The 139447-nt window shown below is 33.0% G+C and overlaps 3 protein-coding genes, 1 long non-coding RNA gene and 1 pseudogene across 8 annotated transcripts; 3 read left to right on the forward strand and 2 right to left on the reverse strand.

The window, feature by feature from the left end:
- Window positions 1–32433: 32433 nt before the first annotated feature.
- On the reverse strand, window positions 32434–34972 carry LOC129305454 (uncharacterized). Its single transcript, XM_054945482.1, has 5 exons — window positions 34322–34972; window positions 33390–34154; window positions 32965–33161; window positions 32694–32872; window positions 32434–32597 (listed from the first exon to the last, which is right to left on the reverse strand). The coding sequence occupies exons 1-5, from the start codon at window positions 34970–34972 to the stop codon at window positions 32434–32436; spliced, it is 1956 nt and encodes a 651-aa protein (XP_054801457.1).
- Window positions 34973–36272: 1300 nt separating this feature from the next.
- Window positions 36273–40968, forward strand: LOC129306031 (jasmonoyl--L-amino acid synthetase JAR6-like; annotated as a pseudogene).
- Window positions 40969–41112: 144 nt separating this feature from the next.
- On the forward strand, window positions 41113–112771 carry LOC129306029 (protein ACCELERATED CELL DEATH 6-like). Of its 5 annotated transcripts, none has more exons than XM_054946336.1 (8): window positions 41113–41293; window positions 41709–42118; window positions 43203–43320; window positions 108967–109086; window positions 109810–110763; window positions 111437–111969; window positions 112055–112480; window positions 112640–112771. In XM_054946336.1, the coding sequence occupies exons 3-8, from the start codon at window positions 43236–43238 to the stop codon at window positions 112745–112747; spliced, it is 2226 nt and encodes a 741-aa protein (XP_054802311.1). In that variant the 5' UTR covers window positions 41113–41293; window positions 41709–42118; window positions 43203–43235; the 3' UTR covers window positions 112748–112771. The 5 variants fall into 5 exon arrangements, with proteins under 5 accessions (XP_054802311.1, XP_054802308.1, XP_054802307.1 ...); XM_054946333.1 differs by having other exon boundaries at window positions 41709–41793; window positions 41903–42118; window positions 112055–112770; XM_054946332.1 differs by having other exon boundaries at window positions 41709–41793; window positions 41916–42118; window positions 112055–112770.
- LOC129306032 (protein ACCELERATED CELL DEATH 6-like) lies at window positions 70614–73231 on the forward strand. The gene is made up of 4 exons (XM_054946338.1): window positions 70614–70733; window positions 71389–72339; window positions 72476–73008; window positions 73094–73231. The coding sequence occupies exons 2-4, from the start codon at window positions 71814–71816 to the stop codon at window positions 73115–73117; spliced, it is 1083 nt and encodes a 360-aa protein (XP_054802313.1). The 5' UTR covers window positions 70614–70733; window positions 71389–71813; the 3' UTR covers window positions 73118–73231.
- Window positions 81265–82923, reverse strand: LOC129306033 (uncharacterized). The gene is made up of 2 exons (XR_008592104.1): window positions 82411–82923; window positions 81265–81666 (listed from the first exon to the last, which is right to left on the reverse strand). It is a non-coding gene; the product is annotated as an uncharacterized LOC129306033 (long non-coding RNA).
- Window positions 112772–139447: the final 26676 nt, after the last annotated feature.

Consider the following 139447-nt stretch of genomic DNA (forward strand, 5'->3'; position numbering starts at 1 on the left):
ATGGAATTATTTGATTTATTAAACTCTTGAAATTCTTGATTATTTAGATAACACAAGCTCATACATTATTTTATGAAAAACTATTTTCAACAGGTCTTAAATTAAAATTTCAAGTGGTGCATGCGAGTTTGGTATTGGAAATGCAAATTATATTTCAGAAATAATTATTTTTCTCACATGTTTGAAACACAATTTTTGAGAGGACTCTAAATAGAACACTGCTACTAATGGAAGTTCTGCTAGCCTGTAGCGCGCTGTGGTTAAATATTAGCTAGTTTGTTTTGAGTTTTATTGTCACGTTTGGTATTCGTGGGCTTTGTGTCCGCGTTTGATTCCATGGTCTGAGCCGCGTTTGGTTACTTACCCTCATGAGTTGTGTGTCTACATTTGTTTTATAACTTCGGCAGCGTTTGATTACTTACCCTTGTGGGCTGTGCATCCATGTTTGTTTCGTAGCTTCAACTGCGTTTAGTTACTTACTCTCGTGGGCTGTGTGTCCATGTTTGTTTTGTAGCTTCGGCTGCGTTTGGTTACTTACCCTTATGGGCTGTGCGTCCACGTTTGTTTCGTAGCTTCGACTGCGTTTGGTTACTTACCCTCGTGGACTGGTGTGTCCATGTTTGTTTTCGTGGCATAAGCCGCATTTGGTTATTTATCCTCATGGACTGAGTGTCCACGTTTGTATCCTGTTCTGTTGAGTTATCAAAATGTTAAATGTTGATTAATAGGTGTTTTTGAAATTTACCTGATTTTGACTAGTAATTTGTATCACTTTGAGTTATATGAGAGCAGATTGTTTTCTTTAAGCATGATATCATAAATTATTTTCAATTTACTCTTATTTTACAAATATGATTATGACCTACATGCTTATAAATTTTGGTGAAATTACTTTTAATTAGCTGACACTATTATTAGAGGTTGTTGAGTTAAATTTTAAAAATTTTAATATGGGAATGTTATTTACTAGAAAATTATTTTGGCCTCAGATTTGTTAGCTGATGCTGATCCTACCATCGACCTTTAAAGGGAAACTAACTACAGTGGGTGGACCTTTTGATTGGTATTGTTGCTTTAATATAAATATATAATTTGTATGTCTTTTTGATTTGAAAGAAAGAGTAGATGCTCCACATAGGTTATTAATGAACCTTATTTTTGGCCTGTATATTGGTTGCTGGTTGGAAAGAGCTACGCTCCTGATTTATACTGTTATTCGTAAAAAATTTTGTTGTAAAATTTTTGGGAGATCCTAGTTACAAGAGAGGTTCTGCCAAAATTTTTACAAAAACGTTCATACTTTCTTATGATAATGAATTTAAAGAAGTCATTTTAATTCTCATGTGATTTGATTGAATTTTATTCCTTTCTTGTAAAATAGAATAAATATTCACTTGGAGGCTTATGGGAATGTGAAAGTGGTTCACGCCCGTGTCAGTTACCCTCTATTTCTGGGGCGTGACACTTATAAGCTTTTTTTGATTAATAAAATGTGTATTTAAATGATTTTTAATGGGTTTGAAATGCTTTGGGATCTCAAACGATTTAAAGAAACTATTTTCAATATCATAGTTATTATTTTGATAATTTTGAAAGGTTCATATAGCCTGTAATTATGATTTTGTTAGTTAAGTGTTACAGTTTGGTAATATCATGTGGACATTACAATCAGCCTTAGATCACCATTTCTAAGCCTTAGAAAAATTTATCTATACTCAATTAAACATCTAGTCCTCAGAAAATCATTCCAAAAATTCGAATTCAACATGAACTTAACCATTCAGGTCTATGATTTAATCCAAAATCCTCAAATTCAAAATCTAACCTTAAATAAATGTTCTATAGCATTTAATGTACTCCTAACAACCTCAACAATATATCATAATAAATTGTCATAACCTTAGACTTCCAACTCCCATAAGAGACCCTAATTGTAAACCCTCCCCAAATCTAAGAGAGAACTAGGTAGAGTAGGAGAGGGAGGACTATAGAAACTTACCTTGAGTTATTGCTAGGCTCGAAGATCATTTAAAACCCTGAAAATTTGTGCCCTAGTAGAGCTTGGCCATTGCCCATTGTTTTCTCCCACTCCTTTCACTCATTCTGATCTAATTTTTAGAACAAGGACTTTTATTTGTGTTTTCAACTTCAAGCAATCATTGCCTTTATATTTCATAACTATGGACGGTTGAAGCCACTTAAACTAGTTCACCCTCTCTATTTATGACCGCGAACAGTTTTGCCACATGTCAAGTTCAATTGTGGATAGTCTTGAACAGATAGCACTACGTTAAGGCGTAAGGCTTGACCACGAGAGGCAATAAACAAAATCACCACATACTGCTCCTCAACTTGACCATGTTAATTCCCAAACACCCAATACATTTATATTCCTAGTTGTTTATTAACTTCAATAAACCTCAAATTAGCATAATCCAAATTAGGATGTTGCAATAAGCCTCTAGGGAACTATGGTAAAGATAAGAATGTAGCCTAAGAGGTTAAGAGGATAGTCAATGAATTGAGGAAACAAATGGAAGAACAAGCATCGAGTGAGCCAACAATAGTAGGAGCTCCTTCCTTGCAAGTAGAAGATTTTTCAAACAATGATTAAGTTGTCTACCATACACCAGTACAAGGGGCTCCTTTTCAAATCCTTCCAAGCAAGGATCAATATCATCATGCTACATATATTCCTTATATGCAAGCTGCATGAAGGCCACTCTGCTGCTTAATGGTCAAATATAGCTATACCTTGTCTGTTGGAAAGGTTTTCTGGAGATTTTGCATAACCAAACTACCCAATCTTGCCAAAGCTTGTTCTTTTACTATCTAACCTGTGGGAAGGAATTTCTAGATATTCACCTATATCAAGTTGCTTGCTCTTGCCAGAGCTTGCATGTTGATCAAATCTCACATTTTGTAAAGGGTTTCCAAATTTGAGCCCTCGTTGAAATTTATCCTGCCCTTCCTTTCCTAAATTTGTGCCTCAATTTTAGCTCATCAAGAGTCGAGTTCTTCAAGCGAGGAAGAAATTATGTAATATAGGAAAAACATAATTAGGATTTAATTTAAAATATTATAGTTATTCAATAGGGATATTTAAGTAAAGGTAATCTATTAGAATCAACTTCGATTATTTATTTTATTGTTATCTTGCATATCATTATCTTTAAGATGAGATTTAGATTTAGAATTTAGGACTTGAATTTAAATTATTATTATTTTAGGCTTAGTGCTAGGAATTTTCATTTACATTCCGTTTGAGTATCAAATTAATAATAAGAGTTTCTATTTTTCTTGTCTCCTTTATCTTTTTCTCTCCCTTCTTCATCTTATCTCTCTTCCCCTCTTTTCCTTCCCATCGTACATCACTCGTCGTATTAAATGGAAAGTAGAAGTTGGAAAAAAAAAGAGAGAAAAACTTCACTTATCTACGTGTTTATGTGAGAATAAGTCAATGAGAACAAAGAAAATTCATAGAGTACATACGGGATTGCCTGGCATTCAAAGTCTTAATTGCCGACCCTGTACTTATTTAGCACATGCTTGAGGTGCGACTTTTAGCTAATTACTAGATTATTGGACGACCTTTCTTTCTTCTTCTTCTTTTTAAAAAGCAATTATATTAACACAAGTTAAAAAAAAGTGTATAAAGAGAGTTAAAGTTCGATTAGCAATATGATTTTTTTTTCTTTCTAATTATTGTTGATTCTTTATAGGATTGCAACAATAATTTAGAAGCTAAATAAATTTGCCAAAAAACTTAAAAACAAATAGAGAGTCTTCGAAAGTTTCAGAAAAAAAAATATTTCTCTTTAATTTAATAAAAAATTATTAAATCTTTCTAAAATTACTCATTGTTTCCTTTTTAGTTAAATTTAATTTTCTTTAATATTAATCCTAAAAAAATCAATGGTTTTAATTAAATTAGGATATGCATTTCCTTTAATTCTAAATTTATTATTTATTTTTTACCATGGCATATGTTCTGCAATTTCCCCTTCTCGCATGCAGACCTAAGTGCTTGATTTTTCTATTCAAATATCACAAGGATCTGGATTAATTTTTAACTTAAAAAATATGTTTTAAAATAAATTAATATAATTTACACTCGTATGATATATATATCAAGTGATATATATATATATATATATATATATATTATGATCATTATCCTGCCTAGACCTAATTTTTTTCCCATGGCCTTCCTTCCCCTTATAAAAACCCACAAGCCACTCTAAACTAACAAAAGGAGGGTTATATTATTATTATGGAGCGTCAACAAGTTATTGATATCATTCAGCCATAAGACAGAAACTTCCAGCCATAAGACTCCCAGAATAGAGTTTTGACGTAAGTTTTTTCTTTGTTTAATTATTTGTTCAAATCGTTGCAATAACTTCTTCTTCAATCTCTACATATAATTAAATTGGCTTAAATTTTGCATTTGACATGCAGTCGTTGCAATGCGTACTTGTTAACCGTGATGTTTTGTTTCATTGTAGCTCTTGGAATTATGGTTTGCCTGCTTAAACAGCGAGGTGATTTATATTATTTATCCTTAACGATTACAATATTGGGATTGTCTGGTAATCATAAGCTTTGTTTTTTTTTCAGGTTCCACCATGCCTATTCTAGTGAATGTTGTGATGAGTTTGGGCGAGTTATTGCTTATTTGGGTTGCTTGTTTCTTGAAAAAGCCAGTCGGTTGTCCTGAGCGCCTAAAGCTTTGGAGTTATGTGATCTTTTACTCTATCGCTGTGATTTTTGGTGTAGCAACTCTAGTAGGGGTAACATTTAAATGGGAAATAAATGACATTATAATCGGAACAAGTGGCACTTTAATGGGAATTGAAGCGAGTGCCATTCTAGTTTCCGTTGGATTAACTTGTAAGCCTCAAACAAATTGGTTTGTTACTAATGACCCATTTCGTAGCCTTGTTTTGTTATCCAGCATCTTGACCATGGTGCAGCTGAATATTTTTGTTGGTGAAATTATGTTGCACAAGATTGATTCTATCATCTTTATTATAATTATAATCATTATGTTTGTCTCCCAAGCGACTTACAGGGTCCTTGTTATCTGATTGCAAGTGGGGATATATTTATTTTTGATTGGATTATGAATTATGGATATTTTATTATGTCACATATTATTAACATGTCGTAATTTATTTTTCTTAATTTCTTCATTTTTCTTTGAGAAAGTTACTTTAAGGTTTCACCCCATGTACTTAGAAGAATTACAACACAAATCCTAAGCTCAATTATCAATGAATCTAGAAGTAATTAATTGTGTAATTTTACCTTTTCCTTTTAATGGCCTACCTTAATTAAGGATCCTTGTTCCCAGTGTTTGACCATTCTTTATTAATATTTTAAAATTTATAAATAATTAATTAAACAATATATATATATATATATATATATATAGAAAGAGAGAGATATTTCCTAATAAAAAGGAATCTAATCAATTGGTTGTCTCCAATATACTCTAACTCGAATTAGAGGGATGCACTGTAAATTCAAAAAATTTTATTATCAGTTGGTTTATATATAAATTATAACTCGCACATCAATGATGCAATTTATTTCATATTAAAACTTAATTCATAACATTCCACGAAAATGCTTATTTTTGAGTTAGTTAAATTTATTGAGCATTTACATTTCACAGATAAACGATTTATAGTTAACGGCTAGTAAATATATTGTTAAATCCAATATATATACATATATATATATATATATATATATATCAATTTTTTGTTTTTCTGATGTTTTGTTACTTATTAGATTAGATTCAACAATTCTAATATTTATGATTAGAATATACCCCATTTTCTTATTGATACGCATTTATTTAACTATGTATAACGATGGTAAGTGATCACACAAATGGCAAGAAAAAATAAAAAATAATTTTAAGGGGGATAATTTAAAATCTAGCTTATTTTCATTAAAATTTAAAATTTTAAAAATACTTTAAGTTAAAAAATAGATTTTTAATAATTTTAAGAAGTTACTTGGGTAACTTCTAAAAATAATTTGATAAGATAAATAAGGGAGAATGTTTTAAAATATAGGACACAAAGATATCAACAATTTTATATAAAATAATAAGTTATATTTTTTACAAAAATTAAAAAAGATATCATAAAATTAAATCAAATCTACAAAGATCTAGAATATGAATATCTCAATTATCATAATTTTTTTATTATCTTATGTTTTATTACTTGTTAGGTTATATTTGATTTATTAATTAATTTTATTATTTATGATTGTGTTAGACGAAACATATCCCCCATTTTCTTATTAATATGCATTTAGTTGATTGTGGATGATGATGGATGATGAGTACAAATATATGGTGATATTTCACTACTATCTCCATCAAAAAATAAAAAATCTTTTTAATTGAATCTCACTTTTAAGAAAATAGTTATTTGTTTTCATACTAATATTACATTTTCATATTTATCCTTATTTAATATGATATTTTATTATAAAATAAATATAAAGTGATTTATTCATTACGAATACTTTTAAAAAAATAAAATAATTATATTTTAAAAATACATTACATTTTGAAACATTTAACTCATAAAAAAATATTTTATATTTTTAAATAGATGAAGTATACCGGACTATGTTTTTATATTATTGTTGCTCACCACAAGTGTACAGGTCGTAACAAGTAATATAAAATGAGTAAAATATCGTTCCCTCGAGGATTTGTTTAAAGACTATAATCAAGTAAAAGACTAAGCAAATTTGATTATGTTGAGTTACACAAAGTTAGGTGAAAATGATTTTACTTATGAAGCTAACACTAGAAAATAAAAAAAAGTGAGTGATTCACAAACTTCCAACCAATTTAGGATCTAGGATTATTTATCCCCCTTGCATTTCATAACACTAAAATTACCTCCTCTCATAAATGCTTTTAATGAAAATAAGTCCTAACCTAGGGTTCTAAAAATACTTGGACAAGCTCTCTTAAGTCATGAACAAGTGTTTAATTAAATTAATTGCCCAATCTCTTATTACAATTAATAAAACTCAATTTTGAATACCAACCCTAATGTGGCTATGCAAGGCTAGCAAATATATCTCTATCTTACTAGCAAAACCATCCATTCAACATGTAAATATCAAGTTCTTACACAATTTTACCCAAGTTTTACACTCAACCTAATCCTCTCAAGCATCAATTAAGTGAACCCAATATCTAAGTAGTGGCCAATCATGTAGAAGCATTAAGGAAAGAGTAAAATAAGCGCGCGCGCGCGCACACACACACACACACACACATCATTAATCACAAAAAGAGAGGAGAAATATAGTGTTAATTCATACAAGGGTTCCAAATAATTCTAGAACAAAGGGTTTAGCTACTCATAATCATCCACAAGCTATAAATATACAAAATAAATGGACCCATTTCAGATTACAAGAGAGGAAAGGGAAGAAGAATAGCAAAACTAAAGAAAAAGAGCTCCAAATGTCTTCAAAGCATTAATCTCTTGATCCCAACTCATGTAGGCCTTTTGGTGGGTGCCTGTCTTTACAAGGCTTTGAACGGTAAGGAAGTGCCTACTCATATAGGGCTTTTTGTGGGTGCCTATCTTTACAGGGCTTTGAGTGGTAAGGAAGTGCCTACTCAAGTAAGGCTTTTGGTGGGTGCCTATCTTTACAGGGCTTTGAACGATAAGGAAGTGCCTACCCATATAGGACTTTTGGTGATTGCCTGTCTTTACAGGGCTTTCAACGGTAAGAAAGTGCCTACCCAAGTAGGGCTTTTGGTGGGTGCTTGCCTTTACAGGGCTTTAAACGATAAGGAAGTGCCTACCTATGTAAGGCTTTTGGTAGATACTTGTCTTTACAGGGCTTTGAACGGCAAGAAAGTGCCTACCCATGTAGGTCTTTTTGTGGGTTCCTATATTTACAAGGCTTTGAACGGTAAGCAAGTGCCTACCCAAGTAGGGCTTTTAGTTAGTGCCTGTCTTTACAGGGCTTTAAACGATAAAGAAGTGCCTACCCATATAGGGCTTTTGGTAGGTGCCTGTCTTTACAGGGCTTTGAGCGGTAAGGAAGTACCTACCTAAGTAGGGCTTTTGGTGGGTGCTTGCCTTTACAGGGCTTTGAATGGTAAGGAAGTGCCTACCTATTTAAGGCTTTTGGTAGGTGGTTGTCTTTATAGGGCTTTGAACGGTAAAGAAGTGCCTACCCATGTAGGGCTTTTGGTGGGTACTTGTCTTTACAAGGCTTTGAATGGTAAGCAAGTGCCTACCTAAGTAGGGCTTTTCGTAGGTGCTTGTCTTTACAAAGCTTTGAACGGTAAGGAAGTGCCTACCCATGTAGGGCTTTTGGTAGGTGCTTGTCTTTATAGGGCTTTTAATAGTAAGGAAGTGCCTACCCATGTAGGGCTTTGGTGGTCCCTATCTTTACAGGGCTTTAAACAGTAAGGAAGTGCCTATCCATGTAGGGCTTTTGGTGGGTGCCTATCTTTACAGGGCTTTGAATGGTAAGGAAGTGCCTATCCAAGTAGGGCTTTTGGTGACTACTTGTCTTTACTGGGCTTTAAACGATAAGAAAGTGCCTACCCAAGTAGGGCTTTTGGTGGGTGCCTGCCTTTACAGGGCTTTAAACGGTAAAGAAGTACCTATTCATGTAGGGCTTTTGGTGAGTGCCTGTCTTTACAGGGCTTTGAGCGGTAAGGAAGTGCCTACCTAAGTAGGGCTTTTGGTAGGTGCCTGCCTTTATAAGGCTTTAAACGGTAAGGAAGTGCCTATCCATGTAAGGCTTTTGGTGGGTGCTTGTCTTTACAAGGTTTCGAGCGGTTAAGAAGTACCTACCCAAGTAGGGCTTTTGGTGGGTGCCTGTGTTTACATGGCTTTGAAGGGGGTGTAAGAATAGGTTTCATCTTACGTAACAAATTCTAGATAATTCATGACAAAATTCACGTGTGAGGCTTGTTGTTGTTTCTTCTCTTACTTCTTTAGGTGCTGCAAATTTTTTGTTTTGTCCCAATCCAAATGGGGCATACTTTCTATGGCCATGCATACGATGGGGTGATGTTTAATGCATGATGATTTTTTTTACCCCAATTTAAATAGAGGCAAATTTTTGTGTTGAGCATATAATGGATGGAAGATGCGTAATGCATGATTTTTTGATCAAAAATTCAATTTTTTTCTACCCCCAATTTAAATTATGGCACTTTGATGCAATGCATGCCATGAGTGATCTGGGAGAGTGAATAATTTACTTTTGATTTTCCCCAATCTAAATTATGGAAATTTTTATGTGAAATATGTAATGGGTGGATAATGCGTAATGCATGATTGACTATTTTTTCAAGAGTTCAGCTCCTTGTTTGCCCTAATCTAAATTAAGGCTTACTTTGATGTGAAAGATGTAATAATTTTTTTGAATTCATTGTGAAGATATGGAATGCTCAATGCATTTGAAATTGTAAAATGTTTTTTTTATTTGTAGAATTTTGATGCAAGAGGGAAACAAAACTTGAAAGTAGCAAAATGCTAGGGTTCTCTTGGTCATTTGCAATAGGAAGGTTGTTAGTCTTCCCAATGAAATTGCAAGTCAATGACTTAATAACTTTTGCCATAAGAATTGGACACAAAAGGGATCACACTTTCAAATATTTAAAACTGTTTATTCCTCCTATATTGAGAATTTTCAAGGTAATTTGTTTGCCCATATGAAATGCTTGTTAGACATGGATGTTTCATCTTATCTATCTTTATCATCAATGTTTGTATAATCAATAAGTAAAATTGACACTAATTTTTATTTAACAATGTCAATGCAGACAATCATTGTAAAAAAAAGGTCATATCTGAAAAGGAAATAGAGTGTCCAATCAATGGAATTTTAGAAAGGTTTAGAGACATACCCATTTGTGGTACAAGAAATGCATGAAGAATAGGCATCATGTGGATAAGACAGAGTGTGAAGTGGAAAATGATAGAATGGTAAAATTGAGAATTATCTAAATTTTATCTAATGTGTCTCTGGATAGTATAGAGATGGAAGGGAATGAATATTGAAATTGAAAGGAGGCTCCCCTCTTTGTTTTGTATGTCCCTTTGAAAATGATGCAATTTTTATAAGTAAAAGATCTCATGTTGAGCTGTAAGCTTTCCCCAATTTCAACACTATGCATCTTGGAATGATCTCCAATAATAAAGTTGCCCCAATTATATTCGAGGAAGTCAAATCTCAATGAGAACTTATGAGGTTTGTAACATGGCTTGGGTAAATTGGCTTATAAAATAAAAGGATATTTGGCTCAAAAGTTCTGTGCCCTTATGTAAATTCTTTGTTCAACCTTTTCTTCTTCTACTTTAATATAAAATTATGCTAAAATTCACCTAACAAGAGAAGATATTTAGGGATTGTAATGTAGTAGAATAGGATAAAATTGCGGGTTGAGGATGGAAAGGATGTGATGGTCTAAACATAGGTGCAAAATCACAATGGAATTTTTTTCAACATGTGATCTTGCAAGACTTGGCATTTCTATGGAGTTATCATTGTGAAGGGAAGAAAAATTTATTTTCTATTTCTTCTTCTTCTTCTTTTGTTTTCCTTCCTTCCCTTTTCAATTTTCCTCTTCATGTCCCATTCAATGAGTGAATGCTAGTAGAGGGATAATCTTTTTTTTTCCAACAATAGGAATGCTTTTTCCTTTTTTTTCTTTTTTGTATTTATTCTTAATTCTTGAGCTTTATTTTCATGAGCTTGGAAATGGAAAGAAATTATTTGAATGGATAAATCTAGAGGGTTAAAAACAAGTTTTTAATTGGGTGAAAGAAAGTCTTGATCCTCTCTTGATATTTAAAAATTCATTATAAACATATGTTCGAGTATACAACCCCGGTGATATTTGTAAATAGGTGAATGAAAGAAACACTACTCGTGGCTCAATATGGGTGAATAGGGGAAATTCCTTCAAGATCTAGGAAAGAAGAAAAAAATGCCTCATATCTTTGACTTAATTTGCTAATGGAGCATGCTATCCCATCTCTATAATTAGTCCCTTTTTATCTTTATTTCTTTTTCTCTCTTTTTTTCTTTCAATTCATTCACTTTTCTTCATATTTCATGAATTAAGGGCATTTTTTTAAATTGATCTTTTCCATATCCATTGTGATTTTTAATTAGGAATACCAAATATTAAAGGAGTAATGGATAGGATAAGAGAAGTTTCATGGCCAAAGGGTAGAACAAGGAAATAGGGGTGTCAAATGGAAAAGTATGATTGCAACATTGACAAAGTTAAACAAGATTGTTTCTAGTGATAGAGTTTGACCATACAGACATGAAGATAGGATATGTTAGAAATAATATCTTTGAATTCTCTCTTCAATGGTTAATGATCTTATTGATGAATGTGACGTTTAGGCTTGATTCCTCTATCCCCTCTCTTTATTTTTTAATCCTCATAACTTGATCAGAAAAACTATACGGCCCAAGTAAATACTAGCATCCACATCTACCATATCATTTTTTGTGATCAAGGCAAGGGTATGAAAGTATATTGTGAAATGTTGGTGTGCTTTGAATGGATGAGATAATGACAGTAGGCAAGGAGCGAGAAAATGATTGGCATTGTGGCAAATAAGGTAGGGGGACCTTGACCTTCCCATGTAAAGGACAAAAAAAAATCCAATATTTTAAAAATTTCAAAGTCTTTTATCGTGGCATGTGATATGAGAATGTATGGATGCAAATGCATTTGTTTGCTATAGATTGCCTTGCTTTGATGGATGATTATTGTAGAATCAAGTGGGGTCGGAATGGGAAGATGTAAAGTATAGTATCAATTTATTTACAACCTTGAGTTGGTGTAAAGGACAAATTAAAAGGAAAAAAAATTAAATATCACTCAGAGATGTAGGGTTTGTAATCAAATTGAAAGAATTTCGAATATCATTTTCGCTGCTTTTCTATAAATAAGGGTTAAATAAGCAAGTGTGCTTACTTGTGCCTTAAACCTTTATATTAAAAAAAGCACAAGATGATTCAATAATCCCTATAAAAGGGTTTGAATATTAAAAAATATATATAATGTAATTTTGCACACTGTCTTAAGTGATTACAAGTCTACCTCATTTATGCCAACAAAATTTCCTTTCCTCCATATGCTTATTGCATCATAGAGTAATGAAAATAACTATTAACCTACAAGGGACTAAAATCCCTATATTATTAAAGTCATGAGAGTAATAGCCTTATAAGTTATTATTATTTTTTTAAGTAAAATTAAGGATAGTTGGTTTTTGGAATTCATGCACAAAAGTCAACTAATTCTTGTTAAACAAAGCTTAATTTATCATTTGGGTAAATGAGAAATTTCTAATCTCCTCCAAGTGCTTATTGCACTATAGGGGGAAAAGATTAACAATTAGCCTATGAACAGTCAAAACTAATATATGGCTAATGTTTCACTTTTAAAATAAAATGTGTTATTTTACCCTACAACAAGAAAGGTTGTTTAATAGGAGTTAGCTGACAAAATGCATCAACTCTTCAATGTTATGAAATGAAGTTATAGTCACTAGGGTCAAAGACCCATGGGCAAAACTTAGTTATTTAATGCTAGCACCATCCTTGTGACACATTAACATTGATTAGTGTAATAACATTCAATACCCACTCTAGCATAAGGTACCCAACAACTGTTTTCCTTAAGGTAGCATGCATAAATGATATGTCATAATGATGATAATGATGTAATAAAACATGCTCTCACTTTGTGTCTTATTTAGGAAGCTTAAGTCTGTTTATTTTTATAATCATCAGGCATGAGCTAAAACGGTTGGCTATTAGTTTTCATCTAAAACATGTAGCTCCAGGGTAGATTTATAGTCCTGATAAATAGAAGGTTCTCAAGATGCCCTCACCACACGGTGAAGACCTTACTTAATAATTTTGACCTTTCGAGAACATAAGCTCTTTAGGGATCAAATTTACTGAGTAAGTAACAGCTTGTGTGAGGCATTCATAGTAACCTCCGAGAGTTCAAAAACTCTTCAGGGAAATCACTAATAACCTCCACTAACCTATAATATTCACAGACCTAGGTATAGGGCTCAAAATGTGTGTGTTGAAATGTGTGAGTGCACGATGTGTGATAAGAATATGCAAGCATGTTATCTCATTTCGATATGCTACCCAACCCCTATCTATTAATCAGATCAAACAAAGAGACAATTATATGTATAAACTTGAATTTAACTTATCACTTAGCTCAACAATAACTTTTTTTTAAATGTTAGAATCGAAAGCATCATGGAAAAATATTATAACTAAATCAACCTCACTTGTAAAAGAAAATAAACACATGTTAGGGCACATTCAAGGTACGCAACATAATTTAGAGAAAGAAAGCACAATGATATAAAACTACTTTCTCTTCAAATATTTTCTTAAATATTTCTTATCCATACGTAAACTTTCAAAACTTTCAAATTTTCTTATTTCAAATACAAGAAAGTATAATCAAGGATCTAAAATATATTTATTTTTCTAACTTTATATAGAATTTTATTTTATTTTCTTAATTCTTTAATTTTAATATTGTATGGTAAAATTTATATATGCTTAAAATAAATTTTATATATAATTAAAATATTGAAAATAAATTTTAACACAAGAGTTAATTAAAATTCTCTCTCACACACGCCCCAAACAAGCCTTCTGGAACCAAAATCAGGGGTAAACCTAAAGCTCAATTTTGTACATGTGAAAGGTCAGGAAAGTTATTAACCTTTCTCAAACATCTACTGCTGTCCTTGTGATGATGTGAAACGCAGGTGGATATCATTCTCATTCTCCTTCCTTCTTGTAATTTGCTGTCCTCGGCGTACTTGTCTGGTTGGTGAAGATTTTCATTAAGGTAAGGAGCTCTAACTTTGCTCAGCAGCTTTTCGCCCTATTTTTCTTATTTCTTACTGTTATGTTCTTCAGTTTAATAGCAGAGCAGAGAAGGGAAAAAAACCAACAAATCAAACTTGTGATCGAAACAACTAGTTAGCTCCCAGTCACGCATCTGAAACGAAATGTTTCTCTTTCGGTCAGCTCCGGTCTCTGTTTCTCGTTCTTGGCTCTCTCTTTTTTAGTTTGAGATCAGTGCTTTCTTCTCTTCATCCTTGCTTCTTCTTCTATCTCTAAACACTCTCTTCTCTATGTCTCTTTTGATCTGTCTCTTCCTCTCCATCTCTGTTTCTTCCTCTCTTCATCTCTCTCTTTCTTCTCTTATGCTTTGTTTTTTCTTGTCTCATCTCTTTGTTTCACGTCCTTAAGTCCTCTCCCTCTGTTTTTATATTCTTCGGTCCTCTCTTTCCTGTCACTATTTTTTTCCATCCTCGCTATCTTCTCCTCTTTTATGCTCTGCTTTTTTGTTTTCATGTTGCTGTGTGTTTTGCCTTTTTTTGCATTTTTCTGTGCTTGTTTCATCTGGCGTGTGGGTACTGCGTTTTTGCTCTGTTTCTTCTCACTTTTTCCCTGCTGTAACGTTTGCTTTTTCTGCTATTTCATCTTCGTGAGTGTGTATCTCTGCATGGCTACCTTTCTCTATGTTTTTCGTGTGTGTTTCTGTTTTTTTTTCAACGCATGCCTCTACTTCTTTTGTTTTTATTTTCTTTCTGGTCTTCTTGATGTCTGTTCCTTCATCTCTTTTTGCTTTCTACATTTCTGCTCATGTTTTGTATTTCTCTTCTGTGCTATGGTTGTCTGTGACTCTGGTTTTTTGTGTGCATGTCATGTGTGCTATTTTTATGTGTGCATGCTGCTATGTGAAGCTTCCTTTCTGCTCGTCTAGTGTTTTCAGAATGAAGGACCAGAGTGGATGATTAAACGCTGAAACTAGTGTTTAATCTTTGATTTACACACACACACACACACACACACACACGTATATTTAACCACAGTTTTTTTAGTTGTTTATTTATTTTTATTATTATTATTTGAAAAATAATCCTTAAAGGATTAAATTTTCATTTTTTTTATATTTATTATATTTTTAATTGTTTTAATGATCTAAAGAAATAAAATCTTAATCAGCAAATTATAATATTAAACCCTATTAATTAAAGTGTTTTTTTATTTTGGAAATATAATTCTAAAAAGGATTAAATTTCATTTTTGTATCTTTATATATTTTTTTGGTTATTTATTATTATTTTTATTAACTTAAAAAAATGCCCGGACAAAATACAGTGTTCACACTTGAGTATTAAAAAATGATGAAGTGCTAGTGGAAAATAGCTCAAAAATGGATATTGATGTTTTGCATGGTAAATGCCTGTAGAGTAACTACCATTGGCACCATTCAAGCTTCTTGGAAGCTTTGAGAGTGAGTAATTGAGCGGCGAAACTTTTGACCCCTCAAAGGTTTAGGTAACTGAGAAAATTTTATTTTATGCTTTTGTGTGTTTATTAGTTTATAGATTTATGATTTATCATTGGAATGTGTAAATTAAAAAGAAATGTGTAAATTAAAAAGAAATGCAAGTATGGCTTGATTTGTTAGAAATTCTGCTAGATCAAATTTGTAAATTTTATGCCTTATGATGTAAAATTTCTTAGAGAACAATATCGGTGGATTTCTATATTTTGTTATTAGGAGTTCAATGATTTTATGAATTAAGAAGTAACATGAATCTTTATTTATGAGAAGTTCTATGATGTTTACAATAGTAGAGTACAATGATTTTGAAAGTGTGAAGTATAATGATTGTCAAGTTGGAGTTCAATGACTTATTTGGTTTGAAGTTCCATGAAAATGTGTTTTGAGAAGTCCAATGATTTGTGTAATGATGAGGTTCAATAAAAATTAAAAATGTGAAGTTCTACGAATTGTATATGTGTGAATTATGGCATGAATTTGCATTGCATGATCTTGAGATGTGAGAGTTCACTTAGGAAGAAGAGTAGATGATAAAATCCATATCATAAGGCCCATCCGTGAGATGGTTTGTCGGATTGATTATATCTATATTGTCCTACTTGTTCAATGAGGGATTGTCCCATTAGTTCAATGAGGGACTCGAACCTAGCTAGCTATCCATCAATTCAATGAGGAGGCTAGTTTAGGGTGTATGACACCCTATAGTGTGAGAAATGGGAAAAACCGTGTTCCATAAGTGAGTTGGGTACGCCTTGACCGGGTAATCCCCTCACAAGTGTTTTGGCTAGGGAAGTCAAGGAATATAGACTATCTCATTGAGTTATAGCCCATGGTTTTATATCAGAGGAATAAGGATGATATAAGGGAGGTGTGATCATGTATATTGTGAGTAAAGGCACCTGTTCTCAATATGGTGTCCCTAATGATGATATCATGAGTTAAGTCTTAATTTCTTTCAATGTTTTTGTCAATGATTTTTATGACCAACTCTCTTGATATGAAAAGTGCTAAAAAGCATTGTTTCTTAAGTAAATGTTATTATGTGAGTGAAATTGTGAATATCTATTTTTAAATATTTTACATGGTTTAAAGTATTGACATTAATTGCCACTTGCATTTAAACTAATTGATATGTATTAGTATGGGGTTAGTCGGACCTTAGTTACTAAGAAGCTGTACTCATCCAATTATCTTCAATATTATAGGGAATAGCTCAAGAGGTGTGGACAGAGAAAAACACCCAGAAGCTTAGGATCGCAATCCTTTTTGTAGTAGGCCTCTTTATTTTAAGTAAACTTATGTGTATTACAATTTCAATTGCCAATTAGGAATTCTCATTTGTTCTTTATTTGCATTATGTGAAATGTAAATTGTAAGTGTATTTTGGGCCCTAGGGAGTGAATTGATGAATATGTGTTATTGTGATAGGATCAAAATACTAATGCGAGTAAGAGTAGACCATATTATGAGATAACTTGGGAGCACTTAATGAAAATTGTGGTAAACTCTCCCTTTTTATGTTTTTGAGTTTAAAGGGTTGATTAGTGAAAATTTGGTCTAAAAGTATTTCATGTGATATGGTGCATTGTATGAGTTAGTCTTAATGATTTGTATGTAGTCAAATTGGTGTCAGTGGCTATTGGCCCTTGGTATTTGATTTGGACACTTGATTTTATGAAAATTGTTGTAAAAGTGTAAGTTTTGAAAAGAATGTCCAATTTTTTTAAAAAGAATGTGAGTCTGAGACCAATACCATTAGTAAGAGCTCGAAAAGAGCTTTTCACAGACACCTAGTTCGCATCATTCGGATACGGAGATTTGGAGTGCATTGAAAGTTAGCCCTAATGCTATTAAATTGATACCAGAATTCACTGTCAAAATTCATGCAATTACGCTGCAATGCATGGTGCCACGAGCCGTAGTGCGTGTCACAGAGGCAAATATGCCACAACGCATATCTTAAAATTTTCCAGAAACTCTCTTGTTTCAAATTCTTAAACAAATGCACTCTTATGTAATAATCCCATGCTTCGCATACTTGTGAACTCTAATTTGTCTAATTGCAAGACTAAAAAATGAATTTAGTTGGTAAACGTGGGGTCCCCATTTTGCTAACTATTGAAAACTTTCTATTTTAATAATTACTATAATTCTATCCCCTACAAACTTGTGATTTAGTTTTAATTATAGGATTAGAAAGAGGGGGATACTACAAAATCCACATGCTCTCACACGTGCTTTGGCTGGTAGAATGCTAAAGCCAATTCAATGTAACAAATCTTGCATGGAAGTAACAGACTATCATGCATGAAATGGCTTGCTTCAAACCCAGACCATTCGAGAAAACAAATCACACGTGAAACACAATAATACTCACGCGTGAAATAGCAAGTTGCAAAACTTAAGCCATTTTAGAATACATATCACTCGTGGAACCATTATGCATTCAAGCAAGATTTTGAATGATCAAGAGATATAGAATTGTGAATTATAAATCATGCAAGTGTACAAATTGAACTTAGCTTGAAATGATATAAAACTCAAGTTGGTAAGATGTGTTGAAAGGACTAATGACAAATCATGCACGGTTACTAACTGTTCTCACACGTGAAATGGTGCATGACAAAATGCAATGAAACACAGCTTTGACAAAACTTGCTTGTAGGCTAAAGGGTTGCTTGCGTGATTTGGAACGCAGAAGTAATGTTAAGGCATCATACAAATATAAGTGACAAATCACGCATGGATCACTTGTTGATTCTTGCATGAAGCATTCGTTAGTGTGCCTAACATGCTAAATCTCATGAGTGACCATGTGATTCTGTAGTTGGTGAAAAGCCAAGCTTCTATGAACTACTACAAGCTAAAATGACATAAGTTGCAAGCTTAAGATAAGTCTTAATGTGCGTATATGATACTTATGAACTAAAGATGATGTATTCATTTTAATAATAATGAAATGTGATTAAGCTCTCAAAGTTTTCACATTGAATCTAAGAGAATTAAATGATTTATCATTCTTCATGCTCTTGAAGTTTTGTTTTCATCCATGATTCTTTATTTATCTATACACATAACAAACACCTCTTTTCTTCATTTTGTAATCATCAAAACACATGATCTAACAAAGTAGAGTAGAGATTGGATGCGAGCAATGAGATGATGAGAGCGAGTGGTCGAGCTTTAGGTCTTTAGGAATGGCCGAATGAATGAGATTTAAGAACTGAGGTCTGAGTCATCCAGATTTAAGTAGTGGAATGCTGATGTGATTGAGGCTTTAAAGGGTTTGTGAGGACTGTTGGGAGAATGTTTATGCGAGATTGTAAGGGGTTTTCTTTTCTTCTATGGAGGAGTGGAATACAGCATTAAGGTTGGAGAAATTCAAATTAATTTTTTTAAATGTAATTCGTTGAAAATGGGTCGAGATGGGCAGCCCATCTCGCTTGTTTACAACAATTATGGGCTAGCCCCTTGTTGTAGCCTGCCCATTTGTTTCTCTCAATGGGCAGGTTTTTATCCACCCGTTTTGATCTGGTTTGGGCGGGTTTGACGGATTGTGGCTTGTTTGTTCATCTCTACTTACAAGGTACAATCTCTGATGAATGAGAATCTAGTAAGTAATCAAGCTTGTATCTTCTGGCATAAAATGAATAACATCAAAAATTAAACATGAGCTTATATATACTTGACATATAATTTTTTTTAATATCAATACTTTTGAAGACAGTAAGGTTTTAATTACGAGAAGTATCTTCAAGCATGATTTTTTTTATAAATTCGCAAAGTTTAGTCTTTAAACTCAAAACTTTTCAAGTGTTGAGTACTGCTTATCCTAATTATTATTGCAAGCTCTAGATGATATTTTAAACACATGGATTATTATGCCAAAAAAAAGGCTCTGGAATAAACTTTGAAAACTATACAGGGTAAAGTACAAAATCCGATAAATGATCAAGTTGAAATCCATTATATAGATTTTTCTCCCAATAGTCGTAAATGACTGCAGTGTGTTTTGTATTTATTATATGGCATCGAACATAATATGTCATAGATAATATAGTTATGCAAATTAAATGATCATGGTCGGAAAATCAATTTGGTCCGTTCAATATGTATTTTATTTCATTTTTGGTATGAAAATGATCAGCTGGTCGGCAATATACAAAAAGTCATAAACTTCGAAGTCTCTAGTACGTGTAAACCACATACTCCCTCCGTTTCATAAATACAAACTAATGATCACCCGTGAAGACCAGAATGAGTTTTATTTTTTATCTTGGTTATTCAATTTTAGGCTAGTGTGTGTGTGTTTATTCTCTTCCAAATTTAGAAATCTTTCTAAACTAGTTATTGATTTATTTACAGTTTTACACATACATATAATTTTTGTCTCGCACTCCTGAGAGGACATTTTTGTTTCGTCGTAGACAAAAAATAGTTAATAAAAAAAAATTCAGTTTCAACATTATGTACGGCCACTAAAATTTTTAGCTCTCGTTTTAAATTCTTACTCCCTCTATTAAAAAAATATAAGGTATTTTTTAAAAAATTAAATGTTAAAAAATGTAAGGCATTTTTAATCTTTCGAGGTGTGATCATTGCCTTTTTTTTTAAACTGTCCCTATTGATAATAAATTTATATTTATTGTAGGGTGTTTAATAAGAATAAATATGAAAAGATAGGATTAATATAAATGTAGGTAACTACTTTATTGAGAGTGAAATTTGGTTAAACATTTCTTACATTTTTAAACGAAAAGAGTAATTAACTACTGCAACATAATCTAAATGCAGCTTTCAAAAGAATGAAGTAATTATTTGCCCAAAAAGGATGAAGTAATTAGCTACTAACTTTTGTAATAAAAGATTAATTTGGTGCAAATAATATTACTACTCTTTCCTTTTGAGCATTATAAAATTTTTAACTGAATTATAACCTAAATGAGTTAATTAATTATTTTTTAAAATTACATTTTTTCCATTTATCCTTATTTAATATAATATCTTAATTAAAGAATATTAACTACACCCATAATTAATTATATTTAAAAATATTGTTAATTAAAAAATTTAAAAAAATACTTCATAATCCTTTTTTTGGGAAAAAGAATAATGAAGATGAAAAGTGTAATCATGCCTCGAAAGAAGTTTGTATTTAGATGTAACCACGATTTTATCCCTTATGAATTTCCACGCATTTTCATTAAAAAAAAGTGCCAAAAAAAAAAAGACTGGAGTCAATTTGAGAGTGGGGGAGGGCAAAAAAATAAAAAATAAAAAAATCTAAAGTCCTAACATTTTCCAAAGGTGGGGCCCAGTTGTGGGCTTCGACATAGACCTCACCTTATCTTCCTTCTTTGCGCGCCAATGATAATCCCCCATCTCGCTGAAACTATCTTCCCTTGTAAATCTCACCAGTTGTTAAGGCTAAAATCATCTTTCCAGCATTCCAAATATTTCTTTTAAAAATATTTCTGCAAAAATATTTGAAACTTAGTGCCATTGGAACTAAATTTTAAATGTATAGTATTTAAAAAAATATTTTTAAAAATATAATATATTAGTAAAAAAATTTTTTTTTGCAATACCATGATCAAATTGCCAAAACTCTTATCCTTTATTCTATTGCCGCTGAAAAATGCAGATTAACCAATTGTGGATAGCTTGGACCAACTAATCTCCAAAATAAAATTGAGTATAATAAATATATTAATTTAAGTGTGCAAGTTTTCTTCATTTTTCATAAATAAATTTTCAATGTGTTGTAAAATATAATTAATATAAATAACAGAGAAGAACGAGACAATACAAGAAATGGAGAGAAAACAATGAAAGAAATTCTTACTTATTATTATGCATATGCTTTGGATATAACCTCTATTTACAGACTTCCAATCATTCAAATCCTATCTTAATGTTACAAAAATATAAGGAGATATATAATGGTGCATTATATAACCTTTAAAAGTTATAAGCTATTAAAATCAAGAAACTCCTTCCAAGCCATTCATGAGGACATTAAGGATAAAGAAATTCTAAGAGCTATCAGTTATGGACATCCATAACATAATATTTATAATACTCCTCCTTTGATGTCCATAACAAACATTGCATCTCATTAAAACCTTACTAGAAAAAACTCAATGGGATAAAAACCTAGTGAAGGAAAAATAATACATAATATTTTAAACACTTACCAATGTTGCCTCATTAAAAATCTTTTTAGGAAAACCCAGTGAGACAATACCTTAAAAATATAAAAAGAGTACAACATAATATTTACTCCCCCTGTTCTCCCCCTTGATAACAATATCACTTTATTCTCTCCGATGACATCATTACATTATGTCTTTGAGTTTGTACATTTCAATTCCATACACTAACTTCTCAAATATTGAAGCTGGCAGTGTCTTAGTAAACAAACCTGCAAGATTGTCACATGAATGAATTTGCTAAACATCTATATCACCGCTCTTCAAAAGGTTATGAGTGAAAATTTTCTTTGAAGAAATATATTTTGTTCTATCTCTTTTGATGTATTCCCCTTTCAATTGAGCTATGCACACTGTGTTATTTTCATATAATATTTTTTTGGATATGATCGATTATTGACCTTAACCAAACACATTCTCTACTTATCTCCTAAATTGCAATTATTTTTCATGATTTGATGAGATAGCAGTTAAAGTTTGTTTTGTTGAACGCCAAAATATTGTTGTACCCTTAGAAGAAAATAAATATCTAGTTTGTGATCTACCTTTATGTAGATCTGGTCAAAATCCTGTATCTGCATAACTAATAAGTCGTGATCCAAATTCATTGGAATAAAATAATCCCATATTACTTATCCCTCGGAGATATCGAAATAGGTGTTTAACTCCATTTCAATGCTTTTTGTTGGGAAAAACTAAATCTTGCTAATAAATTTAAAGCAAATGTACTATCAGGTCTTGTTGAATTAGCAAAATACATCAGTGCGCCTGTAGTACTAAGATATGGTACTTCAAGACTAAGAAGTTTTCCATCTTTCTATTAAGGGTGAAAATTATCTTTTTTCTCATCAAGAGATCTTACAATCATTAGAGCAGTTAATAGGTTTGCTTTGTCCATGTAAAATCGCTTCAATATTTTTTCAATGTAAGTTGATTGATGAAGAAAAATCCCATTTGCTAAGTGCTCGATTTGTAAACCGAGGCAAAATTTTGTTCTTCTTATATCTTTCATTTCAAATTCTTTCTTTAAACAATTAATTGCCTTTTGGAACTCTTCAGGAGTTCCAATTATATTTAAATCATCTATATAGACAGCAATTATAACAAACTTTGACACATTTCTCTTTATAAAAATATATGTAGAAATTGGATCATTTTTATCACTTTCATTCGACAAATATTCACTAAAACCATTATACCACATCCTTCCAGATTGTTTTAGTCCATACAAAGATTTATGCAAACGAATTGCATATTTTTCTCGAGAATTTTTATATGCTTCTGGCAATTTGAACCCTTCAAAGATTTTTTATATAAGTTTTTGTATCTAAAGAGTCATATAGATGGGCTATAACAACATCCATTAGGCGTATATCAAGTTTTTTGTGTACTGCCAGACTAATTAAATATCTTAAAGTAATTCCATCCACCACAGAAGAATATGCCTCTTCATAATCAACACTAAGGTTTTGCAAAAATCCTTATACTACTAGTTGTGCTTTATATCTAATGACTTCATTTTTCTCATTTCTTTTTTGCACAAATACCCATCTATATCCAACTAGCTCTATGCCATTAGGTATTCGAACTACAAGTCCAAAAACTTCACGTTTTGAAGTGAATTTAACTTTGCTTGAATTGCATCTTTCCATTTTTGCCAATCATTTTTATGTCTACATTCTTTAGCCGATTTCGATTCTAGATTCTCATTTTGATTCATTATTCCTACAGTAACATTATATGAAAATATGTCATCGGTGACTATATTTTTTTGGTTCCATCTTTTTCCTATAATGACAGAAGTTATCAAAATCTCTTCATTATCCTCAGATACTTGGTTCTCTTTTGGGATCTCTTAGTTAGTTATGTCTCCATACTCTTCTAAAATACTCGCCTCCTCTACTATGCCATCTTTATTTTGTGCTCCTTTCTTCTTTTTAGGAATTTTATTTTTGAACCCAATTGGTCTACCACATTTTAGACATGGCATAGATTAATTTGCACTTTCTAATTATCCTACTGGAACATCAATTTTAATGAGAACATTTTCAGGTGGAATATGAGACTTGATAATTCTTTTAAGGTTAATAAATGCATCTGGAAATTGATTTGCAATATTTTATAGATGAATTATTCTTTTAACTTCAAGTTCACATTGCTTTGTATGAGGATCTAGATGAGATAATGATAATACATTCCATGTAATTTCTTTGTCCAACTACTTATTTTCTCCCCCAATGTTAAGAAAATTGTTTTATTAAAATGGCAATTATCAAAATGTACAGTGAATAAATCTCCAATTAATGGTTCTAGATACTTGATTATAGAAGAAGATTCAAAACCAACATACATTCCCAACATTTTTTGAGGTCCCATCTTTGTGCATTGTGTGGAGCAATAAGAACAAATACCATACATTTTAAAAAATTATAAGATGGGAGATATTTGGCTCTTGACCAAAAGCCAATTATAATATGAAAAATTTATGATAACTTATTGGCCTGATGCACATAAATGCTATTACATGTAAAATCGCATGTCCCCATGCAAAAATAGAAAGTTTTGTCCTTAAGAGCATTAGTCTAGTTATCAATCGGAGGTGATCAATGAATGATTTTGCTAAACCATTTTGAGTGTGGATATGAGTCATAGATTTTTCAACTATTATTCTAGTTGATATGCAATATTCATAAAAAATTTGCAATAAAAATTCACTTACATGATCAAGACGAATTGTCTTAATTGCATAATCTATAAACTATGCTCTCAATAGAATTATCTGGGCAAGTAACTTAGAAAATGCTAAATCACATGTTGATAACAAACACACATATGACCAACTTTAGATGCATCTATTAAAACTATAAAATATTTAAATGGTCCACATGGTGGATAGATAGGTCCACATATATCCTCTGAGATACGTTCAAGAAAAGTAGGAGATTCAATTCTCACTTTTGCAATTGAAGGTCTTTTAATTAATTTTTCTTGAGAATAAGTAGCACATGAAAAAAAATTGAAGAATCTTCTGGTTCTTCAATAAATATCCATGTAAATTTTCAATAATTTTTTGCATCATAATTGACCCAAGATAGCCTTGCCGATCATGCCAAATGATAAATGTATCTTGACTAGTAAACTACTTATTGACTATTGTATTTGTTTCAATTGTATTAATAGTTGTATAGTACAAACCAAAAGATAATGTGAATAATTTCTCTAGGATATATTTCTTTCTAGATTTAAAATCTGTAATATCAGATATTCAATATTTTTTTCATTTGTAGTCTCAATATAAGACCCATTTCTATGGATATCTTTGAAGCTTAATAAATTTCTTTGAGACTTAGATGAATATAATGCATCATCTATAATAATTTTTATTCCTTAGGGTAATATTATAATTGTTCTTTTGGAGCCATCAATTAATTTAGTATTATCTACTATGGTATTGACGCTTCCATCTCTTATTGTTAAATAAGTAAGGTATTTTTTTATCTTTAAGTATGATGTGCATTGTAACATTATCCAGGAGACATATATATTCATTCTTGTGTTTAATGAAAGAAAAGAGAATATCTATATTCTTTAACAAAAGAAAGAGAATGTATTAAAATAAATACTTAATAAAATACAATTTATTCAAAGTAAGCTTTTATTACAAGAAAACTAGAAAGCTAAATGCAACACAATCTAAATTACAAGAAAAAAAAGAGACATAAATGAAATATAATCCAAATTATTCTAATTATTTTTAACCAAACTTGTCTCATCCTGATTTTCAAAGAAATCAGCTACGTCCAAGTATGCCATAGCATGAAGGCCATTAATATCATCCAAGTCATTGATATCATCATTTTTTTAATGCAAAATTTGCCTCAATATCATTATTTTGAAAAGTAAAATTTGAGTCCACATTATTTGAATTTTTTTTAATGGAGGCTTGATAAAGCTTTACTAGATGCTCAGGCGTACGACAAATACGTGATCAATGCCCCTTCATACTACATCCATAGCAATGATTTTTAATAGCTTTTGAAGGACCACTCTTATCTCTTTTTTGCCCTTCATTATTTTTCTTCTTTAGTGGGTATTAGGATTATAACTAATACCACTCCCACCATTATAACGGTAATTAGCACATCCCTTGCTATGACCACGTCCACGGCCACAACCGCGACCACGACCATGGTAATTACTACGTATAGTCACATTTGTGAGTTGATTCAGTGGGATAGATTTTATAATTTTTCATTAGTAGCTCATTATTTTGTTCAGCCACAAGAAGACATAAAATTAATTTAAATTATTTTTTAAAACCCTTTTCACAATATTGCTATTACTAGAGCATATTTCAAGCATGAAAGTTGAAAATGTAATATCCTCCTTTTTTTAACCTTGATTAACTCTAAATTTCAATTAATTAAGAGATTAGATAAGGTAAATAACATAATATAAAGTTTACAAAGTGATTGTGCATAAATTAGGCAGTGCGTTGTGACTCGTTGAACAAGCGCCATGATGTGTTCTCCTTTATGCCATGCACCGTGGTGCATTGCACGATCCATGACAATAAACCCTGCTGTCAATTTGACAACTTTTAGGGCAATTTTTGACATGCCCTATTCCTCCATTTAACGTCCGATTGACACAAACTAGGTGTCTATGAAAATATCTTTTCGAGCTCTAACTAATGGCTTTGGTCTCATAATTAAATTATTACACAATTAAAATTTGGATACTTTTTCAACCTTTTTTAGCAAAACTAAGTGTCTAACTCATTCATGAAAATCCACTAACCATTAACACCACTTAGACCACATGCAATACACAAAAATTAACTCGTGCAATGTACCATACCATACAAACACTTACAATTCATAATTTTAATACTCAACCCTTTAATTCAAAAACATAAAAGGGGGAGTTCAAGCAATATTTTCATAAAATAATTCATAATCATCACACAATATACCCAACTCTTACTTGCATTAGTATTTTGGCTCTATCACGGATATCACATTTCATAAACTTACTCTCTAGGGCTCAAAATACACTTACAACTCACAAAACACATAATGCAAGTAAGAACCAAAATGGACTATTCCTAATTGTCAATTTTAATTATCACATACACTTAATGACTCAAAAATAAAGAGGCCTATTATATAGGATAGCAGTCTTAAGCCTCTGTTTGCTTTCCTTTATCCAATCCTCTTGAGTTATTTCCTACAATATTGAAGATAATGGGGTGAGTACAATCGCTCAATAACCAAGGTCCAACTAACTCATGCTAATGCATATCAATTAATTTTAAATGCAAGTGGTAAGTGCAATCAATTTTCAAACCATGTAAAAACGTTCAAGAGTATAAATTCATATTTCCAGGCATAATAGCACATACTCGTGAAATAATACTTTTTAATAACTTTCATATAGAAGAGAATTTATCACACAATCAAATGACATATACACAAAAGGAATTAATACTCAATTCATGATTCTCATCATTAAGGTTACAATACAGACAACCATGTGCCCTTTCTCACTATATGCATGATCACATCTCTCTTATATCCTCCTTATTCCTCTGACATGAAACCGTGGGTTATAGCACACTAAAATAATCTATAATTTAGGATTTCTCTAGTCTAAACACTTGTGAGGGGATTACCCAACTAAGGTTTATCTAACTCAGTTGTGAAACACAGTTTCCCCCATTTTCTCACACTATAGGGTGTCATACTCTCTAAACTAAGCTTCCTCATTGAACTAGTAGATAGCTAGCTAGGTTCAATCTCTCGCTGAATCGGTGGGACAGTCCCTTATTGAACAAGTGGGATGATATATATATATAAACATTTCGGGCAAGCTATTAACTTAGATGGGAGCCCTACCACGTCAATTTAATTCTCTACTCTTCTTCTTAGGCGAACTCCCGCCTCTCATGATCGTACAATGCATATATTATGCGATATTTTGAGGCATGCCATCACTCAATATCAAGCATGCACAAACACATCATCGTACACGAAAAATCACATCAACAAATACAATTCAATTATTGAACTCCTGATATTTATTGAACTCTTCAACTTTACTTTTTATTAAACTCCATAATATATAAATCATTGAACTTTTCTAATTCACAAGCGTTTTACCCTATCACCATTCACATCATTGGACTCTAAATAAAAACAAATCATTGAACTTCAATTTAATCATTTAACTCACAATTTACATCATTGAACTCCCCATTAAAAAAGTCATTACACTCCATGTTTTCATAATCATTGTACCTCACCCATTGGCAATCATTGAAATCTAAAATTTTAAAATTATTAAACTATATTAAATCACCACTTCATAGTGGACTCTTCAAACAAAACAAGCCACATTTACATTATAATCAAATCTCACATAATTCAATTATCAAATATCGATCAATAAACTAATTAATATACAAAAGTATAAGATAAAATTTCTCTGGTTACCTTAAAGCTTTGACTCAAAGGTTTTACCCCTTTAATATTCATCCCAAGCTTCCAAGAAGCTTGTATGGTGCTAAAGATAGTAACTTTACAAGCATTTACAATGCAAATCATCAATATCCACATTTGAGCTAATTTTTACTAATAATTTAACACTTCTTAATTCTTAAGATTCATTCTTGACTCACATAAAAGTACCCATAAGGTTTCTTAACTTTCTTTAACCCTCATTAACATCATTGAGCTCTTTAATGGTCATTAATGGAACCACATTGTTTTCAACTAATACATTTATGGTGAAATTCGCATATTAAATGCTCTCCAACTATCAATCATAATAAATTTATAAATATTAAGTTTTATTAGCTTAATCTACTTCCATTAAATCTATTTAGGTCAATAGGTTCAGACCCATAGCCTATATAGATCGAAAACCATCATTATCAACCAACCCTGACTTTCAATACTAAGAAAATGGAAGAAGGAAGAAGAATTTAGATATAAGAAGCTTACTTTTAATGTTTATAGGCTTCAAATTACTCCAAATGTTCAGATTCCTCAAGCCCTAGCAGAGCTCTCCAACTATTCTCTTGTATTTCTTCGTTCCTCCTCTCTTTTCTACTTCATTTCGTGATCTTATGACAGTAAAAATGTGACCACGCACTGCAACGAATACACTATGCACTGTGGAACATGGCATAGAGAGCATCTCCCTAGGAATGTTACCACACATGCACTATGGTGACTTATCCACAAGCCGTGATGTGTGACACAGAACCTCTCTTTTCAAAATTTCTTCCTCTGTTTATTTTCGGGTGACTCGATTCTCCTTCAGACCTGTGTTTAAGGTAGAAAATCACAATCAAACATGTCCGTTAAGTCTCTTTGGCCACACACCTCACTAATATATTTAATTAATCTAATTAGGCTTAATTAATCTGGTTTAAAATTGAGGATGTTACAAAAAATGTCTTCTTTAACAAGTCCTCATCCTTTATTTTCTCACCACATAATTTCAATTGAGAACTTATTTTAAAAACTATTGAATTATATTCATTTACAGTTTTAAAATCTTGCAACCTCAAATGCGTCCATTCATATCGACCTTTAGGTAAAATTACCGTTTTTTGGTGGTCATACCTTTCTTTTAAGTTAATTCACAATTCTAGTAGATCTTTTACTGTAAGGTACTCAGCTTTTGGCCTTTCATGAAGATGATGACAAAGGAATATCATCGCCTTTGCCTTATCTTGACTACTTGCTTATTTTTCTAGTGAAATTGCATTTCTTATACCTTGCGCGTCTAGATGAATTTCAACATTTAACAGTCATGACAAATAATTATTTCCCATAATATCAAGAGTTCTAAATTCAAGTTTGATAAGATTTTTTATGATTCAAACTAAAATAATAATAGCAATTAAAATTATGACAAAATTAATAAATAAATCATAATAAATAAATATTATAGTAAAAAAAATCATTCACACACATATGTTAAAATGATAAATAACCGTAAATAGATTATAAAGTATAATTTATAATGAAGCATAATATGAAGAGGCGCAATATAAAGAAACACAAATATAAATAACCAAACTTACTAAACAAATAAAGCATAATAAAGATCAATAAAATTTAATAAAGCAAATAAATTGATGGATAAAGAAAACAATTCATATGATGTTAACAAATAAAATAAATTATATTAACAATATAAATTGATCAACACACACACACATAAAACAAACACAAAATGTATAATATGTATATACATTATTAATTTAATGGAGGACTAAAATAATAATAAACAAAGAATAATAAAGCAATAAATGATGATGATGATAACATCAAATACATAAATATAAGGAAAAAAAATAAGTATATCAATCTTTATAAAAATATAAAATATAAAATAATAAAAATAAAATAATGGAATGGTAAATGAGACTTGATTAAATTAAATCACTAATCACATGGTTATTTTCAAATAAACAAAATGAAGAAATGTAAAATTACTTTGTAACTAAGAAAATGAAATGATAGGAAAATAAAAAAATAAAATATAAAAACAACATAATCATGAATGTTAATAGAACAATAATATAAGATATAATTATATATATAATATAAGAATACATTAATCTAACTAAAAGATCATACCTTATTTTCAGAATCAATTCATGCTGATAATGTGTTGTAAAATATTTTTACTATGAAGAGTAAAGAAAAATAAGACAATATAAGAAATGGAGAAAAAATAATTGAAAAAAATTCTTATTCACTAACATACATATATTTTGGACATGACCTCTATTTATAGGTCTTCAACCATTCAAGTTTCATCCTAATGTTACAAAGATATAAAGAGGCATATAATGGTGCACTATGAAACATTTAAAGGTTATAAGCTAATAAGATCAAAAAATTCTTTTCAAGTCATTTATAAGGACATTAAGGATAAAAAAATCTTAAAAGCTATGAGTCATAGACACATATAACATAATATTTATAATACAATGAAAATTGAATGCCAGTTAACTGTTAAACAATGCATCAGTGTAAAAATAATGTGCGTGCTATTGTCTTATGGTCGTACCAAGGGTTCTAAACTTCTTCAATAAGGATAGTTATTAAATAATTTATATTTAAAATATAACAAAGATGTAGAATATTAAATCAATACATAAAAAAAAAAAATTACTTAGCCATCCTACTTTATTTTATACTTTAATTTTAATTTAAGAGGAGTGTTTACCTTTTATTTTCAACTTAAAAAAGATGTAACGAAGTTTTTTTTGGTAAGATCACTGAAAATCTACTATAAAACTAATATTAAAATTGCATCTCTTACGGCTGTTTTTGGCCAGCAAAACATTTTATCTTATCAACAAAAGATGAATGCATTGCTGCAGTATTCATCCCTTCGGTATTATAAAGCAGTTTTTTATAAGTATCAACTATCAAGTTTAACGCTATCAGTTGTTTTAAGTTTTTAAAATTCATTCATGATAAAAGATGTAATTAATATATTTTCTCTTAAATGTCTTTAATTAGTCATACAGTTATTGATTTTTTTAACTGAGACAATGTATTAAATAAATATAAACAAGGAAAATAATATTTAGTAAAAGAGTCTCTATTTTCTTTCTCGAAACTTCAATTTCTAGTCGAAGTTCTAGGTCAGTCGATTAAGGAAATACATACGTTCCCAAAAATAACATTATAGGTGCAACGTAAATATCTATAACATCTCGTACAGGGATATATGCAATGGTGGAGCTTTATATAAATGAAGGTAGGCAAATGTACCTTACTTGAAAAAATTATACTATAATGAGTATTGAATTTTAATTATTCTACCCCTCTCTTTTATATTTTGCAATCTTTTTTTAATATTTTAAATATTAAATTTATTTTGATACTTTCTTTAAATTTGAATCCAAATTTTTTAACTTATAAACTCAAAATCTATCTATTAATATAATAAATCTATATAATTGATTTTTCAATTACTAAATTATAAATTTTTTTTAGAGAAAATTACTTCTCTAACTCACGATCCTAGATTCGCTACTCAACGTGAGGATATGAAGAGAATTGGCAAGACAGGAGTAAAAGTACGTAGTAAGAGGGCTGAATTTGAGCTAAAACCCAGACCTTACTAATTTATCAGAATGTAAACTAGTTAAAAATGTTTTCATCGGATCGATTAGAAGAAGAAAAAGTCAAAAAGAATGCACCGCGGACTAATGTAATTTCAACCAAAATGCAAGGACCAAATCGTCGATTCAAAGTTAGGCAAGTGGACGGCGTTTCGTGATGCCCCTATATGATCAGATGCGAGCATCATGAGCCAGCCCCGCCTTCCTGTTCTTCCTCAACGCACCCCACAGTAGCGAGCAATGTTTTGAAACTCAGACCGGATATCGAATCGGAAAGGGTAGCGGGTCACGGTTCTCACGGTTCAATCGGTTGGACCGGCGGTCGAACCGGTAACATAAAAATTAAATAAAAAATAATATTTATATGCATATATATATATATAAGACATTGGTTTGACAAAAAAAAAAACAATAATATATCAAGCAACACCACAAATTCACATTGCATAACATGTTCTAATTGCTCAAAATCTTAAACAATGACATCACGAATTCAAAATATAGTCTCAAACATGTTTTAATTGCTCAAAGTCTCAAATAAAGATACCACAAATTCAAAATATATGTCTCAAACATATCATTGCAAAGTTCACAATATCATAACTCATAAGTTTAAATTTTCATGGCTTATCAAATATTGGGGGATCTTGGTTAATCCAAGCATGTGCAGGCTCAAAGGCATCAACATCTTCACTAAAGCTATCAACATCCTCTTGAGAAAATAATTGTAAATCAAGTCCACCAATAGCTTCACCATGTGTCACGTTGCCTCTTTGCTCATTATCTTCACAAACAAACATTCAATGTATATAATCAAATTAATGACAGTCACATGATAAGTGATAAAAAAAGTGAAAACATTAAGTAAAAAATACCAAACCTTCCTCATCCTCTTGATGAATGATAGCTTTTGGTAGCACAGTGTCATCATAAATGAGATCTTGTTCTATATTATCAATATTGAGCAAAGAACAATCATCTTCTTCCATTATCCAATAATCAATTTGATCAATACTTTCATAATCAACAGGGTCCAAAGTTTTCTTCTTGTTAGCAACTCTAATAAAAACACACGATAGTAATAAAGTATAAGGATTCATGTAACTTATTTTTTATAACTACAAATGAAAGCAAAATTTTGAATAATTTACCTATTCCTTAATCGAAAATTGTAATGAATATAGACAAGATCATTCAATCTTTCATGCTCCAACTTATTCCTTTTCTTGGAGTGTATTCTTTCAAAGATACTCCAGTTCCTTTCACAGCCCGAGGAAGATGCAGTTTGGCCTAATATCTTAACAGTCAAGTCTTTAACATTTGGACAGCTGCTCCCAAAATGCTTCCACTATTCATCTATCATGAGAAAAAATAAGTCATTAGAATATATTTTAAAGATAAAAACAATAAATATCAAAGATAAAAGTATACCAGGTCGCATGGTTTTTGCAGATTCCATAGCCAGTGGATGACTAAAGCTTCCACACCTTTCTTGCTATTGTGTGCCTTCTAACAAAAACTTGGTCTTATTAGAAGAAATTTTTCTATCTATCACATTAAGATATCCTTGCATAACCTCTAGCTTTCTAGAAAAATTTTCCTTATCATAAAGGAAAGCAGGATTAAAGAGATATGCTGCTGCATGAAGATTTTGTCGAAGTTGAGAATCCCACCTTCTCTTAATAATACTTGTGTAAGGCTTGTACAAGGATTTTTTGTGCCTAAAAGTATTCTTTATAGCTCTTTTTGCTCTGTACATGCCGTCATAAACATAGCCAAGTGAAGGCCGGTCATCAGAATCAACAATTCTCAACAATCTCACAAGTGGTTTTACAATTTCAACAACAATTTTACAAGTATTCCAAAACTGATTGTCCAATACAATCATTGTCACATCCTTTGCCTTTGAATCCTTGTAATATCTAGATTCTATAAATGTCTTGCTTGTTATCAAAGCTTGAATATCATGCTTGTGCTCATAGATACTTTTCAAGGCAATGAAAGTAGTGGCAAACCGTGTTGCACCAGGCCAGATGATTTCTGTCCAACCTTCTCTTTTTCTTAACCAAGCTAGCAAAAAGACATGGTTGTAAATGAATTTCGAAACCATGGATGCACGTGTTGCTAAGCTACTAACAATCTCCATTTTGCCAATATCTAATAAAATCAAATTTAAGCAATGGGCAGCACAAGGAGACCAGAAAATAGAAGGAAACTTATCATTTAACAACCTTCCAGCAGCTTTATAATTAGCTGCATTATCAGTTACCAAGTGGACAATATTGTCCGCACCAGCAAAAGCAACCATATCCATGAATAAGTTGCAAAGATTTTGAGCATCCTTAACAATATCCAATGCATCAACAGATTTAATGAAAACCATTCCTCTAGGGCAATAAACAAGAAATTAATCAACTGTCTATTTCTTTGATCTTGCCAACCATCAGCCATTATTGTACATCCAGTCTCAGCCCAAAAGCTTCTACATTCATCAACTAATAATTGCACCTCCTTTTTCATGTCTTGTAATAATTTGGTTCTCACAGCATGGTAAGTTGGTCCTTTATAACCAGGGCCAATAGTTGAAATAGCATCTATCATGGGCTGATAGTAAACAGAATTTACAGCATTCATAGGAATGCAACAATCATACAACCACCTAACCACAGCTAAATCCGCTCTATGCAAAGCTTCTTTACCTGCAAATGCACTTTGAATTCCTGGCTGTGCTCCCGAGCTTGTCCTTGGGGCAAAGAATTTGTCTCCAGCTGTAGATGCCTTTCTTTTGGCTAGTTGAGAGGAACTTAAAGGAATTATTTCTTGCACAATTCCATCATCCACTTCCAATGGATTGTCCTCTTCTTTTCTCAATTTCTTAGCTGGTCTCTTTTGATCAATTTCTTTCAAGTTTTCCTCCAATCGATAGCGAACATCATGTGGTACACTTTTACAACTAGTTGCATCTCCTTTTTTTCCAGCAAGGTGTTGTTTCATTCTGTGTATTCCACCACCACCAAATTCCTTTCCACAATATAGGCATCTTAAGCGAGGCTTGCCACCTTTTTCATTTGGTATTGCAGTACAATGCTCCCATGTAGGATCTGACTTAGCTCTAACAGATTGTGTAGATGCAGTACTAGATATTTGTTCAGATGACATTTTCTAAATTTAAATTGAAAGCACAGATAAAATGTGAAAAATAGAGAGGAATTAGATCATATTCAGAATTCCATATCAATAAATAACAAAGTAATGAAAAATAAAGCAAACAAGCTGCCTGGAGTCCTGGACGAATTGTGCATACATACTACTCATTATACAAATTACAAACTCAAATACATAGATAGAACATATAAGCTAAAAATTGAACCTGGAAGGAGAGCAGAGCACACCGAGAATCAAACAAGTTAGAGCAAAATGAGAATCACAGAGAGGAAGAGGCACGAGCTAGAGCTGGGAGGAGCTGGAGGCAACTCGAGTGGAGGGCTGGAAGCAGAGGCAGAGGCACGAGCTCAGAGTGGCGAGCGAGACGAGAATGGCTGACAATGGCGATGAAAAATCTGGGTCTGCGCTGAGAATGGCAAGCAAGATGTGAGAAGGATATGAATCAAAATTTTGAATTTTAAGCTTGATTAGTTGATCATTGAAGATGAGAAATAGAGAAAGGCGAGAGAGAGACCAGACTCACCAGATTGGAGGAAAACGAGTTTTGAGCTCTGGCCTCTGAGACTGAGTCTGAGGCCGAGCACCACAGTGGTGAAGTGAAAATGAAGTCGTGATAAATCACAGATGAATGCGATGGTCGGCGAGCTACAAAATGAAAGTGCTTCGTGGACCGCCAGGTGAAGAGAGCAGCAGAGAGTATTTGATTATTCCTCCTCACTTTACTGATCACCCTGATCCGAGATGGCGAGAGTGAGCTCGCGTTTGTTCGTCTATGGAGTCTGGAGTCTACCAAAACCAGAGGTGCGAGAGGCGAGACGGCGTGACAAAGAGGTGAGACGGTGTGACAGAGGGAGAGAGCAGCCAGTGCCTGTGCTTCAGCCTTCAGAGTTGAGACTTGAGAGTTCAGACTTTAGACTTCAATTCGGTCTCGGTGGCGACGTGGCGCAGAAGTAGAAGTGCAGAATCGTAGAAGCCCTTAAGTAATTTTTTTTTATTTTTTAAATTGACCCGGATTGACCCATGTTGAACCGGACCCGGGTTCCGGGTCAACTCCGGTTCAATGAAAACCGGACGGTTCTTTCCGGGTCAATCCGGTTCAATAGCTTGAGTGGTTCAATTGGTTGAACCAGACTGTTTCAGTCATCGGGTGACGGTTGGATCGGTCGGACCGTCCGGTTCGGTCCGGGTTTAACATCATTGGTAGTGAGGAGTCAGAGGCAGACCATTTTACGAAGACTTTCTCTCTCCAAGGCCCAAAAACAAGTAAGCAACTTTCATTTCATGTCTCTTTGAGCTGAGAACGTCGTGTACAGCTTCGTCTGTCACACCCCATTTTCTTCTCCCTCTCTCACTCGTAGCTTCTTGAGATCCCGCGTTTATTCCTTTTGCTTCATTCCTTCTGTTTGTTGCTTCCTTAAAAGTTCGTCTCCTTTTTCTGTCTTTTTTCTCTCTGACTGAGGAAGCTTCATTTTGTCGCCCATACCTGAAATACACCAGGATATCGTTGTCTCGGGTATTGTATTTCAATTCTCATGTTTCTGACTTTCGATCTCCTTTCATTTTTTCTTATCTTGAAAGATTCTAGTTTGCTTCGGTTTGCTCTTGAGAAGTTCTTTACACAGTCCTGGTGGTTATCGTCGTCGTTTCTGTTGAAATTGAAGCAAACCCAGATGAATTCTGTTGCCTTTTCTTGTGTTTTGTATCAACTTTACTGTGAAACAAACAGGGCATGATTCCGTTGACTTTTTATTTCATTTCTTTTTTCTTCCTTTCTTTGTTCTTTAAACAGAATTTTCTCGAGCAATTGGACAAGTCCTTGTTCTTCTATTCCGAGTTCTCTGTGTTGTCTATCTAAACCAATACTGCTAATTATCTCTAAATAGGCCTTGATTTGCTATCTCAAAATCTCATCTTTATAGATTCCTTTCTGCCGTCGTCTTCTTTTCTCACGGACCACTTTTTTTTTTTTTTTTTTGGTTTCCTTTTTTACGTCTTGCTTTTTTGTGTTTTTAGTAGTTTTTACAGCTTCGTTGGTCATTAAATTGGATCACTGTGCTCTATTTCCTGTCAATTGTCTCACTCTTATTGTGGAAATTCATCGGTTCGATGCATGCCAGTTCTTTTTCACATGAATTAGATATAATTTCAAAGAATAGTCTCCTCCCTCCTTCTCTGTTTGTGTGTGTGTGTGTGTGTGAAAGTTGTGTTGACTTACTTGACTTTCGTCAAAGCAAGAAGAAACGAAACTATTAAAACTGGGAGTTGTTATCTAATCTTTTTGATCCTCCTCCTCTGGGTTTGTCTGAATTCTTACTTCACCACCTTCTAGGCTTCGGAATTGGCTTTTTCCCCTTCGCTCTCTATTCCTGTGGGATGCAATTTTTTCCTTCTCTTTGCTCCTTTCAGAGGTCCATTGTACACGTAGAGTGTTAATTTCTCTTCGTTCTTTCAAAGTTAAAAGTGGACCTCTGTTTTCTGGAGTACTACTCATCTGGGTCCATTGGCGAGGAAAAATGGCAGCGAAGGAAGAAAAAAAAAAATCCACAAATGAATCTAACTGTTTGGCGGTTTGGTTTTTATCCTGCTTTTATCTTTTCTGATGCAATGTATTTTTAACATGTTTTGGCTTTTTCTGCTATCGCTCTCAATATACTTTGACTTTTTCCCCACCTCACTCTTTCTATTCGGACTATTATTTGACGGGTCTGAACAAAACAAGAAAAATAGTTGTTTGGTTCATTGTCTATTTAACTGAGTGCTTTCTTTGCTTTCTGATATAGCTGCACTTCAAGGTGTGTGAATGAAAATGTTGGAGAAGGTGGAAGAATTCAACATGGACAAAGTGATTGACGAGTTTGAGGAACTCACCAAGGATGCTGAAAGGGTTCAGAGGGAGACGCTTAGAAGGATCTTGGAAGACAGTGCTTCAGCTGAATACTTGCAGAATCTGGGTCTTCATGGAAGAACCGATCCTGTGAGTTTCAAGGCTCACGTCCCTCTGGTTACCCACAAGGAATTGAAGCCTTATATCATCAGAATCATTGACGGCGATGCCTCTTCCATTCTCACTGGAAAGCCAATCACAACAATGTCTTTAAGGTCAGGCTATTCCCCCCCCCCCCACCCTCAAACCATTTCAACGGCTATTAGTTGAGTAGAATCTTATAGAGATTCTCTTGCAGTTCTGGAACTACACAGGGGAAGCCAAAGTATGTACCCTGGAACGATGAATTATTTGAAACCACAATGCAGATATATCAGACGTCTTTTGCCTTTAGGAACAGGTATTCAAGTTTATTTTTCCCTCTGGCTTCATTTCTTTAGTATGAAAATATTTTCAGGAAAGGATTTTCTTGAAACAAGTGTTTAATAGAAAAAGTTTCTGCTTCCTTGACTTCCATAGTTGCTGCGAAGGTTGGACAAAATACTTTTTCTTCTCTTGTTGCTTCTCTTCACAAAGCTTTTCCTGGGAGCTGTATCTGACATAATCTTATTACGCAGAGAGTTCCGAATAAAAAATGGCAAAGCCTTGAGCTTTATATATATAGCAGCAAGCAGTTCAAAACAAAAGGTGGTCTGGCGGCTGGAACTGCCACAACCAATGTGTTCCGAAATGCGCAGTATAAACACGCAATGAAGGCACTTCAGTCCCACTGTTGCAGCCCAGATGAAGTAATATTTGGTCCAGATTTTCATCAATCATTGTATTGCCATCTGTTGTGTGGCTACTTTCCGTGAAGAGGTGCAGCTGGTGGCTTCTACATTTGCACATAGCATTGTCCATGCATTTAGAACCTTTGAGCAAGTTTGGGAAGAGCTCTGCAGTGACATCCGAGAAGGGGTCCTCACAAGCAGAGTCACCGTTCCATCCATTCGAATGGCCATGTCTAAACTTCTCAACCCAAACCCGGAGTTAGCTAACCTGATTGAAAAGAAATGTATCTGAGCAACTGGTCTGGGCTAATACCGGAGCTTTTCCCCAATACTAAGTACATTTATGGGATCATGACCGGGTCAATGGAGCCTTATTTGAAAAAGTTGAGGCACTATGCTGGGGAGCTGCTGTTGACTGCTGACTATGGGACTTCTGAAGGATGGATTGCAGCAAATGTGAACCCAAAACTACCCCCTGAATTGGCCACTTATGCGGTGCTTCCTCATATTGGTTACTTTGAATTCATCCCTCTCACTGAGCTGGAGCAAACCAAATTCCTCGGTGTTGATCTTCAACTGGTGGGCCTGACTGAGGTGAAGGTCGGTGAGGAGTATGAGATTGTTATCACCAATCCAGCAGGTACTGAATTTTTCTCTGGCTGTTTATTTCTTTAGGTGTTAAATCAGGATTAGGGAAACATTACATGCTTCCTTCATCTTGTAATGAATTAATTAATTTTTTGAGAATTTGACCTGGAAAATGAATCTCCTTCACATATTCTTTTAAAAACGTGTCCTGCTGGGATTTTATCTAATTTTCTTTCTTCTATTTTGTCTTTTCCCCATGGGTCCAAAGAAGTGGGTGATGCTTGTATTTATTACATGCCGTTCATGGGACCTACTGGGCTTGTTTTTCTCTTGCTGATTTGTATAGTTGTCTACCTAATCAGATGAATATGACACATAGCATAGTCTTGCAAGGCAGGTGTTTGTTAGTTATTGGCCACTAATGTTGGATTCGCATCTGCTGTGTCTCATGCAACAAGATTTTGTGCCTTGATCTTATCTTCTTGTTCATTTGAGCTTTTCACTTTCAGTATGGTGCAAGCCATTTTTGAACTCACTCTTTAGGCTTTAACTGCAGAAAAGGCACGCTTGCAGGATCCTCGCATATTCGTACTTCTTGATATATTTTTGCACGCTTTCTGGACACATAAGCTGAGTAATTTTACCAAACATGGCAGAGCAAGAGTGTGCTGAGGACTTGGTCTAAATCTTTAACGCCGCATCTCAATAGATATTAAGGAGATAATCTCTAACACTGCACCTTGAAAGGCATTAAAGATATATAATTTTTCAATATCGCACCCCATTTAATATTAAGGAAAATGATGTCATATAATCTTTTACTACAGTCCACAGATTGAACTCCTACCCTTATGATCATGCTTTTCGATCCAATCATAGATTTCCATTTACCACTGTACACATACATACATACATACATAAAATCTACATATATACGTACATACATAAAATCTCATATTTTCACCCATCTATTTGATCAAAAATCATTTTCATGTAACATTCACGAAATGTCATAAAGCATGCTTAACTTAAAACAATTTTATGCACTAGATAGTATACTTACACAAAGTTACAATAAATAGTAAAATAAAGAAAGTTATTCAGTTGTCTCAACCATTCTGTCATAAGATGTGGTATTTTCTCAATCACAACTCATCTCTATCAAGTTCTCTTCTTATTCTATGCGAGGATTATGCCAATCTACACACAATTGGCAAATTAGTCAATTGGTTCAATTGACCAAATACACTAAATTGCTACTAATAGCTATACTTAGCTCTTTAATTCTTTCCATCTAACTAATCTAATTTCATTCCCATTCAATTACCATTTTTAACCACTTCTCACAATCCTATATCACTCAAACACGATTTTCACTCTTATTTCCCTTTAGTTTAGGGCCAAATTAAGCTTACGGGTTTGAAGGCTTATCGTTCAACTCCAAACTAGCTAAAAACATCTAATTTAACTCTTGCGAACTTTTTTATTATTATCAAGCAAGAAACAAACCCTTTAAATTTCACTGGTTCAATTTCTCTATAACTCATACTAAGAGAAATTGTAGTAGAATAAAAAATAAGGGTTGTACAAAGCTTACGTGATAAGTTACTGATCAGAAGTGCCTTCCAATGCTCTAAAAATGCTTGCCCTAGCTGAACCTTTTCTTTTTTCCATTCCCTCTCATGTTTTCTTTGTTTTCCTCTTTGCCTTCATGTAACATCTTGAATTTCAATCCAAGAAACTAGTTGCTAATCAGGGATAAATTAGTAATTAGTGGATTGATTATGGTTTGAATGTCGTGTTGATTTTTTGTGATGCTTGGATATTTTGTTAATAGGATTGAAGGGTAGAACGACAATCCGAGGCATAATGTGCGAGCACAAGTGAGATTAACCTCACTGTGCCACGTGCTGTGGCATATTGTGCAAAAATCACTTAAAGTTGATGTGATCAGCTCATGAAATTAGAAGGGAGAAGTGTGAAAGACACGTATGAGGAGGTGGAGAAGTTTGGCTTTGTTAGGGCTTGCAATGTCTGGAGCTCAAGAATTTGCTTTAATTAGTGACTTGTTAGGTAAGTATTGCGTAGCCCTACCTTTTATTTTCACCCCATTTTCATTGAATTTTATTGGTTGAGAAATTGAATCATGAAGTTCTAAGTTGTTGGAATCTAAAAGAAGTGTCAAAATAGGGCTATTAAATACGAAACTAAGGTTTTGTGACTAGTATAGAGTTGAATGGTTAATTTTTAAAGTTTAGGCTCATTTAGCCTAAGAACCTTAAGTAAAATGGCAAAATTGATTGAATAAATGAGTTAGGAAGTTGTTATGGTTATTTGAATAGCCTATAGGATTGATGACTATAGATAGTGGACTTGTGAATCTAGAAGGTATTAATTGGACCGTTTTATGTGTTAAGGGATTCAGATTAACTGAATTAATACCTATGTTGAATGTTGAGAATTGATTGAGGGATATTGTATTGTATAGATTAAGCACCTATGACATCGCTTATGGGAATTTATACGCTGGGGAATCCATAATGATTGGTCACCCTTAGTAGTGAGGGTTAAAGGTAATTAGAATAACCTTTTTATTTGTTTGTTTGTGAAATTATTTACAATTATTTTTATATAATTATATGTATTGTGTTGTGAACTAATAGAGTCGTAACGTTGTGAAAGAATATACATGCAGGTATATGAGTATTAATTGAAATGAATTTGAGGTGACATGCATTGACATGCATCGTATCCATGAGTATACCCTGGATTATGGTAGGGGTACGTGGCCCTACTTTGCGGAGGTTCAGGAAGTTTTGATGATCCAAAGTATAAAGCTTAACTCCGTCATGACAGACCTAGGATATGGAATGATCCATAAGGTTATCCTAAACTAAGGTAAGGGGTCATGGTCCTACTTATATAAGGTTAGGAAGTCTTGATGATCTAGAGTGTAGAGTTTAACTCTACCATGACAGATCTAGGATACCACCCATATATGAAGAGGATTATTTGATCTGAGCAGTGGTATAATAGGCCCTGTTCCATGTAACTGAAAGTCCTAGTTCGAGCATAGAGATTACTCCTATAGTGAAACTAGGAATGTATGAGCATAAGCATAATGAGATTGATGAGAATGAATTCTTGTATATGCATATGATATTGTTTTTATTGAGACACATTCTACCTTATCTCTTGTTTATGGATTTGCTTACTAACTAGTAATTGGAGTTACCTATGAGTTATTGGGACATATGTCACACTTCGTTACTTATGTATATATGTGAAGAGAGCAAGAGGAGGTCAGAAAGGAAGTGAGAAAAAAGTAGCTTTATTTGATAGTGGTATGACTACTATTATTTGAATGTAAATAAGTTTAGTTAAGGGTCTTTTATTGAAATTCTCCCAAAAAAATAGACAAAAATCATAATGTGATCCAAGAATAAATTAAAGAATAAAAGCAAAGCACCCACGGAGAGCACTAGAATAAAAGCAAAGCACAAAGAAGAATACAAGCAAATGAAACAAGATTGCTGGATACAAAAGGCAGCATGTTCCTATGTACGGTCACCGAATGGTTACTTTTCAAATAATTTATTTTTTTAATTATTGCTTTTAGTTTAAATAAAATAAATAAACTTATATGGTTTAATGAAATAAATTATAGGAACGAGTCTAAATCAAAGTTTCCATCGAAAACATATGTGTAATTTTTAATTAATATTAAAAATTTAATTAAATGGACCAATAATTAAATATTCGAAGTAAAAATTAAATAAGTAAACACTATCTAGAGCTTTGATCAACTGGCAACGCACTCTTGTGAGAAAATATTTCAAAAAAGGTGAAATTCATTTTTATAATTATACAAAATATCTTCCACTGGTCATGCTGCTTCATCCTCTTAAATTTAGCTATATTATTGTATCATTGCATATTTTTATGTATTAATTGTTTGTATGGGATTGATGCTTTTGTGAAGTTAATCCCAGCAGGTGAAAATATAATTGCTGCCATGTCTGCTGGAGACGCAGAGGCCGAGCAAAGGCCATCTTCAACTTCACAGCCTCACCAAATGGAATCGCAGCAAACATACCATTGTAATTGTTTTCAGCTTCATTTCCTTTTCCCTTCTGGGGTTGAATAATGGTCGAAATATTATATAATTAAGACGGCTAAGTTCGTTTTTTCCTTTTTCGTGATGAATAATGAATGAGAGTATCAAAATTACAAAGCCATCTTTAATTTCAAGAACTGATAAAGAGGTTACTCTTTATTTCGTGAACAGCAATTTAATTACCCTACCTAATTTCAGCAATAACATGTTTGTTTGATATGCATATCTAATTAATATGAATAATTTATAAACAAAAAATAGTTGTACAGAAATAAACTATGATTTTTTAGAATAGAATAAATAATATTAAAATAAAATGTAGGTGAAATATGTTACATATAGTTTCGAGAAGTTAGATTTGTTTCTCCTGGACTTTAATTTTATGCTATATTTTCTTAAGTCATATCGTAATCTTTTTGTAGTTTTCCCCCCTTGTATCTGAGTGTTTTATTGTTATCTCATAAAATAAGCTATATTTTCAATTAAGAAAATGAACTTTATGATATACTTTGAATAAAAATAGGTTTATTAATTGAAAATCCACCTTTTCTTTTGAGGATTAAATGTTTCAAGTTCTTGGATCCTATCTGAGAAGGAAACGAGAAGAGAATCAAAGATCGAGCTACTGCTGGTGTTCGAGATGAGAGGATCTTCAGCAGTGGATAGGAATGTACTTCGAATAGGTATTGCATACTTGTATAAATAAATCAATACTCTCATATATATATATATATATATATATATATAGTTCATAATATGGATGGTGCAACTTTTACTCCTTCAAATTTGTCTCAACTATCAATTTGGTCTTTTAAATTTAATTTTTATCAATTTAATTTCTTATATTTACTTTGCTTATCATTTATGTTGGTAAAGGAAGTTAATTACTCTATTAAAATTTTTTTATATGAATAACTGAATATTGAAGAATAATAAATGGGAGAATATCAATAAAAGATCTTTAAAATAATTTAATATTTGACAATGACCAAAACATATTAGATATTTGTTAAAACAATAACTTCACTTGTTAATTTGTTAACATTCACTTGTTAGAAATCCTATCAAATAGTAAATTATCTTTCAGGGGTCCTTCACTGATATTTTCCCATAATAGAATGTTGATGTCAGACATGAATAATGAAAGGAATTATAATTATTTAGATGAAAAGATAGACTCTAAAATTTTAAAAAACTGGAAAACAAAACACAAAGTAAAGGATTTTATTAATAAAAATTAAAATAATTTATTGAATGGTAAGTTATTCTTATTTAGCGACGTATATATGCTAACTCATCAATATACTTTAGATATTGAAAAATTAATTTGTGTTCTCAAACTTAAAGATTTATAATTTAAGAAAATATAATTAGAAACCAAATCGATAAAATTTAGACTTGAAAAATTAAAAGTTTCATTCTCTTTTTATGATATATACTACAATATTATGATTTGGTTTAAGCAGGCCTGCCAGAGAAAATCTTCTCAATGCCAAGTGGTGGAACGTCTCCAACAAGTGTTGAAATTAAAAGGCACATGGAGAGAAAAATCCAAGGAGATGTAGCGACAATAACTATTGTATTCGAAGTGGTTTATAGAGATATGAGAAATGACAATAATGTTATCATACCCTCGTGGTCGGGGAGGGCTAATCCAGGCCTCTTGATAACGAAGCAAAAGCATGGACCCACCAAGGACTTGAATTTGCTAACAGCTGCATATCTTTCCATGAATGCTAACAACGTTGTAAGTTGTAACAGGGACTTCATTGTACCTGAGTGGGTGGAGAGAGGCCTCCCTCAGAATGTCATTTATGTGCAGCGAACCCCACGAGGCAACACTGTTCTACACTTGGCAGCTTCCTATGGAAATAATTCAATGGTAGAGAAAGTAGCTCAACATGCTCCTTCCCTTTTCACTGAAACTAACAATAACTTCGATACGCCATTGCATGTTGCTGCCAGAGCAGGCCATGCCTCTACCATTCAATCTCTTTTGAAGGCTTTTTTGCCTTTAGCACGCCAGCAAACAAGTGGCCATGATGATCAATATACTTTGGTGATGATGCTCTTGGTATCACTCACTGTGTTGCAAAATGATCAAGGAAACACTTTCCTTCACGAGGCCTTGACGATCAATATCCATAGCGGGGCAATGATTTTCCAAGCTTTCCAAGATCCTTTTATCACAGGAGAACATTCAGAGTTTGAGGCTAATTTCAAGAATGTTGTTAATTCTGTGACACCATTTGCGGTTAACAGGGAAGGAAAATCATTGTTATACCTTGCCATTGAGGTTGGCTGCAGCCAAGTTGTTACTACATTGTTTGATATGTGCATGCACCTTGGGTTGCGACCTCTAGGAAAATCACCTCTTCTTCCAGCAATCATCAACAAGGATATAGGTAACTACTATATATGCAACTTTTGTCATTGAGTTGATGATTCATTTCTTCATTCTATGTATTGATATCTTTCTAACGTTATGTACGTTGATATATGTCCCCATTAACGTGTCTTTTTTAATTACTTACGTAGTTATGCTTGAAACCATACTAAGCAATAAACCAGATTGGATACATCTAAGGAATGAAAAAGGAAGGTATCCTCTTCATGATGCAGCATTAATGGGTTACCTTGAAGGTGTCTCTTACTTGATCAAAAAATGTGTTTCTTGCACCATGGAAATGGACAATGACAGCTTCTTCCCAATTCATTTGGCTTGTAAGGGAGGTCATGTTAAAATAGTTCAAGAGTTACTGAAATGGTGCCCAGATCCCGCAGAGATGGTGGACAATAACGCCCAAACTTTTCTTCACATTGCTGTTAAGAAAGGGAAGTTTGAAGTGGTAAGGTACATCCTCCAACATCCTAAGCTCGAGAAGCTGGTGAATCAGAAGGATATTGATGGGAATACTCCTTTACACGTGGCCACCCTTTACTGGAATCCTAAAATTGTGCATGCCTACGTGGGATAAAAGAATTGATCTTGCTTTGCTGAACCAAAAGAACCAAACAGCTTTAGACATTGCTGACCAATGGCTTGGACAAAATGCATCTTTGGCACAGACAAGTATATTAATGCAAAATTTGATATTTAAATGGAGATTCAATGCAAGTTTTGTTTGTAACAAATCCAAATATATATTTGCAGTGACTTACATGGATTGCGTTGCAGTCTGCTGGTAGACCTCAAAACTCAATGAAAAGACTCTCTCTTGAAAGCACACCAACTAAAGAGAAGAAAAAGCAATTCGGACCTGAACGATATAAAGACAGAATTGAAACTTTGATAGTGGTTTCAACTCTTATAATAACAGCGTCATTTGCTGCTGGGTTTACCATGCCAGGTGATGTGGATGATGGGACTGCTGTGAATCTTAATCGCCACATATTCCAGTTGTACATTCTATGTCTCACAATCTCTATATACTGTGCCATCAGCACGACAATTCTTCTCATGTGGGCTCGACTAGGAGATCTCCGTCTAATACTTTATGCCCTCAATTATGCAATGCCACTTCTGGGCATCTCTCTCACAACACTATCACTGGCATTTTTGGCAGGTGTGTACCTAGTAGTGAGCAAACTTACCTGGTTGACTATTACCTTTGTGACAATAAGTGTACTGCTAGTTGCCACGATTGTGTTACTATACATTCTCCTTTGTTTACCCTCCTCCTCAACTTCGCCATTCATGAGATACATCTCTTTCTATCCTTTTCTTGTGCTTGCAAAGCTCGCTGAACCACAAACTGATGATGATGCCAACCATGAAGCTTCTTCTAGATCCCTTCCCTCTCTTTTTGTTACTAAATCCCATATACCTTGAGATATGCCTTAATTCATCTCAATACTAGTGGTGATTGAAAGTTTGTAACTAACTATAACAAATTATAAATAAATTACATATTATATATTGAATTTATCATAATAGTATTCCAAGCCACATGTTCTTGGGCTCCTGAATCAATGTTTTGCATGTGGCTCTGCATGATGGATCTCCAAGTGGCTGCTTACAAACTTAGAGGTCTAGTGTTTAATTAATCATATAAGGCTATGTGTGATGTTAGATTTCTTATATTAAGTATACTTAAGGATAGTATATCCCACCAAAATAGCTTAAGCCTATATATTCATGATTCATCTTTTAATTTTTAGATGTGAGACTTCTTGTTATACTCTAATATGTGACACTAGGCAATTAAGCTCGCCGTCTTAAATCTCACGTATATCTGATATAACTTGCCATTATTTTTCCCGTTAAGCATTAATGTTAATTATATATTTCATTTAGAATTTATTACTTGCTTATATCATATATATCTAGTAATTAAGAAAAGTGATATAAGGGTAGATAAATAATACTCCATCCATTCTTATTATAATAAGGGTAAAATTGAAAAATAATAATAAATGACCCCCCATGTGTCTTATATATACTAAAGAATCCTTGCATAAGGTATCCTATAACAGCGACGGCGAGAATAATACATCAAGCCTTTTAAATAATTTTGCCTTGGGTCTCAAAACTCCTTCACACTAGCACACTACCGTGTAATCACATGTTGGTTCAAAACTTTTTGGAGAATGCTTCGTCAAAACCATTAATGTCAAAAGGCATGGCAGTACATTATATTGTCGAGAATGGGACATTTTAGAAGGAGAAGCAAAGCCCAAGTTATAACTCAAGAAGATGATGGTTAAAGGAAGTGACTAGGATGAGATATTTTCAAAGAGCAACCACTCTTAAAAGACGTGCCAGTGAGAGGTTTGAGATATTTTTCAGAAATAATTTTTTTAAAAATCATTTTTCAAAATCATAAATTATTTCAAGCAACAAAAATTTTAAAAATCATTTTTTCAACGAGAGAATGAGATATTTATGTGAGACAAATAAAAGAGAAGCCAAATACAAATAAATGATCAATCTAGCATTTGAAATTTGAATAGTCAATTTAATAATTTAATTATGATTCAATCATTGAATTATGAACTAATACATGAATTACTTAATCTAGGGTTTAACCCTTAAAGGATTACCAAATTACAGTTTTATAAAAGGAATTTTTAAAAATTCTTTTAAAAGAATCCCAATCTCAACAACTCAAATCTCAAACATGATTTAATAAGTTCAAATTAGAGTTTTGAAAGTAAAGCGGAAGCTTGAAAATCAAGTTTTAAAACTCAAAAATAGATTTTGTGTAGAGAGTGTTACACGCGCCATAGCTTACAGCATGTGCGTCGTGGCGTGTCTTCTTTATGTCATGTGTCACAGCGTAAGGTGCCATGCGCCACGGCGCATTGCATGAAATTTAACAGCATCAGTGCTGTCAAATGAGCAGACTTTCGACACGTCTCAAATCTCCGTCCGACGTCTGATTAAGGTGGTTTTGGTATCTACACGGAGCTTTCTCGTGCTCAAACTCATTTTCTATAAAATGTTGGACACCAAAACCAATTTTGACCATTTTTTCACAAAATCTCATAAATAGGGTGTCCCAATTCAACCACACGTGCCAATAACTTATACTAACCATCCGACCACACTCAAGGGACCCTTGTGGACATGTGCAATACACCATACACAATCAAAAACACTTATCTTATAAAATCACTACTCAACCTCAATTTTCACAAAATATAGAGGGAGAGGAAACATTGCACAAAATCAACAATTTCATTCTAAATCTCAAAATACATATGTTTCTACTTGCACAAATATTATGGCCTATCCACAGGTTCACAACCAAAACTCACTAACCTAGGACATAAAATAATCTAGTTATACACAAAATCATGCAAGTAGTACATAAATCCTGTCGAATAATCCTATCCACATGTATGTTTTCCTTGACTCGGATCCGATGAGATAGTTCCTGAAAATATTGAAAATTGAGGGGTGAGTACCACCACTTAGTAAGCAAGTTTCACTTAACTCATATAGTTGCATATCGATTGTAAATAGATGCAATTAGACAAATAAGTACAATTAGCACATAACACTCGACTGCAGTTCACAAAACTAATAATCATGTAACCGAGCTTGCCACAAAACACTTTATCATGTTATTTAGCAAAAACATCATAGGGTTGCAAAAATAACAATCATGCTCTCTCAACACATGCCGGACCACAAAACTAACAACTATGTGGCCAAACTTATATGCATGGCCAGACTAGTTAGGTTTGAGTTCCTCATAGAACAAGTGGGACTGTTTTGAATCAACCATGGGACAAGGACTACCTCCCAATTCCAACCGTCGGTGCCAAGGTTAGTTCCCAATTCCAAAGGTTATTACTAATACTATATGCATTTCAATCAATCTATTCCTCTCCCTAGGCGAACTCACGCCAATGATTATGCTATGCACATTTATCACATAATATGCATTTCAACAATAAATTTACGGCAACCAATCTCACATACTCATTTTAAATCACTCCACGAATTCAACATATTGTATATATATATATATAGATCATAAATCTCCACTTCTTGTAACAACATGCCACTAGTAAACTTTTAAATCACAAGTAAGTGGCATAGTCAACCTTTTCTTTCCAAAAATCATTTCATAAGCCAAACATTGCCAGCATGCATCATACATTTAAATTACTAATCATATTTCACAAGAAATTAATATTCAACCATAAAAGTTAAGTTTTCCCTGGTTACCTCAAACTTTTGAGACGTCAAAGGTTTATCCCTCATTATACCAACTTCCCAAACTTCAACAAGCTCGAATGGTGCCAAAAATGAACCTCTCTACATCTATACCATAAGAATTTCATCATTGTCTAACTCTTGAAGCTTTATCAACATATAACTTCACACATTCTATTTTTATCAACTCATAATCACTACCCATTCATACCCAATGGGCTCATTAATGTACATTATCATTAACAACACCTCAAACCATCATTAATACACATAAACCTCTCGCAACCACTATATTGATGATAATTTTCGGATAATAAATGCTTTCATGGACTAAACACTTCCAAAATCATCAATGTGGTATTCTAATATATTAAACAACTCCCATTATACTCATTTTAACTAATGAAATCAGACTCATACTCCTATGGACTAAAAATCTATCACCCAAGTCAAATCCTACCATAAATCATCATAAATGAGGGAGAAAAAGGAAAAAGAAGGCACCATAAACTTACCTTAGGTGTTTGGGAGCTTCAAAATGTCAACAATGGAAGCCAATGTCATGCCCTAGCAGAGCCTAAGTCGAGCTCTTCTTTTTCCTCTCCTCCTCTTATTCTATTTTTGCACGCAAAATGAATCAGATATATTTAATTTTTGGCTATGCGCTATGGTGCACGCTACTCTCGGTCGTGGCGCATGGCATAGAGGAGCTCGTTATTCAAATTTATCTCTGTGCATTGCGGTAGACCAATCATGCACCGTGGCGTGTGGCATAGAGAACATTCTTCACTTTTTCTTCCTCTTTCCTTGCCTAAGTAGCCCGCTATCGATCCAGACCTACTTCTAGGGCTGAAATCACAACAATTATGCCAAGTTAAGCTCTTCTAGCCACACATCTCATTAATTTACTAATGACCCTCTTTAGGTTAATAAACCAGGATTAATTTTTTTCGGATGTTACACACATCTCCAAAAATATCACACTGAGTATTTATGGTATTAGCTCTCATACGTCCACAATTGTTCCAATCAACTCTTGCTTTTAGGCAGTTAAATTTCTTATTAAGTGTTTGAAGCATGGCTACCACTTGTGAAGATGAAGAGTCATAAGCAACTATCTCAAGTTGTCTCCTCAGTTTCATGTTTTGGATGTAATCAGCAACAAGATGATGTAAACAATTCTAGACATAGTTCACTAGTTGCCTTGTAATCCCACCATTAGTGATCTCATTCATTTTAAACTTAGACTCAGGAGTCAATCGGCTACTGAAAACTTGAATCAAAACCCATTTCTCCTTGTTATGCCTAAGAATCTGCTTAATTAGTTGCTTAAACCTTTCTCAAACTTCATACACATGTTCACCAAACTGTTGATTAAAATTGATAATGTTGGCTCTAGCATCAACCATCTTGTTATATGGGAAGAATCTAGATCTAAATTTGCTTTTCATTTCATTCCATGATGAGACAGTTCCCTCATCCAAATTGTTGAGCCAATCTTTAGCTTTTCCTTGTAGAGAGTAAGGGAAGAGTTGAAGACGAATAACATCTTAAGGTACTCCATTTTTCTTGAAAGAGTCACAAATATCAAGGATATTGGCCAAATGTCTATTCGGGTCCTTATCTTGATTTTTCAAAAATAGGTCAGCCATCTTAATCTTCTTAAGCATAGTCTGCTTATTCTTAAATAATTTAATGTGATACATAATTCAAGCTTAATAAGTGATTTGCATATGTGGTATACATGTTTGACATAGATGGGTGGGAGTTTACCCTGTATTCTGAAAGAGTTTATTTAAGTCCATGTGGCATGGATAATATTTGGGTAGCGCCTAGAGTTATTTAACTGTGGCACCAACTTTGACGAGGGTTAGGTGTAGTTTTGGCTTAGCCGATAATACTCACTCTAGGAGTGTGTACGTGCACCAACAACTATATGATACCCTGTGTGCAGGAGAGTCCATGGTCCTAATTTGGGTAATGCTGACCTTTGATCGGGTTACCCCTCGAATATGAGAGAGCATGGGGTGAGAATTTATATATATATATATATATATATAGGTTCTAAACATATAAATGCAGTGAATTTTTAGATTTTAAGGGGCTCATTTTTCATTATGTTTGGTCAAGGTGTTTAGACTAAGATTTTTTCATAATATTATATGAGAAAAAACTTACATACTTAACCTTATATATTTAATGTATTTGTTTCTAATTAAATCAACGCATATGGATAATTTATAAATTATTTATTTATAATAAATTCTTGTTATTAATATTATTAATATATTAGAATTTACTTGTTTTGATTTAATTACATAAAAGTATATTAAGTATATAAGACTAAGTATATTTAAATTTTTCTGTGTTATATATTTATATTATTATGTGATTTTCTTACTTGCTTTTAATTAATCTAATTAATATTTTATTTGGGTTTTTCTTTTCTTTGTGCAATGTGCTTTCATAATTATTATATATCAATACTTTCTTCTTTAGGGTTAAGGATCATTTTTGCCCACCAATTTTACCTAAAAGGTTATCAAGCACCTTGTGAGTTAATTTTGTCCCCTCAACTTTAGCGGTCCATGGTAAATTCATGCACCGTTGGATCATGATGAAATTCAATCAGCAGGCTTGTGACATCTAAATCATCATTTTCAATGGTTAAATCTTTGACTTGTTGCCTTATGTGAAATTTATTAACTTCATCCTTTATATGAGATTTAATCTAAAACTCTAGACCAAATAAGGAATGGGAGAATTACATACAAGTTTCATACGAGAGAATTTATTACTATAAGATCTATTAACAACTGAGCTAAAGTCATTGACAACACAATGTGTTGTTTTTTTTTTCCCTAGTTCAGTTGTTAATAGATTTTGTAATAATTAATTTTCTTATGTGAAACTTCAACCTAATTCTCCCATAAAGAATCCTTATGGTTAAATAATGGACTACAAAGACTTAGAGTGGATTTTGCAGACTTTTGGGGGTCTAATGAATTTAATAAAGTTAATGAAAATTCTAAATTAATTAATGGAATGAGTTTAGAGTGTTATGTTAGGTCATAGGTGACATTGGGTATATACCTATGCCTGGTAATAATAAACTCTATGATATTACTTGTATATTAATGTTTTTATGGCTGTTGTGTGCGATTGGAGATCTTGTGGAATTGTGCTTTAAATGCCTTTTTGATTGATTCAAAGGGTGGAGATAGCCAAGAACTTAAATTCCATCATATATTAATTTGTAGTATTTATTGTATATTTTTATAAATGATGTTCTTGAGATAAGCTCAAAATAAAGATAGCTTGCCTTACCAGCACAAGGCTTGTACAAGTCAAGCAAATGATTAAACAGACTCGCGTGCTTTGACATGGAAAAAAGCAAAGGAATAAGATTTCTTTTGAGTTTTGAGAGCCTAAAACTGAAAGAGTCAAGTATATGCAACAAGTAAATTCAAACTTTGGATCAAGATTTTGTCACAATAAAAGAAGATTTTTCAGGGGGTAAAATCCAAGTCAAATGATCAAGTCTCAAACTTTATCAATTCTCATGTGTTATTAATGGAAAAGATGAGTTTCTCATGCACAAAAGATACTAAAAAGACATATGTTATATATAAGTTACAACTTAAAAATAATCATCTCTTGAGTTTGAAACATCACATGATAAATCATGAACAGCGTTGGATATCTTCTTCTTAATCCCCATGATTCATCTTACAAAGATAATTCCAACCTTAAATAGCTTTACTTGTCTTTCATATGAAATTATGAATCATATTAGAGGCTCAATTCAACACATAACAGGCATGCTAAATTTTATAACATGGAACATGCATGGACTTTTTGAACCATGTGTGAAAACTATATTATAAAACAATTTTTAAAAATAAAAAATGAAAACAGAAACCAAATAGGCCCTTAATTTGCTGAATCGGTGGCCACCAAAACAAATACAAAATAGACTAAACGAACAAGACTATAAAGCAAACAATTGATCGCTCCAAAATTGCCGTATTTGGTAGCACCTATATATAGTTTGTACTCCCTTTGGTACAATCACTACAAAAAATCAGTAGATTAGCGACGGAATAAATTTCTGTCGCTAATCCATCACTAATTCTGTCAATAATTTAGTAATGGAATTTAACGACGGAATGTTCTGTCGCTAAAATTTTATCATTATTCCATCGCTAATTCATCGGAAATAATTTACCGACGGAATTTATCGACAAAAAATTCCATCGCCAATGGTTAGGATATCTTATTCTGATTTAGTGATGGAGTTTGCAATGGGAAATTCAGTCACAAAGCTTTCTGTCATAATTGTGTCACAAATTCCGTCACAAATTATTTTTAATTTAATTTTATTATATATAATGTATATTTATGGATAATTTTTTTAATAATTAATTATTATGCTATAAATAAATAATTTAAAAATTATAATTTAAAATAATTTGTTATTTTAAATTATTTGTATATTATTAATAATAATTTAAATTGTATACTTAATTATTCTTATTTAAAAATAAAAGTAAAATAAAATAATTATAAAATAAAAATTTAAAATATTATATATGATATAGATACAAATTATAATATAATATATAATGATAATAAAATATTTTTCAATTTAATATTAAATTTATCATCAAAAATAATTTTTTTAAATAAAATATAATAGAAATAATTATTATATATAAATTAATTTTTCCATATTAATAAATATAATTTTAAAAAATAAGTAATTTAAATACTATATTTAATAATAATTTAAATAATATATTTATTAATATATGTATGTGGTTAAGTATTATATATTTAATTTAGTAATTAAGACTGATGATTCCTTTCAGCTCAATTAGCAACAAGGTGGATGCAAAGGCACATGAGAGTATGAGGTTGCATGTTCAAACTTAACCAAGGCACAATTGAAGGTAATAATATTTGATATGGCAGTGACAAATGACATGGTAGTGACGTGGTGGTGAGGTGCCACTGGTCCACTGGGTGACTAGGATGTGGCGGTGACATGGCAGTGAGGTGGCACTGGTCCTGTAACATCCTAAAAATTTTAAGACTCAAATTTATTTAAAAAAAATAAATAAAAATAAAATAAAATATCTATAATTAAATTAAAATTTAGAATAATTTAATAGAGGCCCATAGTTTGAATTTTACTAAGCAAAAGTTTGGTTTTATTTGATTTTTAACTATGGAAAAAATTACCAAAGTTGACCCGGGCTTTTGTGCAATACTAAAAAATGTTGGGCCCTTTCTTGTAATTTTTCCCAAACTTTTTGACCAGCAATTTAAAGACCAAAATTGATGCACAAACGCAGAAATTGAGTTGGAAAGAAAAGGAAAGGAAACGTATGAGAGGGAGAGAGGAAGAAGAGAAGAGAAAGGGAGGGAGTTAGGCTTGGATCTAGGAGTCTTTGCGACCGTTGCGAGCTCGGCTACACGATAGTAAACTCCCTACTTCAATCCTCTTCTCTTTTCTTGATTTTCTTCAATTTTTGGAAGAGAAAATTTTTGGATTTTGATCCCAAAGGCTTTATTCTTGTAAGCTTTTATTTCTTTGGATCCTAGGGAGCATGTTTTGAGTTTCTATATAGTGATCTAATGTTTTGAGTGAATAATTAGATGAAAAGAGGTGTTTTGGGCACAAAATAAACCTTGAGAAATTGGGTTTTTGCTCCTCAATGGTTTAAGCCTATTGATTTAGTTATAATTTTGCTATTTGAGCCCAATAAGATTTAAATTAAGGTTTGGTTTTCATTATAAGGGCTAATGGTGAAAGTTGGTGGCACTAAGTAAAGGTTTTTAATTGATTAAAAAATTATATAAATTGAAAATTAGCCTAGTGATGGCTAATAAATGGTTTGGGTGGTTAAGTGATACTATGTGAATGATTGGTTTAATATATGGACCATTAGGGTGGATTATGACTCATTGACCTAAGTTGTGTGGTATCAGTTATAGTCTTCATTAATGCTATTTGGCATGATAAGTGATGTGAATCACTTATATGTTGTAGAAAATTGTTGGTGGAACTTATTGAGAAGTAAGAAACAAGCCGAGCCCTATTTTGTACAAGGGGAACCCTTTTAGTACCAAAGGGTTGAGGTAACAGGGGAATTTATATTTCTTATTACTTTGTTTTAGCTATTTTTGAATAAATATTACTAGTTATCATGCATTACATGTTTTAAAAGATTAAATGTGCTTTATAAGGGGTTATGGGGTACTACTTTGATTATAGTGCAAATATGTTTTTTAATTGTTTAATAACAATGTTTTTATGGAAATGAGATTTATAAATATTATACTACTTTAGAGTGTTGAATGGTCAATACTCAGGAAAGGTAGACAAGAGTAAAAGGCATGATCTCGGTGGGAGTTCACCAATGAGAAGGTGTGGATTTTTGATATTCTATGGCACACTGTCAGTACTCAGTGTTGTCTTACGTATTGTGGGCTCAGTGCACTAAAGTGGTTAGTGTATTGAGTGTTCGACACCTCTCAGTGGGGGAGGGAATCCAACATATGAAGTGTGAGGTTGAGTGCCTAGGCCAAGGTAGCCCTCACATGAAGAGTAAGTCGGGCTGGCTCTGGGAGGGAGTTAGCTTTGACTGCTCAGGATTCACGTCGAAGGGGCATAGGCGGTTCGGTGGATTAGATCATGCCTTAGATTATGTTTTGTGCCTGTAGAGGTACAAGTAGGTATAAGGTTTACCTGCGAGTTAAAGAGTGCCAGGGGGCATTCTGTTGGTCATGAAAGGCCATACAGGCCTAGGTCATGCATTCATGCATTTTAAATGGCTAAATTATATACTATGTTGAATTTATTATTCGTTTATTTGATTATGGCTTACTTTGTAATAATCAATGTAAATTTCGCTGTTACTGAGACTGTGGTTGTCTCACCCCTTTCTTTTCAATATTCTAGGTCCAGGCGAAGGATCCAGTGGTAGACAGGGAAAGGAGCAAAGCTAGGGGTTTGCTTGTGATTTGTAAAGAACTGCAACCCCTTTCTTTTGAGCAAATATATTGTAATGTATTTAAGATTAGGGTGCCAGTAGGATATGATTATGTGTGTGTGTGTGAATATGTGTGGATTGTGTGCCAGTAGAATCACGTCGATCGGATATCGGACGGAAAAACGACGCACTTCGGAATTTGGTCTGGAGGTGCTGTCATGACAGCATTAAATTGCTGTCATGACAGCTACAGTATTGATTTTATAACCTGCACAAAATTCAATCCGTCTGTTGGATCTTTTCAAAATTTAGTATGCTAATAGTATTCTTTAAAAGTGACATGTGGGCTTTAGAATCACTCCGATCGGAGGTCAGATGATGAAATGGTGCACTCCGGAAGTTGGTCCGGAAGTGCTGTCATGACAGCTTTTTAGCTGTCATGTCAACAAAAATAATTAAATTTTTAACATGTCTAATTTTAAATCCGACCGTTGGATCTTTTTGAAATTTGGTATACTTATAGTACCCTTTGAATGTGACGTGTGAGCTTTAAAATCACTTTGATCAGAGGTCGGATGGCGGAACGACGCCTCCCAGAAGTTGACTCGGGAGGGTTGTCATGACAGCAATTTAAATGCTGTCATGACAGTATCTTTTTATTTCTCTTTCGTCTAACTTGCTTCCGTGCGCTATAGTTAGAACCTATAATTTTTTTTAAGGTTTTAAATGTTTACTTTGCAATCGTATATTTGCTTAGTGATTTAAATGGTTTGTTTCCTAAGTTGGTTTTAGGATTAACTCCTTAACCACACTTAGTTTATTTGAATTGTGTGATTTTTGGATAACACTCGGGGCAAGTGTTACATTTGGTATCAGTTTTAGGTTTATGATTCCTTTTTCCTACTTGGCACCTTAAATACATTACTTTTATGCTCTTTCCCTTCTACCACTAACCTGGACTAATATTGTTTTTCTTTCTCTGGCTTGTTCCTTTAGGAGGGGAGAAAGGTCTGTACGCTTGTGGCCGTACACCTTTCAGTTCTAATATGGCTCGAAGGGGAAGGGGTAGATCGAGGAATGAGGAACGACCACCACCTCTACCTCCTCCGCCTCCACCTCCGCCTCCACCTCCACCACCACCACAGGGGACAGATGCAGTCATGGCTAGGCTGCTTGAAGTTATGGTGGATATACAGCAAAATCTTAGAAGTCATACTGTTCCAGATCAGCATGTTGACCTAAGTGCTGGGCAGGGATCTTCTAGTACTATGGGAGCTCATGTACCAGTTGTTAATAATCGAGAGGATGACATATCTGAACCTTGGAAGGAATTCTCTCGATCTAATCCGACTACATATGATGGTAGTATGTTTGATGGGAAAGCTGAGGAGTGGTTGGATTGGATGGAGCAGTTATTTACTGTTGTGAGGTGTACATCTGAGCAGAAGGTTATCTTGGCTACGATACAGCTTGTTGGTGAAGCCAAGCATTGGTGGGATTCTGTTAAGCCCACAGATGGAAGATCTATGTCTTGGGATGAATTTAAAGAAAGATTTTATGATTTTCACTTTCCGCCAGTTTTCAGAGATGAGAAAGAGGCAGAGTTTCATGCATTTCAGCAGGGGGACTTAGACGAGGAGACTTTTATAAGAAAATTCAATCAGCTGTCTAAGTTCTCAACATATCTGAAGGCTTCTAATGATAGCAAGTGGAAAGCAAAGAGGTTATTAGAAAAGATGAGGCCAGAATACCGCCAGCAGCTATCTTTGTTAGGCGAGGCGACATATGATGAGATGTGCAATCGTTTGAGGATTGCCGCTCGTCGAGGCCGAGACACAGAGAGTAGCCGGAGTAGGGATACACGAGGTCGATTTTCTTTTGGGTTAGCTCCTACTGGTGGTGTATCTAAGAGAATGGGTTTTAGCTCTGGTTCTTCTTCTAGTGGCTCCTTTAGAATCGGGTCTTCTTCTGCTTCTGGTAATCGAAATTTAAATAGGGGTTCAAGATTTCAAGGTAATCGGGGTGGTAATATGAGATTTGGGGGTTCTCGTTTCTCTGGGAATGCTCCAGCACGTTCTTCACAGACCAGTCAAGCCCCAATTCTAAGTACAGCGAGGTCACCTTGCAATAGATGTGGTAGGGTTCATTTTGGTCGCTGCTTTGCTTGTTATAAGTGTGGAAAGTTAGGCCATTTGATCCGTGACTGCCCTGATTTACATGAGAGCTCGGACCGGAGGAACGTGATTCCTGGTGGAGTGTATACAGTATCTCAGGAGGAGGCTAGGAAGTCATCGAATCTAATCACTGGTATGGTTTCTATCTGTGGCCTCGATTTAGAAGCTTTGTTTGATTGTGGTGCGACGCATTCTTTTATTTCTGCCGAGCGCTTAGATGGAATGGCTATGCCTGTTGACCAGTTGCCCCATGATATAGAAGTTTCCTCTACTTCTGGTTTAGTTGGTCGATCCAGTGTGGTGTGTAGGACTAAGATGACTTTTAATGGGCGATCGACTTGGGTGAATATGATCAAATTACCTATGCAAGGGATTGATTTAATTATTGGTATGGATTGGTTGACAGCTTATGGTGCTGTCTTAGATTGTGTGGCTAAGACAGTGACTTTGGTAGAAGTACCGGAGGTGATCAAAGAATACCCTGGTCATTCTTGTTTTCTTTCTTCTTTACAAGTTGAAAGGTTGATTGAGCAGGGATGTGAGGCTTACGTGGTAGTGCTCGCTACCCAAGGGTCTGAGACAGGTATAGTGGATGAAATTGAGGTTGTTAGGGAGTTCCCAGAGGTGTTTTCTGAGGATGTATCAGGATTACCTCCAGAATGTGAGGTTGAATTCTCAATTGACCTGGTACCGGGGACTCAGCCAATTTCAAAGGCTCCCTATAGAATGGCTCCTTCAGAGTTAGCTGAGTTGAAGAAGCAACTTGAGGAGCTGTTAGATAAGGGATTTATTAGACCTAGTATTTCTCCTTGGGGATCTCCTGTCTTATTTGTGAAGAAGAAGGATGGTAGTTTAAGATTGTGTATCGATTACAGGCAGTTGAATAAGGTTACGGTGAAGAACAAGTACCCACTGCCTCGCATCGATGATCTCTTAGATCAGTTGGTTGGTGCCACGATTTTCTCTAAAATTGATTTACGTTCAGGGTACCATCAGCTAAGAGTTAGTGAGAAGGATGTGGCAAAGACTGCTTTCAGGACTCGATATGGTCATTATGAGTTTTTGGTTATGCCATTCGGGCTGACTAATGCGCCTGCGTTTTCATGGACTATATGAACCGCATTTTTCGACCTTTCTTGGATCAGTTTGTGGTAGTTTTTATTGACGATATACTGATCTACTCTAAAGATGAGGAGCAGCATGCCAGACACTTGAGGACTGTCCTAAGGTTTCTGCGAGATCATAAGCTATATGCCAAGCTCAGTAAGTGCGAGTTTTGGATGAGAGAGGTTAGGTTCTTGGGACATATCGTGTCGGAAATGGTATTGCAGTTGATCCATATAAAGTTGAAGCAGTCATGCAATGGGAGAGACCAAAATCGATAACTGAGATCCGTAGTTTTCTGGGATTAGCAGGTTACTACCGGCGTTTTATCAAAGGTTTCTCTCAGATTTCTATGCCTTTGACTAGACTCACAAGGAAGGATAGGCCATTTATCTGGGATGATAAGTGCGAGACAGCTTTTCTTGAGTTGAAAGAAAGGTTAACAACAGCTCCAGTGTTGGTGATTTCGGATCCTCAAAAGCCCTATGATGTGTATACTGATGCCTCTCATAAGGGTCTTGGTTGTGTTCTAATGCAAGATGAGAGAGCAGTGGCATATGCATCTAGACAACTTAGACCGCATGAGGAGAATTATCCAACACATGATCTCGAGTTGGCTGCGGTGGTCTTTGCGTTAAAGATCTGGCGTCATTATCTTTATGGAACAGAGTTCAGGGTCATGAGCGACCATAAAAGTCTCAAGTACCTGGTGGATCAAAAAGAGCTGAATATGAGACAGAGACGTTGGATGGAGTTTCTTAAAGATTATAATTTTGAATTTAAGTATCATCCGGGGAAAGCAAATGTGGTAGCAGATGCTCTTAGTCGCAAGACCTTACATGTAGCCTATTTAATGGTTCGGGAGCATAGATTGATGGAATCTTTGGTTGAAATTTTTTTGGGTATGACTAAGTTCTCTTTGAATGGTCTTAATACTATGGTTATTTCTAATGAATTTTGGAAAGAGATACGAGATGCTCAGCTTCAAGATCCGATTTTGTCAAAAATAAGTCAAGACATCGAGAATGGTGAGATAATGGACTATTGGTTTAGTGATGATGGGTATGTGGTTTTCAAGGATAGGGTGTGTATTCCTAACAATGAGTCTATTCGGAAGAAATTGTTGGATGAGGCACATCGAAGTAGCTACACCCTTCATCCCGGTGCTACTAAGATGTATCATGACATGCAGCGTCATTGGTGGTGGCCAGGCATGAAAAAGGATGTCACAGAGTATGTTAGTAAGTGTTTGACCTGTCAGAAGGTCAAAATAGAGCACCAAAAGCCATCGGGGTTATTACAGCCTTTGGAGATTCCTAAATGGAAATGGGAGAGTATTTCAATGGATTTTGTATCTGGTTTGCCGAGGACCCAGGCTAGTTTTGACTCTATCTGGGTAATTGTAGATCGTTTGACTAAGTCAGCACATTTCTTACCGGTCAAGACCACCTATACGGTTGATAGGTATGCTGAGATCTACATTAAGGAGATTGTGCGACTACATGGGGTACCGAGGGATATTGTTTCAGACCGTGATCCTCGGTTTACATCAAATTTATGGCAAGCTATGCAAAGGGCTATGGGTACAGATCTGAAATTCAGTACGTCTTATCATCCACAAACGGATGGACAAACTGAGCGGACGATCCAGACATTAGAGGATATGTTGAGGTCATGTGCCCTAGAGCTTCAGGGAAGCTGGGATAAGCATTTACCTCTGGCAGAGTTTGCTTATAATAACAGTTATCATGCCAGTATTCAAATGGCTCCTTATGAAGCATTGTATGGAAGACGATGCAGATCGCCTCTTTGTTGGTATGAGTTGAGTGAGAGGACAATGATGGGACCGGATGTGGTAGATGAGACCACAGAAAAAATCAAATTGATCCAACAAAAACTTCTTACAGCACAGAGTAGACAGAAAAGTTATGCAGATAATCGTCGTAAGGACTTGTCTTTTGAGGTTGGGGATCATGTCTTTCTCAAAGTTTCCCCATTGACGGGCGTTGGACGCTCAATTCGGGCTAAAAAGTTATCTCCTCGATATATGGGTCCTTTTGAGGTTTTGAAGAAAGTTGGGCCGGTGGCTTATCAGTTGGCATTACCGCCTCAGTTAGCGGGTCTACACAACGTGTTTCATGTGTCACAATTGAAGAAGTACCAGCCAGACCCGTCGCATGTGATAGAACCTGAGGAGGTTGAAATTCAAGAGAATTTAACCTACCGGACTGAACCAGATCGTATTGTGGATGCTAAGGATAAGCAACTCAGAAATAAGACAATCCGGTTGGTAAAAGTGATTTGGAAAGGGACAGCTCCGGGAGATGCAACCTGGGAGACTGAGGATCAAATGAGGAAGGAATATCCACAGTTGTTTCCCTAGGTATGTTTATCTCTTTGGTTCATGTATTAGCTTGGATTTTGGGGACAAAATCCTTTTTAAAGGAGGGGAGAATGTAACATCCTAAAAATTTTAAGACTCAAATTTATTTAAAAAAAATAAATAAAATAAAATAAAATATCTATAATTAAATTAAAATTTAGAATAATTTAATAGAGGCCCAGAGTTTGAATTTTACTAAGCAAAAGTTTGGTTTTATTTGATTTTTAACTATGGGAAAAATTACCAAAGTTGACCCGGGCTTTTGTGCAATAATAAAAAATGTTGGGCCCTTTCTTGTAATTTTCCCCAAACTTTTTGACCAGCAATTTAAAGACCAAAATTGATGCAGAAACGCAGAAATTGAGTTGGAAAGGAAAGGAAAGGAAACGTATGAGAGGGAGAGAGGAAGAAGAGAAGAGAAAGGGAGGGAGTTAGGCTTGGATCTAGGAGTCTTTGCGACCGTTGCGAGCTCGGCTACACGATAGGTAAACTCCCTACTTCAATCCTCTTCTCTTTCTCTTGATTTTCTTCAATTTTTGGAAGAGAAAATTTTTGGATTTTGATCCCAAAGGCTTTATTCTTGTAAGCTTTTATTTCTTTGGATCCTAGGAGCATGTTTTGAGTTTCTATATAGTGATCTAATGTTTTGAGTGAATAATTGGATGAAAAGAGGTGTTTTGGGCACAAAATAAACCTTGAGAAATTGGGTTTTTGCTCCTCAATGGTTTAAGCCTATTGATTTAGTTATAATTTTGCTATTTGAGCCCAATAAGATTTAAATTAAGGTTTGGTTTTCATTATAAGGGCTAATGGTGAAAGTTGGTGGCACTAAGTAAAGGTTTTTAATTGATTAAAAAATTATATAAATTGAAAATTAGCCTAGTGATGGCTAATAAATGGTTTTGGTGGTTAAGTGATACTATGTGAATGGTTGGTTTAATATATGGACCATTAGGGTGGATTATGACTCATTGACCTAAGTTGTGTGGTATGAGTTATAGTCTTCATTAATGCTATTTGTCATGATAAGTGATGTGGATCACTTATATGTTGTAGAAAATTGTTGGTGGAACTTATTGAGAAGTAAGGAACAAGCCGAGCCCTATTTTGTACAAGGGGAACCCTTTTAGTACCAAAGGGTTGAGGTAACAGGGGAATTTATATTTCTTATTACTTTGTTTTAGCTATTTTTGAATAAATATTACTAGTTATCATGCATTACATGTTTTAAAAGATTAAATGTGCTTTATAAGGGGTTATGGGGTACTACTTTGATTATAGTGCAAATATGTTTTTAATTGTTTAATAACAATGTTTTTATGGAAATGAGATTTATAAATATTATACTACTTTAGAGTGTTGAATGGTCAATACTCAGGAAAGGTAGACAAGAGTAAAAGGCATGATCTCGGTGGGAGTTCACCAATGAGAAGGTGTGGATTTTTGATATTCTATGGCACACTGTCAGTACTCAGTGTTGTCTTACGTATTGTGGGCTCAGTGCACTAAAGTGGTTAGTGTATTGAGTGTTCGACACCTCTCAGTGGGGGAGGGAATCCAACATATGAAGTGTGAGGTTGAGTGCCTAGGCCAAGGTAGCCCTCACATGAAGAGTAAGTCGGGCTGGCTCTGGGAGGGAGTTAGCTTTGACTGCTCAGGATTCACGTCGAAGGGGCATAGGCGGTTCGGTGGATTAGATCATGCCTTAGATTATGTTTTGTGCCTGTGGAGGTACAAGTAGGTATAAGGTTTACCTGCGAGTTAAAGAGTGCCAGGGGGCATTCTGTTGGTCATGAAAGGCCATACCGGCCTAGGTCATGCATTCATGCATTTTAAATGGCTAAATTATATACTATGTTGAATTTATTATTCGTTTATTTGATTATGGCTTACTTTGTAATAATCAATGTAAATTTCGCTGTTACTGAGACTGTGGTTGTCTCACCCCTTTCTTTTCAATATTCTAGGTCCAGGCGAAGGATCCAGTGGTGGACGGGGAAAGGAGCAAAGCTAGGGGTTTGCTTGTGATTTGTAAAGAACTGCAACCCCTTTCTTTTGAGCAAATATATTGTAATGTATTTAAGATTAGGGTGCCAGTAGGATATGATTATGTGTGTGTGTGTGAATATGTGTGGATTGTGTGCTTGTGTATGAATTTTTGTCTGTTTGCAGACTTGTGGCTAGGAAACTTGGTTATGGTGTGTGGTTTTGATGGATTTACTTAGTAGACCAAGTTTCTATTACAAGCATATCTTTATTTTGATATATATGTGATTTTATAAGCAAATGCAAAGTGGTTGCATTGCAAATGGTGTGCTATGGGAAAACATACAGCTTGGATAGAGAGAGTGGGTGCGTGGGCCCCACAAGGAGCTCTGAGCCAAGTGAAAATGTTTAGCATATGTATTTATATAAATACATGGTATTTGGATTGATTTGTGACCACTCTTGTATGATTTGTGCATTTTGGGGGTTTAGGGTCCATTTTGGGAAATGGCACCCGGGTGGTCAAATTTTGATGTATGGGGGTTTTCCATCATTTGAATGTTCTATCAAGTGTTTTTAATCTTTTTGACGTGTCCAAAGTGTTTCCACAGGTTTGTGACCATTAGGATGGGATTTGGACAATTTTGAAAATGGTTTTTACCAAAAAGCTGCACTTTTGCATCCGGGTGTCCAAATCTTAATCCGACCGTTGGATTTCTCTAAAATTTGGGTCACAAGTAAAACCTTTTATAAGCTTCGTGTGGGCTTTGGAATCACGTCGATCGGATATCGGACGGAGAAACGACGCACTCCGAAATTTGGTCTGGAGGTGCTGTCATGACAGCATTAAATTGCTGTCATGACAGCTACAGTATTGATTTTATAACCTGCACAAAATTCAATCCGTCCGTTGGATCTTTTCAAAATTTAGTATGCTAATAGTATTCTTTAAAAGTGACATGTGGGCTTTAGAATCACTCCGATCGGAGGTCAGATGATGAAATGGTGCACTCCGGAAGTTGGTCCGGAAGTGCTGTCATGACAGCTTTTTAGCTGTCATGACAGCAAAAATAATTAAATTTTTAACATGTCTAATTTTAAATCCACCGTTGGATCTTTTTGAAATTTGGTATACTTATAGTAACCTTTGAATGTGACGTGTGAGCTTTAAAATCACTTTGATCGGAGGTCGGATGGCGGAACGACGCCTCCCAGAAGTTGACTCGGGAGGGTTGTCATGACAGCAATTTAAATGCTGTCATGACAGTATCTTTTTATTTCTCTTTCGTCTAACTTGCTTCCGTGCGCTATAGTTAGAACCTATAATTTTTTTAAGGTTTTAAATGTTTACTTTGCAATCGTATATTTGCTTAGTGATTTAAATGGTTTGTTTCCTAAGTTGGTTTTAGGATTAACTCCTTAACCACACTTAGTTTATTTGAATTGTGTGATTTTTGGATAACACTCGGGGCAAGTGTTACAGGTCCACTAAGTGACTAGGTAGTGGTAAGGTGGCATTGATCCACTAGGTGACGTGGCAATGATATTTTGGTCTACCTAATAAATTTGTAATGGAATTAGTGACGGAATAAGCCCGTTGGAAAATTAGTGACGGATTAGCGATGGAATGCATTCTGTCACCAAGTCAAAATAACTTTATTCTTATTTAGCAACTGAAAATTTCTGTCGCTATTTCATCAAAAATTAGCAACAGAATTTTTATTGACGGAAATAGTCCATCGCTAGTCTATTTAGCGATGGAATTTTCTATTGCTAATAAGCTATTTTTTTTGTAGTGAACATATTAGACATATTCTAGAAGTACAATCTAGTTCACTTTACAATTCACTAGTTGATGGAATTGTTTTGTTTCAAATTGTAATTTACAAACTATTCTTGAAAAGTAAGAAAGAAAGAGATAGAAAAAATAATATTATATAATTTGTTTACTTTTTGATTTTTACTTGAAGGTTATGTTTAAAATTTTATTTACTTTTATTGTATTGATATTGATGACATTGATATAAACGACTTCTAAATAAGACTGAAGGGAGTAAGGTAATTCCATCCCTCTTGTAAAAAGCAACGACGTAATATGGTTTGAACTAATATATATATATATATATATATATATATACTCCCTTCAGTCTCATTTATAAGTCACATTTTAGAAGGTCTACTTGGTTCCATTTATAAATCACGGTGCAGGTTTTTAGAAAATATTTTAAAAGTATTTTTAAAATTACCTTTCATGAGAAAGAAAAAGTAACACAACATTATTTTTTGAATTTGTTATATAAGGGTCTATTTAGAATTCTGCACACTTTTATTTGTTGTATTTTTTTGTATTGGTATTGATAATGTTGATAGAAATAATTTATAAGTATATGACTTATAAGAGTATATTGTCTCAGGCTTTAAGTAGCAACTAATATGAATGAATTGCCCCAAAATATAAAAGAATATAATACCAAATCCATAATGTTGCAAAAGAGGGGAAAGGACACAAGAAAGCACAAAGCATAAATTGAAGGTAAGTGGGCCAGAAAAGGTAAAAACAACTATCTAAGAATAAAGAAAAAAACACACTTAGAGGACTAGAATAAAAGCAAAGCATAAAGAAGAATACAAGTGAAGTGACATATAAGCCAAGTTGGATTCAAAAGACAATAATATCTCTACGGGCACCAAATGGCCGGTTACTACTTTTCAAATAATTTATTTTTCTTAATTATTGTTTTAAGTTTAAATTCACAAGAAAAACACGAAGGTAAGGGAGCAGAAAGAGTCAGGAAAAAAGAAAAAGAAAAAGACGATCAAAGAATAAAGAAGTGCACTGATAGGACTAGAATAAAGGCAAAGCATAAAGAAGAATACAAGTGAAGTGACACATATTAACTAATAAAACTTGCTAGATACGAAAGCCATTAATCACATGTGTGTAATTTTTAATTAATATTAAAATTTTAATTAAATGCACTAATAATTAAATATTCAAAGTAAAATTAAAAGTAAACACTATAAAGAACCTAATTTGATTGCATTTTAAAAGGATAAAACTTCTTAGAGTATGACGTAACTAATCGTCAATTTATATATACATTGTCTCTTTCCATGTTTCATCTGTTTTTTTTTTTTTTATCAATTTTAAATTTTAATGCATTAATCAGAAAGGCTATATTATATTGTAATGGGCCAAAGTATATTGTTAATCCCTCAAGTTTACAAAGATTTCATTTTAGTTCCTTAATTTTATAAAATATCTTTTAATCTTAATATAGTTAGTTTTATTGCAAAAAATTTTTACTTTAAATTTTTAAATATTATCAAATGTTGATATATTAATTTTAACTTTTTTAAATAATAATAATTAACACAAAAAATAATAATTTAAAATTAACGATATTAGGATTAAAAGACTGAAAAAATTAATTGATAAGATTAGAGGATCAAATTAAAATTTTATATAAAATTAGTCTATCAAAATATAATATAATCTATTTTAATGTAAACAGTTCCCAACATGTGTTAAGTGCGTGTATGTGTGTGTATATAAGAGGACAGAATGGACCGAAGGTCATATCCATCTCAATTATCAGGCACTGCACTCTCGTGAGAAAATTTCAAAAAGGTGAAATTCATTTTTATCATTATATATATATAATATATCCTCTACTGATCATGCATCTTCATCCTCTTAAATTTCGTTATATTATTGTATTATTGCATACTTTTATGTATTAATTGTTTATATGCCTGTGATCGATGCTTTTGTGTAGTTAATCCCAGCAGGTGAAAATTGCTGCCATGTCTGGAGATGCAGAGTCCGAGCAAGGACCATCTTCAACTTCACGGCCTCACCAAATGGAATCCCTACAAACAGACCATCGTAATTGTTTTCAAGTGCAAAAGAGTAAATTAAACTCTAAATTATAAGTTTAAGGAGGTTTAGAACTCTAATATTATTATTTGTACAATGTGTCTCTCCAACTTTTAAAAAAGGTACAATATTGCCCCTCACCGTTTAAAAAGGTTAATTTTAATGATTGGTTGATTATAAAAATGATAGAAAAGGATTTCAAAATTACAAAAAGCAGATCAATAAAAGCTTTTTTTTAGTCATTATCAAAAATTCTTTTATCTTTTACTATAATTTTTTTGTCATTTTCTTTAATTTTGAGATCATTTTATAGTTAATTAGTGATTAAAGTTAATTTTTGCTAAAAGTGAGGTTAGATTGTACTGTTTTTAAAAGATGGAGGGACACATTGCACAAATATTGAGTTTAAGATCTTAAATACTTCTTGAACTTATAATTTAGGAGGTAATTTGCTCTTTCATCCTAATTTTCAACCTCAATTTTTTTTCCATCTTAGGTTGAATAATGATCCAAATATATATAACTAAGACGATTAAGTTCGTTTTTTCTTTTTTCATAAAGAATAATGAATGAAAGAATCTGATTACTAAGCCATCTTTCTTGAACTGATAAAGAGGTTTATCCTTATTTCGTGAACAGTAATTTCTGCAATAACTTGTTTATTTGATATGCATCTAATTAATTTTCATTTTAACGAATTGATATCTAATTAATATGAATAGTTTATAAACAAAAAATAGCAGAACAGAAATAAACTATAGTTTCTTAGAATTTTTTCTTAGAATAGAATAAATAATAATAATAATAATAAAATAAAATGCAGATGAAACCTATTACGTGTGTGTTTGGTTTTCAATTTGTCAAAAGTTTATTTGGTAAAAGTCAATTTAGTAAAAATCAGTTGTAACAAAATTTGTATTTAGATATATTTTTTCAAAGGTCAGTTTAATACATTAAAAGTTGTTTGGTTTGTGATTGTGAAATATGCTTTTGAATGTACAATTACTAAAAAGAATATTGATTTATGATGATTTATAATTTTTATTATACAAATATAATATATTTAAAATATTTAAAAATTGTGATAAAGGTTGTAAATAACATAAATTTTGATTTATAATGCTAAAAATTTGATATCTAGTTATTTTTATTTTTTTAATTTTTAGTTTTTGAAAATATGATAAAGATTTGTAATTTTTAACATGATTAATTATTCAATTTAGAATGCTAAAAACTTGATAACCTAATTATTATTATTGAAATAATAATTATACTTTTAATGAACTAATTATTTTTTAAATAAAAGAATAAGAGATTAAACTTAGAGTAGCATGGTCAAATAATATTTTACTTTTCAAATCCACTTTTTAAAAGTTTTAAATAATTACGTTTCAGAAATTCACTTTCAGCTACTATTTGAATGTATTTTCATGATGTACTTTCTAACAAAATATTTTACCCAAGCAACATCTAGTTTTTTGAAAGTAAAATTTTACTTTCTGAATGTAAAAAGCAAGAAAATCAAACGGACCCATATTTATATTTTGGACTTTTACTTTATGAGAGCCCTTATCGTAGGCCACCTTACAAGAAGGGAGAATAATAAATAAGAACCTTATAAGACTGTTATTAATATTTTCAATACTCCATATATTATGTTTCAATATAAAAGTTTTTAATTTAGTATTAATGTTCTTATAAGGTTCTTCCTTATCATTTTCCCTTAAAAGAAGGCTTTTGATCGAACAAAAATGCTCTTGTAGTTTCATTTATGTTTGCATGCATTACAATATTGTATATGCTTCATAAATTTAAGTGCAATGTTCTAAAGTTGAACATGCCGCAACATGATAACAATATAATGTCATTTGATTTTTTTTAAAAAAAAAATTGAATGTCTTTGTGGATTTGGTAGCCACGTAATTTTAATGAATTACTCTAAACACAAAATTAGTGAAAAGGTTTTTAATCCAATATAATCTTAAAACAAGCTATATTTTCAGTTAAAAAAATGAACTTTATGATATACTTTGAATAAAAATAGGTTTATTACTTTACAATCTACCTTTTGTTTTGAGGATTAGACGTTTCAAATTCTTGGATCCTACCCGAGAAGGGAACGGGAAAAGAATCAAAGCTGCTGCTACAGGTGGTGTTCGAGATGGGAGGATCTTCAGTGGTGGACGAGAATGAAAATTTTACAGGTATCGCATTCTTACTTTGCCATGAGACCAAAATAATAATGATAATAATAATAATAATGTTTATTTTTATATCAATTTAATTCTTTAAGTTTACTTTGCTTATCATGTTGGTTCTTACTGTTTAAAACGAAAGTTATATTATTAAAATTTACTGACATGCATAATTTAATATTCAAGGATAATAGATAGGAATATCAATGAAAGATCTCTAAAAGAAATTGATAGCTGATAATGATCTGAATAGATTAGATACCTGTTAAAATAATAATTTCACTTGTTAATTTGTTAATAATTACTTGTTAGAGATATTAAATTAAATTATCTTTCATATTCTCTAATAATGATGGTAGTCATGTAGATTAATGAAAAAAATATAATTATTTAGATGAGAAAAAGCATGCTTTGAAATCTTAAAAAAAAACAAAACAAAAGATCAGGATAAAACACAATATAATTTGAGTGTTGCTTACATTTATACATACCAAGTCATTAATATATAAAAAAAAATATTGAAATTTAATTTATATTTTAAAATTTAAAGAACTTATGTGATAATTTAAGAAAATATAAGAGATCAAATTGATAAAAAGTTAAATTTGGGAAACTAAATTGTGATAAACAACTAAAAATTTTATATACTATGATTTGGTTCAAGCACACGGGGGAGAGAGAATCTTCACAATGCCAAGTGGTGGAACGTCTACAACAAGTGTTGAAATTGTAAGGCACATCTGCACAAAAATCCAAGGAGATGAAGGGTCAAGGAGAAAATTTCTTATTATTCTATTCCAAGTGGTTTATAGAGACACAAGAAATGACAATAATACCACAACCTTGCGGTCGGGGAGGGCTAATCCAGACCCCTTGATAACGAAGCAAGAACATGAACCAACCAAGGACTTGAATTTGCTGACAGCTGCATATCTTTCCATGGATAATGCCAATGCTGTAAGTTGTAACAGGGACTTCATTGTACCTGAGTGGGTGGAGAGAGGCCTCCCTCAGAACGCCATTTATATGCAGCGAACCCCATGAGGCAACACTGTTCTACACTTAGCAGCTTCATATGGAAATAATACAATGGTAGAGAAAGTAGCTCAACATGCTCCTTCCCTTTTCACTGAAACTAACAACTTCGATACGCCATTGCATGTTGCCGCTAGGTCAGGGCATACCTCGACCGTTCAATCTGTTCTGAAAGTTTTTCTCCCTTTCGCTCGGCAGCAAGCATGTAATTGTCGTATTGAACCAGATGACTTGGTGAAGATGCTCTTGGTATCGCTCACTTTGCTGCAAAATGATCAAGGAAAAACTTTCCTTCATGAAGCCTTCATGAACAGCAGCCATAACGGGGCCATGATTTTCCAAGCTTTTCAAGATCCTTTCTTCGGAGGTGAATATTCAGAGTTTGAGGCAGATTTCAAGAGGATTGTTAATTCTGCAGCACCATTAGCGGTTAACAGGGAAGGAAAATCATTGTTATACCTTGCCATTGAGGCTGGCTGCAACCAAGTTGTTACTAGATTGATGGACATGTGCATGCACCTTGAGTTGCGACCTCGAGGAAAATCACCCCTTCTTCCAGCAATCATCAACAAGGATATAGGTAACTACTGTATATGCAACTTCTGTCATTGACTTGATGATTCATTTCTTCTTCATTCTATGTTTTGAAATCTTGCTACCATTATGCACGTTGATAAATGTCCCCATTAATGTGTCTTATTTAATTACTTACGTAGTTATGCTTGAAACCATACTAAGCAAGAAACCAGATTGGATACATCTGAGGAATGAAAAGGGAAGGTATCCTCTTCATGATGCAGCATTAATGGGTTACCTTGAAGGTGTCTCTTACTTGATCAAAAAATGTGTTTCTTGCACCATGGAAATGGACAATGATGGCTTCTTCCCAATTCATTTGGCTTGTAAGGGAGGCCATGTTAAAGTAGTTCAAGAGTTACTAAAATGGTGCCCAGATCCCCCAGAGATGGTGGACAATAATGCCCAAACTTTTCTTCACATTGCTGTTAAGAATGGAAAATTTGAAGTGGTAAGATACATCCTCCAACATCCTAAGCTCGAGAAGCTGTTGAATCAGAAGGATAATAATGGGAATACTCCTTTGCACGTGGCCACCCTTTACTGGAATCCTAAAATTGTACATGCCTTTACGTGGGATAAAAGAATCGATCTTGCTTTGCTGAACCAAAAGAACCAAACAGCTTTAGACATTGCTGACCAATGGCTTGGACAAAATGCATCTTTAGCACAGGCAAGTATATTAATGCAAAATTTGATATTTAAATGGAGATTCAATGCAAGTTTTGTTTGTAACAAATCCAAATATATATTTGCAGCGACTTACATGGACTGCGTTGTAATCTGCTGGTAGACCTCAAAACTCAATGAAAAGACTCTCTCTTGAAAGCACACCAACTAAAGAGAAGAAAAAGGAATTCGAACCTGAACGATATAAAGACAGAATTGAAACTTTGATAGTGGTTTCAACTCTTATAATAACAGCGTCATTTGCTGCTGGGTTTACCATGCCAGGTGATGTGGATGATGGGACTGCTGTGAATCTTAATCGCCACATATTCCAGTTGTACATTCTATGTCTCACAATCTCTATATACTGTGCCATCAGCACGACAATTCTTCTCATGTGGGCTCGACTAGGAGATCTCTGTCTAATACTTTATGCCCTCAATTATGCAATGCCACTTCTGGGCATCTCTCTCACAACACTATCACTGGCATTTTTGGCAGGTGTGTACCTAGTAGTGAGCAAACTTACCTGGTTGACTATTACCTTTGTGACAATAAGTGTACTGCTAGTTGCCACGATTGTGTTACTATACATTCTCCTTTGTTTACCCTCCTCCTCAACTTCGCCATTCATGAGATACATCTCTTTCTATCCTTTTCTTGTGCTTGCAAAGCTCGCTGAACCACAAACTGATGATGATGCCAACCATGAAGCTTCTTCTAGATCCCTTCCCTCTTTGTTACTAAATCCCATATACCTTGAGATATGCCTTAATTCATCTCAATACTAGTGGTGATTGTAAGTTTGTAACTAACTATAACAAATTATAAATAAATTACATATTATATATTGAATTTATCATAATAGTATTCCAAGCCACATGTTCTTGGGCTCCTGAATCAATGTTTTGCATGTGGCTCTGCACGATGGATCTCCAAGTGGCTGCTTACAAACTTAGAGGTCTAGTGTTTAATTAATCATATAAGGCTGTGTGTGATGTTAAATTTCTTATATTAAGTATACTTAAGGATGGTATACCCCACCAAAATAAGTTAAGCCTATATATTCATGATTCATTTTTTAATCTTTAGATGTGGGACTTCTTGTTATGTTCTTATATTATCTCTACTACTTTTTTTTTATCTTTGTTTTTTTTTCATTTTTTTCTTTTTCTTGCTTGAGCTTGTACATTTTTTTAGTCTCAGAGGCCTTGGGTTTATTCATTCTTTTCTCCTTTTTCTTCTTCTCTCTTTTCTTTTCTTTTCTTTTTTAAATGTCTTGTATTTTTTTTTCATCTTTCATTTCTTTCATTTATTTTCCTTTTTTCTTTTTCTTTTTTTTTTTTTGTCCCTCAATCAAATGGCTTATGATACCATGTTATATTTTTTATATTAAGTATACTTAAGGATAGTATATGCTACCAAAATAGTATATCCTACCAAAATAGCTTAAGCCTATATATTCATGATTCATCTTCTAATCTTTAGATGTGGGACTTTTTGTTATACTCTAATATGTGACACTAGGCAATTAAGCTCACCGTCTTAAATCTCACTTATATCTGATATAACTTGCCATTATTTTTCCCGTTAAGCATTAATGTTAATTATATATTTTATTTAGAATTTATTACTTGCTTATATCATATATATCTAGTAATTAAGAAAAGTGATATAAAGGTAGATAAATAATACTCCATCCATTCTTATTATAATAAGGGTAAAATTGAAAAATAATAATAAATGACCCCCCATGTGTCTTATATATACTAAAGAATCCTTACATAAGGTATCCTATAACAGCGACGGCAGGAATAATACATCAAGCCTTTTAAATAATTTTGCCTTGGGTCCCAAAACTCCTTCACACTAGCACACTACCGTGTAATCACATGTTGGTTCGAAGCTTTTTGGAGAATGCTTCGTCAAAACCATTAATGTCAAAAGGCATGGCAGTACATTATATTGTCGAGAATGGGACATTTTAGAAGGAGAAGCAAAGCCCAAGTTATAACTCAAGAAGATGATGGTTAAAAGAAGTGACTAGGATGAGATATTTTCAGAGAGCAATCACTCTTAAAAGACATGGCAGCGAGAGGTTTGAGATATTTTTCAGAAACAATTTTTTTAAAAATCATTTTTTGAAATCATAAATTATTTTAAGCAACAAAAATTTTAAAAATCATTTTTTCAACGAGAGAATGAGATATTTATGTGAGACAAGTAAAAGAGAAGCCAAATGCAAATAAATTATCAATCTAGCATTTGAGGTTTGAATAGTCAATTTAATAATTTAATTATGATTCAATCATTGAATTATGAACTAATACATGAATTACTTCATTAGCTAGTCCAATTTTAATATCTCGATAAATTTATATATAAATTAAAATTTGAACAAAATATATTATTTAAATCAGTCCCTTGTAGGATTTATTAGTCTATCAATATAATTTATCTTATATAACAAAAAGAAACGAAAATAAATTATGAAAGTGCATAGAACACGAAGACTATTGCTGGATAAGCTGCTTCTATAGTAGAAGCTAGGCCTGTGCAGGATGCCCATAAGCCCGAGATGCCCGGCTCGACCCGAGCAAAATATGCTCAACCCGAGCCCTAAAAAAATTACCCAATATTATTTGGGCATGGTCAGGCTAAGCCCAATCTTCGGGTTGGGGTATCCAACCAATTGACCCTGCCCGGCTCGAGATATAATATATTTTTTTAAAAAAATAATAATATAGGATGTAATTTGTTAACTAGATGGGGACATAAATGGTAGTTCTTTTTTTTTTTTTAGGTGCCTTGATGATCAAGTTTGTAAACCTTAGGTTGAATATTTCTATATTCCTTAGAATTTGAAACTGGATAGCACTTGTGATTTGCATGAAAAATTCCTTCCATATTTGCTTTGCCATTAAGTTTTTTGACAACACTGTAATATTTTTACTAGTGATATTTAACAATCTGTTACTTTTAAAATAAGAGCTTGAAATGATTTATTGATGGAAATAATTAATCTATTACAGTGTATTTCACATTTGTATAGATGGTTTTGATTCTTTGTTTTGGTAGGGCAAGGCTGGAGACCGTGCCCAAGGTGCCTGATCCCTGCCCGACCCTGCCCACCAGGCCCTTCCAAAGTCGGGCATCTTTCGGGTAGGGTCGAGCTTTGGGCATAGTTTTTTTGCCCGAAGACATTTAGGGCAGGGCATCGGGTTAATGAGCTGCCTTACCCAACCCTGCCCATGCACAGCCCTAGTAGAAGCAAGATAGGGCCAGAATAAATTCTAGTAATTTAGTTAGTGTATTACACTTTTTACCTAGAAGAAGAATAAAGAAGATCATAAAATGTTCATTGTAATGTCTTTATTGACATTATTATACAACTCTCCATGATAACTACTAACCAAAATAAACTTTGAAAACTTTAGAATCTTAGTATAAAAACATTTCTAAAACCATTTAATAAAATATATATCAATTGTAAAATACTACATAACGGAAGCATTATGCAATAGCATCTCAAAATCAACTAGAAAATATGTACAATTCAACCAAATTAAATCAAACAGGGGCCATGTGTCGCAGCTCATGCCACATGCACTGTGGCATGTGGCATAGAGATCTCAGGTATTCGCTCTGTGCCATGCGCCAAGGCATGGGGTCCTTTGTTGATACATGTGTCGAGGCGAACATATTAGAATTTGCTGTCAAATTTCAGATTCTGATACGAACTTTAAAAGTGCATCATTTTCACATCCGATATCCAATTGGGGTGGTTCAAGCACTCACACAAAGCTTATTTCAAAATCTAACCAATGACATTGGTTTCGTTAAAATCTGATATTCTGTTTAAAAATTTGACATCCAAACGCATTTTGGCCATTTTAAGTCAAAATTTGCCACTTGACATCACCTGTCGAAACCATAAGTTATTGGCCACTTTTAGGGCCTTAATTACGTTCAATTAGATAAGGTACACCTGATTGACTAAATATAGACACAATATAACACACATACACACAATTGGTCTATAAACTGCCCATTACACATAACTTGAGCAAATTCATATTTCTTCAATTTCATTCATACACAAGGCCAATTTCACATACATATTCCACATTCATCATTTCCATAGACATTATCATTCATCCACTAACCCACACTATCATTTCATCATATACAATCATATACACAAGGGTAGGGAAATCAAAGCACCAAACACTATAAAAACTCACAATAAAATGCACACGTTTCCTAAAACAACTTATATACACATTTACCACTATTTATATACAAATTCATTACACCGATTCTTACAAGGCTTTATCAAAGAAAACATAATTCTTGGCCTGAATCTTTCCCTTGAGCACTACAACTACTAGAACTTGAAAAATATAAATAACCATGGGTGAGATCAAAATTTCAGTAACTAATATAACTCATAAATGTTCACTAACACAAATAACTGCATGAAAGTAACCAAAAACTATTTTAATAGTTTATATAGTTAAAGTAACTAAATTTCTCTTTTTATCATAAATCATTTCACACAATTAGGACAACAACATGATTGTCTATCCACCGATCCTCCAAAACTCCCCGACATAAAATCATAGGCTCTACTAAATCAATCATTCTTTGACTCGAGCACACTTTCGACAGTAGAAACACCTAGATAAAGGTAATTTATCTCACCTATGTATTATGGTTTTCCTCATGTCACACACTTGTGATAGAGGCATTGTTGACTACTAACCGCACCTTAATGGATATTAGGAAGTTGCCAGATTGCCCGAATGTCTCATGGTAATAATCCCATAAAATGCTGTACCGGATTACCCTATAATATGCTGCATCAGATGTCCCATGGTATTAGTTCGACAATATAGATCTATTCATCTCAACACTAGTGGTGACTATAAGTTTGTAACTAACTATAAAAAATTATAAATAAATTACATACTACATATTGAATTTATCATAATAGTATTCCAAGCCACATGTTCTTGGGCTCTTGAATCAATGCTTTGCAAGTGGCTTTGCATGATGGATCTCCTAGTGGCTACTTACAAACTTAGAGGTCAAGTGTTTAATTAATCATATAGGGCCATGTGTGACACTAGGCAATTAAGGTCATCACCTTAAATCTCATAAAATGTCCACTTATGTCCTATATAACTGGTCGTTAGTTTTTTCATTAAGCATTAATGTTAATTATATATTTTTATTTAGAATTCATTACTTGCATATATCATATATAACTAGTCATTAAGAAAAGTGATATGAAGGTAGATAAATAATACTCCATTCGTCCTTATTATAATAAGGGTAAAATTAAAAAATAGTAATAAATGACCCTCCATATGTCTTATATACTAAAGAATCCTTGAATAAGGTATCTTACAATAGTGACAGCAGGAATCATACATCAAGCCATTTAAATAATTTTGCCAAAAGTCCCAAATCTCCTTCACAATAGCACACTACCATGTACTCACATGGTGGTTCGAAGCATTTTGGAAAATGCTTCGTCAAAACCATTAATGTCAAAAGGCATGATCAGTACATTATATTGTCGAGAATAGGACATTGTAGAAGGAGAAACAAAGCCCAAGTTATAACTCAAGAAGATGATGGTTTAAAGAAGCAAGAGAGCACTGAGCAGGATGAGATATTTTCACAGAGCGGATTTAGGGTGTTTCCACTTCCCACCTCTTCATTTCTCCTCCATTTCCTTAAAACAACACTATCTTGACTATAAAAAAATTAAAAAAAAAAATGAAAGCAACAAAGCACCCTCACCAAGTCAGACTCGACTTCTCTCCTCAAACCATTTCCTGCACACTGTTAAAATATTTAATAAAATTATAAAAAAAAGGAATAATATGTTTCATTATCAATTTTGGCAATTCAAATTTAATATGGATGGTCCAATTTCATATTACTTTTTTTAATAATTTTTATAAATTAACTATTCAAATATACTTTAGACTGTGTTGATTCAATATTAAAATTATAAAAAATTTAAATATTAAATTTGAACCATCAATATTAAATCAGATTGTCCAAATTGGTGATTAAATTCTATAATTTTTTTAAATTTTTATAAATTAATTGTCGAGATATAATTTAGACATTGCATGTTTAATATTAAAATTATAAAAAATTTAATATTAAATCTAAACTGTTTAAATATTTTATCAGATTTAATAAAAAATTATATTTTTATTTTAATAAATATAAAATAAAAAATAAAAATATTTAATTTGGATTGCGGGTGATGGTGGGAGGAGAGAAGCTGGGTTAGATTGGGTGATGGTACTTTTTTTTAGTTGTTTTTCATTTTTTTTGTATTTTTTTAATAATTAAAATGGTGTTGTTTTAGGGAAATGGAGGAGACATGGAGGTGGCCTTTGAGAGGGCAATCATTCTTAAGAAACGTGGCAGCGAGAGTTTGAGATATTTTTCAGAAACAATTTTTTTTAAGAATCATTTTTCAAAATCATACATTATTTTAAGTAACAAAAATTTTAAAAATCATTTTTTCAACAAGAGAATGAGATATTTATGTGCGATAAACAAACGGGAAGCCAAATGTAAATAAATGAGCAATCTAGCATTTGAAGTTTGAATAGTCAATTTAATAATTTAATTACGATTCAACTATTAAACTATGAATGAATATGTAAATTACTTTATTAGTTAGTTCAATTTTAATAACTTGATAAATCTATATATAAATTAAAATTTGAACAAAATAGATTATTTAAATCAGTCCCTTGTAGGATTTATTATTCTATCAATATAATTTATCTTATATAACGAAAAGAAAATAAAATAAATTATGAAAGTGCATAGAATACAAAGATTATTGCTGCATAAGCCATTTCTACAGTAGAAGCAAGATAGGGCCGGAATAAATTCTAAAGATTTGGTTAGTGTATTAACCTTTTTACCTAGAAGAAGAATAAAAAAGATCATTGAACGTTCATAATCAAAAGCAAAGTAAAGACACAGGGTTAAAAGTTATTTTTACTCTTCAAATCCTTCAACATTAAAAATTCAATCCTTATTGCCCCTAGAGCTGTCAATTAAAATTGGCCTATCAAAGGCTAAGACCTAAATGGGCTAGCCCTATTAAGCTCAATTATATCTCAGGGCTTTATTTTAATCATTTCGGCCTTAGGTTGAAGGGCCCTAATTATTATTTTTTTCAATTTTTCAATTTAAAAATATTAAAAAACATATTTAAAATTTTAAGAAAGTTATTACATATAACATTAAGTCTAAAAAAATAAATTTAAATCAATACATACGGTAACAAATTTAAATCTAATAAAAACATCATAAAATCAACACCAATAATAATCAAACTTTACTAATATCATCTGCTAAATCTTGATAATTTTTATTATCATCAGCATCAGTATAATTTAATTCTTCTCCTTGTGGAGCCTCATTAGTGAAAAAGATATTAAACTTTTTATATATTCTTTCTTCATCCTCATGAAATGACACTAGGGTTTTATAATTAGTGTAATATTTAATTTTTAATATTAAAATTTAAAAAAATTAAAAAGACCAACCCTTTTATTTTAAGGGTGAAAAGGCTAACTCTTTTAAATCCAATTTATCATTTTACATTCTAAACTAGTAATTCAGCTTAAATTTTTTCGGGTTTAAAAATACCAGCACTCTAATTGCCCCGTTTTTAATATTTTTTATAATGTAAAAAGTTCATCTCCCACTCCTCCATTTTCTTCCCCTCTCGCTCCTCTCTTTCTCTCTCTCTCCCTCTCCCTCTCCCCCTTTCTTCTTTCTCTCCTTCATATACTGCCATGACTAATGAGTTTCCTTTCTCTCCTTCATATACTGCCATGACTAATGAGTTTCTGCCATGAATGATGAGCTTCTACCATATTTATATACAGCACTGAATGATGAGCTTCCACCATGCCAACAAAGTAAGATGCAACGACAAAGCTAACTGTCAGTGGTTATTGAAACCTTAACGGTTGCCCCACCATATTGAACAGAGTCACTCTGTTCGCTAACCCCTAGGACAGCGTTCTTCTGAACAAAAGCTTGTACAAGAATGTCCCCAACGTTCACTAGTCCACTGCAGTTCCATGGCCTTCACCCTTGATGATTTCGATACTTCTATGGCCTTTACTGGCACTAGTGTAGTTAACCTCATCGTTGGTAAAGCTGGTCTTTAAGGGTGCTCCCACCAAGGGTCCCAGAAATCGTGAATTTTTGAGATTTAGAAACTTTCAAAAACTTTTTTTAAAATTTTTTTAGACTATTTACAAATATACACAATAACTTCTACCAAATAAAATAAAATAAAATAAAACTCAAAGAAAAACAATATAATAAAAGTGTACGTATTCACTCCCTCCCTGCACTTAAGCTACACTTTCTACTTAATGTGTAAAACAAAATAACATAAAGAAAGGAAGAGACTCTAGTACTCCTTAGGTTGATAGACAAATAAAGAGAGAGCCCACGACAAACCTAGCTTGAGAAGGAGAAGACATTGCGCCACTTGAACTAGAAGATAATGGGGAGCATCCACAGTTTGTTTCTGTTGAGCAAGCAGTTATGTCAGTTGCTCCCCCTGTTCTTGTATGTTTTCCATCACCCTTTCGAGCTATACCCATGATAAGAGGAGTAGAACAATTCAAAAGATATTCAGCTTATCAAAATGCACTCAACCACCAAAAAGGAGCATAAAAGAGCAAGCAAGCATGTCTTTCAGTAGACATTTAAAGCACAGAGCAAGAAAACAGAGTATACGAAATTCACATGTATCGATACCCCACAAAAAGAATAAATCAGCAGAATAGTGAGCAATGCAATCCAAAACCAAATATATGATACACATTCGGGCAATGGTCAGAAACCAGCTATAAACTCACAATCATTCAATAGCAGAGATACTCTAAATTCAACAGAAGTTCGCCCAGAATAGAGAGCTCAGTCAGCAATCACCAAGGGATTCCAACAAATGAGAACAATACATAACAGAGATCAAATCTTAGGATAACCAAGTAATATTTTTCAGTAGTCAGAGAACCTCAAAACAGCCAAAAATGCATACAAACTAGTGGCAACTGACTAAAGAAAATGCATGAAGAGGATGAAGCATTCTGAAGCCAAAAACAACCAAAGAACATAACAGAGAAAACAAAACACGTATGAAATTTCGCTCCCACCGAAAACTAAATCTAGCAACAACTGAAACAAAATAACTAGAAATTAAAATAAAAAAATGGAAATAGGACTTAGCTATATGAACATTAGGCAACACCAAAGTCACAGCTGAGCATCACAATGAACGGGAGGCAGAGCACGAGCAAAAAAAAAAAAAAACGAAGAAAACATGGAAACTTACTTGTGACAGTAAGGAAAAGTGTAGTCGTTGAAGGGGAAAGAAGCTAATCAACTAAAAGGGTGATCTCTCTGCGACTCGAGCAGAAGCCGAGTGTAGTGAAGGCGAAAGCAGAGGTGGAAAGGAGCGATGGAGACCAGAAGAGTGGTCGACGGTGTGGCAAACCGATGCATAGGTAACATGGTGGAAGAAAATGAGGGCGGAAAAAGACCAAAGGCGGGTGTCTTGTGTTGGAAGAACGGAGCCTGACTTGGAAGAGGAAGATGTGATGGGGTGGAAGCGCAACTTAAAGGAGACCGAAAACTTGACACTAGACAGTGGTTGGTGAGGGAAGAAGGGACTTGCAATGTGGAGGTGGAAGAAGGGACGATGGTTGGTGAGGGTGCTTGGTAGAGGTTAGGCAAATTACAGAGGGAATGAAGGCAATGCGCTGACGGCCGTGCACGACATAGATGAGGTAGAGAATGGAGGGTTAATGACATTCGGCGGAGGTGATGGGTGAAGAAATGTGGAGGTGAAAAGGGGAAGTGAAAAACAGACTAGGGTTTGATAGAGGGGTAGGGGGAAATTATAGCACAATTTTTTTTTTAAATTGAATTTATTTAAAATAAACTAAAATCAATTAAAAGAAATAGTGTTGTTGTTTTTTTTTTTTTAAATGTCAGATAGAGAAAAAGAACTGAGACTGAAATTTTTTTGTTTATTTATTTTTGTTGTCAATGTTTTTTACTTCTAAATATAAAATTTGAATTAATAATATTTTATTTTTTTATTGCAACAGTGGCTCCATATACTTTCTCGAGGCCAGTGATGTCGTGAAACTCCCACAACACATTGTAGCACTGTCGCAGCACTTATGCCCTTTGGTGTTAACAGGGACCAAAATGAGCCAAGGATCGTCATTCCCACAACATAGTGCAGCAGTGCTGTGACACTAGTGCTCTCAGGATCTAACGTTGGCACCTCTGATGCTATATGTCACAACACCTATTGGTACACAAAATAAAATGTCACAACATCCGCACACAAAAATTCACGGCTAGCAAAATTCTATCCGAAAAGCCATTAATAACCCAAATATCAACAAACTAAACCCAAATCCACTATCCTAAAATACATCAAACCTCTTCAAACAGAAACAATCCATAATCATTCAACCACAAGAACCACGTCATGAAAAAAATATATTGAAAATTTTGAGTTTAAAGAACTCTTTGAATCTTCACATGCTCTACTTGTGCTTTGCTTTAACTTGACTTGCTCAAAGAACCTAGCACCACCATGAACTCTGCATCTTACAAAACAAACAAAACAAAGAAAGATCAAACAAAACACAACCAGACACATAAAATTTAAAAGAATTTGCAAACAAATCCTGGGTTGCCTATCAAGTAGTGCTAGGTTAATAGTCTTCAGTCAAACTTTTCAAAACCATCAAAGTAGATTCCATTCTCTCCCATTATGCACTAAAGTGCTGGAAAGCCTTCCATGACAAAATCTTTCATTTTCTTGTATATTTTTCTTCTTTACTCGCTTGTGAATTCTTTCCTTTAAGTCTTTTAGCACCATGAATTTGACATCCTCTCTCATAACTCTCCTAGTGATTTCTCCATTAAAAACTTCAACAGTAGTTCTTGCTGTAGTTAAAGCAAGACAGCAAAAGATGATTGGTGCTTCCTTATCCTCCTCAAAATCAAAGTCTACTGGAATGATTAATTTGTCTATTTTTACAAAAACATCTTCAAGAAGCCCTACTGGTTCTTGGAAAGATTGATTGTAAAACAACAGTAGTAGGTTTGACAATCCTAAGGCCTAGTCACTTGCACATAGATGATGGCATCAAATTCACACTTGCTCCTAGGTCACAAAGAGTATTACCAATAAAAATATCTCCAACATTATAAGGAACAACAAATTGTCTTGGATCAGGAGGCTTTAATAGAATCTTTTATTGCGTCACAATAGAGCACTTTTCAATAGGTGCTACAGTTTCAATTCATGAAATCTTTTCTTCTTGGATAATACCACCTTCATGAAGTTTGCATAGCTTGGCATATCATCAAGCATCTCCACAAAAGGGATATTGATATGCAACTACTTCAACTCTTCTAAAGACTTAGCATTTTCTTCATCAAATTTCTTCTTAAAAAATCTTTAAAGGAAAGGTAAAGAAGGAACAAGCAATGGCTTTGATTTTACTTTTTTTCTCTATTTCTTATGCACTCTCTTTCTTCCTCTTCCCAACTCCTATATGAACTTCCTCTTTGTTGTCATTCTTCCTTCGAGCAGTCTCTTCATACTCTTAACATCATAAGATAACCCTTGAATTTGCCCTTCATTTTCAATACCTATCATTTCACTTTCTCTTTTCTTTTTAACAGCTTGAGGTTTTGATGGAGTATCCATTAGTTCTTTTTCATTTTTATCATGATAACTTTGCATTTTTTCTATACGTCTCTTGCCTTCTTATCTTGGGTTTTGAATTGTGTCACTTGATAAGCCACCTTATCTCAATGCATTTATAGTGGTAGCTAACTGGCTAATTTGTGTTTCTGTATTCTTGAGAAATAAGTCAACCCTTGCATTAATGTTGGCTTGCTCTTAATTATTCTTTACTGTGCAATCATTAATTTGGCTAATATATCCTTTAAATCAACTTTAGGCTCTTGGATAGACATAGATTGCCTTTTAAATTGAAAGAATCCTTGAGGTTGAATTGGCTTTATACTAGAAGTTGATGCTTGATTGAGTAATGAACCATTTTTCCAAGAGAAATTAGGATTTTGGCACTACCCAACATTGTAAGTATTTAAGAAAGGATTAGCTTGATTGTTCTCACAGTAATTTCCACTATAATTTACCATTTCAACTTATTGAGAAAAATGGCACTGTTAGTAGCATGCACATTGTAATCTCCTCGAGGTTAAACAACATTTGACTCTGAATCATGATAATCCAGGGTTTAACCCTCAAAGGATTACCAAATTGTAGTTCTATAAAAGGAATTTTTAAAAATTCTTTCAAAAGAATCCCAATCTCAACAACTCAAATCTCAAACATGATTTAATAAGTCCAAATTAGAGTTTTGAAAGTAAAGCGGAAGCTTGAAAATCAATTAGGACCCAAAATAATGAGTTTTAAAACTCAAAAATAGATTTTGTGCAGAGAGTGTTACACGTGTCGTAGCTTACAGCATGTGCGTCGTGGCGTGTCTTCTCTGTGCCATGTGTCACAGCGTGAGGTGCCGTGTGCCATGGCGCATTGCACGAAATTTAACAGCATCAGTGCTGTCATTTGACAGCACAAGGAGCAGACTTTCGACAGGTCTCAAATCTCCGTCCAACGTCTGATTAAGGTGGTTTTGGTATCTACATGGAGCTTTCTCACGCTCAAACTCATTTTCTATAAAATGTTGGACACCAAAACCCATTTTGACCATTTTTTCACAAAATCTCATAAATAGGGTGTCCCAATTCAACCACACGTGCCAATAACTTATACTAACCATCCGACCACACTCAAGGGACCCTTATGGACTTGTGCAATGCACCACACACAATCAAAAACACTTATCTTATAAAATCACTACTCAACCTCAATTTTCACAAAACATAGAGGGGGAGGAAATATTGCACAAAATCAACAATTTCATTCTAAATCTCAAAATACATATGTTTCTACTTGCACAAGTATTTTGGCCTATCCATAGGTTCACAACCAAAACTCACTAACCCAGGACACAAAATAATCTAGTTATACACAAAATCATGCAAGTAGTACATAAATCATGTCGAATAATCCTAGTTGGCAATTACATTAACAAATACACATGAAAGTAATAAAAAAAGGCATATAAAAGATTACTCCACAAATCCTAAGCCTCTGTATGTTTTTCTTGACTTGGATCCGATGAGCTAAGTCCTGAAAATATTGAAAATTGAGGGGTGAGTACAACCACTCAGTAAGTAAGTTTCACTTAACCCATATAGTTGCATATCAATTGTAAATAGATGCAATTAGACAAATAAGTACAATTAGCACATAACACTCGGCCGCAGTTCACAAAACTAACAATCATGTGATCGAGCTTGCCACAAACCACTTCATCATGTTATTTAGCAAAAACATCATAGGGTTGCAAAAATAACAATCATGCACTCTCAACACATGCCGGACCACAAAACTAATAACTATGTGGCCAAACTTATATGCATGGCCATATGCAACCTTATATCCTCCCGTTACCTCCGACACGAAACCGGTGGCTATCATATGGCTACGTCCTTCACAGACTAACCCATCATTCTACTTGTGAGGAGCTACCGGGCCAGGGTGAACTCACTCACTTATGTAATTCAGTTTTCCCTAATACTAACGACCATGGGGTGTCGTACCCTTAATCTAGCCTCCTCATGAATTGGTGGAGACTAGTTAGGTTTGAGTCCCTCATAGAACAAGTAAGATTGTTTTGAATCAACTATAGGATAAGGACTACCTCCCGATTCCAACGGTCGGTGCCAAGGTTAGTTCCCAATTCCAAAGGTCATTACTAATACTATATAGATTTTAATCAATCTACTCCTCTCCCTAAGCAAACTCATGCCAATAATCATGCTATGCACATTTATCACATAATATGCATTTCAACAATAAATTTACGGCAACCAATCTCACATACTCATTTTAAATCACTTCACACATTCAACATATTATATATATATATATATATATATAGATCACAAATCTCCACTTCTTGTAACAACATGCCACTAGTAAACTTTTAAATCACAAGTAAGTGGCATAGTCAACCTTTTCTTTCCAAAAATCATTTCATAAGCCAAATATTGCCAGCATGCATCATACATTTAAATTACTAATCATATTTCACAAACAATTAATATTCAACTATAAAAGTTAAGTTTCCCCTGGTTACCTCAAACTTTTGAGAGGTCAAAGGTTTATCCCTCATTATACCAACTTCCCAAAACTTCAACAAGCTCGAATGGTGCCGAAAATGAACCTCTCTACATCTATACCATAAGAATTTCATCGTTGTCTAACTCTTGAAGCTTTATCAACATATAACTCCACACATTCTATTTTTATCAACTCATAATCACTACCCATTCATATCTAATGGGCTCATTAATGTACATTATCATTAACAACACCTCAAACCATCATTAATATACATAAACTTCTCGCAACCACTATATTGATGATAATTTTCGGATAATAAATGCTTTCATGGACTAAGCGCTTCCAAAATCATCAATGTGGTATTCTAATATATTAAACAACTCCCATTATACTCATTTTAACCAATGGAATCGGACCCATACTCCTATAGACTGAAAATCTATCACCCAAGTCAAACCCTACCGTAAATCATCATAAATGAGGGAGAGAAAGGAAAAAGAAGGTACCATAAATTTACCTTAAGTGTTTGGGAGCTTCAAAATGTCAACAATGAAAGCCAATGCCATGCCCTAGCAGAGCCTAAGTCGAGCTCTTCGTTTTCCTCTCCTCCTCTTATTCTATTTTCGCACGCAGAATGAATCAGATATATTTGATTTTTGGCTATGCGCTATGGTGCACGCTACCCTCGGCCGCGGCGCATGGCATAGAGGAGCTCGTTATTCAAATTTATCTCTGTGCATCACGGCAGACCAATCATGCGCCGCTGTCACACCCGGAAAAATGTGACGTGGACGACGCGCGAGCGGAGATCCCCGCCTTTGTGGCGGGAACCGGATTGAACGAGGAGTCGCCACCAAGATTTTGAGGTAAATCTCGGAAAACTGATTAATAGAGGATAAGGGTGGTCTGCAAAATCAGAGAATAGGTTCGGGAGTCGGTTGAGTGTGGGGAAGGTGTTAGGCACCCCACAACACCCGTTCGTCAGAACGGTTACCTGAAGTTTGTTGTGCTCTTTTAATATAATTTCATAATTATTTTAATTATCCCTTTTGTATTCATGTGTTTCAAAAATGATAAGAATTAAGTGAGAGATGTTTATTTATTTATGAGGGAGGACGGACTTGACTCAGAATCTGACTCTGAGGCCTATGTACCCTGTGATGGGGATCAAAGTCCACGTAGTTCAGGCTTAAAAGTTTGTTAGTGAAAATATTTTTTAAAGAGAAATTAATTAGAAATAATTCACCATTTTGCAAATAAAATAATTTCTAAAATTTTGATATGTGTGTTTTAAATTACAAAAGGTAATTTAATTTTAATTATTTTCTCTATTTTTAAATTTTTGGAATAAAGAAAGGAAAGGGTTTAAAATTATTTTTCTTTATGTTTTATGATTGGGAATTTAATTACAGTACCTGTAGAACCTTATTGATTCATATGGTAATGCAATTGCTCTAAATATATGCGGAGATTCCGAAATCTCACACGATAAAAGAATTTAGCAATTTAATTTATTTATTTTTAAATGCTAGTAATAATTTATTTAAGTATGCATGTACATGTTTTTAAAGAATTTTAATCATCATACCTGCAATGCCTTATTGGCTTATACGGTAATATGATTTATCCTAAATATCTGCGTAGATTCTAAAATCTCACACGATAAAGGAATTAAATTTAATTAATTAATTAATTTAATATGTAACTTATATATTTTAAAAACTTAATCGTTATATCTGTAAAGTCTTATTGACTCATACGATAATAGAATTATCTTAGAAGTCTACGGAGATTTAAAAATCTCACATGACTAAAAGATATAATTAGTGAATATGATTACAATTTAAATACATTAATTTGGTTAATTAAATTTCTTAAATCGTATATTATATGATTATTTACAAAAATCACTTATTTATTATAAAAATTGAAAATCACTACATCTGTGAGGACTTATTATCCCACACGATAATGTGATTAATTTAAGTCCCTACGAAGATCCTTAAAATCTCTCATGGAACTTAAATAAATTATTAATTTGAATTATAAAAGGAGAGTTAATTTTAACATATAAGTTTTGCTCTCATATCTGTGAAATCTTGTTGATTTTCATGACATGAGATCACTTTAAATATCTGCAAAAATTCTTAAAATCTCACACGACAAGTAAGTGATTAGAAACCAATTTTCTCTTACTTATTTTATATCTTTTCAATTGGGCAAGAATCAAATTCTCTCCTCCTCCTTTTATAAAATAGGCTCGTCATAATAATTGAAATCGTACATGTGATCATCATAGAAAGTGTCATACAATATGAGTGTGATATTATTGACAATTAAAGGACCTTAGGACTAATGGGAATGAAAAACATGCCCACACATATTGATGTGCCCTTTTATGCTAAACACATATTTAAAGACCTTGCCTTAATAATTGCACTAACTCTTTCTTTATTTGAAATGAGATTACACCTAAAATTTCATTAAGCTTAGTTATGATAGCAAACAAAATTATTATTTGCAATCTCTTTATCCTTCTTTTTCACACTCTCTCTTTTTTATTATTATTATTATTATTATATTTTTTTTAAGAAAAAGGCAATCACATTGATTTTTACTTAAGAACTAAAAAAATGAGGGACATGTATTTAAACATGAAATTTGTTTGGAAATTAATAAACTGAAACCAAACCGAGAGTTTCAAATTTTTAAACAAGTAGACTACTAAACTTGTGTGTAGCACGTCTCAGCTTCGTCTCACCAGTCCAGCAGATTCCTCTCTTTCTGATCTCGTTTCCTCTTTTTCTCTGTCCTGGTTTCCAGCTTTCACATTCCTTCTGTGCCCATTCTCACTCGGTCTCTGTTTTTTCAGTTTTCACGTCCATCTTTCTTCTCTCTCCTCCTCCTGTGTGTAGCACGTCTCAGCTTCATCTCCTCTCGGCTTACTCAGTTCCTGTTTTTCCAGAAAAAGACTCGCCTCTCTCGGTCTCTTGCTCCTCCTCTCTTGCCTCTGTTTCACCTCTCTCCGTCCCTTAGTCTCTTTTTTTTCATTTAGCTTTTGGTCTCTCTCTTTCTTTGTTTTCACGTTCTTATTTCTCCTTCTCGGTCACTCTTCTCTTCTCTTCTCCTTCGATTTTTCGTGCTCTATTTTCTGTTTCTTCTGTCTGTCTGTTTCTCTCTTCTTTTTTTTCAGTCCAAAAAACTGTCCCCCTTTATTTTTCATTCGGTCTTATATAGGGGATGGAAGAGGTGAATCATTACTTTCCTGCTCCGCTTTTCCTTTCTGCTGTGTTTTCTGTGTGCGCCGAAGTTTCTGCTCTGTTTTTTCTGTGCTGTCTGTTTTTCTGCGTTCCTGTCTCTAGTTCTTCTTTTCCTATGCTGTTCCATCTCCTTTCTCTGCTGTGCCGTCTCTTGCGTGCGTGCGTGTGTCCTTGGTTCTGTTTCTTTTCTCCTGCTAGCCGAAAGTGTACGTGTTCCGATTGCTTGTTGTTTTTTTGCTTTGTTTTGCTTCTTCTACGCCCAGCCGAAAGCATACATGCGTGTGTATTCTCCTTTCTGTGCTGCATGTGTATGATCTGCATGTCTTTTATTTCCTTTGCATGTGTGCTTGTTTCTGTTTCTGTGTCTCTTTGGTCTATCATCTTTGCTGTTTTTGCGTCTCTGTTTCTGTCACAAAGCCGAAAGAGCTCTGTGTGTGTGTACGGCAGTCTATTTCTTTTCTCATTTCCTCTCTCCAGCCTATCAACATGTACGTCCTGCTATCCCTTCTTCTTTTATTATTATTATTTTTTTTAACTTCAAGAATTAGATTAAAAGGAAGAAGAAAGAAAAGAGAAAAAAGAAATTAATTTTGGGTTAAACCAGAATATTTCTCTCTCTTTTTTTTAAAAAAAAAAGATTAAAGAGAGAAAGAAAAAGGTAACAAAAATTAACTATTAAAAGTTGATTCTCGAATATTTTTGAATGGTTGGGATAATTTGAGAGAGATTTTCTTTTTTTCAAGATTTAACCTTTCTTTTTTTTTGATTTTGTTAAATTATCATTATTATTATTTTTTGAAAATATAATCTTAAAAAGGGATTAAATTTCATTTTTTTATTATTATTTTTTTATATTTTGTTTTATTATTAAATTTAAAAAAATGTCCGGACAAAATACATGTGGCATAGAGAACATTCTTTACTTTTTTTTCCTCTTTCCTTGCCTGAGTAGCCCGCTATCGATCCGGACCTACTTCTAGGGCTGAAATCACAATAATTATGCCAAGTTAAGCCCCTCTGGCTACAAATCTCATTAATTTACTAATAACCCTCTTTAGGTTAATAAACCAGGATTAAATTTTTTCGGATGTTACACACATCTCCATAAATATCACACTGAGTATTTATGGTATTAGCTCTCATACGTCCACAATTGTTCCAATCAACTCTTGCTTTTAGGCAGTTAAATTTCTTATTAAGTGTTTGAAGCATGTCTACCACTTGTGAAGATGAAGAGTCATAAGCAACTCTCTCAAGTGGTCTCCTCAATTTCATGTTTTGGATGTAATCAGCAACAAGATCCTCTAAACAGTTCTAGACATAGTTCACTAGTTGCCTTGTAATCCCACCATTAATGATCTCATTCATTTTAGACTTAAACTCAGGAGTCAATCGGCTACTGAAAACTTGAATCAAAACCCATTTCTCCTTGTTATGCCTAAGAATCTACTTAATTAGTTGCTTAAACCTTTCTCAAACTTCATACACATGTTCACCAAACTGTTGATTAAAATTGATAATGTTGGCTCTAGCATCAACCATCTTGTTATATGGGAAGAATCTAGATCTAAATTTGCTTTCCATTTCATTCCATGATGAGACAATTCCCTCATCCAAATTGTTGAGCCAATCTTTAGCTTTTCCTTGTAGAGAGTAAGGGAAGAGTCGAAGACGAATAACATCTTAAGGTACTCCATTTTTTTTGAAAGAGTCACAAATATCAAGGATATTGGCCAAACGTCTATTTGGGTCCTTATCTTGATTTTTCAAAAATAGGTCAGCCATCTTAATCTTCTTAAGCATAGTCTGCTTATTCTTAAATAATTTAATGTGATACATAATTCAAGCTTAATAAGTGATTTGCATATGTGGTGTACATGTTTGACATAGATGGGTTGGAGTTTACCCTGTATTCTGAAAGAGTTTATTTAAGTCCATGTGGCATGGATAATATTTGGGTAGCGCCTAGAGTTATTTAACTGTGGCACCAACTTTGACGAGGGTTAGGCGTAGTTTTGGCTTAGCCGATAATACTCACTCTAGGAGTGTGTACGTGCACCAACAACTATATGATACCCTGTGGGCAGGAGAGTCCATGGTCCTAATTTGGGTAATGCTAACCTTTGATCGGGTTACCCCTTAAATATGAGAGAGCATGGGGTGAGAATATATATATATATATATATATATAGGTTATAAACATATAAATGCAGTGAATTTTTAGATTTTAAGGGGCTCATTTTTCATTATGTTTGGTCAAGGTGTTTAGACTAAGATTTTTTCATAATATTGTATGAGAAAAAACTTACATACTTAACCTTATATATTTAATGTATTTGTTTCTAATTAAATCAACGCATATGTATAATTTATAAATTATTTATTTTATAATAAATTCTTGTTATTAATATTATTAATATATTAGAATTCACTTGTTTTGATTTAATTATATAAAAGTATATTAAGTATATAAGACTAAGTATATTTAAATTTTTCTATGTTATATATTTATATTATTATGTGATTTTCTTACTTGCTTTTAATTAATATAATTAATATTTTATTTGGGTTTTTCTTTTCTTTGTGCAATGTGCTTTCATAATTATTATATATCAATACTTTCTTCTTTAGGGTTAAGGATCATTTTTGCCCACCAATTTTACCTAAAAGGTTATCAAGCACCTTGTGAGTTAATTTTGTCCCCTCAACTTTAGCAGTCTATGGTAAATTCATGCACCGTTGGATCATGATGAAATTCAATCAGCAGGCTTGTGACATCCAAATCATCATTTTCAATGGTTAAATCTTTGACTTGTTGCCTTTTGTGAAATTTATTAACTTCATCCTTTATATGAGATTTATTCTAAAACTCTAGACCAAATAAGGAATGGGAGAAATTTATTAAATTCATGCACCGTTGGATCATGATGAAATTCAATTAGCAGGCTTGTGACATCCAAATCATCATTTTCAATGGTTAAATCTTTGACTTATTGCCTTATGTGAAATTTATTAACTTCATCCTTTATATGAGATTTAATCTAAAACTCTAGACCAAATAAGGAATGGGAGAATTACATACAAGTTTCATACAAGAGAATTAATTAATATAAGATTTATTAATAACTGAGCTAAAGTCATTGACAACACAATGTGTTGTTTTTTTTTTCCTTAGTTCAGTTGTTAATGGATTTTGTAATAATTAATTTTCTTATGTGAAACTTCAACCTAATTCTCCCATAAAGAATCCTTATGGTTAAATAATGGACTACAAAGACTTAGAGTGGATTTTGCAGACTTTTGGGGGTCTAATGAATTTAATAAAGTTAATAAAAATTCTAAATTAATTAATGGAATGAGTTTAGAGTATTATGTTAGGTCATAGGTGACATTGGGTATATACCTATGCCTGGTAATAATAAACTCTATGATATTACTTGTATATTAATGTTTTTGTGGCTGTTGTGTGTGATTGGAGAGTTTGTGGAATTGTGCTTTAAATGCCTTTTTGATTGATTCAAAGGGTGGAGATAGCCAAGAACTTAAATTCCCTCATATATTAATTTGTAGTATTTATTGTATATTTTTATAAATGATGTTCTTGAGATAAGCTCAGAATAAAGATAGCTTGCCTTACCAGCACAAGGCTTGTACAAGTCAAGCAAATGATTAAACAGACTCGCGTGCTTTGACATGGAAAAAAAAACAAAGGAATAAGATTTCTTTTGAGTTTTGAAAGCCTAAAACTGAAAGAGTCAAGTATATGCAACAAGTAAATTCAAACTTTGGATCAAGATTTTGTCACAATAAAAGAAGATTTTTCAGGGGGTAAAATCCAAGTCAAATGATCAAGTCTCAAACTTTATCAATTCTCATGTGTTATTAATGGAAAAGATGAGTTTCTCATGCACAAAAGATACTAAAAAGACATATGTTATATATAAGTTACAACTTAAAAATAATCATCTCTTGAGTTTGAAACATCACATGATAAATCATGAACAGTGTTGGATATCTTCTTCTTAATCCCCATGATTCATCTTACAAACATAATTCCAACCTTAAATAGCTTTACTTGTCTTTCATATGAAATTATGAATCATATTAGAGGCTCAATTCAACACATAACAGGCATGCTAAATTTTATAACATGGAACATGTGTGGACTTTTTGAACCATGTGTGAAAACTATATTATAAAACAATTTTTAAAAATAAAAAATGAAAACAGAAACCAGATAGGCCCTTAATTTGCTGAATCGGTGGCCACCTAAAACAAATACAAAATGGACTAAATGAACAAGACTATAAAGCAAAGAATTGATCGCTCTAAAATTGCTGCATTTGGTAGCACCTATATATAGTTTGTACTCCCTTTGGTACAATCACTACAAAAAATCAGTAGATTAGTGACGGAATAAATTTCTGTCGCTAATCCATCACTAATTCCGTCGATAATTTAGTAATGGAATTTAATGACGAAATGTTCTGTCGCTAAAATTTTATCATTATTCCGTAGCTAATTCATCAGAAATAATTTACCGACGGAATTTATCGCAAAAAATTCCATCGCTAATGGTTAGGATATCTTATTCTGATTTAGTGATGGAATTTGCAATGGAAAATTCAGTCACAAAGCTTTCTGTCATAATTGTGTCACTAATTCCGTCACAAATTATTTTTAATTTAATTTTATTATATATAATGTATATTTATGTATAATTTTTTTAATAATTAATTATTATGCTATAAATAAATAATTTAAAAATTATAATTTAAAATAATTTATTATTTTAGATTATTTGTATATTATTAATAATAATTTAAATTGTATACTTAATTATTGTTATTTAAAAATAAAAATAAAATAAAATAATTATAAAATAAAAATTTAAAATATTATATATGATATAGATACAAATTATAATATAATATATAATGATAATAAAATATTTTTCAATTTAATATTAAATTTATCATCAAAAATAATTTTTTAAATAAAATATAATAGAAATAATTATTATATATAAATTAATTTTTCCATATTAATAAATGAATATAATGTTAAAAAATAAGTAATTTAAATACTATATTTAATAATAATTTAAATAATATATTTATTAATATATGTGTGTGGTTAAGTATTATATATTTGCGTTAGTAATTAAGACTGATGATTCCTTTCAGCTCAACTAGCAACAAGGTGGATGCAAAGGCACATGGAAGTTTGAGGTTGCATGTTCAAACTTAACCAAGGCATAATTGAAGGTAATAATATTTGACATGGCAGTGACAAATGACATGGTAGTGACATGGTGGTGAGGTGTTACTAGTCCACTAGGTGACTAGGATGTGGCAGTGACATGGCAGTGAGGTGACACTAGTCCACTAAGTGATTAGGTAGTGGTAAGGTGGCATTGATCCACCAGGTGATGTGGCAATGATATTTTGGTCTACCTAATAAATTTGCAACGGAATTAGTGACGGAATAAGCCCGTTGGAAAATTAGTGATGGATTACCGACGGAATGCATTCTGTCACAAAGTTAAAATAACTTTATTCTTATTTAGCAACTGAAAATTTCTGTCGCTATTTCGTCAAAAATTAGCAATGGAATTTTTATTGACGGAAATATTCCATCACTAATCCATTTAGCGACGGAATTTTCACTTATTAGCGACGAGATTTTCTATTGCTAATAAGCTATTTTTTTGTAGTGAACATATTAGACATATTCTAGAGGTACAATCTAGTTCACTTTACAATTCACTAGTTGATGGAATTGTTTTGTTTCAAATTGTAATTTACAAACTATTCTTGAAAAGTAAGAAAGAAAGAGATAGAAAAAAGAATATTATATAATTTGTTTACTTTTTGATTTTTACTTGAAGGTTATGTTTAAAATTTCACTTACTTTTATTCTTTATACTTTTATTGTATTGATATAAACGACTTCTAAATAAGACTGAAGGGAGTAAGGTAATTCCATCCCTCTTGTAAAAAGCAACGACGTAATATGGTTTGAACTAATATATATACTCCCTTCAGTCTCATTTATAAGTCACATTTTAGAAGGTCTACTTGGTTCCATTTATAAGTCACGGTACGGGTTTTTAGGAAATATTTTAAAACTTCATGAGGGAGAAAAAGTAACACAACATTATTTTTTGAATTTGTTATATAAGGGCCTATTTAGAATTCTGCACACTTTTATTTGTTGTATTTTTTTTTTGTATTGGTATTAATAATATTGATAGAAATAATTTACAAGTATATGACTTATAAGAGTATATTGACTCAGGCTTTAAGTAGCAACTAATATGAATGAATTGCCCCAAAATATAAAAGAATATAATACCAAATCCATAATGTTGCAAAAGAGGGTGAAAGGACACAGAAAGCACAAAGCATAAATTGAAGGTAAGTGGGCCAGAAAAGGTAAAAACAACTATCTAGGAATAAAGAAAAAAACACACTTAGAGGACTAGAATAAAAGCAAAGCATAGAGAAGAATACAAGTGAAGCGACATATAAGCTAATGCAAGATTGTTGGATTCAAAGGACAATAGTATCTCTACGGGCACCAAATGGCCGGTTACTACTTTTCAAATAATTTATTTTTCTTAATTATTGTTTTAAGTTTAAATAAAAATAAATCAAATTATATGGTTTTACTGAAATAAATTTTAGGAAAAAGTCTAAATCAAAGAATCCGTTAATAACATATGTGTAATTTTTAATTAGTATTACAAATTTAATTAAATGAACTAATAATTAAATTTCCAAAGTAAAAATAAAATAAGTAAACACTATCTAAAACCTAATTTGATTGCATTTTAAAGGGATTAAACTTTTAAGAGCATGATATAATCGTCAGTTTATATATACATATATATAGTCTCTTTCTATGTTTCATCTTTTTTCTATATCAATTTTAATTTGTAATGCATGTATAACAGAGGCTATATAATTTATATGGAATAATGACAAAACAATAATTCTAACATATGTAAATGATAATTAATAAGTATTATGAAATATGATGAAAGTTCCAACTGAATACACATTTGAGGTTTATGCATTAAGATTTTGACCCATGAAATGAGGCTGCTACTTGTAATATTCGATTGCTTGAAGAGGATTTATCGCCATGATTCTAGGGGCATAGCCTTATCTCTTTTCCAAGATGCCATCACTGTCCCTGCAAGTGGTTAATCTCAGTCTTCTGCTGCCTGGTTTGCAGTCTCTATAATAAGTTTTTAATATTGTGTTTTTCCTAAAATAAAACACCAAATCTCAACATTTTGGAACCTAGACTGGATATCAAACTGAAAAGAGTAATGAGTCATGAATTTCATGATTCAACCGATTAAACTGGCTGTTGAACCAGTGATATAAAAATTAAATAAAAATAATATTTATATACACAAATATATAAATAAAACATTAACTTGTAGATGGTGCTTGGGATCTATAATGTCCACCTTGACATTACCAAAATTTATCACACAATCACAACAAACAATCATAATTAGGAGCAAGGATTGCTCCTAAATTCACATTATATATATAAGAGTTAAAACTAATAATCTTTTAAAAATAATTGTGAAATATTTGGAATCCCATAATGATTTATAAAGGCATGGGAAGCATGAAAAAGTTTTGAGAAACAAAACACTTCAAAACAGGGCCAAAAATGTCATTTTTGAGTATTTTGGCACATGCGCCGCAGCTCATAGTCCATGCGCCGTGGCATGTGGCACAGAAAGGCAATTTTGGCCGCTGTATTGTGCGCCACGACTTGCGTGCAATGTGCTGCGGTGCACGTGTCCATGACAGCAAAAATGCTGTCATGACAGCTTTTCAAGACAAATTTCGAACGGGTGCCATTTTCATATCCAATGTCCGATTGGAGTGATTCAAGCTCCTACACAAAGCATATTCAATAAGCTAACTAATGATACAAGTTTCATTATGATCCAAAAAATATATGAGAATTTTAAACACTCGGATATAAAAGTCAGTTTTTAAAGCGATTTTTAAGCATCCAAGTACCCAAAACTCAAAACTTATACCATTAACCCATTTTGAGGCTTGAACCAAGTCCAATAGACTAAAATACATTTGATTGAGTATTCAAACATACAAAAACATACCAAACACAAAATTTGGCCAATTAATGCCCATTTCATCCAATATAGTCAAAATACAAAATTAACACCATATACACTATTTGGCATCTATTGCCATATAATACACCACATATACATTTTCATCACATATATAAAACATTCCTTGCACTTGTATTAGTATCTTAGCCTATCACCATAAAAATCGCCACATATTCACATCATATATAATATTGGGCTAAAATACAAAATAACGTAGTATGAAACAAGTGCAACCAATCAAAATGATATGCATTCCTATTTAGCAACATATAATATCATATCACAAGTTTATGTACACCACTCAAACTAAAATTGGGCATTACTATTCATAATGTAGTAAATCTGCTAGTCCTTGCTCGATTCCTTCCTTTGCTTAAAGTCAGTGGTAGAACCTGTAAAATGATAACCACAGGGTGAGATAAAAATCTCAGTAACTAAGATAATCTACATTATTGATTAACATGCTAAGTTATAATTTTTTTTTAAAATAAGCATAATAAACACACCATATAAAATCACCACAAGTTACATGCATGATCACTAATCATCCGGTCCTTCAATACTCCTGACCAAACCGGTAGGCTATTTCACAGAACTAAACCACATGTATGATCCCCAAGCTCATTATCCATGGTAACAATACCCGATCAAGGTATCATAAACCACTTTTGAACTACTGGTTCCCCCTATTACAAGTAATTGGAGTGTCGTTACTCCAACACCGCATTCTATGAATGCTAAGGAGTATAGTCTCTAACTCTGCACCCTTTTGGATACTAAGGAAAATAAGTCTCTAACATCACACCCTTTTATATAAGCTGCACTTGGCGTCTTGAGGTGCCAGCAGTGCCATATAGACTTAATCTTCACTAACTCTATTAGGGTGACCTCCCACCCTCTAATATGGCACATTTCACTACATATTTCCATTTGACCATACATAAACCACTTTCTAAACCAATATAATGAATATTACCACTTACTTCAAAAACATGACATTTTACAAATCAATATTCCACTCATTTTTTAAAATAGTTAACTTTTTACAAAATTCATACATATATACATAACGAATCATGCAAGAACAACTAGAGAATAACTTATACAAGGTAATAATAATATAAATTATCTAGTTACCTCAACCCTTTTGTTACTAAAAAGGGTTATCCGTGGTACTAAATCTCTTCTTATATCAAGGCAAGTTTTTCCACACTATAATCTACACCAACAAGTACTATATATTAATTTTCAGTTAACACAAGCACTATCAGCTATCCATAATATCTTAATTCTCTCACTTCTCACTCATATTCTCAACAAATAGGCTTGTCAAGATTACAGTTTTCTCACAAAATCCTTTCAAGCCTCCCTCTAACTCTATCAAAACATAACACTTGACATCTCAATTTGTCACATCTCAAAATCCTATAATCAAGTTAAGGCTTGATCCAATTTTTACCAAACAATAATTTAATTTCATATTACCACTTATCCAAGGTTAAGAAACTTAAATCAATCATTTAGAGTCAATAGAAACTTTTAAAACATAGACTTATAGCTTAATTCATTTAGAGCAAATTCTCTCACTTCTAAATCCCATGGAAAATGAGATGAAAAGGTAGAGGAGAAGGGTAGGAAACTTACTTAAGAGTTTGAAGGCCCAATTTATCTTCAAAATCCTCCCAAAATGATGCCCTAGCAGTGTTTAAAGCTTTCCCCTTCGTGTTCTAAGTCTCCCCTACAAAAATTATCTTTTTCTAATGATTTTTAAAATTTTAACTTGTTTGATGTGCCGTGCACCGTAGTGCATGCTAGACAGGCCGTGGCTCACGACATAATGAGCAAAATGCCAATTTTGCTCCCCCGATGCCACCCGAATTGATCCAACTTTCATCCTAACTCAATTTAGAGCAATATGATCCAAAAAGCCAATTAGCAACTCAAAAACATAATTAAATTAATCAATCATATTTTTATCTAATGTATCCCTTAATTAATCAATTTTTCAAATTTAAAGTTTTCGGATGTTACAGGATCTCGATGCCAAAGGCAGAGGCATGTTAGCACAAGCTCATGATCTTGAAGCAAAAAGCTAGAGCTAGAGGCACGTCATCATGTCACAACTCACGAGTTTTCGATCTTGATGTCAAAGGCTAGATCACGAAAGTTGGAGGCAGAGGCTGGAGAAGAGATCAAAGATGAGATAAGAGAAGATAGAAGCGAACTAGAGATTAGAAAAGAGAAAATGCAAATATGAGAGACTTAGCCTAAATTTCTTTTTTTTTAATTTTTTTTTGGCTTTGAGCTGATTTGACCTATGTTGACCTACTTCGATTTTCAGGTCAAATCTAGTTTTCTCAAAATTGGCTGGGTTAGCCTAGGCAATCTGGTTCAAGTACTAGATTTGTTCAACTAGTTGGACTAGGCCGTTTTGATTAGTGAGTGACAATCACACCATTTGGTCCAGTCCAATTTACAAAACACTGCCAAGTTCATAAGCTAGGCAACTAGCAAAGAGGTGAAAGGACACGAGAAAGCACAAAACAAAGGTCCAAACCAGGAAAGGAAATAACAAAGCATAATATGATTCCATATATCTGGGAGCTCTTCACATCCTCTTTCTCTTTTTCTTCTTCTCATCTTATCTCTATCCTTTTAATTATTTTATAAAATAATTATCATATAAAAATAAATAAATTTAAACAATTAAAGTTTGACTTACATAGTTTCACAGTTGTATATTGTTATTACATTTTTTTAAGTTAAATTTTTATTCATTTATTTTATTCTAGTTATATATTGTGTAGGTTAAATTTTAATTTTAAATTATTTTTTTAATTTACTGTAAGGATATTTGGTTCAATTTGTCGTTGAATCAACTTATATTGTGGTGTTAAGTTTAAGTCCTGACATGTCACGTCAAATAAATAAAGCAAAGGCATCTCCAAACTATCCATGAGGTCACTATTAGTAATAATGGTCCCATACAGTAGGAATTTGAATCATCAATCTAAGCATTTCTTATCTAATAATCTCAGGATGGAGATGAGAGGAGGGAAGGGAACAAAAAAAGTGGGACTTGTAGGGCTTCCAATATGATCAAAGAATAAAGAACCATGGGAGAGGACTAGAATAAAAGCAAAGCACCCACACTGAGAGGACTTGTAAAAGAAAAGCATGTTTAACGAAGAATACAAATGAAGTGTAACATATGAGCCAACAAAACAAGATTGCTGGATGTGCAAAAGACAATCCCTAATGCCACTAAAAAAGGTTACATTTCAAATAATTTATTTCTTTACTATTGTTATTATAAGTTTAAATAAAATAAATCAAATAACATAGTTTTACTAAAATAAATTATAGGAAAAAGTCTAAGTCAAATAATCCATTAATATCATATGTGTAATTTTTAATTAATATTACAAATTTAATTAAATGGACTAATAATTAAATATTCAAAGTAAAAATAAGTAAAGACTATCTAGAACCTAATTTGATTGCATTTTAAAAGAATAAAACTTTTCAGACTATGATATAATCGTCTATTTATATATATAGTCTCTTTCCATGTTTCATCTTTTTAGAATCAATTTTAATTTTTAATGCATTTATAAAGGCTATAATTTATATGGAAAAATGATACAACAAATATTTTTAAAATATTTAAATGATAATTAAGTATCTTGAAATGTGATAATTATAATTTTGTTCTTAGAAACTTGTTTGACATTTTATTTTTTGATGAAATGACATATTTATCCTTAGTGGCTATTATACTTGGGAAATGATTACCTTGATTAGGTTATTGACTAAAATGACTACTTGCTTTCTACAAATTTATTTTATCAATTAAGTACAACTAAAACAGTCATTTAATTTTAAAAAAGGATCGGAAGAAGTCATTTTCTAATCCGTTTATAAATAACAAACTTGCAAAAAGGAAGTTGTCATTTTCTATTCTTGTTTTAGTCAGCTCAATTGAAGTAATCATTTCCCAACAAATAATAATCATTGATTTTTACTATCTGTACTTGATTGATAAACAAAATTTTAGAGAAAGAAAGTAATAATTTTCTATTCTCAATAGCCTAACTAAAGTATTCATTACCCAACACTTAATAACCACTAAGGTCAAGCAAACATGTCATTTCATCAAAAATAAAATGACAAACACGTCCCTAAGAGATTAAATAATAATTATCACATTTTGCAGTACTCAATTGTGATTGTCATGTTTTGGGGGGTTTTTTTTTTGTCATTATCCTGTTATATTGTCCGGAGCTAAATACCAACAGTTTCCAACATGTATTGTGGGGGTTGGGGTGGGTGGGTGGGTGTTTGTATATAAGAGGAAAGATGGACCGAAGGTTATATCCAACTTAACTAACGCACCACACATTCTCCTGAGAATTTCAAAAAGGTGAAATTCATTTTTTTATAATTATACAATATTATATCTTCCACTGAGCACACTTCTTGATCGTCCTCTGAAATTTAATAATATTATTGTATTATTGTAAACTCATATGCATTGTTTGTGTGCATGTGATTCTTTTGTGAAGTTAATCTCAGGTGAAAATTAAATTGCTTTCATGTCTGGAAACGTAGAGGCCCATCAATGGCTTTCAACTTCATTGCTTCGCCAGTTTGAGTTGCAGGAAGGAGACAACTTATGGATAATTGTTCTCAGCCTCAACTTTTTTCCTTTATCTACCATTATTTATTTCATTAATTATATGGATAATTTAGTTCAGTTTTTAAATTTTTAGATATAATTATTGCACTTAATCAACTTTCTTAAAATGTATGCGTTGGTTAATTTTTTTTATATATTGAGAAACGGAGAGGGTATATAATTAATCTTTTTTTTTTTCGTTTTTCATAATGAATAATGAATGAGAGCATCAAATTACCAAGCCATCTTTCAAGAAATAATGAAGAGGTTTTCTCTTTATTTCGTGAACAGAAATTTATATATCCTACCTAATTTCAGCAGTAACATGTTTATTTGATATATGCATCTAATTAACATGAATAATTTATAACATAATAGTTGTACAGAAATAAACTATATTTTTTTTATAATAGAGAATAAATAATATTAAAATAAACTGCATATGAAATAAATGTTATATATTTTTGGAAGTTAGATTTTTTTTTTGTGGACTTTTATGCTTGAGTTATATAGTAGCCTTCTTGTAGTTTTTCCCCCTTTTTAACTACAATACTACAAAAAGACTTATGGGTATGCTTTTTTTAACTTACGGGATCAATTAGTTCGTTTGAAAGTATTTTATATATTTCTTGCATGCACAGAGCGATTCCAAAGGACTTTAAATATCTCCTGTAAATATGCATATTTGGGAATGTTTTTATTTAGAAGGACGCTGCTCATTAGAAAGGCGAACTTATGATATGAGAGTATTTTTGCTTAGAAGCATTCTTGTGTGTTCATCCTACGAGAGCGCTTCTATAGGGAAATGCTCTAATAGGATAACTCTATCAAAATAGTTCTAAGCAAAAACTCTCTTGCAGTCTCGTGTGTGTGTGTGTGTTGCTTTACGTGCTTCATAAATTTATATGCAATATTCTAAAGTTGAACATAACACAACATGATAACAATATACTTTAATTTAAATTTTTTAAAAAAATAGATTGTTTTTGGGGATTTGGTGTAGCTGCGATTTTAATCAATTACCCCAAGCACAAATTTAATGAAAATATTTTTTTGTCTAATCTAATCTTAAAATAAGATAGATTATTTTTATTTTTTTAAAATATGAATTTATGATACTTTGAATAAAAATAGGTTTATTAGTTTACAATCCATCACCTTCTCTTTTGAGGATTTGTGAAGTTTTGGATCCTACCCTGAGAAGGAAACGGGAAAGAAAGAATCAAAATTCCAGCTACATGTGGTCATATAGGAGAGAGGATCTTCAATAGTGGATGGGAATGAAAATAATAGAGGTATCGCATTCTTGTTTTTGTGCCAGGAGACAATATATATATATATATATATATATATATATCAATTCTCAAATGTACAGTTTATAATGAAATTTAATTATTTGGTTTCTGTAGTTTTGGTCTAGTTATAAGTTAAATTTTAAAATTTGAGTAATTATAAATAAATTCTTATAGTTTTAACTTGATTACAACTTTTTTCCTGTAATTTTAACAAATTAAAATATTGATTCATGTAATTTAAAAAATAAAATTATAAAGACTGAAAATATTTTAAAATTTTAATCTTTATAATCTTTACAAAGATTAAAAATATTCAGTAATTTAAAATATTAACCCTAAATTTTAACATAATTTTAATTTTTATAATTTTATTTTTTAAAATATAAAGACTAATGTTTTAAATAGTGAAATCTATAAAAACTGAGTTACAATCAAGTCAAAATTAAAAGGATCGAGTTATAATGAGTTAAAGTTCAGGACTGAGTCAAAGCTACAAGGACTAAATAGTTAATTTTTTCTTGGTTTATATAATATATACAAGACTATGATTTGGTTTATTTAAGCAGAGGAGCCGCCAGAGAAACTCTTGTCAATGCCAAATGGTGGAACGTCTACAACAAATGTTGAAATTGAAAGGCACATGGAGACAAAAATCCAGGGAGATGTAGCAACAATAACTATTGTATTCGGAAATGGCTAATAGAGATAGGAGCAGAGAGAATAATAATACAGACTCGTTGTCATGGTTGGATAATCCAGGCCCCACGATAATTAATGAAGAAAAAAACATGACCCACAAAGCACATGAATTTGCTGACAGCTGCATATCTTTCAATAAGTGGCAACAACGTTGTAAGTTGTAACAGAGACTTCATTGTACCTGATTGGGTGGAGAGAGGCCTCACTCAGAACTCCATGAGGCAACACTGTTCTACACTTAGCAGCTTCCTTTGGAAATAATACAATGGTGGAGAAAGCAGCTCAACATGCTCCTTCCCTTTTCATTGACACTAACAATAACTTCGATACGATATTGCATATTGTGGCTGCTGGATCAGGGCATGCCTCTGGTGTTCAATATCTTTTGAAAGCTTTTCTCCCAAACAAGTAGGGGTCGTATTGAACCAGATGATTTGGTGATGATGCTCTTGGTATGGCTCATTGTGCTGCAAAATGATCAAGGAAACACTTTCCTTCACGAAGCCTTCATGATCAATAGCTATAATGGGGCAATGATTTTCCAAGCTTTCCAAGATCCTTTCATCGCAGGTGAATATTCAGAGTTTGAGGCTGATTTTAAGATGATTGTTTTAGGTTTAAATAAAATAAATCAAGTTATATAGTTTTAATGAAATAAATTATGGGAAAATTTCTAAATCAAAGAATCCATTAACAACATGTGTATTTTTTTTTAATTAATATATATTACAATTTTAGTTAAAGATTCAAAGTAAAAACAAGTAAAAAATGAGGAGTACAAAAAATGATTAAGTAAACACTATCTAGAACCTAGTTTGATTGCATTTTAAAAGGATAAAACTTTTCAGAGTATGATTTATAATCTTCAATTTATATATATAATCTCTTTCCATGTTTCACTCATGATTGTGTTCTTATACACCCTCTTTTGGTTACCTTCTTTAACCATACCATTCATTCAATACATTTATTCCTATAATCCCTTTTTTCTCCTTGCAAAGGTAGCTGAAGGGCGCCAACCATAACTATTTGTTCAAAGCATCCGGTATATCCTAAACTCTTATGTGATATAATTTTGCTTTTCAATATTTGAAAATAGTACATTGGCACTTTGCTATTAGAAAAAAATTAACTTTGACCATTAATTAACCGCAAAAATTATAAAAAAGACCCATAAAATTGCAAAAAGGTACACTATAAGAAAATTAGGATCAATTAAATCCCTAAAATATTGGTTTGTCAAAATTGTATTTTGGCCTCTTATGTGGAAAATAAATAAAATTTGCATCCTAGTAATCATATTTTTACTTAGATTATTAAACCAGTATGGTCTTTGACCGATATGGATTGCCCCAAAATAGGTATATCACACAATAAGTGGTTTTGTCTCTCAAGCAAGGATATAGGTTTTACACTATGCAATGAAAAGAAAATACGTGACAGAAGTTTTAAGTTTTGGATTAAAAAAGTTAGTTGATTTAAAAATTGTAGAAAAAGACTACAAAAATTTCAAAAGAGGACCCATAAAAAGTTATAAGAAAATTAATATTAATTAAGTCTTCTAAATTATATATAAATAATAAGATACAAATGTTATTTCTTACCCATATAAAAGGCCTAAAATATAATTTTGACCAATCATTATTTTAGGAACTTAATTGATATTAATTTTTTATAGGACACTTATTTGCAATTTTATGAGTCCTTTTTTTGTTTGGTAACTTTTATGCTCTTTTTTTTTGTAATTTTTCTGGTGGTTAAAGTTATGTTTTTAATGGTAAAGTGCCTAGTATATCATTTTCAAATGTTGAAAAATGAAATTACATTACATGAAAGTTTATGATACTAGATATTCCTGAATGAAAAATTAATAGATACAAATGTCTATAACTCTTAAATTTTTAACATACCCACGGTTCATATCAACAAGAGTCCTTTTTTAATTGGGACAAAGAACAGAATAATAAACTCCTTAGTAAGCAAAAGAGGTGAAAGGGCCCAAGAAAGCACAAAGTAAGAAGGTAACGGGATCAAAATAAGTAAAGAAAAAGCATAATGTGATCAAAGAATAAAAGCAAAGCACACACGGAGAGGACTAGAATAAAAGAAAAGCACAAAGAAGAATACGAGCAAATAAAACAAGATTGCTGGATACAAAAGGCAGCATGTCCCTATGTACTGTCACCAAATGGTTACTTTTCAAATAATTTATTTTTCTTAATTATTGTTTTTAGTTTAAATAAAATAAATACAATTATATGGTTTAATGAAATAAATTATAGGAAAAAGTCTAAATCAAAGAATCCATTCTAAACATATCTATAATTTTTAATTAATATTACAAATTTAATTATATGGACCAATAATTAAATATTCGAAGTAAAAATTAAATAAGTAAACACTGAGTAAAAAAAGAAAAATAACTAAACACTATCTAGAGCCTGATTCTTTTCAGAGTATGATAGAATCGTCAATATATAAATACAGTCTCTTTCCATAATTCATCTTTTTTAATATCAATTTTAATATAATGTTTAATGCATTTATCACAAGGATATATTATACGCAACATGTACTTATATATATGTGTGTGTGTGTGTGTGTGTGTGGCTATAATAGGCGATATAGAATGGACCGAAAGTCATTTGTCCAACTTAATTAACTGGCAACGCACTCTCGTGAGAAAATATTTCAAAAAAGGTGAAATTCATTTTTATAATTATACAAAATATCTTCCACTGATCATGCTTCTTCATCCTCTTAAATTTAGTTATATTAATTGTCTGATTGCATACTTATATGTATTAATTGTTTGCATGCGATTGATGCTTTTGTGAAGTTAATCTCAGCAGGTGAAAGTATAATTGCTGCCATGTCTGCTGGAAACGTAGAGGCCGAGCAAAGGCCATCTTCAACTTCACAGCCTCACCAAATGGAATCGCAGCAAACGTACCATTGTAATTGTTTTCAGCTTCATTTTCTTTTCCCTTCTGGGGTTGAATAATGGTCGAAATATTATATAATCAAGACGGTTAAGTTCGTTTTTTCTTTTTTCGTGATGAATAATGAATGAGAGTATCAAATTACTAAGCCATCTTTAGTTTCAAGAACTGATAAAGAGGCTTACTCTTTATTCGTGAACAGCAATTTGCCCAACCTAATTTCACCAATAACATGTCTATTTGATATGCACCTAATTAATATGAATAATTCATAAACAAAAGATAGATGTACAGGAATAATCTATATTTTTTTAGAATAGAATAAATAATATTACAATAAAATGTAGGTGAAATATATATGTTGCATATCTTCGGAAGTTATATTTGTTTCTCCTGGACCATAATTTTATGCCATATTTTCTTAAGTCATATCGTAGTTTTTTTGTAGTTTCCCCCCTTGTATCTGTGTGTTTTGTTGTTGTATCATAAAATAAGCTATATTTTCAGTTAAACAAATGAACTTTAATTTGTGATATACTTTGAATAAAATTATAGGTTTATTAATTCACAATCCACCTTTTCTTTTGTGGGTTAGATGTTTCAAGTTGTTGGATCCTACCCGAGAAGGAAACGAGAAAAGAATCCAAGCTGCAGCTACAGATGGTTTTCGAGATAAGAGGATCTTCAGCAGTGGATGGGAATGAAAGTAATATAGGTATCGCATTCTTGTATTTTGCCATGAGACCAAAAAAAAATATAAATTAACACACACACACAGTTCATAATATGAATGATATAACTTTTAGCCCTTCAAGTTTGTTTCAGCCATCAATTTAGTTTCTCAAGTTTAATTTTTTATCAAGTTAGTTCCTTAAGTTTATTTTGCTTATCATGTTGGTCCTTATTGTTTACAAAGGAAGTCACACTGTTAAAATTTACTGATATTGATAATTAATATTGAAGAATAACATAAGGGAGAAGACCTTTAAAATAATTAAAACAATAATTTCAATCATTAATTTGTTAATGTTCACTTGTTAAAAATCCTTATAAGATATTAAATTATCTTTTGGGGGTCCTAACTAATATTTTTTCATAATAGAATACTGATAGAAATCATGTAGATTAATGAAAAAAATATAATTATTTAGGTAAGAATAAGTAGACACTGAAATTTTAAAAAACTAGAGAACAAAACACAATGTAAGAGATTATATTAATAAAAATTAAACTAATTTAAAATATTTGATTGCAATCATCAATATATTTTATACATTATATTATATTGGAAGTCAACTTATGTTTTAAAATTATGTTAAAGGACTTATAATTTAAGAAATTATAAGAGACTAAATTGATAAAATTTAAACTTAAGAAACTAATAAAAGTTTTATTACTTCTTTATAATATATACAATACTATGATTTGGTTTATGCAGACGAGCCGCCAGAGAAAATCTTCTCGATGCCAAGTGATGGAACTTCTACAACAAGTGTTGAAATTGAAAGGCGCGTCTACACACAAATCCAACAAGATGGAGCGTCGAGGAGAGAATTCCTTATTACTCAATTCGAAGTGGTTTATAGAGATAAGAGCAATAATGAGAATCAAAATACATACTCGTCATGGGAGTCGTATAATTCTGGCCCCACGATAACAAAGCAAGAACATGGACCCACCAAGGACATGAATTTGCTAACAGCTGCATATCTTTCAATGAATGGCGACAACGTCGTAAGTTGTAACAGGGATTTCATTGTACCTGATTGGGTGGAGAGAGGCCTCCCTCAGAACGCCATTTATACGCAGCGAACCCCACGAGGCAACACTGTTCTACACTTAGCAGCTTCCTATGGAAACAATACAATGGTAGAGAAAGTAGCTCAACATGCTCCTTCCCTTTTCACTGAAACTAACAACAACTTCGATACGCCATTGCATGTTGCCGCCAGAGCAGGGCATGCCTCTACCATTCAATCTCTTTTGAAGGCTTTTTTACCTTTCGCACACCAGCAAACAAGTGGCCGTGATGATCAAGATAATTTGGTGATGATGCTCTTGATATCTCTCACTGTGCTGCAAAATGATCAAGGAAACACTTTCCTTCATGAAGCCTTCACAATCAATGGCGATAATGGGGCAATGATTTTCCAAGCTTTCCAAGATCCTTTCATCACAGGAGAAAATTCAGAGGTTGAGGCTAATTTCAAGACTTTTGTTAATTCTATGGCACCATTAGTTGTTAACAGGGAAGGAAAATCATTGTTATTTCTTGCCATTGAGGCTGGCTGCAACCATGTTGTTACTAGATTGATGGACATGTGCATGCACCTTGAGTTGCCACCTCGAGGAAGATCACCTCTTCTTCCAGCAATCATCAATGAGGATAGAGGTACTGTAACTTCTATTGGAGTGATTCTTACATGGACTAGGTATACCACGTCATTTATAAACTATCCAATAAAACTGCACTATTTCAATCAAATAGGAGAAATTCTTGCATGAATTTAGTGCATCATATCATCCATACTCCGTCCACTTAAATTAAACTAATTCAATCCAATAAAATCTTGTGTCATTATTTTTTTAATGACTTTATTTTTATAATAGAATGCCTTTTTTTTTTTGCATTTTCTTTCTCTGCTATCGTTAATGATAGAATTAATTTATATTTAATGTCATAAAAATGTCATGTTTTTATTGGATGGAGCATGGATGATGGTACACCAGGTCTGTGTAAGAATTTCTTATCAAATAAAATTTTGTGCCATTATTTCTAATGATTTTATTTTTGAAAAATGGTGTCTATTTAATTTTTTTCTTTTTCTCTCTCTCTATCATTATCAATAACAGAATCAATTTATATTTATAACCATATGTCAAGGCATGTTTTTATTGGATAGTTTACAAATAATGTGGCACACCGAGTCTATATAAGAATTGCTCCTTTTATTGACTCCTTGATTCATTTCTTAATCTTCAAACTATGTATTGAAATCTTTCTACCATTCTGTACGTACGTTGATAAATGTCCCCATTAATATGTCTTGTTTAATTACTTGAAGTTATCCTTGAAGATATACTGAGTAAGAAACCAGATTGGATACATCTAAGGAATGAAAAAGGAAGGTATCCTCTTCATGAGGCAGCATTTATAGGTTACCTTAAAGGTGTTTCTTACTTGATCAAAAAATGTGTTTCTTGCACCATGGAAATGGACAATGATGGCTTCTTCCCAATTCATTTGGCTTGTAAGGGAGGTCATGTTAAAGTAGTTCAAGAGTTACTAAAATGGTGCCCAGATCCTATAGAGATGGTGGATAGGAAAGCCCACACTTTTCTTCACATTGCTATCAAGAGTGGGAGATATGAAGTGGTTAGGTACATCCTCCAACATCCTAAGCTCGAGAAGCTAATGAATCAAAAGGATAATAACGGGAATACCCCTTTACACATGGCCACCCTCCACTGGAATCCTATAATTGTGCATGCCTTTACATGGGATAAAAGAATTGATCTTGCTTTACTCAACAAACAGAACCAAACAGCTTTAGACATTGCTGACCAATGGCTTGATGATAATACATCATTGGCTCAGGCAAGTATATTAATGAAAAATTTGATATTTGAATGAAGATTAGACACAAGTTTTGTTATTAACAAATCCAAAATTATATGTGCAGAGACTTACATGGATTGCTTTGCAATCTTCTGGTAGACCTCAAAACTTGATGATGAGACTTACTCCCAAAAGAACACAGACAGAAGTAAAGAAAAAAGAACCCAAAACTGAACGATATAAAGACAGAATTGACACTTTGATAGTGGTTTCAACTCTTATAATAACAGCATCGTTTGCTGCTGGATTGACCATGCCAGGTGATGTTGATGATGGGACTGCCATTAATCTTAATCGCCATGTGTTCCATTTGTACATTCTATGTCTCTCAATCTCTATATATGGTGCCATCAACTCAACAATTATTCTCATATGGGCTCGACTAGGGGATCTCCGTCTAATACTTTTTGCCCTCAATTGTGTAGTACCACTTTTGGGCATATCTCTTATGACATTATCGCTGGCATTCTTGGCGGGTGTATACCTAGTGGTAAGCAAACTTACCTGGTTGACCATTACCTTTGTGACAACAAGTGTAATTCTAGTTGTCACGATTGTATTATTATACACTCTCCTTTGCTTACCCTCCTCCTCAACCTTGCCATTCATGAGATACATCTCTTACTATCCTTTTCTTTTGCTTGCAAAGCTTGCTGAACCTCAAATTGATGATGGTGCCAACCACAAAGCTTCTCAATTCGTTCACAATACTTTATATACTTTAAATGATTATAAAATACCAAAAGTAGTTAATTAATATGCCTATTCATGTCAATCGTAGTGGTGATTGTAACTAACTATAACAAATTATAAATACATTAGCTATATTGAATTTATATCATAACAATATCCTAAGCCACACACTTTTGAATGAATTTCTATTGGTTATTTCACTAACTCTTGGATATTCTATGATAAGTAAAAGATTTTAAGAAAAATAAATTAATCTTCATTCAATTCTTTAACTATTTACCATTTTACATTGGCCTATTATGTTGTTGTAGGAATTGTAAAATGATCTCTTAAGTTTTAAGTTTGTTTCAAATTCTAATATGTTCCATTTTTTTTATGTAAAGATCGATCAATCTATTATTAAACAGGAAAGAAAATAATTATAAACAACGATTAAAGGGCTTTGTCCTAGAAGTTTTTTGTCAAGTACAACTAGTATCCTTAAGTTTTGATAGGCACAATATTACCCTAAAAGTTTAAAAAATGGTGCAATATAATGTCACCATATAGTAACGCTTGATCAACATTGACAATTACTTGAAAAATTCTAACTAGGGTTAAGGAGTAATTTTTTATAGCACAAGGAGTAGGCTCCATTGATAGAAAATATTATCTCTCTCGAGGTGCAATAATGTCCTAGAAAATTAATTGGGGATTAATTAATCAACCTAGTAAGGATAAAATGGTAAAATAATAGGTTAATTAAGTTAAACGTGATTAGCAATCAATAATAGATTTAATTGGACCACTAGGTAGCATTGGATTGGGTCTAATTGGGTAATGGGGGTAGATTGGGCCTAAGAGGGTGACACAAGCATAGATTGTGCTTGTTGTGTCATCAGTTGTGACGGATGCACCGTGCGCTATGAAAGATGGCCATTTCAAATTTTAAATATGTCGCACGACATATTGGGAAATAGAAGAAGTAAGAGAGAATGAGAGAGTGAGTTGGACAACATCTATGTAAGCATTACATATTTTCACATTCTATCGTTACATACACATATACTTATCATTTCATACTCATTCTCTAACGCATTCAACTCATTCATTCACAATGTATTAACACATCTACATGCATATAACCTTTCATTAACAAGTCACAATCATAATCTTTACATCACTATCCAATCCCAAGTAGTTAATAAAATCACATTGGCACTCTCTCAAGGTTTACATATTGAAATCATAAAGTTCTATGATTCATGCTAAATATATCATTTTAAAAAATTTAAATCAATTAATAAACAACTACATAGAAATATTTTTCCTACTTACCTCAAACCTTTAAGAAGTCAAAGGTTTACCCCTCAGGTAAAAGCTTCCAAGCTTGCTCTCAAGCTAAAATGGTGTACAGGATGATTAATCTACAATTAATTAAGTCCACAATCATCAACATCACCATTTATGTAATTTAAACTCTTTATTCCAACACTCTAAATATCCCAAAGTCTTTATCTTTTGCATTCAAGCTTGCCCATTGAGTATGTTAACTTTCTTTAGCACACATGAACTCCATTAAACCCTTTAATTGCTATTAATAGCTTCCAAACACTTCAAGAACCCTCATATATTGCCCACTTTCAAACATTAATGTCCAAAAACAACCATTAATGTGTAAAACGTTCAATCATTTGTTTAAACAACTCAAATAACTTTCATTAACTCTATTTAAGTTAATGGATTTAGAGCCATATCCTTAAAGGTCCAAAAATCACCTTTATTAACAAGCCCTAACTTCAAAAACTCTCAAATGAGAAAGAAAAAGGAAGAAGGGAGCCTGGAAAACTTACCTTTGATGTTGTCTAACTCCAAATTGCTTTAAATGCTTTAAGACATCAAGCCCTAACACAGCTCCAAAGTTTCTCTCATTTTCCTTCTCACTTCTCTTATATTTTTTGAGATAATTCATGACTTATTTTTTCTAGATTTTGTCTTGTGGCATATGGCACAGAGAAGTCCCCTTCACATTTTTTGGCCTATTACATTGCAACACACGTTGCACGTGCCATGATATATGGTACAAAGCCTCACTTCTTTGTTTTCCTCTCCCTTTTGAGGTCTAAGTAACTCGTATCCAATTGGATCTGAATTTAAGACTAAAATCTTAACTTAAAACAATCATTAGCCCTCTCTGATTACACACTACATTAATTTACTTAATTAACCTAGATTATTCTAATTAATATAAGGTTAATTTTTAAGATGTTACAACTACTGTCAAAGACTCTCTTTAAGAGTGACTTTTACAATCAATGAAGCTCACAAATAATGAACATTACAGCAGAAAGTTAGTTAAAATTGAATGCGTATAGTTGAGTAATAACTTCTCTACATCCACTTTATAAATGAGTCATATTTATAGTTGATGTTGAGAATATATTCGTTAGACTCATAGAGTTAGCCATTAGAATGTCATTCTTCTTTCCTTATGAGTTTCTCTAGAAAAGAGGTAATAAAGTAGTGCTTTACAAAAGAGTGGCATTCTCATGGCAAGTAAAAAAACAACGACTCTATGCATGTAATACTCTGACACAAGGTAAGTAGGTTAATACCGATAGAGCCAAATGCAATACGAGTATAGAGAATGATATGAAATTTAATAATGAAAGGATCTATGTCTAAGGTTTTGTTTTTATAAGTTTTTGGAAGCTAATGAAGCTGGCACAACACTTAGAAACTAAAATGAATAAGGGAAAAATCAAAACTGATACTTTCAAAGAGTGAAATGAGAAATAGGGCAACTTTCTTGATGTCAACATTGGTATTAGTACTTACAGTACCAGTACTGATATATATAGTTAGGATATGAAAGCTTAGTATAGTTTGGGAATTGAAAATATTAGTACTATAATAGATAGTGTGGACTTAATAAGGATAGTACTGGTGTTGAATGGTTTAATACCCAAACAGTCACTATTAGTACTGATATTGAGAGAGATAGTATCAATATTGATACCAAAGAAGAACAATGTGACTTAGTACTGGTATGGAAGAATTTCTTGGGGTAAAAGGCAGTCAGTACTGGTATTAAAGACATTAGTACCGGTATTATTGTAACTTTAAAAAGACAAGCACTTCTATGTTTCTTAAGATCAGAGTGAAATGAAACTAACATAGAACATAGAACATTTTAAGGGCTTAGATTCAAGATAGAAAGGTTCAGATTTAGTCAAATACTTTACTTGATCAAGGAATCAAATTCTTCAAATCCATTAGAGAAGTCACACTAAGGTACACTTTTGACAGTACAGGTATTAAGAATATAGAAGGAATTTTATCAAAGTTTCAACGCATATAACCTTAAATGTTCCTTAATTTCCTCGATTGAATTACTTTATTATATTCTTGTTAAACAAAATCTTCTCTATTTTGTAATCATCAAAACTAAGGTTTAACAGGTTTGACTATGGTCAATATTTGAATCCATATTAGGATAGATGCCTGCATTTAATGTCTAATCGTGGCTTGAATATGATTGCTTTCAATAAAAGTGCACTTGTGAGTAATAAAAAAATTAATTTAGAAAGTACATAAATATTAAAAGTAAGGTGAAATCAAGTTTTCACACATTATGTCTTGCTCTACATAAAGACATTTAGTACTCCTTATTACTCTCATTGATCAGTAGCATCACAAACTAAACAAATGTCTCTTACTCTCAGAGTTGTATTGTCTTCTCTTCCTTTTTTGCTTTCTCTCATCAACTTTGCAATAATCACTACATTTGTAAGTTTTTCTCTTTTTTTGATTTATTATTCGAGATAGCTTGTTCGGAGCATGAGAGAGTCGTTGAGAATTTAAGCCAAACACATATTCTCTTCGTTAAAAAATGTCAGACATTTTTAACTAAATTTCATTCCTCAATAAAATAGTTATTTTCCTTCAAATTACCATCATCTTTTCATACTTACCCATATTTAATAGGGTGTTTTACTCTAAAATAAATATAAAGTGATTTATTTATTAGAGGTATTTTTAAAAAACAATACAATGATTGCACCTTGAAATACTAAAAACACACTACATTTTTTGTCATACATTTCTTGTATGATAGCCTTCAAGAGAACCCTTTTGTAGAGTGCTCTTATATATAGGCATACAAGAGCACTATTTGTCTGGGTTAGTCATCTTGCTATAAATTGCCTTAAAGAAGAAACAAAGTATGGTAATGGTTCCCTCACCTCCTTTAGCAAAATAGTTTGTATACCTACTAATAACAAATTTTCCATGATGATATGACAGTCATGAGTCTTCAAGTTAACAAGTTTGAGGTCTTTCATGGATACGAGGCTACTGATGTTTGAAAAATATCCTTTTAGTACTTTAACTCCATGCAAAAATTCACAGAAAGCCAATTTCTCCTTTCTAAATAAGGTGTGAGTTACTGGAGGTAGAAAAGTACATTTTCCTTTTCTCTGTAGTGCCAACTCTTCTCTTAGCCCTATACTAATCAAACCTATCCTTACATTAATGCCATCTTTGCTCTTTTATGAAATGTAAAGTAACATGCCAATAAGACTATCACATACATTCTTTTTTATGTGCTTTGCATCAAAGAAATGCCTAACATCTAGGGTTTTCTATTATGACAGTTCAAAGATAGACTTCTTTTTCTAACCATTCTTAACAACCTTACTTGCAAATGGTTTTTCAAATTTGATATTCAAATCTTTGACCTTTTTCAAAGAGCTACTCACTAATTAATGGAAAAAGAACTCTACCCTTCTCCAAGTGGCCATTGAAGGCCTTCTTCAACTGCCAATAATGATTTGTTTATAGCAAAAATCAACAATGACTAATAAAGACTTTCTTCCTACACAATTCCAATTACATTGAACAAGTGTACTCTTCACAAATTAGGCATGCATCTCTCCCTTTAATAATGTATCCTAACAAATTACCATAGGTAGGAAAGTCATTTATGGTGCTACACAACATTGCACGCAAGATGAAATGTTCTTCCCTGTACCCATTATAGACCTCTACACCCATCTCCCACAATATCTCACTATTATAGAAAATACTCATATTTGACGCTTATTTTTCACAATACTTGACAGTTTTTAACTATCAAGTAAGTGTGCGACATATATTAAAGAAATAATACTTGACGATTAAAAACCATCAAGTATTAATTTTATACTTGACAGTTATTTGAAAAAAACTGTCAAGTATATGAACTAAATATGCACTTCCCTGAATAAATACTTGATGCTTGTTTCAAAACAAGCACCAAGTATTTGTAAATACTTGACGGTTATAAGGAAACAAGCGTCAAGTATTTATGGCCAAAAGAACTAACAGGTTTTGGCCATAAATACTTGACGCTTGTTTTGAAACAAGCATCAACTATATTGATACTTGACGGTTATTTTGAAATAACTGTCAAATATTTATGGCATAATTTTTTTACATATAATGGCTGCTTTTAAAGCAGCCCCCTACATAAAGATACAGATAAAGATAAAAAACAGCCAGCCAGCAATGAAAATAATGCAATATAATGAATATTTGTAATAGTATCTCCTATCTAATTAACATAAAAATTCCTATACATTTAACCTTAAAATCTAAAAATTCTATGCTCAACTTATTTGTAAACTAATGTTTCAAAATTAAGTGGCCTATCTCATAAAAATTGGCCCAAAAAATGTGTATATAAATGAAACTAACTATTGTACCGGCCTAACTACTGTTGCTACCTACATATTGAAAACACATTGGGCTACCTCTTCAAGGACCTCTTCTATATGTGTAGCCGTATAACGAACACAATAGACGTCCTCGAATTACTGTAAGCAAATAGTCACAACAATTTCAAATTAATAGGTAGCTAATTAAAACTGTTTAAAATTTATAATTGAAGTGTAATTAAATTATATATATATACCTTGTCAAATAATGTGGTAGGGGCATGAGTGATAATGTCCTTCATGAACTTCATCAAGCAATAACCACAGTCATTGCTCTGATCTGGCTGGAATAGACACTGTAAAAAAAACACATATCAATGAAATTGTAAAATATAATGAGATAGTTTCTTGATTAAAAACTTGACCAATTAAATGAATACCTTAACAGTGACCCATTTCTCTGAAGATTCGAATGCCCTCATCTTAGGGGACACAGTCATATCGGTCATAGTGCGATACAATACCACAGCTCTAAGAAGGAATTATTGAATGAATGTGAGAAATATATATGAATGAAAACTAAAATAAAAAGAAATAACAAGTAAAAAAATCTAACTTACTCATTAAAAAGTACCACCATATATTCCTTGTTGCTTGGCTCTCCATTAAGGGGATTGAGATACCATATTTTTAGAGCAACAGGATTAACCATAATAAGCATCCAGTGTCCCGTAACAAGAAACAACACATGTTACCAAACACATAAATATAAAAAATATTTACTCGTAATAAATATTAATAACTCACCCTTGGCAATAAGGAGCGAGAAATAAAGTATCCTTCGCTGCTCTCCTTTCTCGAAATTGATTCGAAAGCATTCTTGCTTGATTTTTAAGGGCTTCCTTTATAATATTATTCTGGGGAGAGACATCATGAGGATTAACCAGCTGGATCTTCGACTCGAGGCCACTAGGAACCACGAATGAGGTATAAAGGTGACTTGGGTGAAAAAATATATAAGTTAATATGCTTGCATACTCACATACATAAATAATTCAAGAAATTAATTGATAAATATTGAAGAATTACCTCATGTAGAAAATCATCAAACTAGTGCTCGCCAAATCGTGCTTGAGCATTTCATTCAAAATTTCATCCTGAATGACTTCAAATGATGCTCTACCAAATAGCCCATCATCAAAATTAATGATATCCCCAATCGGCACTTGATGAATCATCCTCGTAGCTGAAGCATAGGTCTCAAGAGAGTCGCGGAATTTGTTTTCTACAACAGGCATAGACACTGCATGTTGCGAAACTGTGGCTAACTCTTTAGTATGGCCCGACACCTTGCCTTTCAATTTGCTTTTCCCCCTTGCCTATACAATAAAAAAGTTAGACATATATATATATTGAAGATTCTAAATAATTATATAAATCATATATACCTTTTTCTTTATTGGCAAGGGGTCCTTTGGCAACATTGGGTCCTTTGTCAGCTTCGGTGTACCAACCATAACAAGGTGGCTAGGCCATGCAACGAAGCTCACCAACGCATCTCCTACCATCTGCATCTCATTAGTAGGATAAGGTAATGGATAGTTGGGGTCGATTGCAACAAGCAAGGGAACCCTAATGCAATCAGGCAGGAGGGGAAGGTTATGGATTGTGTCTCCGACAATGTTATACACGTATCCCGTTGCAACTACTTTACGTGATGGATCGTCTGCTAAACAATTGCAGTCATTCTCGCCTTAAATAAATGAAGAATGTCAGTTGTTTAGACAAAAAATTAGTTAAGCAAATTTAGAAGAGAAAATGAGTTACCTCGAGTATTTTGTCTGAAGGGACTGTGCAGCTATTTTTCCCGCTGGGGCTAACGTCAGCCAAAAGCCTCCCAGAGATCTGCCCTTTCAATAGCATGTCAATTAACTTCACCTAGGCTTCTAGCTGTTGCTTCATAACAGCTTGCTTTTCTCTCAACTCTTGGACCTCAGATGAAGAAGCCGATGTTTGCTTCTTAATCTTGCCAAAGTATTGCTTCTTTGTGACATCGAAGCCAACACCCCTAACACGACCAGGGTGGTCAGGGGTCCCCAACGCTCTAGCTAAGATATCATCATGCTCAGAAAGCTTGCCCTGTGATACTTCTTGAGAGAGGGAATCCTGTGAAAAGTAGAGCGAATTAGTATGCATTTTAATAATCATTTATTAATTGATAGATAAGAATAAAACTTACAATTTTTTTCAGCAACCTCTTTCATACGAGGGTTGTCAATTACTCCATCTTTATTTATTCATGCCAATGCCCAGAGTCTTTGGTTGGATATGGTAACATTCGATCCCTCAGCCTCCACTTCTTTCTGCTCCACGCCTGCATACCTTAACATCCCTGCTCTGTAAGGGTATTCATTCTTGGCCACTCTCTCCTTATTTTGGGCGCTCAGTTCCTTTAATCAATAACAAAAATATCCTATTAGTACACATAGATACATTCAATAAAAGGTACTAAAATTTAAATTTTAGAAACATAAATACCTTACATTCATTCTCGCGCCGAGAGACAACAAAAGCATCCCAATCTTCTTGCTTTACTAAAGGCTGTAATAGGAGAGGAACTCAGGCTACAAATTCAGCATCAAGGTCTTTTAAATATTTTTGTGTAATAAAATGTCTGAAAGACCGTAATGCCCTTCCAGCCTTTTGAAGGACAAAATCCTTCTTGCTCTCGTCTATTTCGAATCCTGACTGTAAAATAAAATAAATATGTTAGGTGCATTAATTTAAAATATTATAATAGAATATAACTTAGTCAAATGCAACTTACAGATACAGTCTCCCAAATAATGTCCTTCGTGGCTTGATCAACTTTGCGCCATGATTTCTGTGTGATAGGTACAGTTGTCTTTGCCACAACCCTAGTATAACTTATAAACTTTGTAGATTTGATGGCTTGGCCTTTCTTGTTCCACTGCACTGCTATTTTTTTCCCTGTAGCTCTTATTTTTGTGACTTCTTCCATTATTGTTAGGCCCCACTGGATATTGTTATATTCCTGCTCCAATTTTTTTTGTGACGATGGAGCATCAATAGAAGTTGTAGCGAGATCTGATGGAGGGATTTTAGTGGACTCGAAATCTAAAGCCATTTATCTGTAACACAATAAAATTCCAAAATTAATCAACCATGATTAATTTAAAAAATTAATCAACCATAATTAATTCAAATATAATCGACTATATTAATTCAAACATGAAACAAAAATGGCATAATTAATTCAAATATTAACCAATTATAATAATTCAAACATGAAAAAAAAATGGCATAATTAATTCAAAGGTTACATGTTCAAGTTGCTCTTTTTCGTTTCCTTGACTTTGGTTTTTTACTTCCCCCTCCTTGAAATATTTTCTTCTTATGCTGAAATAATTTACCCCTCTTTGAAATCTAAATGCCTTCATTGTGATCATTTCTCATGTATAGAGCTTCATCAGCAGTGTCGTTACTTTGATTTGATGTCCTTCAAATAGGTCATCTTCAATTGCTACATTTTCATTTATTTTTTCATGTAACATAAGAATAGACCACCCTTTATTAGCAGGGCTAGAGACATAAAACACTTGCTTGGCTTGTTGCGCTAAAATAAAAGGCTCATCCTTATACCCTTCCTTGTTCTAATTGACTTGTACAAATCTAAATTGATAATCAAATTTCAAGCCATTTTTTCGATCAATCCACTTGCACCCAAAGACTAGAACTCAAAAGGATATGTAATCTAAATCTCATATATGCTCAATTACACCAAAGTATAACATGTTTGCATGGATAGGATTTTTATCTTTAGTATTGGAAATATGCATGGAATGGGCTACAAGAGTTACACCACTATTTTGCATTGTGCTCCTATCATCTTGCTCCCTTGTATAAAATGTGTATCTGTTGACAAGGTAAGAAGTGTAAGAAATGGCCTGTCTGCTTGGACCATTAGCTAACCATCTCAATTTTTTAGAAATTGAATTGAAATCAACATTTAGCATTTGAAGAATGTGCTCCTTAAACCATCTTGTAGAAGTTTTATTGTGTTCCCTAGCATACCAAATTTTTGATTTATTGAGATTGTCCCTCCTAAGTTCAGCCATATGCTTGTCTACATACTCTTCAACCTCTTCAGTGTTGTGCAACACATATAGGTGGGCTTGCTCCCACTGTACACTTGACATAGTAATGACTTTATTTCCCATGATCCCCTCTCCACTTATTCTATCTATATGTCGAGACTTTGGAAGCCCAACATAGCTAATATGACACAGGTACTCAGTATAAAAGTCAACAGCCTCTTCACAAATATACCGTTCAACAATACAACTCTCCGGTCGACTTCGATTTTTCACATAGCCTTTTAAAATCTTCATATAGCGCTCAATAAGATACATCCATCTTAAATAAGCAGGCCCACACATTTGAACCTCCCTAACCAAGTGAACAGTTAGGTAGATCATAATATCAAAGAATGCCGGTGGAAAATACATCTCAAGCTCACACAGTGTTAATACAATTTGAGCTTGTAACCTTGGCAACTTATATGGGTTAATCACTTTACTGCAAATGGACTTGAAAAATAAACATAACTTAGTGACCATCCCTCATACTTTAGGGGGTAAAATTGCACGTATACCAACTGGAATGAAATCCTCCATTAAAAAATGGCAATCGTGAGACTTTAAGTCCTTCAATTTCAAATCTTTCATTGATACAATATTTTTTATGTTTGAAGAGTAACCCTCAAGAACTTTAACTACGTTAAAGAACTCACAAAATGCAGTTTTCTCTTTCTTAGATAGCGTATAAGCTGCCAGAGGGAGAAAGGTACGGTTCCCCTTATCTTGGGGTGCTAATTCTTCTCTTATTCCTAAAGAAACCATGTCCAATCTTGCTTTTATGCCATCTTTTGTTTTTCCTAACACTTGGAGTAAAGTCCCAATAAGACTCTCACAGATATTTTTCTCAATATGCATGACATCAAGAAAATGCCGAACATCCAAGGTGGTCCAATAAGGGAGTTCAAAGAAAATAGATCTCTTCTTCCATCCGGTTGTCCCAAGGTGCCTTGCAAATGGTTTGCCAAATTCAATATCTAAATCCTTAATCTTCTCAAATAACTCATCACTAATTAACGGCAAAGGTGTTTTACCTTCTTCTAGATTTCCATTGAACACTTTTCTCAATCACCGAAAATGATGTTCTTGGTGTAAAAACCTATGGTGCCCGATGTAAACATTCTTCATCCCATATTGAAGCCTCATAGAATGTGTTCCCTCTTCGTAAATAGGGCATCCAAATTACCCTTTAATGCTATACGCTGACAGATTACCATAAGCAGGAAAGTCATTGATTGTACTGAAGAGCATAGCTCTTAAATTAAATCTTTCTTCTCTATACCCATCATATACCTCTATACCTGACTCCCACATGATCTTCAAGTCATCAATTAGAGGAGCCAAATATATGTCTATGTCATTCCCAGGTTGCTTGGGTCTCGCAATTAGCATGGACAACATCATATACTTACACTTCATGCAAAGCCATGGAGGAAGGTTATAAATCACCAAAATGATTGGCCAAGTGTTATGGCTACTACTTTGAATCCCATGAGGATTTATCCCATCAGTAGACAATACAAGGTGTAGATTCCTACTCTCTTCCCCAAATTCAAGGTACTCATAATCAATCTTTCTCCATTGTGGAGAATTAGCAGGATGACGAAGCATGCTGTCTTTTATCCTTTCATCCGCATGCCATGTTAAGCTTTTCGCAATTTCTGCACTGCCATACATGCGTCTAAATAAAGGCACGATTGGAAAATACCATAATGCCTTCGCGGGACTTGATCCATTCTGCTTGTAGTATGAGGCATTACACTTCAGACACTCGGTTAATGACGCATATTCATTCTGAAATAAAAGGCAATCATTAGGGCACGAGTGTATCTTTTCACAACTCATGCGAATTGATCGCAATACTTGTTTTGTGTCATATGTTCGACAAGGAAGCTCATTTTTCTTAGGAAGTAATTCTACTTTCAAATACCCAAGCAACTCAGTAAAGCTCGCATCACTCCATCCATGTTTTGCCTTCATGTTGTACAATTTTAACATTGCTGACAACTTTGATGCACTACAACCAGCATACAACGGTGTCTCCACATCACTTTTCAACTTTTCAAACATTTCCGGACAATCGTCGAGGTCCTCTTCAATTGCTTTGGTCATCTATTCAAGACAATCTTCTTTAAGTGTGCATGTGTCAAAATCATCAAGAGATGATGCATAGCTTTCACTATGCTTCTGGCTACAACTAATATCATCTGTTGTCTCTTCATGCATTGTCCAACACTTGTAACTCCATCCCATTAATCACTAAGTGTTCTTCACAAGTATCTGGACTAACCCGCTTCATAAGACCGCACTTTAAACATGGGCAAACAATCTTAGTAGGATCCTCCACATGCTTAACTGCAAGCTTAACAAAATTTACCACCCCATCCCAATATTCCTTGGATAGACAATTGGCAGACATCCATTCCTTATCCATAATTCCTCGAAAGATTAAGAGGAAAATATGATTAGTGACTTTGACTACTCCTAGATAGTAGGAGAATTAGATACAAAGATCAATCAGTCAATAAGTCACTAACCACATGTTTGCACATTCCCTCTTTAATCTTGTTTAAAACTAATAATTATATTTTAATGCTAGCCATTGAAATAATTTCGACAACATAACGACTTAAAAAAGAGAGTTTCCTCGGCTTTATCCCCTTTCTCTATTAATCTAAATGACAACAACAACAGCATCCACAACAACAATCACATAAAATTATATTGAAGAATAATTTAAAAAAATTGGTAGTATGTATAACGGCTTAAAATGAGCATTACGAGGTCTTTATGCCTTTAGAAAAATCAAGTTATCCATAATGAGACTATATATGATCCAACAACAATAATAACAACATTAATAAGAAACCCAATTTTAATTAAAATCATATAAACCACATCAAACACTATATAAATATCAATTTAAAATCCCAAAAATATTTTTTCATAAGCCAATTCTCAATCAATTGAAAAACTAGTAATGTGAAAATTGGTAACTCAAGGAATATAAATCTAAATTAATCATTCAATTCCAGAACAAACACTCAGAACTTAAAAACAAGGTAATTAAGTAGTATACTGTTTTCATATCCTTAATGAATCTCCTCATATCAGCAAAATAATTGGATGATCCATTAATTCAATAATTAAGCACCCAAAAACACAAAAGTTCAAATACTCACTAAGAAGAAGAACAATACAGATCAAAATAAGTAATACAAAAACTATTTATTGTGTATGAAAATCAAAATCAACAACCCATACATTCAAAATGAAGATTAATGATCAAGAAAGCAAGAACCTACCTCAACAAGAAGAGGGAACGCCGACTATGTAGAAAAACAGAGACGAGAGTGTGTTGCAGAGTGATAAAGATCGAGAATCCAAACGAACGAGTGCCCACGAGACTTATGGAGGCTGAGAATCAAAAATCCCTCAAGAATTGAGACCAAAAATGTGTTTTTTGGCAGTTAGAGTGACGAAAAATGGTTTCAATAGCTCCGGGTTTGTTTTTGAAGATGAAGGATTTGTAGAAATGGAGAGCGAAAAAAAAATCTGGAGGGAATTTAAATGACAATACTTGACGGTTATTATGAAATAACCATCAAGTATTACATATTTGATGCTTCTTTTAAAATAACCGTCAAGTATATGGCAGACAAACTTGACAGTTATTTCAAAACAAGAGTCAAATATGTGAAAAAATTTAATTTTTTTTCTACTATTATTTGACATTTGTTTATCGAAGACTGACGTGTAAATTTTAGCTTTATCTTACGGTTATTTATAAAAAATGTCAAATATATATACTTGACAGTTATCTTTAAATAACTGTCAAGTATCTGCTTGAATATTTGATGCTTGTTTCGTAGAAACCGTCAAGTATTCTCCACCTTTTTTATTTATCATTTTTTAAATAAACATCAATTATAGGGCGTCAATTATACACTTTTCTGTAGTAGTGTCTTTAGATCTTCAATCAATAAAGTTAAATATACATCTATATCATTTCCTAGTTGTCGGGGCCTAGAAATTAATAATGATAAATTATAAACTTACGCTTTATGCACAATCCTAGAGTGAGGTTATAGATCATCAAAATCACCAGCCATGTTTTATGAGTACTTTGCATGCCATGAGGGTTCATTCTGTTAGTAGCTAATGTAAGGCACAGATTTCTATCTTCAACCCTGAATTTAGGGTACATAAGATCAAACTTTTTTCATTGAGGAGAATCTACAAGGTGCCATAGCTTGCCATCCTTAATTCTCTCATCAGCATGCCATGTTAATTGTTTAGCATCTTCTACAATGCCGTATAGGCATCTAAATCTTAGTATGATTAGAAAATATCACAATACCTTCGCCACGCTACATCCATTCTCTTATACCATGAGGTGTCACATTTTGGACACTTATCTATGGTTGAATATGTTGGAAATTATATCCTAGGGCCAATCATTATATAATGTACATTGTTATTTAATGAATTTCTCTTTTGTTATCATATAATTGCATGTTCAATATCATAACTGTATCCTTGGACAAACTATAGTGATTGTCCTAAATGTCCTTGGTCGGTTATCTATGAGAGATCATAGATGAAACAAGACTAGTATGACTTTAATTAATTATAGAGATATAAATCAAAGTCATAGGTACTTGAAAGAGTACAATTTGCTGGACCAACTCGCTATGAGAAAGCTGTATGGTACAAGTCATAAGCTTATCTCATATGTAACTATATCACTAAGCCCTTTGACCTGAGATCATCATGGATTCCTACATGATGACCACTGAACTTTAATTTAGTTAAAAGTCACCTTTGACTGGGTGATCATAAAGGGTATGATTGAGTTTAGTGATATTCATGTAGAGGAATATGAGTGGTCAAGATAGAATTTGTCCCTCACATTAAATGAAATATATTACTGGGCCCCTTGATGAGTAAGATTGAGAAAATGTATGGCCATACTACAATGAAAAGGGTTTTTCTATTGCTACTGTCAGTCTACTCAGACATCGAGAAAGTAATGGTTAGGTAAAGGAGAATGACAATTTCATGTCTCATACTCGACCGAAATATCGCATGACAAAAGGGATGTGATATGGTTGTATGATAGGTTACATCGGATCATCGATTTCCATGTGAATTGGGTAGTTGTAATGTCTTGCTAAAGGCCACTTGTGACTTGTGGGCTAAGAGCGTAATTAGCCTATTGCCAATTTCATATGAGCCTACAAGGTCACAAACAAGAATAGCCCAACTCGAGCTATAATGTCCAAGTTTATTGAATTTAAAATATGTCTAGATTCAATGAATGTAATATAAGGTGAATCAGTATTATATATATATATATATATTTGAATATTTATTTGATAAATATTTATATATATAGTTATATGAAATATAAAATTCAAAATATAATTATATATATATATATTTTTGAATATATATATATATATATATATTCATATGTGTGTGTATGTGTGTATTTTATATATATATATATATGATATATGTATATGATATATAAAATTAAATATATATAATATAATATATATATATATATATTTGAAATGTATATGTATATATATTCGTATATATATAATATAATATGTATATGTGATATATATTATATTATATTATATTATGTTCGTTTTAAATTTAATTTTATATGATAGATTAAATTTAATAACCAACATGATATGAGAGAATATCATGTCAGTTTATAATTTGAATTTATAAGATAAATTCAAATTAGATGTGATATCATAGATTAAATTTATGAGATAAATTTAATTATATTTTCATGGGCCTTTTAAGTGAAAAATGAAAACTCTTATCTATATACTATATATAGATAGGTACGTACTTTATGAAGAAAGAGAGAGTTAGAAAAGTTTTGACGGCAAAAATACTTTGAGAGCCACGAAACACCCTATAAAAAGAAAACTAACGTTCAAAGAAAAACGGACGCTGGGAGTGAGCACGCTATTCAAGTTAGAAAGCTGTTCGTGTGAATATTAGTAGAGGGAGCAGATCTACGTTGTCAGCTCCTGAGATCCAAACTCTTGAAGAGAACGTGCACCAAGTTTGAAGAATTAAAAGGTAACTCTTATATCCACCTTGACTTAAACGAGTTTGTTTAATCCATATCAAGATAGGGACTTTAAAATTTTAATCTTCTGTTGCGCCTCCCTATCCAACAAAATACTCTTTCTGAAAGAGGGCACAATTATTTGGACATGCATGTGTCTTCTCATAGCTCATTGCAATAGAAAAAAGCACTTTTTTAGCCTCATAAGTATTAGGTGAAAGTTCAATGTACTCCAAAAACTCATACAAGAGTTCACACAAATTTGTGAAACTCTTGTCACTCTATCCATTAGCTACTTTTAAGTTATACAATTTCAAAACAACCACAACTATAAAAATAAAGCCTAAAGGAGCACTCATTTATAAGTGTTTATATGTAAAAGCACTACTAAAATAAGAGGCGGCACATATCCTAGCGCTTATAAATAAAGGGCTTTGGTATAATCAATGTTTTGAAGCATTTCCAAAAAAAAAAGTGCTACAAAAAGCTAAACAAAAATAATAATAAATGAATGGAAAACTTTTCGAAGCCTTTCCACATGGAAGTGCTTCGAAAGGTTTCAATAGTATTTTTTCAAAAAAATTATTCTTCCGGAGCGCTTTATGTCAAAGTTCTTTGGAAAGCCTATTTACAAAAAATTAGCATAGGCCTACTTCATTTGCCCCCTCTTTCACTCTCAGTTATGCACTCTTTAAACCCTTATAAATCTTCCATTTAAAGCTCCCACAATTCGCCAGATCTCGTTATCAATGAAAGAAAAGGCCATCATTATATGTTTTCCCACCATTCAGCCACAAGTTTGACTATGCGCTAGCACTCTCCATCACAATCTATTCTGGATCTCATCTTAGCTCTACAAGTTTGAAGAAGCATCATCTCACCTTCCTAAATCTTATGCTTGGATGCCTCCTTCATCTTACCATCACCATCGGCTTCTTCTCCCTCTTAGTGTCCAATTCTTCTTGACGGTGTCAATTTCTATCTAGATTTTTTGAAGCGCTCTTGTAGGCCACCCCTACATGAGCACTTCAGAAGTGTTCCCATATATACGACAGCAAAGCGTTCCCATAAGCCAAAAATAAGCACTCCAAAAGACTTTTTTGTAATAGTGAATTGACAGTTTTATGAATTTCTTACAACCTAGGTACAATGGTTTATCAGCATCGCTCTTCAACCCCTCAAACATCTTAGGATAGTCCCTAAGATCCTCTTCAATCATATCAATCATCTCATCAAGACAGTCAATAACATATATCCCACTATCATGATCAAATGCTGAGTAGCTTGCGTTATTCCTCCAATCACTAGTGTTATTCCTTGTCTCCCCATACATGGTTGAAGAAGTATAAGTTAGATAAGTCCCATTATATATCAAATGATCTTTCAATTTTATTGGCCTTACTCTTCTTTTATAATATTTTAGACAAGGACGTATGACTCCATGGGAATCTTGATCACGATAAAATGAAAACTCAATGAACTTATCCACACCATCTTAATATTCTCTAGACAATTGATTGGTCGATATCTACTTACGATCCATATCACTAATGTAGTCATAGAAATTCAAGAAGCAAAGACTTAGAATTTTTTTAAAAAAAAATTGGCAAAGTCCCCCTAAAAGAGAAATATTCCAAATAATCAAATCCAATAATATAGTATATCAATTCATCCAAATAAAAATTTTATAGCATAATGTAACTAAAATCCATCAAACAATATTGTAATTTATTGTTAGTTTATCTATTAGCTTAATATAATTATAGTCTTTAGCATATTAAAACAACATTTCACAAATAACAAAAATTAAGCAAGAGTTTCCTCTCAAACTTCAACATCCCATACTTCAATAATAACTACATTCAATTTCAAAATCAACTCAAACTAAAATGAGAGTAATATAATTTCATAAAACAATTAAGCAAGATCATAAATTACCATTATCAGACTTATATTATTATTATCATAGCTAAAAATTAAACTGTGTTCATAGTTACTAAAAATTAACTATGAACGCAGTTTATCTATATACTGTCAATCATAAGTTATTCATATATATATATAATAATTTATTATATATATTAATTATTTATTTAAAAAAAACCTAGAGCACAGTCAACGACGTGTGGCAGCTTGCGTCCTTCAAACAGCTTCAACGATGACATGCAGTGGTGAGGAAGAACAGATTGATGAAGAAAAACATATCAGCATGTCAATATATTCTTCGGGCAAGGTCGATCGACATCACGACTTCTCAATGGCACCTGTGTTGTTTGAGTTCAATGATGGCGATGGGTAGTTCAACTTGTAACATCTTAAAAATTTAAAGTCCTGACAATTAAGTAATTAAGCGTAAATAAGTGGGAATTATGTGATATGTGGTCAAAGAGCACTAATGAGTGTTTTTAGTGTGATTTCAACCATAAATTTGGATCTAAAGTAAAATGGGGTCACCTGGGCATCAAAAGAAGTGAAAAACAAAGGAAGAAGGTCTTTATACCACATGTCATGGCACATGCGTAGTGTGTCATAGTGCACAAAGCCAGAACACACAAAATAGCCTTCTCTGTACTACATGCCATGGTGCATAAGGATAGGCACCGCGGGGCACGATATGCCTTTTGCAAAAATAGGACGCAAATTAAACTTGAAAATAGAAAGGAAGGAAGGAGAGAACGAAGAGAACATCTTTTGCTCTACTAGGGCTTGCTATATTGAAGGTTTGGGAATATTTTGGAGCTAGAGAACACCAAAGGTAAGTGTCTTAAACTCCTTTCCTCCATTTCTCTTTCATTTTCATGAGAATTTAAGTTAGGGTTTGAATAGGAATGGTCATTTTTGGTCCATATGAGCTATGGGTCTAAATCCATTGACTCAAACGGAGTTAACAAGAGTTGTTTTGAGTATTTAAACCTAAAGATTATGGGTTTTTGGCATTTTTGATTGGTGAGTTTCATTAATGTCTAAAAATGGGCACTTAATTTGAATTTATGAGGGTTGTTTTGACATTAATGACCCTATATGAGTTGGATGATTGTTAGTTAGGAGTGATAGAATCTATTTAACCCAATGGGTAAGCCTAAATGTGAGAAGTAAAGACATTGGGTATTTTAGAAATGAGAATGTGAGAGTTAGAATGTGTTTTAGGTAATGTTAATTGAGTTTTGGATTTGATTAATTATAAATTAATCATTCAAGCACCATATTTGGCTTAGAAAGCAAGCTTAGAAATGTGTATTGAGGGGTAAACCTTTAATCTCTTAAAGGTTTGAGATAATCGAGGGGAACCATATCTTCGATAGTTGTTTGTTAATTCAGTTTGAATGTGAAAATGTGTTTAATTGCATGCATGATTGAATTTGTGAATGTGTAAGCATGCCATGAATCACATGATATTATATAAATCCTATTCGAATTGACAAGTAGGGTTGAATGCGAAATGAATTTTCAAAACTATGAATGTATATTGAAATGAGAATTTTATGATGGGTGATGTGTTATTCGTATGCTTGTGTAACATACGAGTATTAGATGTGCGGTTAAATGGAAACTTGAATTATACTACGAAACTTAGAGTTGAAAAGGAGAATGTTTGTGAATATGACATTAATGCTCACTTGGATAGCATATTATCATAAGCCCAATGTGTTAATATTGAATAAATGAAATTGTGAGATGAGTGAACATCATACCTTACATGATCATTTAGCTGGAGTTTGTTTAGAGTGAGGAGTAGAAAATCCATATAGTGTCTATGGTTGCCTTTCGATGCACGAAGGTATAGCTCTGCCCCAATGTTTTTCGAGAGACTATCCTATAGTTTTTCGAGGGACTAGAACCTAACTATTTCCACCTGTTTATCGAGGAAATTAGCTTACGGTATATGACATTCCAAAAATTTAAGAGGAGAGAAAGCTGTGGTTTGAGAGTGAGTACTATGATCTTTGGCTGGGTTACACCTTACGATTGATGAGTTTAGGTAGTCCAATCACATGAATGAAACCCTAATTGATATTATAGCTCACATTTTCAGTCAGAGGAAATAAGGAGGATATAAGAATGTCATGGCATATGTCACAGTGAAGGGCCTTCCCCTATGCACCATCCACCACAATAGATGACACATGCACCTCGAAAGATAGAGCAAGTTAGGCAAAATGTCCAATTTGCCCTGTTTGATATCAGAATATTATTCTTTCTTTTGCCATGCTTCCTACCTTCTCTATTGATATTTTAATCTTATGTTTAAGTTTAAACACTTTCTAAAAAGGGTTTTCTCAGGATCCTAATTTTAACTTCTTTGACCTTTTAACCTTAATCTATTACGGTAACCTAATATAAGGATTTACTTAATCTTGGTTATCATAATGGTGTTGTGTTGTTTGTTTTGGTAATGTCAAGATGAACATTACAATGTAGTAATTTTGGAGAACAACATGTTGAACCTGAAGCAGGTGGAGTGAATATATAGAGACCATATGGTCTACAACTGCTGGTTAGAAGGAGCTAACAATTGTTCTGAGATTTGATACCACACGAATGAGGGCAAAATTCAACAATAACATTATTGTCAGTAGTGAGTTTAGCAATGTTAAGAAGATTATCAATAATAGTTGGTACATGAAGCATATCATTAAAATGCAATAATTGCTTTAGACTAAAAGTAGAAAGCCAAAAGTGACCTAAATGGTGCATAGACGAACCTATCTCATTGCCAACATAAACTTGGGCAGATCTAGTGTAAGGAGTAACTTGCATCAAAGTAGAGAAATGTGGAGTGGTCTAGTGTGTGGCACCAAAATCAACAATCCAAGTGCTAGAAGAAAATTTAATAGGGGCTTTAAGGATAAGAGGCATAACCATATGAATCATAGGAAGCAATATAAGTAGTAAGGACAGAACCAAAAGCCTAGTTGAGATTGGGACGAGGTAGTGGAGGATAGGAGAAGTGTTGATCAAATATGTGATAGCAGAAGAGAGCAAAGTACATTAGCTTAGAATAGACCTCACATACCAGATTGGGACGAGGATTGTAGGATCCACCACAACCATAACATCTACCACCACCTCCTCAATTACAACCATGAACGGCCAAGGCCACTACCACCACCACCATAAGATGGAAAAGATTGTTGCACAAACATAATTGCAAGTGAAGGTTGTGAAGCACTAGCACCAAAAGAATTTGATTTCTATTGAGTTTGAGCAAGATTGATAGCATTCTTCAGAGAGGAACCAACAGTAGCTTTGAGTGATTTTACAAGCTTAAGTTCATGACAAATGAGAAGATGTTCAATCTCACTGAGCGAGAATGGATCTTATTGAGTATTAATGGAGGACATAATTCATAATCATTAGGCAAACCTTTAAGTATGAATTTGATCTAGTCTTGTTCAGAGACAATATGACCAATAATGATCAAAGAATCAGCCTATGCTTTGACACGAAGAACATATTTGGAAATGGAGCGATTTTCTTTCTTGGTATTTTGGAGCTCCTTCTTCTATTGATAAACTTTTGCTCAATAATGGGCAGAGAAGAAACATACAACAAACTAATCAAGCGAGCATTGATTTGGAAACAAGGGACTGGATCCGTGAGAACAATAACTTATCTTGACATTACCACTGAATATAAGCCTTGGAAATGACTCCAGCAATAAGATCCGCATTGGAATCAACTTGCTTAGGGCATCGCAATGACTCAATAAACCATTAAAAATCATGACCACGAATCGCGGCATCAATTTGTTGACACCACACCAAGTAATTTCGTTCTTCCAACTTCACAATAATACAGTGAGAAAAATAAACATCACTAGATTTAGATGCATCGATGATGCCAAGTTTGCCAAAGGAGGTGGTGGAAGACTGAGACTCCATGGTCAGAGAAAAAGCTCTAGTACCATGTTAAGGTTCAGACACACAGAGAGAGAGAGAGAGAGAGAGAGAGAGAGAGTGTTGTGTGTGTGTGAATGAATAAGTCTCTATATTGTATTGATAATGAGAGAGTACGGTGTTTACGTACAGAAGAGATGTAGACATGTGTACATTAACGTATCAACTAACTAAACAGTATTAGTTACAACCATCTAACTGGATATAATTATTATCTCTAATATATTCATCTCAACTCTAGTGATATGGTAAGTTTGTAACTACAACTATAACAAATTATAAATACATTACATACTATATATTGAATTTATGTCACAAAGAGTATTCCAAGCCACCTGTTCTTGGGCTCTTGAATCAACATTTGCAAGTGCCTCTACATGAAGGACCTCCAAGTGGTTGCTTACAGACTTAGAGGTCTAGTGATTAATCATGCGGTGGTGCGAAGCTTTTTGGAAAATGCTTTGTCAAAACTGTTAAAATGAAGACATATACTGTGGAGAATAGGACATTGTAGAAGTAGTAACAAAGCCTGAGATAGAACCCAAGATAATGGCTGAAGGAAGCACATGAGTAGGATGAGATATTTTCAGAGAAAGTTTGAACAGTCAACTTAATAATTTCATTATAAACCAATACTTGGACACTTCAATGGTTAGTCCAATTTTAATATCTTGATAAATCTATATGCATGAAAGACTTTAATCGATATATTAATTAAAATTTGAACAAATATATTGTTTAAATGAGTCTACTAACAAGATCCAAATTTATATCTGCAGTGACTTGCATGTGGATTAATCCATGCAGTGCCAAAAGCACACAAGTTTACTCTAAAGCCCATCGAAAATAATGGAGATAAACTTATGAATAAAGTACAAGATTTTAACTTGGTCCCTTAATTTTTAAAAAGTATAAACAACAACAACAACAAGCCTTTATCCCACTAGGTGGGGTCGGCTACATGGATTGCAAGACGCCATTGTGCTCTATCATTTATTAAGCTTTTAGAAATATTATTAATTAAGAGATCACGTTCAACAACTTCCAAGAGTGTTCTCTTAGGCCTTCCTCTACCTCTCTTAATCGAACTCAAAGTTATATGTTCCACTCTTCTCACTGGTGCCTCCCTTGGTCTTCTTTGTACATGCCCAAACCATCTCAACCGATTTTCTACCATTTTTTCCTCAATAGGTGCCACCCTCACTTTTTCACGTATGTGCTCATTTCGAATTTTATCTTTACGTGTATGTCCGCACATCCATCGTAACATTCTCATCTCTGCTACTCCAACTTTATGCTCTTGCTGTCCCGTTAGAGCCCAGCATTCACTACTATATAACATTGCCGGTCTGATAGCAGTACGATAAAATTTTCCTTTAAGTTTATTAGGCACCTTACGGTCACAAATAACTCCTTTAGCTTTTCTCTAATTAAACCACCCAGCTTGAATTCTATGTGAAATATCTCCACTGATTTCGCCATCATTTTGAATAATGGCTCCCAAATATCTAAACTTTTCCACTTGAGGTATAATTTGATCTCCCAATTTCACTTCCAAATTATTTTTGAATAGTCCTTTACCAAATTTACAATATAAATATTCTGTCTTACTTCTACTCAGACGAAAACCTTTCGACTCCAATGTCCTCCTCCATAACTCAAGTTTGCAATCAACCTCTTCTCTTGTCTCTGCTATAAGAACTATATCATCCGTGAAGAGCATACATTTCGGGATTTCCTCTTGAATATGTTCCGTCAAAACATTTAAAATCAAGTTGAACAAATAAGGACTCAGAGATGATCCCTGATGTAGTCCAATCTTTATAGGAAAATCCTTTGTTTGACCACTAGGCGTTCTTATACTAGTTTTTACCCCCTCATACATATCTTGTATGGCTTTAATATAAGCAATCCGTACTCCCTTTTTTTCCAACGCTTTCCAAAGCACTTCTCTTGGTATACGGTCATAAGCTTTTTCCAAATCAATAAAAACCATGTGTAGATCTTTATCTTTACAACGATACTTTTCCATTAATCCCCTTAGTAGATAAATTGCCTCTGTAGTTGATCTACCTGGCATAAAACCAAATTGATTCTCAGAAATACTTGTCTCCAATCTCAACCTGTGCTCAATTACTTTCTCCCACAATTTCATTGTGTGGCTCATGAGTTTAATCCCTCTATAGTTAGTACAATTCTGAATATCTCCTTTATTTTTATAAATAGGAATTAATGTACTTCTCCTCCACTCATCAGGCATTTTCTTGGACCATAAAATCACATTAAATAACTTAGTTAACCATCTCACCCCTTCTTCACCTAAACATTTCCACGCTTCGATAGATATACAATCAGGTCCGTTAGCTCTACCATTTGCCATTTTCTTAAGAGCTTCCTTTACCTCCTTATCACGTATTTTTCGATAGAATGACAAATTTTGTTCTCCTTCACCAGTTACTAAATCCTCCAAGTTACTAGATGAATCCTCTCCATCATTGAAAAGTTTAGAAAAATAAGTCTCCCATCTATTTTTAATTTCATCATCTGTAACTAAAATTCTTCCCTCTTCATCCTTAATACACCTTACCTGTTCTAGATCTCTTGATTTTCTTTCCCTACTCTTGGCAATCTTATAAATATTTTGCTCTCCTTCCTTCGTCTCAAGGTTCTTATAAAATTCTTCAAAAGCTTTGGAACGAGCTTCACCCACAGCTCTCTTAGTTTCCTTCTTAGCCATACGGTACCTCTCCCAATTTTCCTCATTGTTACACAAATGTATGGCTTTAAAACAGTTCTTCTTATACTTGATTTTGTCCTGTACACTATTATTCCACCACCAAGACTCCTTATCTCTCGGACCAGAACCTTTCGATTCTCCCAAAACTACTTTTGCAACCTCCCGTATCTTTTTAGCCATATCCTCCCATATGATGTTAGCACTTCCCTGAGAATCCCAAATTCCTTTATCCAAAAGATTTCACTTGAAAATATCTTGCTTCTCACCTTTTAATTGCCACCACCTAATCTTTGGTGTTACTACTTGTCGATGTTTTTGGATTTTACTCATAATACACACATCAAGGACTAGGACCCTATGTTGTGTCGTTACAGCATCTCCAGGGATCACCTTACAATTTTTACAAAGTTTTCTATCTGTGTTCCTAACCAAAAGAAAATCAATCTGCGACCTTGAGGCTCCACTTTTGTAAGTGATGAGATGCTCATCTCTCTTCTTGAAACAAGTGTTGGCAATCTTAAAATCATACGCCAATGAGAAATCAAGAAGAGTTTGCCCTTCATTGTTTAGCTCTCCAAAACCAAAACCACCATGCACCCTCGCATACTGACCAGCTTCCCTCCCGACATGCCCATTAAAGTCTCCTCCAATAAAAATCTTTTCACTCTGTGGTATGTGTCGAATCAACCCCTCCAGATCCTCCCAAAATAATTCCTTAAGACTGGCTTCTGTCCCGACTTGCGGCGCATAAGCGCTAACAATATTAACAGTCTCACGTCCAATTATCATTTTTAAAGAAATAATTCTGTCTCCAATTCTGCTAACTTCTACAACATTCTTCTTCCACTCCTTATCTATAATGATGCCTACTCCATTGCGTGCACTTACTTTTCCTGTATACCAAAGTTTGAAACCTTGAATATCCTTAGCTCCTTCTCCACGCCATTTTGTTTCTTGCAAGCAAAGGATATTGATTTTCCTTTGAATCATAACCCCTACAACCTCTACAGATTTACAATTTAATGTCCCAACATTCCAAGTACCAAATCTAATTTTGCTCTTATGGACTAACTTCTTTAGCCGCGTGCGTCCAGAATGACGCAGTAGCCCTTGCTCATTTAACACTACATCCGGGCGCCGATGCAGCGGCTCTAACTCACTTATCACTGTACTCGAGCCATGCAGCGCGTTACTTACGGGCAACGACCTAGCATTAACATTATAACGTCTATTGTCCATGTTCATGATAGATTCAACAAATTTTTACATTGGCTGTTGATGGCCTAACACAACCCTCCTCCTTTACCCGGGCTTGGGACCGGCTATAAACATAGGCGGAGTTTTAAATAATTATATTTTTAGTTTTTTAACTCTAACACTGTTAGTTTTAAATAATTATTTTTTGTGTCAATGTTTAAAAAAAAACTTAATAAGTTAACATTTGAAAATGTTTTATCAATATTTACAAATTTAATATAAAAAAATTTTTGTGATGAAACTAATGGTGTTAAAGTTAAAGGATTAAAAATACACTTCATAAAATTAAGTAATTAAAATGAAAACTTATGTAAAATTAAAGAATTAAAATTATACTTTACCTTAAAATTATGGAGCATTATAAAGATAAAATTGACGCTTTGATTGTGGTTTGGATGATTATGACAACAACATCCTTTGCAGCTGCATTGACATAGCTGACGGTGTAGCTGTGAATATGGTACAGAAACCAGATGAAAGAGAGAAAACTCTCACAAATTGTAGAAAAGGTTCTTAAATTTCTTGATGCCATACGTAGCAAAGAAAGGCCTATTTGCAGATGTCGTAGAGGGATATTTTCGTCCTAAATCAAGGCATTACAGTATGGAGTTGAATTTTCATTATTTGCCTAATGGATTTACAAGCCATTATTTTTTAGCATTATTGTGATTATGATAGCTATTCAATGGCGAATTCATGGAGTGGGAGAGGGAGAGGAAAGACTTTGGATGAGGAAGTGACTTCCGTTTCGGAATCTACATCACATCACGTTTCTTTTTGTACATTCTATGTCTAACAATTTCTATATATGGTTCCATTTGAGTAATTGAAGAGAGGTCGATGTAGTTTACTCAATATTTGATAAATAAAAAGCTAAGATTAAGGATTATCTTGTGGATAATTGGCTTAGCTTTTGTGGTAAGAGATTCTTGTGAATGATT

Source organism: Prosopis cineraria, unplaced genomic scaffold, assembly GCF_029017545.1.
Source record: "Prosopis cineraria cultivar Desert tree isolate PC_DT_omini unplaced genomic scaffold, ASM2901754v1 PC3, whole genome shotgun sequence".
Lineage (NCBI taxonomy): Eukaryota > Viridiplantae > Streptophyta > Magnoliopsida > Fabales > Fabaceae > Prosopis > Prosopis cineraria.

What these genes read in the sequence shown, in the direction of transcription:
- LOC129305454 (XM_054945482.1), bottom strand. Translation starts at nt 34,972, where the DNA reads ATGTCATCTGAACAAATATCTAGTACTGCATCTACACAATCTGTTAGA. An exon ending in ATTTTTCTAGAAAGCTAGAG is followed by an intron (nt 33,162 to 33,389) that starts GTTATGCAAGGA and finishes ATAGATGAATAG; the next exon opens with TGGAAGCATTTTGGGAGCAG. An exon ending in AATTTTCGATTAAGGAATAG is followed by an intron (nt 32,873 to 32,964) that starts GTAAATTATTCA and finishes TGTTTTTATTAG; the next exon opens with AGTTGCTAACAAGAAGAAAA.
- LOC129306029 (XM_054946333.1), top strand. Translation starts at nt 43,236, where the DNA reads ATGTCTGCTGGAGACGCAGAGGCCGAGCAAAGGCCATCTTCAACTTCA. An exon ending in TGGGAATGAAAGTAATATAG is followed by an intron (nt 109,087 to 109,809) that starts GTATCGCATTCT and finishes TGGTTTATGCAG; the next exon opens with ACGAGCCGCCAGAGAAAATC. An exon ending in AATCATCAATGAGGATAGAG is followed by an intron (nt 110,764 to 111,436) that starts GTACTGTAACTT and finishes AATTACTTGAAG; the next exon opens with TTATCCTTGAAGATATACTG.
- LOC129306032 (XM_054946338.1), top strand. Translation starts at nt 71,814, where the DNA reads ATGGTAGAGAAAGTAGCTCAACATGCTCCTTCCCTTTTCACTGAAACT. An exon ending in AATCATCAACAAGGATATAG is followed by an intron (nt 72,340 to 72,475) that starts GTAACTACTGTA and finishes TTACTTACGTAG; the next exon opens with TTATGCTTGAAACCATACTA. An exon ending in AAAATGCATCTTTAGCACAG is followed by an intron (nt 73,009 to 73,093) that starts GCAAGTATATTA and finishes ATATATTTGCAG; the next exon opens with CGACTTACATGGACTGCGTT.